Source organism: Drosophila elegans, unplaced genomic scaffold, assembly GCF_018152505.1.
Source record: "Drosophila elegans isolate 14027-0461.03 unplaced genomic scaffold, ASM1815250v1 contig_476, whole genome shotgun sequence".
Taxonomy (NCBI): domain Eukaryota; kingdom Metazoa; phylum Arthropoda; class Insecta; order Diptera; family Drosophilidae; genus Drosophila; species Drosophila elegans.
The window spans coordinates 21152857-21297035 of record NW_024545863.1 but is presented as its reverse complement, the minus strand read 5'-3'; the positions used below and the strand labels follow the sequence as shown (position 1 = coordinate 21297035).

At 38.5% G+C, this 144179-nt stretch overlaps 5 protein-coding genes across 8 annotated transcripts in view; 3 read left to right on the top strand and 2 right to left on the bottom strand.

The window, feature by feature from the left end:
- LOC108147235 overlaps nt 1-899 on the top strand; it is a 4578-nt gene extending 3679 nt beyond the window's left edge. The window contains exon 1 of the mRNA XM_017273628.2: nt 1-899. This exon is cut by the window's left edge and continues 3679 nt beyond it. The gene's annotated coding sequence lies outside the window, so the exon portion shown is untranslated.
- Nucleotides 900-23142: 22243 nt separating this feature from the next.
- Nucleotides 23143-32158, bottom strand: LOC108147211 (fructose-bisphosphate aldolase). Of its 4 annotated transcripts, none has more exons than XM_017273570.2 (4): nt 32026-32158; nt 27104-27920; nt 26413-26612; nt 25240-25626 (listed from the first exon to the last, which is right to left on the bottom strand). In XM_017273570.2, exons 2-4 carry the CDS (start codon nt 27897-27899, stop codon nt 25531-25533), a joined length of 1092 nt encoding a protein of 363 aa, XP_017129059.1. In that variant the 5' UTR covers nt 27900-27920; nt 32026-32158; the 3' UTR covers nt 25240-25530. The 4 variants fall into 4 exon arrangements, with proteins under 4 accessions (XP_017129058.1, XP_017129059.1, XP_041565104.1 ...); XM_041709170.1 differs by lacking the exon at nt 32026-32158 and adding an exon at nt 31830-31848; XM_017273571.2 differs by lacking the exon at nt 32026-32158 and adding an exon at nt 30217-30237.
- A 1376-nt stretch (nt 32159-33534) lies between these two features.
- LOC108147295 (dipeptidase 1) lies at nt 33535-49574 on the top strand. The gene is made up of 8 exons (XM_017273717.2): nt 33535-33840; nt 39939-40693; nt 40999-41068; nt 41140-41316; nt 41387-41471; nt 41560-41635; nt 41797-41935; nt 47302-49574. The coding sequence occupies exons 2-8, from the start codon at nt 40017-40019 to the stop codon at nt 47407-47409; spliced, it is 1332 nt and encodes a 443-aa protein (XP_017129206.1). The 5' UTR covers nt 33535-33840; nt 39939-40016; the 3' UTR covers nt 47410-49574.
- Nucleotides 49575-94351: 44777 nt separating this feature from the next.
- LOC108147209 (ABC transporter G family member 20) lies at nt 94352-143521 on the top strand. The gene is made up of 9 exons (XM_017273567.2): nt 94352-94965; nt 107938-108185; nt 128199-128358; nt 129039-129301; nt 129786-129879; nt 135861-136288; nt 136802-137021; nt 141959-142136; nt 142193-143521. The coding sequence occupies exons 2-9, from the start codon at nt 107950-107952 to the stop codon at nt 142945-142947; spliced, it is 2334 nt and encodes a 777-aa protein (XP_017129056.1). The 5' UTR covers nt 94352-94965; nt 107938-107949; the 3' UTR covers nt 142948-143521.
- LOC108147210 (protein phosphatase 1B) lies at nt 122863-124126 on the bottom strand. Its single transcript, XM_017273568.2, has one exon. It carries the CDS (start codon nt 124017-124019, stop codon nt 122916-122918), a length of 1104 nt encoding a protein of 367 aa, XP_017129057.1. The 5' UTR covers nt 124020-124126; the 3' UTR covers nt 122863-122915.
- Nucleotides 143522-144179: the final 658 nt, after the last annotated feature.

Here is a 144179-nt window from a genome sequence, read left to right as displayed (position 1 = left end):
TCAGTTATTTCGAGCCCCCGCACTAATTAATTAATTATTTATTGTTACGATTGTACATACTTATTAGACATCCACACCGCAAAGCTTTAACTCCAAAAACATTCTGGCTAAACAAGAAGAGACGCAAGCATTCAATTTATAAGTTAATTAAGTCAATGTGCTAAGCATATGTGTATTCTAGAGCCTAAGATTAAGTTGTAGAGCCGAGTAGTCTTAGACCGAGCAGGCACCTAGTGCCGAGCAGTGCTTTTCCAAAGCTGGCCAACTGGAGCGGCCTTTTGCAGGCGGCGTTTTCATATTGAAAATGCCTTTTGGCCGGTGCAAAGGTAGCTGCCAGTTGGCCGGATTGTCAGTCAGCAGCAGTTAGTTAGTGGGTTAGTTAGCCCTTGGTTAGCCAACGGCTATCGGGCCAGAGCCATTAAGTCAATTTGCTTTTGTAGAACTCCGCGGACATTGCGTGCAGCTAAATACCTCATTAGTTATAATTTAAAGTGCGAGATGGGCAGCGGTAGCGGGTCAAAGGTCAGAGCCAATCGACTCGCCCCATGCATAATGCATGGGAAAATGCTCGAGTGGCCCTGGCATTTGTCTCTTTTCAGTCCGCTCCAGGCCAGAAAGCTTTATACCTTAAGTTCTCCTCCTCCTTTGATTTTCCCTCGGCTGCACAAAAGACCCAGCAACAACGCACAAGCACACACACACACAATACTAAACAACCTCGAATTTATATTTCTAAAGTTTATATTTTATAAAGAGAGTGTGTGCATAGGAAATATCTATAAATATTCATGCAAATGTGTCGGACAAAGAAAATATTTCAAAACCAATTATTGTGATGTTGAGCAAGGGGGCAACCAAGAATGTAATTTCGAAATGCATTAAAAATAACTTAAAACATGTATTAATATTTATACTATATACAAGCTTATGTGTGTATACATACCTTTACTAAATAGTGATATTTTTTCAATTTTATTCAACTGTCATTCGCTTAACCATTCGATGTAAGAGCAAAGCAAATGTTAAACAAAACTAAAAAACAAAAACAAATTTCAATGTGACAAATTAGCTTTTAATCCGAAACAAAATTGAAAGCCCATGAAAAATGCAACAAACACAATAAAAATTAACAGCAACAATTGGTGGCTTATCCGGTATTTTCCAGTCAAGCTGCTAATATATTGAGAAAATAATAAATTGAAACACAAGCAAACCATACCAAACCACAAAAAGAGCAAGAAACTATTCAAATAAAAGATTATGTGTCTTAAAAGAAATAATTATCATGACTTTTTCACTGGGGGCAGTTCAAATGGGTGCTTGAAAGCGGTTACGAAGTCACCCACGCAGATCTCCAGATCTGCAACACCAGAGGTTGGCTCGAAGAGTTCTGCAACATTTCTCCCAAATAATTAATGGCCAAACCGGCGATTCAGTTGAATTTATCGATCCAACCTGCTCTCAACTTCGCCGACAAGAGCTCTAGAACACGAACAAACACTTAACCAGACGAAGGGGCGCGCAAGTTCAGCATTTCATTCAGCATTTCAGCGTTCGTTCCCCCTCCCACCACCCATGTCCGTATTAATTGATTCATAAACCGAAAAGAAACAGCACAATAAATATTTAATTCTTTTTTTCTCATTTCAGTCTGATTGTGGCAAAAGCGTGTTTCATTTCAAAACGAATACGAATTGTACACAGAAGGAAAAAGGCATTTAGTTAAATCTGGATCTAATGCCAACTGATATAAAAATATAATCATAATGTTTTATCAATAGATACAACCTTAAAGTGTTAAACGGGAAAATGACGTGACACGACATCCTTCCATCATTTGATTTTACCTACTGCCTAGCACTTATTATAAATAGAAACATCGTTTTTCTGTGTGTACCCAATTCGTATGTCATACAACCCATTAGATTGTCACATTTTAAGGAACGGGGAAAGCGGTGGAGGTGTCACGATGTCTTCTGTATATGGCAGTCGGTGATTGGTACGAGTACGGGTTTGCTACTTAGAACTCGACCACGGAGATCAAACACTTGGTCAAACCTATCGAATGGTTGGGCATTGGGGGATTAGGGGATTAGAGGACGGGTGCATGGGCGGTGCAATGACTAATCGTTTGGCAGCGGGCGAAATATCAAAGAGCCATGGCTTACCTCAACACCTGACTCACCCTGCCACCCTTCCACCCTGGGCAAGTCCAAGTCAAGAAATGTGATAAGTACGACTGATATTCCATACAGGCTAATTTACGCTAATTTTTGCAGCAATGCGGCGACAACGGAACGTCTGTGTTTGGTGTTTCAGCAGAAAAATGCGGCACATAAACAAAATCAAAACCGAAGCAGAGTAGCTGAAGCGGAGACCAAACTCTCGGACACCCCAGTCAGTATCTAGCGGATGCGTTGCTGTCCCTCAGCAAATCGGTCACCGAGAGCGTCGCACTTATTTATTTATTTTATGATACACTGCGCGTCTCGCTCTATGGTGCGTTTAATATGCCTCGATGAGGCCTCTGACATTTCTACACATCGTTCGGCGTAAAAAAGTCTTCTGTTGTTTGCCAATTGTGGTCTGAAAATAGAATTTCCAGTTTCAGTCCTAACAGCGGTGTGAACAAATTGACTAAAATATCACAGATTAAATTAGCATTATATTAGCTCTTTTTAATTAGGTACACGGTCTTTTTTGTGTGAAACATGAAACATGAAACCTGAAACGCTTATACTTGAAAAAGCAAACCATAAACTATTCGCTTAACTAAAATAATTGAGAAGCGCCGAGAAGGACCCTTGACTTGGATTGATTTAAGCGCTTAGAAGAGCCATTGAAACTCCCGAACGCAGCAACTCTTGTAATTAAAAGCAAAGCTCTTAAAATCAAATTGAATAAATTAAAAAACACTTTTAAATATATAAGCGCTAAAGTCAATCAGCCTCGTTAAATCAACTAATTTCAACCGATATGGCCAAGCCCGGCAAACATTACCCAAAATGTCAACTTGCTTCCATGGTGTGAAGCCATAAAAATATTAATTTGAATAGCTGCATAATTAAAGAAAACTAAAACAGAATTAAAAAACCATTTTTGTAAGCCCGCTGAGTAACAAGACAAAAATGAAAAAAATGCCAAATGTCATTAGAACAAATTTTGGCAGTTGGCACAGAGGCACAGATTTCGATATATTCTTGTTTCATTCTCAGCACGAGCGGACTAAGCACTCACAAAAACGAATAAATTGGATTTAGCTGCTACAAACTGTCGAAAGTCAGGTGAGGAGCAAAGAAGAACGTGTGGGTGGACAAGCTGGCTGTCATCTTAGGCAAATTTGTCGATTAGGTAAGAGGAAATAAACTTTTCGACTGCGACATATTGCTTTTTTTTCCCGATCCGGCGATAATGACACACCAGTGCGCCACATGATGTCAAAGAGCGGAAAACTAAAGTCTGAGCTGCGATAATCTTAACGCCGTGTCAATGAACCTCACGGAAGTTTGGCACAATCTGTCATAGGTGCTCGCCAAGAATTAACTATCGATACGCCCCGCCATAAATCCGTGCGATTTTGGATTTATCCAATTTGCATGTGAACTTGAATGAGAACCGAGTGCATTGACTCGGCTGCACACCCTTGAACGGGCAGAAAAATCAACACGGGTCATGTCTGAGATACGGTTATGGATTTATGTTATGTTCAATATTTTGGGGATCGTCGCTTTCCGCCAAGTGGGCTGTGTATTCATGACAGCTGCAGCCGGAGTGCTTTGTTTTTCGCGAAACTACTGCAGCTCGAATTCAATCTGCAGACTTAGTCAAAGTCAGGCCATGTTACTAGTATAATATGCAAATATATGACGGACCTTATCAGCTCGCTGCGTTATCGCTGATAGGGCACTAGAACATCTAACAGCATAATCAAAATGATTTAATATATTTGCTCGTACACACAGCGCACACAAGAGCTCTGTTTTTCTCGAATTTTCACAATAAGTTTTAAAGTGAAGCCCAATTTTGGCTCAGTCCTAGGCCAAGAATCTGCAGAACTGTGCCTTTCTCACGCAGCTTACGCTGGTTTTATCTCATTAATATACATGTATATAGTCTGGCCGGGATTTGTTTGGCGAAATGGGCCCATAAATATGCCGTCGGGCTGGCTGACACTGTTTTTGCCTCCGACTTATCGCTGACAGTTAACCCGCTCGCAGCTCGCAGCTCTCGACTCACGATTCTCGATTCTCGATTCGCGATTCACTGATTCGCGGTCCCTCTGTCCGGGTGACGTCACAATGGCAATAGAAACATATGTAGGCAACCCACATACAGACCACCTCCTCCCAGCTCCCCCGCAATATTTGAACTTACGGAGAGCCGAGGCCAAGGGATGTGTCGGCTGTTATTGTGGCCCGTCAACATTCAGCCAAGTTCTCAACACAGAATCGTGGAATATTCCATGACACGATTCAAATATTGTCGCACAGCAAGCAAAATCTTGGAGCTGAAGGCTCGAATCTGTCCTACCCGTAGTTGTTTGGAAGTTTTTTACCAGCTTATCAGGCGCTTCACTCAGCGAACCTTCTTTGCAAAACAGAAATGTCATTAAAATTAATTTCAACACTTTCCCAATAATTTTGTTACCTTCCTGGCATCCATATAAATTATTTTTAGTTCTGTTTTGGCACGTGCAACTAAGTACTGGGAAATAAATGACCAAGTGCATTTCGAGAGCTGACAAAAATGAATTTATTAGTAAGTGGCAAGGCGAAAAGGAAATGCGGAATATTTTATTGCGTTTCGCAGAAACTGTCAAGTGTAGATTCGTGTTCAAGCAGGACCATCCAGCTGACACTCTCTAAATATTAGACTTTGTTGTTGATATTATTTGCAATTCAAAGGGGGCGATTAGAAGTGATTCCAAGAAATATTGGCCCACAAATTTAATGACGAACTGCCAGATGAACTATGTGAAAAAGAGTTCGCCTTTGCTCTTGGGGAATCTGATTTAGTGATCATTCTTCATTATCATACAATATGTGGTATGAAAAATATGTGCTTTTATAAAACAACATTTCAAAATGTTGTCAATAAAATTTCAATTTCAAACTGTAACAGCTCAAAGCATATATTTAATGACAGTTTCTTTCTTTTAATACCCTTTCAGAAAGTAATATGGTATCAGTCATATTATTACTTTGGCTTATATTTTTAAAAGCCTGCAATTGTTTGTATTGTCCTACCCACAGGTGTTAAATGAAAAATGAAAAGTATATGTTAAAAATGAAATTGTTAACAGTTGACGGGATGCCCCTATAATAAATTCATCTCTAATAAGCCGCACATGCTCTGTAATTTTCCCCAAACACAACGTGCTATTTGTTCAATTAAATTAAATTAAATTAAATTTATGTCTGCATCGACATTAGATTCTGCGGGGGCTGGGCGGTGACATGTGTCTCGTTTTCATTATTGCTGCCAAATTACGAAGCCATCTATGAGTAAGCAGAGACAAAGAGTCGCACAAGAAGACGACGAGCTATTTTCTATGCGATGCACACACGTTCCCATGCCAGATTTAGCCAAACAGCTGTGGCACCCCCATTCGCCAGCGGCAGCACAAATAAACTCACTCATTTCCGCATGGCTATTTCTTTGGCAATACGTTCAGTTGTATTGCCGTTTAAATATTTATTAACAAGAGGGTCGCACAAAAAGGTTTATGGTTAAATAAACAGTTGCTAGCAAAGAGGAAAATCGCTTGGGCAATAATATTTGATTTGTGGCAGTTTAGCCGCCAGTAGCTTGAACAGTTTTTACTCGTCGACATTTTCGGTTTATTGCCAACAGTCGACTGCACTTTTCCGTGCACTTTGGCATAGGGCCAAAAACTGAAGCTTGGGATTGGTAAAAACTTTTCCCGAAACATGGCCGGAATACTTGTATCATAAATGTGGCTCTCAAACTGTTGTTTGATTTGCCTGTTTGCACAAAAGCGAGCCAAGTCGAACCAAACTTGAACACAGCTAAGCAAATATTAGTCGGGCTCAGAGCAACTCAGCCAGCCAACCGAACTTCAACAGCATCGGCAGCAGCCATAAAAAACATATTATCACTTGTATACCAAAACATTTTTATTTATACAAGTACAAGTTGCTGAAACTTTGTTTTTTTTCTTTCACCCCCTTTTTTGGGCGCCACTACGTCGGCATTGTAAGTTCAGAATTGTAGATGGAGCAGAGTTTTCAGAGGGGAAGTACCAGTAGTCAGAACACGGCCGAACAAGAAAAAGAGTGCAAATTTTCATTCAAGAAAGTTTGTGGCGAACTGATTTAAAATAAATGGAAATACGCATTGCCAGTACGTGTACGTGCCTAGCTGCCGTGGCACAGGTGTCGTATACGTAATGTTCACTCACTGATTTTATCTGGTCCCCACTGCAAAGGAAACCTAATGCGAGCGGATTGGTTTGCGCTTTATTTTTATTTACCTCCTTATATTACTTAGGAAGTGCTCAGCTTTAAGCAGTTGGATTGCTTGCAATCGTAAATGTAAATTTTCTTTAGAATAAAGGTAAGCATTTACCTTAGAATTCAAATAATGTTGTTGAAATACAACTGCTGGCATATGAAATTAATTACATTTATGTGCAAATTCTTTATCATTTAAGTATTTGTATGTTCAATTCAAATTATTTTATCTTATTTTATCAGCGTGAATTTACTGTTTAAGTATACATATGAATTTTATTTTATTTTTATACTTACAACAAAATTGGAATAAAGTTTAAATGGATCAATAAGGTCCCACACTCCCAGCCAAATATATTGTAGTTTTCCTCTGTGCCTGCAGCTAAAATATTGACTGACATTTTCCCATTCTCGTAATTCAGTTTTTGCCAGTGCTACCCTCTGTTCTATGAACATGTTCGTTTGCTGACTTCATTTCCCGACCCAAGTGCAGAAAATCGTGAATTTCGTATGCCAGCTTGGGGCAGAAGAGTTCCAGGGAGCGAGATCGGTAAAAGAGTGAGGCGAAAACAATGCAAGAGGCGCCGGATGAACTTGCATTTACATGCAACTTCAAGTCTATTGGGGCAACAACGGGTTGAATTGTTTATTAAAGTTGCACAACAGTGTCGACTGAAACGGACTCGATTTGCGGCACCCAGAACGATAGAGAGAGCTGAATCGGTAGTAAACAAAAACAATCTTGCACCACAAAGCTATTCAAACCATATGATATGAAGGAACATACTATTTAATAACAGTTAAAAAAGTACCTTCAAAAAATGTTAAACACAACCAAATTCATGGATAAAAATAACAAAACGATTTTCTTAAATATAAAAAATATGAAAAACATCATATCTATAATAATTATATTACAACTAGTAAATATTTTGTAATCTAATATATTTTTTGGCAAACAAATATTTATATAACTGGAAAATTGTGGTACTTTTTTGAACGAAATCCACATGCCATGTCGAGCCCACTATTAAACATTTCAGGCCTGGCAGCCTGGTCCTGGCTATTGAAAATTGCTGGGTTTTTGCCGTTCAGGCCAGAAACCGGAAAGTGGCAATGGAGGAGCAGGTTGTGGAGTGCAGTGGTGTGACAACACTTAGGGTTAACCGCCAGCCACCGGGCTACCCGCACCACCGGAATCACAAGAGCCACGAGAACCACCCACTTAGCCAAGACCAAAACACTCACGCCCAGTATGTTCTTTGCCATTGCTTTATGCTTCATGGCGTTTTTGCCTGCCAGCCTGCATGCCAGTCTTCCATCCCGCCGTCATGCCATCCTGCCAGCCAGTTTGTTTGCCATCCTTCCGAGAATGCCAGAATGATAGTTGCCAGGCATCGTGAGCGTCAACTTCGTCGGCGAAATGGGGAAAACTCAAGGAGTGACTAAACTACGCTGCTCCACTGTGATTAGGTGAAGAGTTGTTCGTCGAACGCTACTAAGAGTTTTCCCTGAAGCCCCAAACGGCTTTTTACGCTGTAGTCTAATTGAAATAGTTTATACTCAGGCTAAAGGAATTCCAGCCAAACCATAATCCACTTAGCAGGGGCTAGTGAAATCAAAATTGGTTTTTAAATTAAATTTACTTCCTAGATTTTCGGTATTTTATCAGTCATAAAATTTTGCCAGTGGCTACACTAACAACATAGATAATGTAGTTGATTATGTTATGATTCACTGAAATTACATTCTTTAAAATAATTTATTTCGTTCCTAGAACTAATCGTTAAGTGACTCATTAGTAGGCCTTACCATTTTAACCTTCAGAATGGTACACATTTTAGAGTGTCTTGCTCAATTAGAATGATTTAACTGTTGCTAATTGATATTGGTAAATATTTTTGTATTAAAATAGATCAATTAGTAGATTCAATATATTTTTAGACTCTTTATTCACTTTGCGGTTTATGCCCAAAGCTTCTCTAAGCTATATTTTAGCATGGTATTTATCTGCAAAATGCATGAAGACTCTTCACTTCCATCCGTTGCCATCAAAGTGAAACGAAAATTTCAAAGTGCTGACAATATTTCTTCTGCCATCCGCAGCTCCGTGGTGGCGTGGGGAAATAAAAACCGACAACGATTATGCAACAACGCTTTCCATCTTCTTGCGGGGCACCGAGCTTCCCATTTCCATTCCCGGGCACAGTGGGTGTGAATGGAGCGGTGGCAGTGGAATATTGTTTTAAAAATGGCACAACCGAGATGACAACTCGGTAAGCGTGCAACTGTGATTGAAATCGAAGTGACACGCCCAACCTCACAGAGAACACCAATCGATACGGAAGTGTAGCTGAGGTTCTGCATTCCACCTATTATTTTTGGCCATTCCCCACGTCGATCCGGGGCAACAGGGAGCGGCAAAAATAACGTGCCACAAACCGACTGCACAGTGCAATTCGTACATTTGATAAATTTAACAGAGGTACATGGAAAACAAAGCACTAGCGCTGCTTTTTTATTAAAAAAAATTAAAAAAATTTTGTAAGTAAATAGATCAATACAAATTTTAATAACTTTTCTTATTTAAAAGGGTTTCTTTTATTTAAAACACCTGGATTTATGTTGTTCCAAAATCACCAGACACATCCAGATATTTAATTTATATTTTGTTTTCCTTAATTTTTTTTAATATATTCCAAAGTAAAGAGAACAATAACTTTACAATTATTAATTTTTCCAAATCTATTTTAGTTACATAAATTTGTATTCTCCTATGTTATGAACTTATAATTTTATTTAAAAATAATTGAAAATATAGGTCAAGGCCACTCTATTTTAAATAACAATTAATTGACACAAGAAAGCTTCCATGTTTTGTACAAATTAATATAATTTATGAGTTGTTATCCCAGAACCCATGTATTCCGCAGAGTGTATAAAATGGGTGGGTGCTTGGCAACGGACCAGCCAAAGTCAAGGTCGGACCACGGGCAACTTTGGCAGCTGTTTGCGTGCGGTTGAATTTGAGTTGGAGGCCGTTGTTTTATTGCATTGTCATGTGGCAGCAATTGAATTTACTGTTGCAGCTGGGAAACATGCAACATTTTGTGGTCAAGCGCACGACACGTGCTCACCAAGGGATGTAATGTGTTGCAGTTGTTGCTCGACTGCTCATTTAACAGCAGTCCAACGGAGCGGGTGGGCGATCTGTTAAGGCCGCATTCTGACAAATTGCCGACCGAAATTTCCACTGGATTTGCCACTAATGGTAAATTTTCCATAAAGCTGTCAAACTTCTGACACTCTGCACTCACTTTGTGACTGACACTTTGCACTTGAATCGAAAAAATTCGGTCAGTTGCCAAAAATTTGTATACCTCTGTGGCCGCTAGTCATTGGAGTTTTTCCATGTATTTAAATAGCGCCTGTTTTATTGAAGCAAAGTTCACAGCGAAATAACCCGATGTTTGTTATGCTTATTTGGGTATTTCCAATTGACGCTGAGTTTTGTTTATGCTTATGCTGTTGGCTTGTGATTTTGTTAGTTTCCATCTTATTTTAGTATGCTAGAAATAATACTGCGCAGAAGAACTTTAACATACACTAAAATATATTTTCTTTTTTAAATCGTTTTACCTAACATTTTTTTTTATTTAATTGGAGGAATTGTATAAGATTTCAGCCACTGAAATAATACACGAATTTTATGTTTATTTATATTTTAAAATTATTATTTTACAGATACAAAAGGTTTACTTGTGGTTTTATTAATTTGGGTTTTATCTTTACTTTACCTAGCAACAGCATATTTTTTAAAGAGTATAACATCTACAAAAAAAAATATTGTTGAGCGCTGAATTGACGACATTTGGATGAACGCTCTGATGTGAATTGCTACTACAGTGGGCTAAGGGCATCGTTTTTGCAGCAACATTAAAATATCCATTTTTTAATCTTTTTAAATTTTTTATGAAGAATAATAAGAAAGCTTGTTATAGTAAATCATTTCGATTTTAGGCAAACGCCTTAACTTTACTTAAAAACTTGTTTCAAAATTATTTGCCCCACTGTAATATGCCCTCTAGGTCAAAGCTCCGCATGCAGTCAGAGCCGAAAAATTAGGTAAACATGAAAACAATAATCCCACAATAACAATAATTTCTTGTGTTGAATTTATAAATGTGTATAATAAGCCTTCTGTTGGCAGTAGCAACAAAAGCCAGCTCATAATATATTTGTGATTCCATTTATTTGTAGAGGCATATCTCATGATTAAATAAAATAGATTTCCATATTGCCATTGTGGGTTTTCCAGCCAAACTCGCTGCGATTGCATCGGCCTTTTGGGAACACCAAATGATTGTTGTGGGTGTGGATTTCGGTCTAAGCCAAATTGGCTCCACTTCGATCGATTAAAAGTAGCAAAGCGATAGCCTCTTTCGACAGAAAAGAAATCAAAAAGCAATGGGTTTTAAATCGTTCAACGAGTTGTCGATGGCAAGTAAGTTTTGTTTGTTTCGTTGCCTAACGAAAAGAGTTTAAACAATTGGTAATTTTCGCACAGCAAAAAAAAGAAACGAAAAGAAAAGAAACAAAAAAGAACAACAAACGAATTCCAAGCAAATAATCATGCCAAACGGGACCTGACTGAACGCAAGTGTAGACTTACACTTCCGGCGGCGATGCACCGCCCATTGAGGGTCACACAACGGCGAACTTTGCTCTTTGACAGGTCAACTGTCGCCAAATGAATTGGTTAATGTGGGAGCCCAGAATTTCGAACTCACGTTCACAGTCAAAAATAGATTTTAATTACGCACAGAACACAAATAAATTAAAAGTTTAAGCAAATACGGCTACGACTGTATTTTTTTGGCTAACCAACGTCCGCTGGTTGAACAGAGAAAACAATCCAATCATTAAATATTTTAAAAGTATAAATAATATTAATTAAATAAGTGTTACTTTAATGAGTAATATTACATGTGTATAACAATAAATGAAAAAATGAATCGGGTTTTTATATTAATATTTGTTTAAGCTATTTATAAGCAAAAATTTTATAATTTATTCAGTCTATAAATAGTTAATTGCACTTATTATTGCCGTACCAATCAACACGAATAATATTTCTTTTATCGTAAGCAAACTTTTAGTGATACCAATAAATATAATAATTTTTTTTGTGTAATTTCTCTGGGAGATGATCTAACTAGGTAGGGTTCACTGCACTTGGCAATGCAACTTGTCCCTGTCTTCGGACTGACCCTTGACTCGAGTGCTTTTGGACTTGACGTCTGGCAGATGTCTCTATTGTCGTCATCAGCCGGCTGAACTTTGGCCAATTGCTACTGCTGAGTGGAGATGACTGTTGGTTTTGTTTGCTCAGCTTTAAATGGGCTTGGCGACCAGGTGTCTCTTGACCACATTGGACTCTGGTCGAAACGATTGAGAGCGATAGTTAATTGTTTATAGCGTGCTTTTTTTTATTGTTAAGAATTTAATGTGGTTCCGACTAACTCTGGCTAACACAAAAAAAACAAAAACAAAAAACTCATTTGGCGATCTGAAACTGGGTAAAGGGCAAGCCGCAATTTTTGTACAACATTTGACATTTAAATATTAATGACTACGCTTTTCGTTAAAGCAATAAAATATGATTCTGTTCATCATTTAGCGTCGTTAATATGGAGATAAATGTGGCAGTAAGGCTGGTAGAAATCGTGAAAATAATCATAACTCAAGCGTATGAGTAATAGGCATTCCAGCCTCATTGGAAAACAATTTCACATTAATGCATTAAATGATTTGTGGGCTCGTTTGTGTATTAATGAATACCTTTCCTTTCGTGGCGCCAGTACGCTTTCCGCTCTTTTTAATGTATTCCGAAATTGCCTTAACAATTCTTGCCTTTCTTTGGACAGTTTACTTTTTTTCCAGCTGTGTTACAAGACTTTGCTTCCGCATTTTCGCATTGCAATGCAAAAGAGGTGCCACATCTCCATTGCAGCCGGCCGCAACTGAAAATAAAAAGTGGAGTTCAATGCGAACAATAGAGACCGGCACACGGATGCTGTGCAGAATGCTAAGCCGCCCTAAAAACCACTTCCGCTGTGGCTGCGGCACGTAATGCTCTGATCCCTTTCCCCTTTCCCGGTTTCTCGGGGTCTCGAGTGGAAAGCGGAAAGCGGGGAATCTGGGATGCCAATAAACGCGACCACTGATTGGCATTCGAAATGAGATGACGATGACGCGCGTGCCGCGAGCATTGAGCCCTTTTTGGCTAGGGCTCTATAAATGCCAATATTATTTGATTTTACAAATCCCACGGAGAGTGGAAGTGTACGTATACTATAACGCACTCTTGGCGAAATGAATGGCTATTGTTAGGAGTGTCTATGCGGATTTGGGATTTCATTTCAATTTTCACGTCGGTGGTCACGCATCATGAGAATTTACAGGTCAAAAAGCACAGATAACGCTTTTTAAAGGCATATTCTACTTAACGTAGTAGGCGAGCTAAAAATAAATAAAATTGGTTTTAAAATATGATTATATTTTTATATAGTTTTAATATCGATTTACTTATTTTTGTACCTATTTAAAGAGTTAATATTTTTTATTTTGTGTTCATTAATTTTAATTTTAAAGCTGTTATACACAGTTAAAAGTCAATGTTAAGCTATATAAGTGTATATAAAGAGCGACTCGACCGCCAGTTTATAAAGCGATTCAAATGTTGCCATTTTGGTGCGGTTCCTAATTATTTAAAATGCTAATTCATTTTCGGTTCGGAGCAACAGTAACAAATTGAATTTTTATGTATTCGCTTAAGAAACAACAATAAGCCGAAACATGTTTGCGGGTCTTTTAACACCTGATCCATGTGTCGGATATTTATCTTTGCCTTGTCTTTATCTTAAAGAAATTAGCCTATCGACAGGGCTGCAGAATGTTGAATTGTTTAGAAGCATTTAAATAAACATTATAGAATTCCTCTTAATTAACTAAAACGTACATGGGCTATTTTATTTCACCATGACTTTTCAGTAAGAAAATTTCCAGTCTAAACTAAAAATAAATGTGCCCTTCGGGATTTCCATAAAAGCCGGCCGATTAAGATGAAACGAAAGAACAAGCAATAAAGTGTATAAGAACTGGACACTTCTTTGAAATTGTGAACTGGCGAAATTTGTGCTTTGTGTGTCGAGGCATCTTTTGTCATGGAAAACATGTGTTTGCATTAAATAAGACCAAACGACATAATAAATATTTATGAAATCGATCGAGTGGAGCGAGGGGAACTCACAGAGAAAACTTGTATAATGAGATTTGCTAAATATAAAGCCTCGAATCAAATTAAAAGCCGCCAGGGCGTAAAGACGAAATCCAGATAGTTCGATTGCCAGACAACTCGGCGACGCAAGTAGCCGACTTTGATGTTTTGGTAACTGGTTATGCGCAGAACTCTTGGTTGGCCGAAGGCAAACTGGGACCACGGAAATTATTCATAAACGCCGTTAAAGTCCGTCTGACTGAAAAGCTGAAATCCGATTTTTACCGATTTTTAATCGATCCCCGTCTGATTCAATGGACTCTCCTCTTGCCCCGCTTAATTACCTATTTCGTCAACGACACGCCCAATAGCTATGCTTGTATTATATGGCAGTCCCACCAACGGCGAACAAAAAGCGACAAAGTGCAGGCAAAAAATTGTGCGACTGGCCCACAAAAGGCAAAATCCAAATACTCACATAAAATCAAATTAAGCTTTGTGAAACGAAAAACGGTCGGCAGAAATGTCCACTCAATTGAATATAGTACAAAATCTTTCCCTCTGTTTAAGTTTTTTAATAAAATGAGATCATGAATTTATGAAGTATTGTCTATTATTATACTTCAAAGTCTAGCATTACGTTATTCCCGAAAAAAGGATTGAGCTAAGACAAAAAAAAAACTGCTTTATTTTGTGCTTTGTGTTTCTTATACCTAATACTAATAGCAATTTAAGTTTTTTAAAAATATATCATTTTGTAACCTTTGTCGTCGTCTTGAGTCAGGCAGCAGGCACAAATTCAAGCGATTAAACAGCATAATTGAAAATGCGAAATTGTCACGTCAATGAACAATATTTTCAATTATAATTATTTAATAATAATTATATAATTATATAAGGCTGCCTTTCGGGTATAATTAAAAATTTTTAAAATGAGACTATTTGCTAGGCCGATCGTTTTTAGGATAAAATAGTTTGGATGATTTCGTGAAAAAATATATTTATTTTACTGAAATGTAGAAAGTTATAAATATTTAATCCAGTTAAAAAAAAAATTCCTTCTAAATTTGGCTTTGCCTTGAAATTTACTTGTTATCGAAAAGAAAATTTCTTATTGGATTTAAAAAACGATTTGTTATTTGTTAAAGCAGAACTTAGTAATTTTTTAAAGAGTAAGTAAGCCAGCACATGTTCCTATTTTACATCTACCTGTGGAAGAATTAATAGGGAATTAATTTAGGGATTAATTCTAGGAATTTAAAAGAAGAATGTTGCTTTTGGTCACCGAAATTAGACTGTACCCACGCATGTGTTTGGAAGATAAGCTAACAGAAAGTGTATATCAAGTCAGCTTGAAGAACATTTTTCTTTTTCGTGTAGGGCTGGTTATAAATTTTTTTAAAATTGTCATTCTCATCAGCCTATTAATTAGCCATTACTTTTAAACTTGGCCTTTTCCTTTTGTTGTTGGGGTCAAATTGTGTTTTCATTTATTTTAGCGTTCTTCCTGTTCCCCAAAAAGGAAAAACTTTTCGGATAATGAATTTATACTTTCTTGCGGTTGAAACAATTTCCGCATGGCTAAGAGCGAAAGGCACGGGGGAAAACCCCAGTATTAAATTTTAAAGCTAAAGAAAGTAAAGTCTCAATCGTAGAAAGTGTAAGAAGAGAACCGGACTGGATTAGTGTAATTATCTATTTATAAATAGAGTGCATTCCTGCTTTTGGCATAGATAATGGGGTAAAACAATACACGGGCAGTAGAAGCGTGCAACTTGACTCGTTTCTCAGACATCGGAGCCATTTCAAAGTCGCGACATTCTTGAATCTTTTCTAGCGACGGCTGGCAATTTAATGAAATTTATGCGACGCCGTCTCAGACGCGGTCTGTCGATTCGAGTTGATCGATTTGCGTCGTCCGCCGCTGATTGATTTTTCAGTCTTCGAATCGGTCGGAATTTAATTGCTCGGCCGCCTGAACTTGGGGCATCCACCATACACAAGCCCGTGGAAATTTTCGCACTTTATGCGAATATTTAAAAGGTGAATGCAAAGCAATATAAGCCAAGCCAGCGCACATCAATCAAAACGAAGAGTCAGACAGTCAGTCGGCCACTCGGCCACTATAGTCAAAGGTTCAAAGTATCGATTGAAGGCGAAATGCATCTGGGTTGGCCAGACAAACAATGAATGCAAAACTGTTTGGCGTTCACCGCCATTGACAATGGCATTGACGCAACAGAAACTCTGTCGCTTTATTTTCGTTTCGCTTTTTTTAGTGCATAACGGAAATGCCGTTGTTCTACTAATTCTGCACTGCCCAAGTGTCACAGTAAACACTCGAAAAAAGCTACAGGCAAGCATCAACTGTATTAAAAATGGTTGACAAAAAAATTTTTTTAAATCCTTTCTTTTTTTTTTTTAAATGATAGAAAATTTTTGATTTTAGAAAAAGAGCTTTGCGATATAATAAAGTTAATTGGATATATATATATATATAAATATAAATATATATATATATATATAAAAAATACTTAAGTGCGAAAAGTACAAAATGCAATATTAATTAACGCCGACTAATAGAAATGCATTGAATATTAGGAATATAAGTGTGTTTTCAGTGCTGAGCGCACTGCAAGTGATTACTGTGCCGCCAGCCTTTTCTGATTTCACGTGCTCGCAGAATGCTTTCGTTGATGCGCTTAAAGCAAACGCACAGCTATCGAGTGCGTCCAAAGTGTAAAGTGTATGGTGTAAATCTTATAAAGTGCAAATCAGAGAGTGTGAATGCCGGCTGATCTAGTCGGGAATTGAATCCAATTGAAATGTGAACATCTAACGCAATTGTCGACCATGTGGGTGTAACTCAAAAGTCCGCTTTTCCTTGGTCGTCTCAAAAAAGTTTGCCATTTGGAATTAACAATTTACCTAATCCAGCAGCCAGTGCGGAAACCTTTTCAAATTACTTTCTCAGTCGGTTAAATATCTACGAAAAAGTTTCTCGATGCCAAGCCGTTTCCCATCCTACCTTCTGGCACGAAATTCCACTCATCAAAAGGACTTGAGCCCCGCAAAGTGCCTTTAAAACTGCGCGTTTTAAATTGACGTCAGAGCTCTTAGCTTTATCCTCGCAGCCGGCTCACCCGCTTCTTTCTTCTGTTTTCCTCCCCACATTCAACAATTTCAATTAATTTCAAAAATCAACTGAGCGCAAGCCAAAATTCCCAGTCCAGCAGCTTTACGGTCGCTGGGAAATGCATTAACCGGAAAAAGCCTTGAAAACTCAACAGTTTTCCACAGTTTGCACTGGTTTGCACACAGTCTTGTTCCATTTTACAATCTGTAATGAAAAATCTAAATGGTGAAAACCTATTGTGTGTTGCGTCGCAAAGCCAGAAACTTTAATTGCACGAGTCCCACGGCTTTTCTCCTCCTCTTTCGCGCCACTTTAAGGGTTAATTATGCCACAATATTTTGTCAGCTTCACGTGGCAGGAGAATTCCTCGCGGACAAAAGGACATTAGCCGGCTTTGTAGCTCTGAATGTGAAATCAGAACTTCCTTTGGCCGCCGGCTTTGTCCTTGTTCCTGCCGCCTCTCAGTTGTCAAGCTCTCATCCTGACGAATACGCAATGTCGGCGACTTAAGGTCGGCAAATTGCGTATACGCCATGTGGGTCAATGAATTAGTGCCGCCTGTTGTCGTAAAATGTTTCTTTTTTCATGTTCTATTCGTTAATTTATTTGCTTTAATAAGCTGTTTTTGTAAGGCCTTACAGTTGTGAAACTGCCATGACGTAGTCACAGATTTGATAAGGTCTATTTATAGCACTGGGAAACTATGTTACATGAGAAAATATGTGCTGACTTAAATAGTTTGCATTGTAAATATCAGCAAAACGATTTATTGAAGTTTTCTTAGAAATTTGATACTTGCTTCAATTTACTTTTATTTGGATTGATGTATTGCTGGGAATTTCACTACGATAAGAATTTTTAATTAAGCTCTATTTGTAATGCAGTCAAGAAGTTCTACAAGAACTTGAGATCGCTATTAAAAATTGTTTTGTAAACTAATTTAAAATTACATACTCTTATTAATTTATGCTTTATAAGCAGATTTTCCCATTTTTGTTTTAATTTTGCTTGTCAAGTTCGAGTTAGTTTACATATCTTCGTGGCTGGGAATTTTCTTAGAATTAACAATGTCATTAATAGCAATGTAAACGTAAAAATAGAAATTCCAGGATTCCAACATCAATTCATTAATTTTCTATCTTTTCTATCTATTTGTCAACGACTTTCTCCTAGAAATGCATTTCTGATTTAATTTAGTTTACTCTGTGAAGTGTCTGGGGAATCCCCCACACAGCCAGCTGCTAAAAGGCTTTGCATGTTCCATTTTCCACCAGTGTGCAGAGAGAAGGGAGACAAAGAATAAAAAGTATAATAAGTTCCCTCTCATTACACATTCGCGGCAGCAAAACGTTTACTCTGCGGCCCGCCTATTTGAATTAAATGGTACTCATAGCACTTGCTCATTAGAAAATATTTGCACATATAATTACTTGCACTTCCCTGCCGTCTGAGTCGTCTGATAGTTTCCAGTGACTACAACATTATGTAAGCTCACAGCTGAACTCACGCGATGTCGGTCTGAAATCAACGCAACGCGTCGCAGATTGCATTTCAAAGGCATTTTAATTGCACGTGAGTGAAAGGCTGCTGGGAGAATATCTTAATGTCAAGGCGTTGGGAAAGTTCTGTGATGCCATGGGAGTGAAAGTAGGAGGCAATGAAACTCTGAACATCTCGTTCGTTCACCCGAATCTCCGCATCCCACTGAGTTGCTCAGTTTTAATTCGATTTCAACAGCAGCTGGCGGCTTCTTTGCGGCGCCATTTTCGTATCAGTGCACAGTAAAAATGCATCGCAGAAATTCTCTTGGAAAAATAATACAATACAAAATATAACAATTGCTACATAATTTAAACTATCTAGTCATATTTAAAAAATATTTATTTTAAATAGTTTATTGTTTAATGAAAATAATGTTAGGTAAATTAATGTATAAAACAAAATGTGCAGAGGCTTATAAAAAAAAAATTTTTCTGTGTACGTATCGTGCACGTGCATCGCGTAATATTCCCAGTACTGTGATCTCCATCTGCCGATTTATTTGTGCTCTCGATTATGGCAACGAATTCGTGCGAATAAGATAAATGGAATTGTCAAAATTGTTGTGATTGCTTCATTGTCATGTCATGTCAGCACCGTGTTTAACTCCATAAAGAGTGCACAGAACAATATTGCCATTAATTAAGAGTTCCGATTTCAGTTACATATTCATGCTGAAGCAGAGGAGAAAGTGAGTTGGTTTCGCCTAAAATCAATTTCCGGTCCGAAAGGAAAACCTACATTTTGCATACATTTTTAAATAACTAAACAATTATGTTATTTTGAACTCAGTGGCCCCTAAAATTGGTTAATTCTGCTTATTATCTATTTTTAAATTGCAATCAATTGTCATTATCTTTAATTAAGGGTAAACTTAATTACACTAAACATTCACTTTCGTGAAAATATTTCCTTCAGAGTTACTTCTAGTTTACAATATTTTTAAAAGACTCACAAATTTGATTTTATTTTGTCGTATTAAAGTATAAATTATTTTGTTGGATAATACCATGTAGAATTTAAATTTGATCAGTTGTAGAGTCACTACATAAACTGCACTCTGACATGCCATTCGAGTTTGTAATACTTTCGTACCGCCAGACAGCGAGTGGGCCCAAGTTGAAAAACGGAGAAAAGGGGAGGCTACAGCCAAGCAATTTGTGCCGTTTTTGCCGTCTCATTTGGCACACGGCCAGTGCATTCGGCCAAAATGCAATCGAGTGCACGCCCGTCTGCCGGCTTGCGATTCCCAGCGAACTTCGCCCGTCCCGTCCCTCTTCCCTTCCAACTATAAATTACATTCCATTAAAAAATCATGCCGCGGCGCACAAATCAACATCAACTCAATGAACATAAATTGCCAAGCCGAGCTGCTGGATGAAGGGGCTGAAAGGGCGGAAAGTGAGAAGTGGGCAGTGGACAACGGCAGGGCGGCGCTAACGGATCGATTGGCCTTCACATTGGCCGCCATGACGACGGCGACGACGACGACAACGCACATGGCCCAAAATGCACACGAACACGGCCAAAAAGTGAGGAATACAGAAATGACAGGACTTTGTACTGACCATTCAGCCATGTGGTCTACTATACAGTGGTTTAATGCGGCACTAGAAAGAGGTGGTGGAAATGGTAACCGAAACGAGATTTGGAAATATTTTTGCAACTACCCATTTAACTACATCAGCTATTATGTCTTTCTAAGCCTTGTATGCTTTTGGCATCATAACAATAAAAATTAGTTGATTTTTTTTAACTATTTTTGTAATTTTGCTGTAAATTTATACTGTTTTATTTTCAACCAAATCATCGTCTTTAAAAATTTGTTTAAGTACAACAAATTGTAACTTGCAGTAGTTGATTTATTTATTTCATTTGGAAAACAAAATTTAGTTTTTGGAAAAAATCATTAATTTAAGGAATAAAGGTCTAAACATGGCCATATAACATATGTATATTTAGGATAATATGGCCGCATGGAATTAAGTCCTTTTTGCAGGACTCGTTATTTTATTTTTCTTTTTTTGTAATTTAGTCTCTTCATTTATTTTAGTGAATAACTTAACATAAATCAGGTTGATAAAGCTCCTATCTTAATTGATCATGATCCACCGTGCGACCAGCGTAATGCATTTGGGAGTAGCCCGGCGTGGAACCCAGTGCCTTTGAGGTTTTCGTCTGATGGTGGATGGACTGCCCAGTGGATCCAGAGCTCGTTTTGAGCTATTTTTGCTGCGTTGGCGTTGGTGTCACGCATTCGGTCTCGTTATTGGGCCCCCGAGTGATGTTTGCAGCTAATTAGAAACGGCCGACGCACACTCACCAATGCTGAGGTGGAGAAATCTGCAATTACAGTTGTCCATCCACTGCCCCTCGAGGGAAGGAAAGGGTGGCTGCGGATGTCTCAGGACATGTGCGAAATGAGTGCCAATCGATTCGGCTTTCGGGCCAGGCATGTAATTGATGGAGCGTGGCTTAAATTATGCAAAACTCAATCAACTGCATTTCGCAGTCCTGGAATACTCTCACCTCTCCCGGACCTGGATGGTCCACATCCCACGGCGTGTCAATTTCCGGCCGAACACGTTTTGCGCGACGACTTGCCAGCATCGACATCCACATCCACTTTCTTCTCGGCGCCACATGACGTGCCGTTGATATTTATGTCGTCGCCATTGTCGTCTCAATTCTCCATTCCCCGTCCTGAGAACTCAGGACGCAGGACGCAGGACTCGGTCCTTCTTTGAGCGTAATCAGCAACGTGCCAGGGCAAGTGAAATCACAATTGCACCGCAGGAAGCCTGAGGATACAATGAATGTTTAATGCACAGAAAAGAATGGTGAAAACCAGTTTATAAAGAGAACTCTACAACATATAGCTATATATATGTTTTAATAGCCATAAAGTGAACTTAAACATATTATAAATGTCTTAAACCAATTTCCATATTTCAAAATTAAAATACTATGTTCCGAGGATTAATACATTTATTTAAGTCAATTAAAATGTTTATGTCATTACTATGTTTTATTATACTTTAGTCGAATTATTGTCAAATAAATATATGAAAACAATACTCCTTTTTAACAATTTAAAGAAATGCCTGGTATTCTGATACCAAAAAAGCTATGAATCCTTTGAAAATATATAAACATAAAAGAGAAAATTTAAATTGATTTCCCAAATCCCAGTTTCCCTTAGTGTATGATTGGGGTTAGGTGTCGGAAGGGTGAACCTAGTTTATAAACGTTGCTGTACGAGATCCTGCCGGCAACGTGATGATGTTTACATACTATGCAAATACAATTAATTCCACTTTTGTGGACAATCTTTGTGTCAGCACGGTGGTGGGGGCGACTGTAGCATAGGAAATGTTGACAATGCCACGGGCTTTGTGGATCAGGATGCCAAATGCCAGCACCTTTTGTTACTTCTCCCGACCGGTGGGGTAAACACCCCAACAAGGGGGCACATTTCCGTCACAGTTTCAGAGCATTTGCCCTCACAATGTTTCGAATATTGCGAAATTTCCTTATGGGCTTTATTCGAAGACAACCAATGACGCAATGGCGTAAACAATTTGTTCATCCCAATGCCATAAATCAGACGTTTCAATCTTTTCCCAAAAACAATTGTAAATAAATTGACCATAATTAAACAATCAATTTTACACTGAAAAATATAAAAGGGTTTAAAGTAAGTTATAAACAAAATGGTTTTTAAAATATGTTTCTGAACACGTTTAACATTTCGTAGGGTACAATTATGTTTGACAATATGTAAAAAAAATGGTAGTTGTATAAAAACTGTTTTTGTAAATTATTTAAAATAATTATTTTTGAACTATTTTCCATAACTTAAGAAAATAACTTAAAGAAAATAATAATTTGCGCTGTAAATAATTTTTTAGAATGTGAAATTAACGTTTTTAGTTTATGTTTTTTGCCTGCGTATTTATATTCCCGCCAACCATGCTGAAAACTCCGCTATTTCATCTCATCGACGAATCTTTCTGTCTGGGTCTTTGCGCATTTGATTTGGGTGCGATTATTCGAACTTTGCACTCCGCGAATAATGAAAACTCATTGGAAAGGGATCACAGTGCAGATTACGTCGCTTGTTGCACGCCGTGTTTACATTTGCATTTGCAATGAAGGAAATTGTAAATTGAAATTACGAGGCGAGCTTGAAGGTAGGATTTTGATTGTGGCGGGAACAGATTCGGCTTAAAATTTAAGAAGAAGGGTCCTTGACTTTCGGTAAGGTAACAATAGATTCTGATCAAATGATATACATGATTCCGAAGAAAATCTGTATGCCATTTTCAAATCGTAAAAAGATAACAATTATTAAATATTAAACTCAAGAGTAAAATAATGAATTTGTAAGATGTTAGTCACATCAAAAAATATCATAACCTTAAATATTTAAAAAAAGGAACAAAATATATATATGAATATGACTATAAATTTAGCATTTAAAGGAGCATGCTTTTGGGGTATTGAGTAAATAAAAATTATTTTTTTTATTTATTCACCTAATCAACTATTATATTATATGTAATATAACATATATTTAATAATTTAAATTCTAGCATTTTATTTTAGCCATCAAGGCTTTAACAAATACCTCAGTGCTTTTCCAACTGTAGCTTACGCCTGGGCGTATGCAAAGGTTTTTCAGAACAGGCCGATATAAATAAAACCCATTTGTCTTGTTTTGCTCTTGAGGTTTTTATTTGAAGGTGGTATTTCAACACCTTACTTTAAGCTGATGTTAGTTTTTGTTGTTGGTTTTTATTTCTTGTATATTGGTTGAACAGCTGGTTGTTGTTGCTGTTTCTGGTGGTGACTTTTCATATTAAGTTGACAATAAACTAGTTTAAACTTAATCCTTCCGGTTTGTATTATATATCCTTCGTTTGTGTCTGTTATGTTTATGTTTTCACATTGCACTTCAATCAAATATATGATTAACAACGATATGCAGAATTTGCAACTTGAATAACATATAATTAAAAACATGCTTTGTTAAATATGTGTGTTAATCATTGGTACAATATTTCAGTAAGTAAATATGTACTGTGATAGTCACGTTGCTGCCATTGTTACCTATCACAATCGGATAGCAGGTCAAAGATGGAATCGAGAAAATCGAGTAACAAGTACTGTGCCCCTGCACAGCTTGGCGCCAAAGGACACGAAAGTCCTACGCAAAATATATTTTTTTTAGTTTTTTTTTTAACAACTTATTGTTTTTCAACAGTGTATATATATGTATATATGGTTAATTGAATTGTTTTGGGGCTTTTTCGGGATTTATTGTATTGTGTTTGTTTATTTGCGTCATTTGTTTCACTTATACTTATTAATCATAAATATAAAGTTTAATTATAATAATAATGGTAAAACATCGATTTTCATAGAGGACCTTTTTATAAAACATTAAAAAAATTTCATAAAACGTTGTGCGATTTCAATGTTTAAAGACTTTGACATTTTGATGTTGCTAATAGCGGTTGATGTTGTATCCACTATAAAATGTGCTTTAACTTAACGATTTACGACATATTTAGCTTGTTCACATTGAAATCTTTCATAATAATAAGAGTAATAATAAAATATAAATTGTATAACTTCAACAATAATAGGTTCATGGGCTTAAAACTAAAGATAAAATTGCTTCTCCATCGAACATAATCCTTCCATTTTCTGTACTCATCATAAAGTTCTTTTCTAACATATTTTTTATCGTATAATTAATTTGCAGAAATGTGTCATACTACATATATATATAACATTTTTTGAAATTGTAATCCTTCTTTTTTTTTTTGTTTTTTTTAATGCTTGCTTTGCTTAGCTCTCGAAACTAAGATAAAAATAAACAAATCTGCCAAACGTTTCCAGCAATCTGCTTCGTGGTTAGTTTTATGTAGTTGCGTGTTGACAAAGTCCGTCGAAAGGCCTTAGTAGGCGTGGTTGGCAACGAACAGGGATCCGGATCCGGCTCCAGCGCTTCCGGCAACGTACTTGCCCTGAGCGGCATCACCGTTGGCCTGCAGATTGGGAATGGAAAAGCGGGAAATGTGGTTAATTTCATTCGGCAAAGAGTCCAGGAAAATTCCTACTCTTAATTACAAGCACTTGGTCTTAATTATTACTTAGTTATAACTTGGCGAGCCGCAGCAAAAAAGTTATTCGGCCAGCTGAAAAAGTTTTCACACTGATTTTTGCTGAACAAGAAAAAACTTTTCCCAGCCACCTGCGGCAATTTTATTTAAACTTTTTACCCATCCAAGCGCACCATTACATGTTACGTACAGCGCAAAAAAGTTTCGGAATTTTTAATTTAGCAGGTTCTTTGTAGATTCGATTACATATAAGTATAATTTTGAGCCGGAAATCGGGAGAAGGGCTGGTCAAAAGTTGACTACAATTCCAGTGGGCGTTATATGTTTTCTATATAATTTAAGCTAAGCTGTCGGCTACATAAATTATAAAATTCAACTTTTACTCATAAACATTCGCAAGTTTGCGAGGACCTTTCAGAAAGTTTTCCTATATTAAAGTTAGGCTAAACATTCAAAGTAATTAAATTGCTAATTTGATTATACAATTTGGAAAAATCAACTTAGTTGATAAAAATATAACTAAAATTAGAATATATAAGTACTCTTAATAACAAAGAACCATTTCAAAAATATTTAATACTCTGCTTATCTAAAGTATTAAGTTCAAATAATACTAATACTCAGTAATACTGAGCGTAATAAACTAAGGTTAAAATATAAAACTCAAAAAAGGATCACAAATAAGGTATAAAAACAGAACATATAATTTATTTCTGATTGCCAGTTTAACATATAAAATTGTAAGTTCCAAATATCTTAATTAAAATCTAGTCAGTTGATGTGGTAAACGGTATAGGAAAGGCTAAATGGAATAAATTTGCAGTTCCTTGGTTGGAGGAATGTAAATGCCGCCAGTCTCAGTCCAGCTTGGGCCTTGGTCAGTATGTTTTGCGTTAACGGCTGCATTTTGCTTCGGTTTGGGGAATAGCAGCGCTCGATTCTGACTCGTGATTAGTGCGTGGCTATTAGGTCTTAGTATTTGTGCTGGGCGACAAAGAGGCTGGCATTGGCCGCATACGACGGGATAGAGCCGGCCACATATTTACCCTGGCAGGCCTGGGCATTGGCCTGTGGATGCGGGAAGGAGAGCGGGATTGTGTTTGGGATTAATCAAATTTTGGGCTTTGAGGATTAGGTTTAGAGCAAGCGAAGCATGAGGATAATGAGAGCATATGTAAAAGGCTTAAGCGATAAGTCGGCTTGAGTTTACCCCATTTAAGCTCGGTCTACGCCATTTTTAAACACCGTTTATAGGTTCTTCTTGCTCAGTACTTGTGATCATCCACATGCAATGTATCTTTTCCAGCAGAACCTTTAACAGATCCAGCTTCATAATTACCACAAGCCGCCTCACCATTAGCCTAAGCATTTGAAATTAGTTAATTAATTGATAATGTACTATATGTACTGGATTATGATAAGTGAATGTACAAAAGATTAATAGTGATGAGTTAAATTGTGTGTTAAAAAGTGCTTTGGTAAACAGTTATTTAATGAAATTGCCGGTTTCAATGAAGTTTTTATTGATTAGTTTTGTTAAGTTATGATATAAATAAGAGCACGATAAATAATTGAAAATCGTAAAAAGATTAGCATTTAAATTCAATTGAAAAGAATGTCGAGTAGATTATGCTTTAATAATGATGGACGATTGGGAACCAATTTGAAAGGAAGGACATTTGGGGATTAAATATTGGTAATGGAATAGATGGTTGGGATTGCAGTTTGTTCAGTAAACCGATAAGCCCTGGCAATACATTCTTCCGAAGCAGAAACCCGACACTTTCAGTGCGCACACCACTTAAGACTAAACTATTTACAATCTAATATAGAAGAAACTATCCGAACACTCACCTTGGCGCGCTTGAGCAGCTCGTTCTGGCCGGCGGCGATGTTCTCCTTCTTGCCGCCCCAGGCGCGCAGGACGGAAGCCTGTAGGGCGCGGCCGTAGGAGAAGGTCAGGGCCCATGGGCGGCCCAGGGGAACGTTGTTGATGGCGCTCAGGTTGACGGTGGCCTCCTCCTCGGACTGACCTCCAGACAGGAAGGTCACGCCTGCACAAAGAAATCGATTAGATATGATTCGTATTGAAGGATATGTTGGAAAACCAATTCCAATTTAAGGGAGGTGTAAAATCAAGGTGTCAAAATAATCTTTTATGGTCTAGTTATATTTCTCTTATTCTTTATAAAATATTTAAAGCGATCAGTATGTGTCAAAAACGTCTTAAATAGATTTGATTTTAATATTTGCATATTAAAATAAGTTATGCCTTAAGGATCTTTTATCTTGTTGTTCAATTTTTAAATACGTATTCCTTACCAGGCTAATAGCAAATTTGCTGCCATAGTTTACTTAAACTCTTTAATACCATTTCGTAATGGTAAAGATTGAATGTTGTTGGTATTGTTAATTTTTTTTAAGCTATGTTGCATTACATTGTTACATTGTCTTGAAAAATGAATATTTGATTTGAGATCGCCAAGCCCACTGATCTCAAGAGATTATGACACCCATCTTTCATCAAACCATGATCAGGACTCACCGGTGACGGCGGCGGGCACGGTGCGGCGCAGAGCCTGCACGGTGGCCAGGCCGATCTCCTCGGGGGTGTTCTTCTTGGCCGACTGACCGGCGGTGACCATGTTGGGCTTCAGCAGAGTGCCCTCCAGGTAGACGTGGTGGTCGCTCAGGGCCTTGTAGACGGCGGCCAGGACGGTCTCGGTGACCTTCTGGGCGCGGTCCAGATCGTGGTCGCCATCGGGCAGCACCTCAGGCTCCACAATGGGGACGATGCGCTGCGACTGGCAGATGGAGGCGTAGCGGGCCAGGACATTGGCGTTCTCCAGGATGGACTGGTAGGATGGGGTGTTCTTGCCGATCTTCAGGACGCAACGCCACTTGGCGAAGTCGCAGCCGTCCTTCTTGTACTGGGCGCAACGGGCGGCCAGATCGTCCAGACCCTGGGTGGTGACCTCATCCTCGGAGCCGAACAGTGGCACGACACCCTTGTCGACCTTGATGCCCAGAATGATGCCCTTCTTCTTTAGGATGTCGGCGAAGGGGGTGCCATCGTCGGCCTTCTGGTAGAGGGTCTCGTGGAACAGGATCACGCCGGAGATGTTCTCGGCCAGCTTGGGGTCGGTGGTGAACAACAGCTGACGGTACGCACGGCGGTTATCCTCGGTGTTCTCCACGCCGATGTCCTGCAGACGCTTGCCCATGGTTGGGCCAGACTCGTCGGCGGCGAGGATTCCCTTGCCGGGCGCCACGATCCTCTGGGCAATGCCCCTCAGCTCATCCTGCAGCTCCTTGCTGGGGTAGTTGAAGTAGGTGGTCATTTTTGAGATTCGAGTGTAGTTCTGCATAACCGGAATCCATTTTCCAAACGGATTTAGACCAATCGCCAAGGGAAATTGATGCGGATGAGCAGGTGGTGTATATTTGGTGGAGAAATAAGAAGAGCGGAGATTGTTTGTTAATAATTTGCATAGCGGATTCGGAAACGAGTTCCAAAACAAAAAGCCGTGGTTTAAACGAAGAATTTTGAAGCCGTTAAGGGGAAAAGGGGAAAAAAAACCAAAAATTTGGTCAATCTCTAAAAATTTGATCTGGACAGTGTAACGAGCCTAGACTAATAACTCAAAGGAATAATTTGTACAGAAGTCTAGATAGAGTTTGCCCCTGGGACACCTATCAATCAAAGGGTGGATTAGTTATTGCCATTGACACACTTTTTTATATTTTTAAGCTTTTATTGGTTAAAGAAAAAATAAGATATACAAAACGGGAAAAAAACGATTTTTGGTGAAGTGTGCCAAGACTTTTGTTTCACGAAATAAGTTCCTTTTTTGTTTAAGTAGTTTTAAGTACGTTACAAAAAAATATCAAATCAAATGTGCCTTTGAATAAACAAATGTTTAATTTAAATATATCAAAAAAAACTGTATCATAAAAATGCTGAATACGCCTGGGAATAACATTTGAAGTTCACATTTGCAACTGTGCCATCACTTAAGTTCGGCACTGTATATCCTATTTTGTATCTATACAAATTGTAATTTAACAGGATCAAAAGTAAAAAAAGGAAATTAGTTATTTTTAATTAATTAAATATAAGTTTATAGACCGATTAAAGAGCTCGAGCTTACACAAAAATATTATATATTAATTATGTTTTTGTTTCAGCTGTATTCTTTACAAGTATTTTATTCATAACAGCGAAATATTATATCATCATATTTTCAGTGTCAGATCAATGTTAATGACGTTCTACCTAATTTATAAATTATTTTTCCATTGAAAATAATAAATTCTGGGCATGTCAGTGTTTTTCACAGCTGATTTCATAGCAAAGAGCGAGTAGTTGAACGAGATTAAAAGCGCATGCACGGAGAACGTGCTTTCCCTTAGATTTCTCTGTATCTAACATTCTCTCTCTACCACTTTTGCTCTCCGTCTTTCTCTCTCAACATCAAGCGTACACACACAAATTCGCCTGTTATCTATTAACTTTTTATAAAACTTTTCACAACTAGAAGTGAACATTGCTCATTTTGTTTGGTAAATCCCAAATATTGCAGAGAAAACTATGTACACTGCACTATTTGTAGTTAAGAATTGTAAATGACAACTTATTAAAAGGCCTTTTTATTTCTAACAACTATTTGCAAAAACCGAAATGCTGATTAAACCTTTTGAGCACACAGTAAAAAGCGAACAAACCTCGACGATGAATTTTTAGTAACTGAGCAAAGTCACGGAAAACTGAGGAAATAATTCCCTCTGATGTAATCAAAGTCATGGAGTCTTCCCTCGCTCTCTCTCTCTCTCTCTCTCTCATATCTCCCTCTCCCTTTCACACCCGCATAATAGATGACGTGGAAGACTTTCACTTTTATTGCCGATGCTACTGCGCTGCCTCTGCCGACGTCTCTACCGGCTGAGACATCACCGCACGGCGCATGAATTTCAGCTTGACATTGAACAAGGTCAGGCAACAATGTTGCTTTGGGTCTTGGCAACAAATGTTGCCAGCGAAATTTGTTGCTTACGAAATGCGAATAGAAATGGTTGAAACCCGAAAGTCGTGTGGCGCGTGTGAGGAGTAACAAGGAGGGCTCAATAATGTGTGAATGAGGCAGAGGCTATCCAGCAATATGTAGATACAGATGCGAAATATTTTGCGTTGACTAATAGCTCAGTTTGTACTTGTATGACATTGACAATGAGCCAAGGACTGCAAAGGCATAAATGTCAAACTATAGATTAGACCACCTCAACTTATCACAACGAATGTTTACTACAACAGCTATATTTCCCACGCTAAATTTATAACACTTTGAATATACACTTTTTATACACACAAAGGTTTTATAAATAAATTATTACTTTATATTATAAAGTATTAGATATTATATACAAATAATTTAAAAATGTTTTTTGATAATTTAGGAGTAACACTTTTTGCAACTAAAATGATATCATATTACAAAAAAAAAGTCGAAATAATATATTGAATATTTTCAATTATGTTAGCACAGATTTTATTATTGAAAATACAATTTTTTTCGAATTTTAAAGCTTTTTTAAACACGGCACTAAATCACTTGATTTTTTTTTATCTTATGAGTGAGGTAGCTTTAGCTACCGGCTTACTCAGCAGTAAATCATCCACCTACACTTGCCGGCAATCAATCGAAGACTAAAAAGTTTCGAAAACTAAGCCAAATATATACGATGAACAAAAAAGAAAGAGGAACAAAAAGCACAACAGGCAACGCATGACAACAAAAAACAATCAAAATAAATTTACGTTGCTATCAAGAGACCGAGTATAAAAATAAAACCGACACATGTCTGTCTCTATGTGTGTGCTAGTAAAAAACAAGCTGATAAAACGACCAACAAAAACATAGAGAGACAAAAACTGGCATGGAATATTGTAGAAGTTGCTCCGGAAAGATGAACAAACAAGTTCATTATGTGGCCGCAATTTTGTATCTGCTATCAGTGGAAATTTTAAATCGAAAACGAAAAAACGAGCCCCCACTTGTGGTTCCAAAGGTTTGCCATTATCATAACGAGATTTTAGGTCCGGCCTCCTCGTGCATAGACAGTGGGTCAAAAGAACATCTTTCAGTAGAGATAATACTACTACTGATGTAATAACTACGAACTGACGTAAAGCAATTAATAGTCAAAATAAGAAATAACAACACAGTGGAACTTCCGTAACTCGAACTCGAAGTCTTTATAAGTCGACCGAATTGTATAGGCAATGAGAGCATAAATAAATTTAGCTCAAAGTCTCCAACACTACGGAAGTTTGGAAGTTTGACTGTATATATAAACCAATTTTGGAGTTAGGGAACTTTGGAGAGCACACGTACTTCTCTGTTTATATCGACTTGCCCTTCTTAAGTGACCCCAATAACTCTGCATTAGTAGTTATTTACAAGTTGGGTATAAATACAAGTTCTTATCTATACCTTGGAAATAATTATCCGATTATAGCTTCAACTATGGATTAGGATTTTAGGGTACAATTTATTTAAATTTCTTTTAAAAAAAATAATCTTTTTGATTATGGTAAACAGGTGTCTGCTGTTGACCTTGGAAAAAAGTCCCTGCCCCTCCAAAACTAGTTTTCGTATACCAACAAAAACAACCCCTAAACTTGTCCCTCTCTTTTACTTGCTATGAGTAATCTCTAGGATTATTCCGAATTTTATCACGTCTCTCATTTATTCACCGAAAGGTAAATGTAAAGTGCAATGAATGAAGACGGATAAAGTAGAGCAGAATAAAGGAATAAGACGTCCACAAACGGAGGAATTTTTTGATGACGTTGGCTAATTGAAATCTAAACGAAAGTGTGTGTGAAAGATACAAATATGTATGTACATATGTATTTCCCGATGTGTAGTACATACATTTAACATTTGCGCCAACTATTTATAAAGAAAAACCGCAACGGCAACTACAAATTGCAGTTGAATCTTTGCCAATAAGAAAATGAACTCAATTGGAGAGCCACTTGGGGGATACAAAAAAAACCAGAGAGCCGGTTGCGCCGGTAGAGAAAAACTACTTTCGAGAGATAAAGTCACCCGATAAGGTTTCTTATCGCCTGCAGTTCCCCCCACTCTCTTTTTACCACAGTGCATAGGTCAACAACACTTGGGCCACTCAAGGTTTTAAAACTTGTCATAAAAATATTGAACACGAGGAAATGGTTAGAAATATTTAAAGCTACATAACGCACTCACTCACTAACACGCTTACAGATTCTGCAATATTCTGTAAATTTGGATTACGAAACAGCCGAGAAAAATGGGAACGAATACGCGACTTTTCGAATTGCACTGCTGGGTACGACGGGAATTTCGGGTCTTTTCTGGATATATAATTAAATATCTGAGTTTTGTAGGGGGTTCTATTTATCACTTTATCACGCCCACTCACCGAACTGGAAACTGAATCTGGGATGTGGTGATTAGCTGCTGGCTACTGGCTGGGTCTGCTGCTGCTGCTGCACTGGAGGAGAGCGGTAAACGCTTTTATTTTCTGACTTCTGGCTCTGCCGGCGCTGCTGCTGCCACGCCTCTGCTGCTGCCTCTGCCGCTGCTACCGATGACGACGACTGCGACGTCAACGTGAAATTCCAAAGCGAAATAAGCGAGACATGGCTAGCGAGACACCAAAAGGTTGTTTAGAGGTCGTCGCCGCCGGTGTTGGGCAACCGACTGAGCCAAGCGCTTAAAATTCCCAAAAACCCCAAGACTGTGAGGTCAAAAAAAAGCTCCCACGTGGAGCTTTTAGTGGGTGAAAGCACCTACAAGTGGGATGCTAAAGTTGGCTAAAACTTGGCAGATAGCTTTGCACTGCTTTAGCTTTTCACTGGGCGGCTTAAATTTAAAACGATTTCATTGAAGGTTTATGGGTACTCCAAGTTCAAGGAGTGTGATTCCTTTATTTGTTTATTTTCATATATCTATGTTAGTATTGTTTACAAAAGAAGACTTATAACTGCCAGGGCCATCGAATTTCTAAATATTGTGATTGTGCATTTAATATGAAGTGAAAGCCATATGATAAAAAAGATTTATGGCAAGCATACAATGAAGCATATTTGAATTTAGTCAAGAAACATTATTGTTGACCGGAATGATCAAGATTAGAACAAATTTTATTGTTTAGGCTTTCATAAAAAAAAATGTAGAAGTATTGTTTTAAAGACTCTGCAAGCTTGTTTGGAAAAATGAAAACATAAGCTTAACAAAGGTTTTATTATAAGATGTCAGTCATTAAAGTTTCTGTCTCACATTTTCTTAAAGTATAAAATATTTCAAAATAGGGAAGAATTAATTATTTGGTTTGTTTTTTTCCTAATTACTAGCGACCTGCTTTCTTTGGAGCGGTCATTGAATTTTCGTGACCATCAGCATCAGGCGCCCCAAAACCAGCGCAACAAAAACGAAGGGTGGCAGAAGCAGCAGCTAGGATAAGCGACTTTCACGCCATGCCTGACCTCCTGCAATGTTAAAGGACTCAACCCCCTGGCACTTGAAACAGCTGATTGGGAGAGCATACTGTGAGAAAATATCCCAATATTTCGACACACACAGTTCTTGAGTGAAAGAGAAAATTGTTGTAAGAACTTGCTTGTAGTTTAGTGAGCACTTGGGATAGTTTTCTGAACCAAAAATATGAGTGAAATACACAATTTCCCCACAAATGAATAACAAAGAATTTAAATATAAATTGAAGTTTATTTAAGTTACGGGGGAAAAGAAAAAGGGGAAATACATTAAATTAAAATGAAACAACTGCTCTTACCTAATGCGGCATCCTGAGTGCTCTCTGCGCCTCGTAGCTTCGTCCTTCGTCCTTTTTCGGATTTCGTGCCTGCCTCACTCGCTTCCCAGTTTCGTTTGGGGATTCTGGTTCAGCTTTCAGTTCGAATTCGTGCGTCGGCCGGTCGAGTTGTGTGCCAAACGCTCGGCACCTGTCGCCTCACACGTGTTGCGTTCCACTTGCGCTGCGCGTTTCCTTCGCACACCCGCGTACACCGCGGCGTATACGTTACGTTACGTATTGTGTTTCAGCCAAAGCGAAATAATATATGATTATAGTTATGTGAGACGAGAGTGGAGTGCTTCAGAGCCAGGATTTCAAGCACCGGAAGTGATTTTACTCATACTCAAATATTTAAATAGTTAAGCAGAGAAGAGAGAGAATTAGAGCCCACAAGAATGTTAAATAGTTCACCCAGTTTTGGTAAGAAACTCAAGGTATATGGGAATAATATAAGTAAGATATTGTTTTTAATACAACATTAACATTTGTTATCCATAAAAGTAAGTAAGTTATCCAAATGTGTAAGTCTAGTAAAGCCATGTTTGCTCCACAAAATGTTGGTTTATTCGCAATATAAGCAACTGGAAGAACTAAGAACAATAAGAGCAGCGGAATGACAATTTATTCTTGCCTTCGCTTTACAGAAATTTTCTGGACCAGCAATGTTTTCTTAAATAAAATGCTCCCAAAAACACATAAAAATGTGTGCAACAAAGAATGCAAAATAGTTGGCCCGAGTTTTGCTGAATATTCTGTGTACATACGAATATGGGTTTCATATGCAGATTTCTACCCGCCGCAGCCATAATATTGAGCAATTGATGAGAGCGCGTTTAGCTTGGCTTTGTGGCATTTGGCTCATTAATATGCGGCAGGCGACACAAAACACACCCTCTGGCCACCACCCGCCCACGAAATACACACACTCCTCCATACTCCTCCTCCCAAGATTTGTGTCTGTGTTTTGTCTCGTCCTCATCTGCATTTGCCCAAAATGAGAATGAGAATGAGTATCCTATAACCCACTGAGCAGCATCCTGGCTGCTGATGATAATGTTGATTCCTGCCTTCCGCAACAATTTGCTTTGAACTTTATCCGCTCCTTCCCATTGGCCACGCCCTCTCCCCCAAGCTATCCTTAAAACCAAAATTGACTCCGGCTCACATTTCTCTAGCTTTTGTTGTGGCATTTATAAATGCTTGTTACCTTTTTCTTCGTCTCATTTTTAGTCTCGACAAAGTGTTTACGGTCTCTGGCAGTTTGAATTGTGCGGCTTGAAGCAGGTATTCTCCAAAGTGACAGAAATGGAGAAAATAATTTGGCAAGGCTTAGTCAGTTTCGATTTGGAAAGCTATTCCGCTATTTAAGAACTTCCTACCCAGAAAAAAACAGCAAACGTTTTAGGAGCACATACAGGGTCCAAACATTTTAAAGGTTTACTGCTTCATACAACATTTTATTTTTATTTTTTGAATTTATCTGATTTATTTCCTACGATTTTATATAACTGAGCGGTACTTAAATGAGTGTTATATATATTATAAAATTTAATAATATTTTAAAATTATTAATTAAAAACAATATGTGAATTAAAGCTTGTGTAATTTCCACTTCACTCTACGAATATTTATTTCTTAAATTTATTTTTTTTCTGTTAAGTGATCTTTCTTTATTTTTCTGGTTACTGCTCTTTATTTGGGCATCTGTTGGAATTTTTTTGGCTGGCCACAACATATGTCGATTTATTTTGGGTCAAAACATTTTTTCGGGTCTTCATTTAATTATTACGCCTGCAATTGGCCTCAACTCGAGCATAAATTATGCATACAAAAAGAGAAGAAATAAAAAGAATGAAAGGATGGCCTGATAGCGAAAGCGAAGGTCGAGGCAAATCAAACAAATGGCAAGAAACATGAAAATGTTGTAAAATAATTTCAATTCATTCTAAGGCCATTTCGCATGCCTCTGGGCCGGTTGTCATTCCACTGGAATTTGTGCGGTCGTTGCTGTTGTTCCTTCGTTTGTTGTTGCCGCTTTTCCGGTCCCAGAAAAAATCCCATAGAATTTTTGTGTTCAGTTTCGCTTGTTTGCGGACTAGCCAGAAGGAGTGAAAACGGTAGGGAGGCAAAATACACCAATGCACACATAGAAAATCGTTATTAAAGTTTGATTTTCTTCCTTTTTGTATTTTTAATTTTGTTTTATTTTTCCATATGAGACCCATTCAGCCCCTAAGCTTTCATTCTATCAATTTATGGAAATATGTGTGCCAAGGGTGGTCTTTGAGAGTGTTAAACTGTTATGAAATAAAATAATATTTCAAACTTTGGCAAGCCGAAGTTAGTAAACCTTTTCAAATTCTGTAAAAATTCAAATATATACGGTTTTTATGCGTACATTTTTAAAACCAATAAAACTATGACGATTTTCTGATGCATTGATTTATCCTGTGGTAGCTATATGTTATTGTCATCCCATTTTCAGAAATGATGACCTTCATGCTGCTAAAAAATATATAAACTTTATTTGGTAGAAAGTCAAAAGTAAAGAGACTTTTGACTAAAATTATAAAACCCTTTGCAAAGATATAAAAAAAGCTGAACATTATAACTTAAATATTTGAATTCTATTTCAATCTCATTTTCTTAACTTTACATTTGTTTAAATGTAAATATATATATTATCTGAAATGAAACAATAATGTATTCCATTGAGAACTTCAAACCAGATTCCATGAAGCTTTTATTACTTTTTCCTTAAAAAGATAAAAATAAAATAATCTGATGTTGTGCATGTGGGTTATTGATGTTTTCCGTTCTCTGAATTTTGGAACGCTAAGATTTTGGCAAATCATTTGGCTTACCCCTCCCATCTTAATCATACCGCTTATTATCCTTGTAAAATTGAATAAGCATCAGGCTGAGGAAATTCCAGCAGGGCCTCGAGCAACTTGAGCATTATGGTGGGGAAACCTATTCCCAACGGTCGGAGGCATTCCATTCCAGCTTACAAGTCCCAGCCCTCGCAAGACGGAGAATTTCTGCACGGGGTGGTGGGTGCTATTCGCATTGACTGTTTGCTACAATTCGCTAGTGAATGGAATTTAGAGCTGAATGAAAGGGACTTGGGGGGGTTTGATTATAAATAACGTAAAGTAAGCGGACATGAATGCATTTTGATTGTCTGCTGTAGCTTACGGCACGTTTCCTTTATTTTTTGCAGCTACTTCTGCTGGAGTTGTGGGGCAAAATAGAAATGAAAGACGACAAACTCGCCGAGCAATATCTGTGGGCGAACGGGGGGCGTGGCAACTTCCTTAAATGGTACACTAATGTCGAAAAGAAAAGCTTTTTTATATTTATTTGCCTGCCACTTTGCATGGAAATTCCAACGGCAACGAGGACATCGCATTTCCCTACTGCAATTTTCCTACGCGCGCACTCCGGTTTCTTCATAACCACCCCCTCTGTTTTTCTTACTTTTCCGTACTTCTTTTTCGTCCCGCTTCCTTTTTGGTTCGCTATTTTCTTTTTGAGGGCATACAAAATGATGTTTCATGTTGCAATAAATGTACGATTCAGTATGTACCCTGCTCTCTTATACGCTATTACTCCCGAACCCCTGCCGTTCGTTACGGCATATCCCTACACCCGTGCATGCCACTCAACAAAAAAATGCATAAATGAAATAAAGGCAGGCGCACTCACATTGCTCATACGCAGCGATGCACGCAGTTATCCTTTCTCCAATTTTGTCCTCGGATTGCAATTGTGTGCCGCTCACTTTTAAACAGCAAGGAATACAATTTATTAACCGACCAGTCATATTTTATATTCATCAATAAGGGCGAACTGTATCCAAAATAACAGTGTAATTTGTTAACAATAGAGTGAGCATAATATTGATCATATAATATTGATACAAAACTTTATAAATACAAAAAGTTACTAAAATACGTAATTTACGATTGTTAGATATAGGATAAACACTAAGTTATTGATTGTTAGATTCACCAAGCCAACAAAAATTTGCAATCACATTCTTTAATGTTATTAATACCAAGGACTTTATTTAAAACATATTTGGTAATTTCGTTTTCAATTCCGATTGTAAAATATTTAATGCACTTTTAAGTGATCCGAGGATTACTTCAACTTTTGTTCATTTAATTTCACCTGCCTTTCAATTGACTTTTGCCTATGCTAAAAGCAAGAGCTCTTCAATTTAATTAAATATCCCATGTTGTGGCTCTTAATTTCGGTTTGCATGACGCTTGTTTTAAGGCATCAATGTTTTATGAAGCCCCAAACGTTTTCGATTTCACAGACCCGACTTTTGTTTGTCGTCCTTAGTCGTCCTTTGCTTCCTGTTAACCCAACTGGGTCTAATTTGACTTCCTCTTCTCTGTTGTTGTATTAATAATTCGTGCGTTGCGTTTCAGTCACGTTTTGCATGTCGGAAAATATTCGTAGCGCGTTGCCCTTGTCAATTTTGTCATTTCCTGCTCATCGGCGACTCTGTTGATTTTTGCATAATTTCTATTTGGCCAGATATCTTAAGGATTGTGCCAAACAGCACAATGCCATGCAGCAAAAAAAATATGCTGAAGCAGAAAATCGAACATCGAGGTAACCGAATCCATAATCAGTAGAAGGAATGGTAGGAAAAGTAGAAGCGGTAACATAGTCGGAAGCAGATAAGATATCGCCCTGTTTCTCCACAGTGGAATGTTTTCATTTTGTTCGCAAGCATCAGAGCATGAAAATCACCATGCGAAAGCCACTAGCCCCTCGCCCCGAAATCTTCTCTTATTTATTTGTGACCTGCAGAGTGCAACCAACAGTTGGCACATGAAAATGGAAAATAAGGGGACAAATAAAAATGGAAAAATAGAAATACAAGTAAATGCAAGTGTTAACACAATCGCAAGAAAAATAAAATGTTTCTTTTATACAACGAACTAGGGAGACTTAAGTAACTGACTTTATGGAACTCTATTTATGTTTGGGTTTATAAGCCGAATAATTAAATTAAATGCACAATAAATAAATGCAAAATAATCCGCAAATATTGGTTTTATTGCTGACAACAAAATTTTGTGTCCACATATTTTTTTTATAACTAAATGGATATTATTTTTTTTTTGGAAAAACATAAATTTGACTGCAAAGTCTTTTAATATAGTTACGAATTGAAATATATATTTTAGGAATAATTCTTATAACTAAAAAGTATTGTTAGTATGCCTCTCTAAAATTTGAATATTAAATTTTCAGCATGGATGCCTGGAATTTCCTAGTCCAAATTCATTTGCTGGCACACAAACAACTTGTGGAACTTTTGACCCAACCTGTGGGATGTTGCCGAGTTGGCCAAGCATTTCCATATGCTCAACTTACCATTTCATTTTGGCCAATACATTGCTCTACTTCGGGGCCGACTTATGCGTTGCAAACTATTACAGTAGTTTAGCTTAGTTTGCCTGCTTCGGGGTAAAACTTTAATTTCACTTTCTGAGACAAAGAATATATAAATATTTGCCCATTTGGACCGTTTTGCCAGAACAAACAGGGCTTCTATTTCTTGGAGAAATATCTAAAACTTCTTTTTCTCTTGATGGCTTTCTCGCTTAGTTTTTTGCCACCTCCCAAGCTCAAGCCAAACTTTATGTCGTATGCGAATAAAAAAAGAGCAGAAAAAACAGTCAAAATAAATTCGTACGAATAAAGTATTTCTCGTCCAGAACTTTTCTACCGTACAGAAGGGGAAACTATTTAAATGTTCTATGATTTCTTTTTTGGGGTTCGGTGATATGCCGGCCAAAAAGAAAAAAAAAGAAACGGAGAGCAAACTTTGCTATAAATAATTTTGCATTTTTATTGTGCATTTTATGCATTTTGTGCGCGATTTCGATTTGAAGTTGGGCTCTGAAATAAATATGAAAAGTTTTATTTATGTTTGTGGGGTGGCAAAGCCAAGCAAATCGAGGCGTGGCTTTGGGGCTCGGTTTGAGTTTGGGTTCAGGAGCCGGGGTTATGCGGTAGCACAGCCCTGGGCGTTATATTTATGACATTTGTTTGCCAACAACTTTCAATAGCTCAATCACGCCACCCGCACATGCAATAGGCTAAGCCATTCCCCCTGTCATAGGATCACCAAACTTGGGGAAAAAACTCCACCTAAAATCAAACAAACAATCTTGTAGACTTAAGATTAGTTGATATTTGATAATAATACTTTAATAGTGGCGTTGAGCTTTAAAGATGTTGTTAAATTGGATTAAACATTCATTATTTTTTAATTGTTTGGTGAGACTCAATATAAAACAGTTAATTTGATACAATTTTTGTATATTATTTATAAAAGAAAATAGAACGTCTTGACAGTTTTTTAAGTAAAAGTAATTATAATAATTTTTTCTATGACAATTTTTCGGGGTATATCAATATTTATTGTTTGCTAAAACGTAATCGTATACGCAAATATACAATAAATTCTGTGTTCAACTTTCTTGCAGCTAGAAGGCGGAACATCATCAATGTGAGTGCTGCGGATTGTGTGCTCTTCCACTAGAGCTCCGCGCCGCTCGGGGGCAATGAAATCGCGCAAGCTGCCAAAGGGCTTCGTGCTTTGTGGCCTCAACTGCCTGACGTTCGTCTACTTTCCGCTCGTCCTGTCCATCCTGCGATGCTCGGCCGGAGCGGCGGGGGCGGGGACGGGAGCGGGGGCGGGTTCGGCGACCGGCGGCGGTGGATCAAAGACCGCCGACGACTTCGACTACCGGATGCAGCGGGTAAGGAATGTGCTGAAGGAAGTGCCCCTCATCGACGGACACAACGATCTGCCGTGGAATATCCGCAAGTTCCTCAAGAACCAGCTGAAGGACTTTCACTTCGGCGGAGACCTGCGGGAGTTGGCTCCCTGGTCGTCGAGTGCCTGGAGTCACACGGACCTGCGCCGCCTGAAGGAGGGCATGGTCTCCGCCCAGTTCTGGTCCGCCTACGCCCCCTGCTCGTCACAGCATCTGGATGCAGTGCAGCTGACGCTGGAGCAGATCGATCTGATCCGTCGCCTAGTCCAGCTCTATCCGCACCACATGGCGCTGGTCACGACTGCGTCGGGAATCGAGCAGACGCACCGGACGGGAAAAATTGCCAGCCTTATTGGCGTGGAGGGCGGTCACGCAATTGGCACCAGTCTGAGTGTCCTGCGAATGTTCTACCAGCTGGGCGCCAGATACCTGACTCTCACACACACCTGCAATACACCATGGTAAGATTGTGATATACAAAATAAATACTGTCATTGCGCACATACTAGGATTTTGATAAACAAAATGTGCGAGATAAATTATATATTTCTAATATAGCTTCAAAAATTTGTTTAATTTAAAACTGCGCTAAAAAATTGAAAATTTTATTTCTTAAAAAAAATTTTAAAGCTAATCGTATTTGCGAATTTGTAAATATTTATATATTTACCTGAATTATTAATACCCATGGGAAATAAATTACTATGTTTTATTTTTTGTCTACAGAAGCCTGACAGATATTTGACAATAAATTACTATTTTTCAGGGCGGACTGCTGCAAAGTTGACGAGCCTGGAAAGTACCCGCACATAGGCGGCCTCTCGCAGTTCGGCAAGGTGAGAGAATCGCAACTTAAAGTTCTACTTTCCAATGCCCTAATCAATAACCGTATTTATCACCGTATCAGTTGGTGGTCAAGGAGATGAACAGACTGGGCATGATTGTTGATCTGTCGCACGTTTCGGTGCCCACGATGCTGGATGCACTGGCCGCCTCGAGGGCGCCGCTCATATTCTCGCACTCCTCGGCGCACGCCATCTGCAACAGTTCCCGCAACGTCCCCGATCATGTCCTGCAGCGCATTGTGAGTCCATTACGGGGACATTAATCTGGGGGAACATTAATCCATATACCCAATTCCACATCCAATGCAGGCAATAAACGGCGGTCTGGTTATGGTGGCCTTTTATCCGCATTTCGTCAGCTGCTCGGGACAGGCAACATTGCACGATGTTGTGGGTAGGTGGTTTTTGGCCCAGTGGCTTTTCTGGTGGGTGGAGTGGACACTATTAATCTTTAAACTTGTGCTTTTTGGTCCACCCCTCAGCGCATATCAACCACATAAGGGAGGTGGCCGGCATCGATCATGTTGGCATTGGAGCTGGCTACGACGGAGTCAACTTGTAAGTACGGCAACTTTTGGCCCACTCTGCAGCTTCAATTACGTTTCATTTCATTTGGCAAATTATGCTCTCTCTATCGTCATCTCATTCTTGGATTTCTTCGCTTTTTACGTTTTCTCCGTTTTCTTCGTTTTCTCCGCTTTCTCCGCTTTCCACTTAAGAGTGCCCAAAGGACTGGAGGATGTGTCCAAATATCCGCATCTTTTTGCTGCCCTGCTCGAGTCTGATAAATGGTCGGAGGAGGATATTGCCAAGTTGGCTGGCAGGAATCTAATACGTGTATTCAAGGAAGTCGAAGCGGTGAGTCCACGGCAAAAAACACACTGAAATTGCTCACTTTTCTCTGGCATTTTTCTATTGTTCAATATTCTCTGCACCTTACCGATGCTTAGATACTCTGAAAAAGAATTTGAATTTATTTATGAATGCTGTGGGATATTCAAAAGTTTTAGGAGCACCGCAATGTTTCGGTTTAGTTTAGGCTTTTCCCAATTACTTCTTGGCGTTTAATTATTCGCCGTATAAAATACATATTTCAGACCATCTATTTTTTGAACACTCAAAGTATTGGTCTTAAAACTTTAGAGATTTCCGAGAAAATGGAAAGAAACAAGTCGTTTGAGAATGTTTCCAGAGGATTAAATATTTTGAGCAAGCACTATTATTTTTTGATATTTTTTCTGAGTATTAGGCGCGTACCTGAGCGACTTGAAGTCGAAGCCAGTCCCCAGAACTAAACACACATTTTGCGGCAAACAAACAAAGAAGTTGGCAAAGGGACACTGGTGTGGTCGCCTCTCTCTCTCGGTTGTTATTGCAGTTGCGAAATTCCATTCGCAAGGATAAAAGGAATAATGTGGCTTTGCAACGGAATTTGCACATACTTGGAGCGGGAGCCTAGAGGAAGGATAATGGGGAAACAGGAGCAAGACTTTGGCTTGACGTCGAAAAGACGCAAGTTGAGAAATAATTTTAAAAGGATTTTCAAATGCTTATTCCGATATTTATACACGAGCCTGACCAGCGCAACCGGAGCAACAGCTCCAGTCTGCAGTTTGTTTGCAGGATGCGGTCAGCTTGTTTGCCGTCTGCTCTTCGTTTGGATACAGCTTATAGTCCTGTGAATGCGAATGCGATTGGGATTTGGTTTGGTTCGGCTGGGGGATTTCTTTCACTGCTCCACGTTGACTGTGCCTGGGCACTCCAAGCTCAAGCAGCATTCAATTTAGATCAATACGGGATGGGAGCCAGAGCCCCTCTCGAGGAAGTTACTCCTCGGCATTGAACGACACTCGAGCGAAGGCTAGTACCATTCAAAGACTTGAAAGTGGGTTTGTTTTTTAGTCGAACAGTCGGATGGTTTGGTGCTTAGACGTTTCGATGCATGAACTTTCGACGCATTCGACTAAACGATGCAGACAGCCCTCAAGCCTGCTTATCAAGTATCATGTGTTTACCCCTTTGAATTGGAAAATAAAAAATTGAACTTCAAACCAACTGATATTTAAAGTAGAACGGTAATTAAAGGTTTGGAAATTTGTGTATTGGAGATAAAACTTCATTAATATTCTAGAGACCCAGTTCTTAAAACTTTGGACATGCACAGTGCCAATCCTGAAATCTAACACATAATTTATAACCTTATTTTTTTTTTTTTTCAACAGTATATTATGTGCGTGTACATTCTCCCAACAGAATTGTGTTTTAAGCCTGAGACTTTGCAGATTAATGACCCAAATAGACTACGAAAAGAAAGGATTATTTGTTTTTCAATGATATCCATCGTGATTAGTGAGTGGTCCCTTTTATATGAAAATTATTCCTACTCTCTAAATCAAAATAGTTGAGCAATACCCTTTTCATCTTAGAAACTGGAAGTAAGCTTCTCCTTTGGCAGAACCAATTTAAAGATTTAATAACAAAAATAAATCATACGCCCCCTTGAACGCTGGCCATGCTCGTAGGTTTTATTGCTTCTGCTGATTATAAAGTCCTCCTTCGAGTTCCGCCCACTCTGCAGCCCCATTTTGACCGAGTTGAGAAAGAGATGCCGCAGAATTTTTTAATTTAGCTCTTGTTTCTCGCTGACTGAGAGACGACCCGGCAAACTTTAATCATATTCTCGCGCAGGCTCTACATTGTAATTAGTTTTAGTTCAGGGTAGTGTATATAATACGTTGAAATACTAAATGTCCGTTATTACAAGCAGCTCTTAGCCCCATAAGCGGAGCATTGGTTATGGTAACAACATAAAAATAAGGCCACAAAAGTATTGCCTTCTTTGCAGTGCGACTGATTAAAATCGCTGGGCTTTTATTGCGCTTTGCACTCAGAAGGCAACCATATATATATATATTTTTTTTACTGCTGTTTATTATATGGTCGTAATGCTCATTAAGAATTGTATTTTAATACGTTTCTGTTTGTTTCTGTATTTTTTTCCGTTCTTCCCCTTTTTGCAGCTGTTTGCGGTAAAAAGTAATTAAAAATGTTACCCAACGCCTTTTATCTGTGGCCAAAAAGCCCAGAGCTGTGGAAATTAAGCCAGGCCATATATACTTATCCCAATGACATTTGCTTTTGTTTTGCATCAGTCCAAGTCCCCAGTTCATTGAACCCAAGTCGAGGTCCCCCCATTTCAATTCCCAAACCGACGAAATAAAGTACGTTATAGCCTACTTATGGACGTCGCCAAAAGCTTGGCTCGTAATGCAATTAAATAATAACGAAAAGCGGGTCAAATGTTCAATTATTAGAAGCTTAATGCTGTTTTGGGTTGTGTGTACCCAGGGGACTCGGTCGGTCATGGCTGTGATAATTAAGCAAGTCATAGAAATTAGGCAAAGGCCATTTTAATGATTGCCATCTCGCACAAACGCTCACAAGGATATGTATACGAGAACGAGCCAGCACATATATAATACCCTTTTAGGCTGGACACGCACTTGTTCATATTTCAAAGCGGAGTGTTCCTTTAAACTCTTTCTCAGCGATTTCTTGCGGTTTACAAGTTGATAAAGACTTACAAGCTATGGTTTTTATTTTGTTAGAATATATATTATATTAACAATACATACTGTTAATTTAAATGTTTAAAATTGTGGTAAATATTGAGGAAAATATTTTTAAGCCGGTTCTGGGATTCATAAAAATAAATTTTAAGAAACCGCTCATCAATAAGAACAATATTTCCTCATTTTATTTGAATAATTCTTTAAATCCTCGTGATAAGCGGCTGAGCGATTCCCAAAGACCTGCAGACTTCTGCTACTTAATTTAAAGAACCATTCGTTAAAGATTGGTGTCACTTGTATATGTCAAAGTGGTTTATGAGCCTATAAATTTTAAAACGCTTCAAAACTAAGTGCATATCTGAAGGAGCAGACGAAAACTAGCTTCGCTCCGATCAGATTTAGCAGGATTAACCGGTTCTGGGAACACACTTCCAAGGACATTAGGGACAACAAGGCTGTCCGCAAATTTGTGGGCGTAGAAGGCGGCCAGAGGATCTACGCCATAGCCATAGCCATAGCCCATGAACATGATAATTTTCTCGACGCCAGTTTTTATCTACCCAAAGGCAGCAAGGCGGCAGTGGCGAGGGCAAAGAAAAGCCAAGGATTCCAGGACCCCTTCCCTGACCCACTCCTTGCTTGTGTTTGTGCAAATGTATCTTTTATTTTAGCCTTTTATATCTAATGCGAGAGCGAAGGACGGCATTTGGCACGACACATCGCCCAAGTGGCGGCAACGGAGGCTTTGTCTCTGAGATGGGCAAATGACCCCGGCAAATGGCAGCAATTTGTGCGAGACAAATTCATTTAAATATCTTTCGCAGACCTTGTGTGCACTGGAAAACAAAGTCATTTGAATTATGGTAAATTTGATCTTGCAATAAATATCTACGTAAAGTCTCAATTACGAGATAATTTTAATTATGTTTGTAAATAGAAAAAAAATGGCTGAAAATAACATTAGAAAATTTAAACAAAATAAATTATTGTTTATCTTTAAAAATTAATACCGTTTAAGCATATTTATAAAAATGAAGTATATTTTAATTAAAAAAAAAATAATTTAAAATGTTAAAATTAAAATAATTTAACCTTCTGACGTTAGTTATTAAAATTTTGTAGGAGCTATTTCATTTCATTACTTACTTGTTGTGGTGTGAAGAATGTTTCAATTTTTTTCAGTGTCATGGTCAATTTAAACATCAAGTTGGTATCTTTGTCAGATCTAATTGATTACTTTCTGATCCAAATAGTATTTGCATAGATCCAAATTATCGTTATATAAACCCATCTATATAATCTTTAATCTTTAGTGTTGTTTTTCTGAAAGTGTTTGTGCTGACCTTCTGGCAATTGATTCCGCTTTGGGTTCCATGGCTGGAAAATGCGTTGCGTTGCGATGGTGTGGGAATTTATTTTCCGCTTTGAGCTCTTCACTCAAACTGTAACTGTGAACTGGGCTTTTCATTTTCGCAGAACGGAGGCGCGGAAAAGGGCTGGGATATCCAACTCAAAGGCCGGAAGAGTCTAGCCAAAAGGCAAATGGCTCAAAGTTGTTGTGTTTCGACTGTTTGTGTGAGTGGGTCATGCACACAAAGTGCAATGACTGAGCCAAAGCTGACGGATTTTATTGTTGTTTGTGTGGAGAGGGCTCACATAAAAAAGTCGTAAATTCGATTGTTGTATGGCAAACAAAACACAGGAAATGGGACCAGCCGACCTAGGCCTCACAATAGCTCCCCACCATCAACCCCTCAAAAGGTGTTTGGCGTTGAAAACAAAACATTTTCTCTCATTTTATTTCGTTTTACCGCCCTCCTTCTCAGCTTTTTTGTGTTTGTGGCATTAAATGTGCTTCAACTTTTGCCAGCAATAAGAGCTGGCTGTTTGGCATTCAGATTTTGGGTTCTCTTTAAGGATTCAGTGCCCTTGTGTGTGTGTGACGAGTGCCTGTTTGTTTAAGTGTGCGGGAGCTAGACATGCGGAAGAGGTTTTTTTATGAACATTTGACGCTTTGTATTCTTGCTTCTCGTGTTAGGCGATAGGAAAGCTCCTCGAGCACTTAAAGAGCGTCATTTGCAGGAATTCTTTTAGATTTCAACATATTTCAAATATCACAAATTGTGGTTGCGACAAAGAAAATATTCTGGGTAATTTAAGAAAACCATTTGGGTTTAAAAGACTCCTTTCCTCATTTCTCAAACCACGATTTCTTTGATCTTTTTTAATGGTTAAGCCAAGTTATAAATAAAGCTTTCCGTAAGTTGCCTCTTGTTTATAATTAGTTATACAGTACTAACAAAGCCCCATACATATTTCTATAAGCCCATTTTGTAATTTTCCAAAAACTGTTTACCATAACTAATATTCAACTCCAATTCTGTTGCCTAAGTTTCGCGCTTAAGCTTGCAAACAATATTAATGCCATATGAAGAGTACACGAAAAGTTCCAAGAAATCATTTCTGCATTTGAAAATTCAAACAAAACTTTGGCAATTACGCTAAATAACTTTTGTAAGTTGTGCCAGCTTGGCAATTGCAATCAATTTTCATCAATCAAATGCAGCTGTCGACACTCCCACTCACACACGCATGCATAAATAATTACTAATGGTATTTTAATCAAATTAAATATACTTGATTTACTTGCAGGTACGCGATCAGATGGAGCTCTTGCGAGTGGTGCCCATCGATCAGTCAATTCCAGCCGAAGATATTATGGGCAGATCCTATTGTCGTTATCAAGGACCAAGAACGTGATAATTTCTCCATTTGTAAAGTTCACTCATATGCATAGCGTTTCATTCATCGCAGGCTCGTGGTGAAAGCGGCTAAAAATTATGTCAAGCGTACGTGTTGTAAAGTGAAACTTGTTTTAGGTTAATTGACAAAGTTTTCCTCCTCTCTGCTGAATGATGTTGTTGTTTTCCCATTGTTTTTGTAGCGTATTGCTTGTGTGTGTATGTGTGGCATGATGCTGCACAAATGTACACACACATTTGGGAAAAAACCCGACATTTTGCAATCGCTCAGAGTCAAGTAGCTGCCCAACTGCTGTTGTAACACTATTAAAAAATGGTCAAGATGTTATAAAGGATGTGTATTTTGTGCTTAACACTTTCTCTTATTTTTTTTCAGTTTTACTTTGTGTTTAAGTCATGAAAATTTTTAATCGGATACAATTTTTTGATAGTCTTGGCTTTACAGTAGAGAAAAATCTATTAGAAATTTTAATATTCATTTAAATAAGTAAAATGGCTTTAATACATCCAGCACATCCTTGATCGATTTTTTTCAGTGCATACAACTTTGTGCGCAGCTGTCACCGCCTATGTTTATAGAAAGTGGCAAGAGGAGACCGCCACCCATCCACAAACGCCCCCAATACCCCCAACCCTTCGCCCCTTCATTCCCAAACTAGCCAACATTGTGTAAATATCATTGCCATGTTTGCTTTTATCTTTAGCTCTAGCTCTAAGTAAAAAAAAAAGAGGATATCTCATAGCACACAAAAGATAGAAAAAAAAGCCTATAATAGCGAAAGTAAAGCACATTAAGCAAATTAATAAAGAAAAGTGAAATCAAGAAAAAAACCAAGGCTTATCACAAAAGTCAAGCTCAATGTTAGTACAGAAGGAAAATCTAATTTTTCATCATGTATTTTTTCTATGAAAAAGTTATTAAAGTTTACAAAGAATATAGCTAATAGTTAATGAAATAAATGTTGAATTCTTATATGCGACTGTTGCCGGGCTCATTTGGAACTGGTAACGAATGGAGTTCGTTAATCTGCCTCTATTAGCCCGGCACTAGCACCGAAACGATTTAATAATAAAACATTATGCGTTTAAAGAGTTTTTAATTTCGTTATTGACCTAGATGAAATTCGCATTTAATTAGTTAATTAACATTAAACACTTAATTAGCCAAGGCTTAACAAAAAACAAGGAGAACCGAAAAAAGGCATGTAATTCAATGCATGAATTGAATGTAACCACATTTTTTCCATAATTTGTAAAGCTTTAATACCAATCTTTTAATTAATATTAAAGTAAAGCAATGCTATTTCAAAAGCAGCAGAATGGTAAATATATTGTATAATTAATAGATCAATACAAAATTCAACCCGCCAAAATTGCAAATAAGTTCACAAGCAAACCAATTAAGCGAGAAATAATATTAAATAAAAATTGTATAGAATGCAAATGGGTAAAACTGTAAACGCGTTTGTTCAAGAACCATTTAACTCATATACCTACACTCTCACCTATATCACACACTCATGTATGGATATGTATATTTAAATATTTTGTTTTAATTTAGTCCTTAATTTTGCATAGGCAAATAAAAGTTTTGTTTTGGACGGGGCCAACAAAAAGTTGCATTCCCGCAACTTTTTGCAGCTCAACTAATACATTACATTTAAAAACTTGTGTTGAAAAAAAGAGGGAACGATAAAAAATAGATACAAATTCAAGGCATATTTATAGTTTAAGCCAGGTGGAACCGAAAAAAAAAATAAATGGCAAAAATAACACATGTGATCAAAACTAAAATTAAATTAAAGATCTATATTATTAAAAGTAATGTATTGATATAATTATTTAATGATGAACAACACAAAAAAAAAAAACAATGGAAAATAACAAATAAATCGAGTATAACTAGCCTATTATAAAGTGAGAAACTCAACTGTAACCAAGAAGTAAAATACTTCAAAATGCTGATTATGTGAACAGTGTTTTACCACTCTGTAAATATTTGTATGAATAATGATCAAATAGTTATAATAATTTATGTCAAGTTGTGAAACGGAAACAACCAAAAACAAGATAAGAGTATACAAATTAATTCATATGTGTAAATTGGAAGATGTCATTACTGGCCAGGAAAAAAACATACCGAAAGGATTATAAATAAATTCATAAAAATTATAAAACTAACTACATAGTTTTATTTAAATGGATATCAATATTTGGGCCCGAAATCTCTACTTTGGACTTCCAATAAATTTATATTTACCCATGTTGAAAGTTCACTTGAATTATTTAAAAAAAAAAACAAACTTCCACGTAAAGGAAATCAGTGGATGTAAGTGAAACTCTTCAACAACCATCAACACATCCAGCTCCACTTGGAAATTTTTTTTCTTATATTCTTATTGCAATGATAGCACTCGAAACACACATTCAGACAGCACTTGGATTTAACATCCTTGCCCCACCCATTTATCCGACGGGATTCTGTCAGGGTTGGCTTGTCAATTCGAACGTAAAATAAAAGGATTTGCAGTTCCAGTTTGTTTATATCAGCGAATTTTATACGCCCTAAGCTGGGGCAGATAAAACTCCCGTGCTTGCCAATGTAATTTATTTGCGCTTTGGTGGCCAAAACAGTTCAAACAGTGAGAAATCATGGAATTTATCTCACTTTTTTGGAGCGAAGGTCAAGCAGCTGGAATCCCGCTGGCCGCAAAACCACATAACTCGATGCTCGTAAAACTTGCAAATATTTCACATTTGTTTTATTTCTGGTGGGCGGGGGAGCGTTGTGCGCTGCGAGCGTTAAAAAACTATCCATCAAACGAAACGAAGTGTGTGTTTTACATAAAATTTCAATTAAATGAAATAAAGTTTCGGTTTTCGGAATTCGGGATTCGTCCTTGGCACTAGAGGACCCGATTGCCGGGGGCTGGCAACGCACGTCTCGTTTAAATCATCTCGCTGGCAGCTGGAATGAAACCCGCAGTGGCAACAACTTTTGTTAAACATTTGTTACCAGCAGCCATTCCACTGGCAGCCCCCAACAGCCATCACTTACCAGAGGAAACTAATAGAAGTAATAAAAACCGAGTGCAGAAAAATCGAACCGAAGTGAAGTGAAACGAAAGCCAAATACGTACTATAGTCATGGATAAAAATGGGTGTACAAAAATCTATAATTTAAACAGAAAACCAATTACTTATTATAGTCGTGGATAAAGTTGTGTTTAAAAAAAAATATATTATATTGTAACCTAAAAGTAGCCTGTGAAATCATACAATTTTAATATATTAAATGTTCTCTGAAATTATACTTTTAGCAATCAATCCTTTGTTAAGTTTTTACTTAACTATACATACATATATGCGAAATATAAAGTTTTTTATTATCCTTGTAGAAACATGTATATTGTTTTTACACACGCAAGAGCATTCTTGTTAAATTATTATGGTATTAATTTTGATTTGACATCCTGAAACTCTTCGCATTGTAGTTCCACTCCAAATCCTCTTAAAATAAATCTGAACTTGCCAACTCTGAACGGACCAAAAGTATGAGAGCAAAAAACGTCAGCAATAATAAATAAGTATAAAAAAAGGGTGCGAGTGGGCGGGAAAGAAAGAAAAACGCTAAAGTGAAATAAAACAGAAAGAGAGAACGTTAAAGTTAAGATCCCCGACTACTAGATACCCGTTATTCAGCTAACAATTTGCAAATTAAAAATTAATTCCCTTTACCTGTTACATACTTTTTAACGATTACAATATACCCTTTTAATTTTCGAGTAACGGGTATAAAAATCATACTAAACATTTTCGTTTAGTTTCCAATGACGATTTGCTGACCTACCACCCACTGAACCACTGAACCACCACCCTACCGCAAACAATGTTGCCGCCTTATTCCGACTTTTGGTGCCACCAGAAAGGATTGCTCTACGCCATAAATTATTGTATTTTATTGTCCAATTTCTTTTTATTATTTTTCTGTGTTTCTTTTGGCCTTTTTGGGTTTTTTCCGCGTTCTGTTGCTTATGCTTCATCTAGTGTTCCGTTCAAGTTTTTTCGGGCACTTTGAGCCACATGCTGAGTTTTCCTGGTCAACTGGACCAAGTGCTAACTTGGCCGACAATTTCATTGTCGTCCCTGGAAAAGTTTTTCAAGTATAAAATATAAGCACAAATACGCGCACACTAAAAAAAGATATATAATTATAAATAAAAGTACAAAGGCGGAGATATTTTTATTTGATTGAAGGTTTTTTAAAAACACAGTTTTCTTTAGATTCTTTTCAGAAATAATTATTTTAATGTAGTCAATTATTTATTTGTTTTATTAAGCAATGTCGTTTGTTATAGGTACTATAATCTGAGTCGAGAGGTAAATGTTTTAAATAAAAAAAAATATATTATATATATTTCTGTGTGTAAGCACACAAAACATTATATTTAGAATTTTTTTTATGAACCCAAGGATTGCTAAAAAAGTGGCCATGGAATGATTGTTTTGTTTTCCCCGGATGTCTGCTGAGCAATTAAGAAATTCCTGAAATATTAAGAGAGTCAGAGCACAATAATTCAACTTTTCTTGGCTTTGTTGTAGTTGAAGAGGAAAGTGCAGAGCATAGCAGAAGGTGAAAATGTCTTCTTTAACGCTGCAAAAAGTTTATGGGAAAATTAGTGGAGCGATGTAAAAGCTGAGACTGGAAATGAAAATCCCACAAATCGAATGGAATTTGCTAAAGAGAAAAAGTAAACTGTATGCGATTTCATTTTCGTCCAACAATGCGTATGCGTAACGCGGGAAACATTTTAATGAGCATTTCCATAACAAATGCGGCTTTCCATGTTCGTTCAACCAGAGAAATGCCACCCAGCGCCCCAGAAAAACCACAGCAAGCCCCTGACTGATGAAAAGCGGGCGAATTTCCAGTAAAATTGAAACTGAGTAACCGTTACATGCAATTATGTTTAACGATGATGTTTATTGTGTAATACACTCACCCACATGGCCTTTTGATTGTTATTATGATGATAAGTATCATGATTTTTTCATCCTAAAACCCATTTTAATTTATAAGAATTGATTTTGTGTTAAGTAAATTGAATAATTTATAATTCAGTTATTATTACTAAATCCACATTCATAACTGTCACGTCAGCAGCTGGGGTTCTCATGTGATGACCAATTTTCATATTTCAGACAATCGGGCGCTCGTTGGGTTAAGCTCCTGCTAAGCTGCGAACAGATGTCCGCATGACCTGCAGTCCTGTCCCCAAAAGCTGACCACTGGCTGAGGCTTTATTCCTATGCTCACAAAATTGTGGAAAATTTAAGTTCTTTGGGAACCGGTGGAGATTTCACACACTAAGCGATAAAGTGAACAGACTAACCGACTCTTTTTTGTACATACTAGTGCTCTTAATATTTATTTATATATATTTTAAAGGTAATATTATTTTAAAATTCTTTGCCACTGATTATAAATTATGACAGGATCAACATCTTTGTTTGTATGGTATTTTGTGCTCATTTTTTTACCGTCGCTGCTTGAAAGTGAGAAATCTACCCTAAACCAACATATGCTGTTGACAACCGCAAGGCAATTAATGCCTAGCATCACAAATCCCTTCCGCAGCATCGTAAAATATCAAAAAGTTTCTGAGGAGTGGAGACGAGCTCTACGCCGGAATGAATCCAATTATGTGCTTAATCACTAAGAAGTCCCAACCAAGAAGGGATCGCGTATGGAGGGACTTTGAGGGGAAAAAAGCGGTCGAACGGCGTTAACAACGCCGGGAATGGTTGTGTGTGAAGTGATGACGATGGCGACGTGTTGTCAAAGTGACAAGTGCCCACACACACTCCCAACTCACTTACTTACCCCCCCACTACCATACTCCTTCAATCTTACTTGCTCATCAACTTACACTCCTACAGTCGTACTTTCAATCCCATACACAGCCGAAAAATGAGGTGACTTCTCAAATTTTATCGTAAAAACAATTTGATTCAATGTATATGAACAATTTTTTTTTTTATTTGGAAACAATTTTTTTTGTATAATTAAACATATTTAAATAAATAAATGGAAATTCTTATTAATACAAAGTCTACTTATTTAAAGTAACACCATAAGACCAAAAGGACTGTACTGCCATCAATGTATATACAGTATATTTTAACAAATATTTTGTATTTTGTATTTTATTTACCATTTTTTTTGTAATTCGTACATTTTAAGAGTTGAAATCTCCATAGTTTCTGTTTTGATTTCTACCCAGAAAAAGATCGTTCAAAAGGTCGTAAGATCCTGATTTTCTCAGTGCAGCTACACTCGCACATGTGCCTCGTTGTTCCAGGCACTTGGCTCAACATGTGGCATGGCTTAAGGCGCACGGCCGGACGGCCTGAGCCTTTAAGCATTAAATACTTTAACACACAAGCGCCGTTAAAATTTATTCATGGTCGTTTTTAATGCCAGCGGGGTGGGGAGGGGCTGGCAGGACCAGGCCAGGACTTGACATGCAAATGTCTGAGTGTGTGTTTGCGCTGTGAAGGGTGATGGAGCCCCACCGATGATTCTCCCTTTTTTTGCTGCCTCTTGCTCTCTGCTGTTATTGTTAAGCATGCTTTTCAAAAGCTATTGAATATGTAACCACCCACGTTGGGTCCGGGGCTGAAGAGTCGTCTTTTTCTGGCCCTCATTCCCCAACATGCCCCCTACTGTATAATGGCTATTTTTTACACTCATTTGGCAATCAGCACTGCCAACGGCTATGTTGGCTAGAAGGTCGGCAAGCTTAAATAAAACTTTAATATACACATAAGCCAGGAAATCAAGCAGATTATAATATTAAGTGATAAACGTAAAATAAGAGTATATGTAAAGAAAAGCACTACGAGTAAAACAATTTTAATTTCATTCCTATACAAAAAATTGTATAATTGGGAAAAGAAAATATAATGTGCGTTAGATTTGGCTCTATTAATACAAATTAACATATTTAAAATACAAGATTTTTGTTTATTCAATCTATTTAAAATGCTTATAAAATTAAACTTATATGCCTGTAGAGTAACCAATAAAATGAGTTTAATGACTACAACCGGATATAAATTTAGAATTAAATATCCCTTCGACTTCATGTATCTTAGCCTTGCAATTACAATTACAATTATTTTCCAGGGAAACTACTCTTATTTATATAGAGTATCTCCTCATGGACTCTTGCATGCAAAATAAATAAATCTTGTTCTTTTTTGCTTTTTACTCGGCCCGCTGTGCCATTTCCCATGAATTTCATATCGTCCCGAAGGTACAAGGTTCTCCTAGGCGTGGCCGATGGGGCCGTTGTGATCCAATCACTGGTTAAATGGTGAGTAAACTCGATGAAAAGGGGCAACGCTGCTTTCATTAGTAGTGCCACCAGCGAATCAATCCCACCCTTGTATCAATCGACATTCTGCTGAAAGCGGCAATTTAACACTTTTGCCCGCTGCCAGGGGGCCGATAAGGCGGGCCTCCACTCAAATATTTGAACATTTAATTTTAATTTTCAACTTTTTCCGCTTGCACACCCGGCTCCATTTATTTCAGAAGTCCCAAACCCCCGAGGCTCGACACATGCGCAAAATATTTGTCACTCTGATGACTGCAGGCTTGACTTGGCAGTAATTTCCAGACGCTACTTGATTTGCTTAAAGGTTAAGCGACTGTGGCATCCTACCCGGGTTTCAAGAGCAAGAACCTTTGCCTGCCCTTCCACCGAAAAACACTTTCTGTTGACACAATTAAAAGCTCGGAAAATTATTATACAAATGTTAGTCGACTCAGAGGAAAATTAGAGGGCCAACAAAAAAATTAACTGCTGCCTTTTGACATTTTCGAAAGTACCAGGGAATGCGTTTCACTTTCCCCTCACTTCCAGGATGTGAAGCTGGAGAAGGCGAGAGACAACTCCTTCAGACATCAGTTGCCGCCATTTCCGCATCCGTTTTGCTTTGTTAGTCCGCTTCCTGTTTCTGTTTCTGTTACTGTAACTGCTACTCCAGCCCGAGACTGTGTTTGTATTTGGTGTCCTTGTGCGATTTCGGTTTCATTGCACCCATTGCCGTGGTTTCCCATTGTTCCCGGCTCCAACTGCACTTAAAATGTTTATAAAGTTTTCCCCTTTTTATGCCCTTTGATAGGGTAATAGAGCTCTTCCTAAAATAATGGATACTAGGAGTTTTAAGGCGGGAAAATGGTGCTGAACCATAAAGATATTAGTCATTGAATAATATAAGCTACAACTTACACCGTAAACTTTGGTTGTTATCTAAAGTAACTACTTAATTCTTTTTCTTATTCTTTTTTTAATTATGTTCCTGAAATTTAAATTAAAGAGTATTTTAATTAAACGCACCCCAATCAATTTCTCCTTCCCAATTACATTTTTAAATCGTCGATACTTTCTTTAGACCAAGGAAATTTGCATGATTACCACAATAAAGGGCATAAAACCTTCGCCGTTTTAACTTTATTTTCCCCACCCGTTTTTACTTTTCTCGTCTTAATTTGTTTCCTGAGCTATTTCTTACTCCTGCTGCTAAAATGGTTGCTTTTGTTGCCGCAGAGTCTTCAATTCTATTTTGGTAGCAGCAACTTGTTTGTTCTTGTTGCTGCGGCAGAATTGAGTATTGTCAGGAGGGTTTCCTTTACTAAATTTGCAATCTAAGAGCTTTGTCAAATAACTCTTTGATAAATTGAAACTTTGCCATCACGTCTTGGTGAAAATTTAAGTGCATAATGTGAACATTTTCAACCAATACTATTTGGTTTTCCGGTTCCTATTTGTTTTCTTTTCTGGGCTGCCTGACCTTGTAGCCAATTTCCAACTGACCCTTCAGCACAATTATATTGTGATCCTAGGATCAACTCGCTATTGGCATTAACATTTTAATGTGGCCTTTCCGGGGAAAAGCTCCCAGGCCATCGTTTGCTTTTGCGGCCAACAAAACTCCTTTTGTTCTTTTGCAAATTCATTTGCTTTATTTTCGAATTTGGCCCGCTCTTCTCTTTTTTTGGCATTGCAACTTTTTTGTGCTCTTATTTTTGTGTACTTTCCTTGTTATTTTTGCTATTTAAATATGCCGCAGTATTTAGCATGACAACGACTTTGACAACGGCAACAACCTCCGAGGGACTCGAGCCTTGTTTTCCCCTCCCCAGATTTCCCAGTCTTCCTGTCCAGGTTCAACAGACTTTTCAAACTGCCAATATTTCATTTGCTTTTTACGTTTGCCCGGCCACTTTTCTCCAGCCCTCTCCACATTCTCCCCTTCCACATTCTCTATCGGTTGTCTCTGGCCTCCTTCCCAAGGTCTCCCCGGAATGTGTGTTTGCTTCCCTGTTTGCCTGCGGCATTTGCTTGCTTTTATGGAATTAATTAAAACTTCGCTGTTCTCATTTGGCAAAACCCAAAAAAAAAAAAAAATATCAAAATAAAAGGGGGAGCCAAAGACCATTAAACATTGTCTGGTTTTCGGTCCCAAAACTTAGCTCAAACAATGGATAAAATTGAGTCCAATCAGTGGAAAATAATGCAATCAAGTTTGAATATTACAAGCCCTTTCTATGTGGTTAAAAAATGGTCTTTAAAAATTGTGTATATTTCTGAAGTGAACGTTTTAATAAGAACACAAAAATGTGCTGGTAGAATACCTTTAATATTTCCCAGTTTTGTCCAGAACACAAAATAGTCACAATTGCGCAGTTTAATGCTTGTTGGGTTTCGGTCAAAAGTGGCATCCGTTTAATGACAAATTCCAAACAAACCGCTAGTCCTTTTCCAACTAACAAAACGGCAAATCCAATCCAAACCCCCAAACAATGCAGACAAAGGACAATCCGCTCGCTCTGAGCTTTGGGCCATTCCACGTGTCTGCACCCCGTGTGTTGGCCATCAAGCCGTTCCGCTGCCAGTGAGTAGCCTGTTTTTATGCATTTTATTATCTGCCTTAGTCACGTTTCAATTTACGGCCCATTGGCGGTTACAATTTGCAATCACGTTTCGCTGGCAACTCACAAACGCCAGCCAACTTTCTCCGGCCTGACACCTTTATTAGGGTCTGGCACCAACCACTCCAACTCCTCCAACTCCTCCAACTGCTACAAGTCTGCTCCAACTCTGTTTATCATATGCCAGCCGAAGTAGGCCCCGTTGTGGCTTCTATTGTTGCACAGAGAAAAAATATCATCGCAAGCTAAAATCTATTCGAAATTATTCGACTAACGAACGCGCCATGACATAAATTTGTATTAATTTTGTACGAAAAAATGTTTCCAAGCTATATATTTATTTATTGGGACATTTAAGACAAACATTTTTTATAAAACAGGTAAATAATTTCTTAAATTTAGAATTAAATAGTATTTTTAATTGGATCCATTTTACCAAAGATTGTACAATATATATAGTATAATATTTGCTTTTACTTACACTATATCATTAAAGTATTCCTTTTTTCTATCAGTGGACTATGGCTACGGCTTGTTTTAGTTTTTGAATTTATTGCCATTTCTTATTTTTCCTGCCGTTTCCTGCCCACCGCAGTCCCGCCTCCATTTGCCTTTGTCTTGCCTTTATAACTTATTTTCCCGAGCAGGTGGAAATGTTCTTGGCCCTCGTCTTACCGTAACCACTGTCTGTTTACGTCTGAGCCGGTGGTGTCCTTCTGTCCACCTGACCCGCACGTCTGCCCCGGCTTCATTGTTATGTCCTTTATCTATGGCGGTTCATTGTACTTGTACGCTCGCTAGCTGCGAGGAACATCCAAACACACCCCGAACAGACTCAAATTCATTCTCTCGACTTGCACCTGTAGCTCCGATTGTCTTTGTCTGGGTCACGTGGCTCACACGGATGAAAAACACCGCCAACATTGAACAGCATGTATTATTTGTTACTTTTGAATTGACTACCGACCTTCATTTAAATCAGACAAGCCTTGTATTCTATATACAATGTTAAGGTGTGTATGAAGTTTAATTTTACTTATCCGTTTTTATAAAAAATAAAATCAAAGTTTCTAAATATCACTAGAAGATTTAAGTATTTCAGATTTTAGTTACATTTGCAAAATAAAGATACGAACAAAAACTTAAAAAAATATGCTTAAAATCATTAAATAATATTAAAACACATTTTTGTAAAGTATTTAAGACCGCTTTTCTCCTTGTGTAGAGCCACAACGAAGGAGGTGGTCTTCGTTGAATCCAGTTCAGACTGTAATCGTAAATTGTAACTTTTTATTACATAATTTCTGTCATTACCCTGCGAAAGGCGAATGGTGGGTTGAATTGGCTGGCCGCCTTTTAACCCACGTCCTGTGGCCATATTCGTAATGACTTCAATACATTTCGACTGTCGCCGCCTGACTGACGTTGGCTGCTCCCATTTGCCACCATCCGCTTTTCCGCTTTCCCGCTTTTCCACCTTGCCTTTCTTAGCTGCGTGCTGCGCATACATACGAGGAAGTGGCGGTTCAGTGTCTTTCCTTTATGAGCCTTTTACTGCCCAGTCTGGTAATGTTAATTTAAAATGTAATTAGTTTAAGTAATGAACACACTTTTAGGACGCCCCACTGCTTGCCGCTTTTTTTATCTACCAATTTTCCAACTCATTACGAAGAAAGGAAAGCACTTGGGATTTTTCAACCTCATTCTAAGGATGTCTTGGTTTGTTTAATTTTAAAATAATTTAAAGTCAGCTGTCTAGAGTTTATAATATTTTTGTAAATATATTTTAGCTTTATAAATTTGTTCCTGCAAAAATTAAAGTAGCTTATTAAAATTGTTAATACAAACAATAAATAGGCTTAAATACTTTCTTGCAAATATTTTTCGAAATTTTATTTTATAATATTCTGGAACACCTGCATACACCTTGTTTAAGTCCCTTCAGCATTTTAAATGAGTTTTCCAGCTGCTGTGCATAATTTGCCCATTTACGAGAAACTTTTATCCCACTTCTACCATTTTCCCCTTTGCTAATTTCTCAGGCTGCCATCATAAATCAAACAGCCTTTTGATCATCAGCGACAGGCCAAAGGGCGGGCGGAAAAGGAGGTGGGGCTGCAATCTGGGAGCAGGACTCTAATTAGCCGCCGCCTTGGCTATCCTTTGGCTTGTTAGCTTTGTCAGCTGGCTTTTTATATCTATTTTTGCTTCATTAAACCAATTTCCGTGTCGCTGTCAAAACAACAATTGATTTCCGCGCCAATCGCCAGCTCTCCAGCTGAGTCCTTTGAGCTCTCATCCATTCCAGCCCCGTTTTCCGTTTTCTTCGCCGAGTTTTCACACTGCCCAGTCATTTTCCTCATGCAGCTGGCCACTTGTGTTTACATTGGCAGCTGTTGACAGTAACGAGTTGTTCTACACACGTCCAGGCTCATGTCCACGTCCTAGTCCACATCCTCATCCACATCCACATCCTTTTTTATAACCACTTCCATGTCGCTCATCGCCGATTGTCCTTCGTCAGCATATCGCCTGTTTGTCTATCACAAGGTTAAAACCGGAGTATTCTCACTTGCAAAATAATAAAAGAAAAAATGTACAGAAGTCCATGGGCCAAGGGTTCATTCAGCTGCAAACAATATAGATCCATCTGTTTTGTTATCGCTGATGCTATAATATTAATAATAATAATAATATTCACTGCCAGTCCGTATCTACATAAGTTTCTCTTAAATTTGCTAAGTTTTGGGCATTGTGGATAATTTGTAAAAGGAAATGTAAAATTTGTTGTTTTGATGTTCACTAATTTGTGAAAATAATTCTAGAGTGTACTAAATTTACAGAAAAATACTAAAAAAAATACCATAGACTAGACTAGACAGTAAAATATATTTTGACAGTTTTTTTTTTAACATTTTAAGGAACATAGTTATTTATTTTAAAATTTTATGTATAATTGGAAATAAGTGGCCAACTTTTTAATAAACACAGAATTATTTCTTCGTATTTTAACATCTCCAGGATAAAGCTACCTAAGTTCCTTGATTTTCCCTTTAGATGATTTCGGACTTTGGAATTTGGTTGCGTTTAATGCAGCAGAAATTATTTGCATTTTGCTTTGGCTGCCATTTTTCTCGATTCTTGCATCTCCGGCACGTTTTGTTGGCCCGGGCAATATGATTGAGCGACTTTGGCTGGCACACGTGCCGCCAATATGTGTCTGTTTGACATGTGGAAAAAGGCGGGGCATTTGCAGGAACGGTCGCTCAGCAATGCAATTTAAATAAATATATTTCTTGTGCTTCTGCTGCTGCCCCTGCCAGCCAAATATGGGGAATACTATCAAAGTCGAAAAGTCGAAAAAACAAAGCAGCGGCGGTAAAATGAGCAGTGATGGTAGCATCGAGGAAAAGGGGAAAAGTCTAGTTGGTTCGATGGGTACACATAATTTACCAATGCGACCGGGAAAAGGAGCACTGGCTGCTTTCGTTTCGGTGTGCGAAATTATTGTGTGCTTTTGCCGTGCGATTTATTTTGCCGATTGCAATGCGATACCATTCCATGCCCTTCCATTTCGAGCCATCCAGGCCCGCCGTTGCACGCTGCGTATACGTAACGTTGCGATTCGCGCGCCCAGTCAAGCATGCATGGAAATACATCCACCTCTGCTGGCAGCAATATGTATTTACATTTACGTAGAACACACACGCGGACAGATCCATATGCAGAGCGGTACAAATGTTCAATATGGCTTTTTTGGCTGCACATATTAATACTCCGTACTCATTGGGTATATCGTTACTTTTGGGGTTTTCCTTTTGAAATGCTGTTATAAGGCCATATCTTACAATTTTAAAATAAGAAGTTCTTGGTTTAAAGTAAATAGAAAACAATTTTTTTGTCTTTTTTGAACTCAAAGTAAATGAGCTAAAATCGGTTGGCCTTATAAATAATTTGAAAATTAAAGCTACTACACCCTTAAAATCAAAAAAAAATTCACATGGGCGGGTATTTCGTAGTCGAGAATTATATATTTTATATTTTGTATTTTTCTTTGGTCTGATATGACTGGATGGTTTGACAGCCATTGATCTGGCTTATGCTAGTTGGCAGCAGCCAATGGAGGTGAACATAGATTCAAGATTTTGGCAATGTATCCACTGCAAGTGGCAGCGTAACATGGCATTGTCATGTTTCTCCTAGTGAATATTTACATTGTGCATTCGAACTTTAAATTCGCGCTGATCCTTTAACAGTTTTTGAAAGTAGCCAGCTACTAAATTAAATTACTTTTGTGATTCACTTAATTTAAAATATTTATCGCTGCGACACCCCGGACAACGGGATTGCCATAAAACCAATGCCGAGCAAATTATGCACATTAATGATATCAAAATGTGCAAACAAACATTTGAATTATGACCCCACACACATGACCCCGCCCAACTAATTGGGTGCTGCAATAGTGTGAACTTCATTTTATTAATTCATTTAAATTCATAGCTCAAACTCCCCCACTATTTTGATGGAGCATAAGCTCTATAATTAGCAGTCCGTCCCGGAGCAACAAACACTCCCGCAAATTGAGCACCGCTCCTGATTATTATTACATGAATCAGTTGGTGGATAAACATAGAGGTAATTTATTTTACTAATTCAGCAGGTTTGACCTCTTTCAGGTCATCCAAGGAGGAACCCAAGTCCGGGCCATAAACACTTCGTCTCAGTACAACTCACCTGCACACCGCTCTGCTGGGAGGTGGGACATTAATGGACATCGACATAATCAAATGCCGAATTTGCCTGGTACGCTCCTTGGGGCCGAGTGACCGAGGACTACTCATAAGCTGACGTTTCCAATTCCAGTTTTATATAAGAGATACCGCACTTTACTTTGCTTCGACATTCATGAATTCATTCATAAATTATTGGTCCCAGTGCAGTCATAAAGCGACCAAGGCAACCACCAAATATCAGGCGATTGCACATGGTCAGCATCGCAGTATGAGCATGAGGTTTTGGTAAATTGGAGAGTGGAGAGTGGAGGAGGCCCTAGGTGGGTGGCCCTGAGTGGGTGGCCCTGAGTGGGTGGTCCTGAGAGGGTGTCTCTGTCCTTACTATTGAGCTTACGCAAGAGCTGCTCCCTTTTCGCTGTGGGCTGAATGGAAGTTATTCGATATCTGTTGACAGCCTTTGCTTTGCGAGCTTAAACCCTCTGCTGCCCACTATTTTATGGATCTTGATTTTATATAATCCAATTGTGTTTTTTTTGTAAGCAATAATTTGGCATGGTAAGAGTTATAAATCCGAACAAAAGTCTTAAGATACGATTTGACTTGTTTTACTCCATCTAACAAAACTTTTTTAATTTAATTTGTCCAGCTTTTTTTGGCTGTATGGAAGTTCTACGATTTCTATTGACACCTTTATTTCTTGTGTTATATATAATATGCCGTATAATATTCAGACAATAAAATGCTTTTTTTTTGAGCGATTTAAACTGAGTTTCCCTTGTTATTGTAAGTTCAACATGGATGGTAAATCTCATCCAAGACAAATAAATTGGTCAACAAACAGGCAAATCAGAGCGTAGCCCGGCATGCAAATCTGATATTGTCAGCGGTACAAAAGCGGGCTAAAAATGAGTGGGCGGGATCAATAATGCGTATTGCCCTCGACTGGGGATGCATTGCATATTGACAACTGTTTTTCCACCGGTGGAAGCTGGCTGCAGGCAGGAGGAAAAAGTTGCTGACTAATAAGCATCTAAGCACGCCGAGTGACCAAAAACAAACAGGAATCCTGAAAGCAGAAAACTGAAAACTGGGAAACGAAACGACAGACGTGTTGTTAGTTCACCGATTCCCTTGAGTGTGTGTGTGTTTGTGTGTGTATGTATGTGAGCAAGTGTGTTTGCGGGTGATTTTCCATGCAATTTTGTTCAGAAAGAAAAAACAAAAGGTTTTCAGGGCGTTGGAAGCAGGGCAGTAAATGCATTTTGATTACAAGTACAGCGGTATGCAAAAGTTTTTTAATAATGAATTTAAAATGAATATAGATAATATACAAAACACATTTTAATAAATCTTCTTTTTGGCGACCACATCGCGAAGTAACTTATTATACAAGTAGTTATCATAGTCACGTGACTAATTTAATAAGAAAAGACCATGAAAATGTATAAAAGCCACAATTTTGATATTTTAAATTTAACATATTATTTTAAACAGTTACAAAAGAACCTTTAAAAGAATGTCTTAACTCTATGCACTGTGACCCCCACATGTTTGTGCCTCCTGTCTGTGGTGTTGTTTAAAGCCCGAGGCAAAGAGCAGGAAAAAAAAACATTGCATAAATTTCCAAGCTGCAACAAATATGCAAAGAGTTCAGTTTAGTTGAGTTCAGTTAAGCCCACCAGGGTCTTGTTGGTCTGTTTGTTGTTCAATTGCCGGGTGACAATGGCTGGTGGATAGCTAAGGGCCCAAGACTGGAGCCAACAGTTGACTATACAGTTGTCGCTGTCAGTACATCGCCACTACTGCCAATTACAGCGACACATTGACTGTTTGCCTGTCAACAGGCCTAGTCCGTAAACCGCACTTCTGGTGATATCTCTGCATTTGGCAGTTGCTCATTTATTGTCATTCCTAATTTATTTCATGTGACAGTCATTGTCCATTTAGGATTTATATGCAACAAATAATACTCGTTTTGTTTCGCCCCAACCCCGCCCATCTACGCCCCCTCTGTTGTTGTCGGTTGTGGTTTATCGACTAACTGCTGTAAAATTGATAAAGTTGAGTCCGAACATAATCGAAAGTAATAAATATTGTAGCTGCTGTGCTTGAGTGCAATCAGAGCAGCATGTTGTCACATGTTCCCGTAGCCTCTTCCCTTTTGCCTTAAACGAATTTATTTGATTTGATTTCATTTGGCCCAATTTGAGCACGCCTTTGTCTTTGATTCTACGTGCGAAACACTTCGTAAATCGAATGAGTTGCCTTTGCAGGGTGTGAGTTTGTTTGTTAGGTATTTTACTACCTTTTCTATATCGATATCATGCTGTCTGACTTTGCTTTCGGACTGGGAGTTTGATTACTTTTTATCTAGCCAAAGTCAATAAACCTATATTGGAAAGGCTCAATAGTATGCCGAAAATAACAGTAAAAAATTTTTAAATAGTAATTTAAAGCAAATAAGTATAAGTGCTGCAGTTTTATTCAAAAGCAACCTTGAGCTTTAATTTTAAATACATTTTTTTTTTACTTTCTGGGAACTTAAACAGAGCAGAAAGTTACAGAGAAACAATTCAAGTGGATATATATTTTGTTAAGAAAACGAAAGTCGTCAAGAAAATTTGATCAATTTTAGCGCTGGCATTTTTTGAGGCATTTGTTTAACCCAACTCAAACAAATGTGAAGCACACGAATAAGGAAGACACTCGCATAGCTTTCTTTTTCGGCAGAGGGGAAAGACAATTGGTAAATGTGTGCCAAGTGGCTCTCATGCCACATAACCATCTATAGTAACCATCCAGCCATCAGATGTGTAGTTGTGTCGCCTCCAAGTTAACTTTTCTGCCAATGTTGATTCTTCCAGTCTTCCCTTTTTGTATATGTGAACCGCACCGAGAAAAATGATGAAAATAAATACGTATATTTTTTCAAACTTTTCTTTCTTAAAACTGTAAGAAGAGGATCCTCTTCTGTAACAAAATTTTAGCCAATTTTTAACTTAGTATTTAATACTGTTTTATTATATATTATAGTTAGGACAAAATAACTTATAATAGAACATTTCCTAAAATAAAAAAATTCGCAAACAACTTTTGAATTTATAGCCACACATTTCGACTTTTTCCACATTTTTTCGCTGTGTTTGTCTTGTGGCTCATGTTTGCTTGATTTGCAGCACTAGTATCACGGAAAATATCAAATTTCAATAAATCAAATTCAATTTGGACAGATACACACACACACATACGTAGTGACACACAGGCAGCCAAACATTTGGTATCCTGTGCTAGTAATATGTCTTTGTTTCAGTCGTTGCTAAAATATTTGCTCAGTCTTGTTGTCATCTGCCATCCCGCTCCGATCAGTCGCCCCTCTCACTCTCACTCGTACTCACACTCGCCTTGGGCGCACTATTTGTCCTGCTTATTTGTCTGACTTGCCATGTGTGGGTGGCAGGGTGTGCGTGTGTTTTCGCATTGGTAATTGTATTTGTGTATTTGATTGTCATCAGTTTAATACACACACACACACCCATACAAACACATTTATTTGGGCAGTATCGGAACCCAGAGAAGAAGAAGAAAGGGTCCTTCGCTGCTCAAGGGCATAATTTATTTGCGGCTGATTTTTATTGTGTACTTTGTTCGATATTATATGGGGTATGTATGTGTATGTTACGTAATGCAAGTGCGCCAACAGCTTGCCAAATTATGAATGACCAAAATATAATGATTGAGCCCTTTCATATTATGTGAGTTGTTATTATTACACTGGTCCACAAAATAATATTCTGTAACCTCGTATAACAAGTACATAGTTTTGGGACGATCTTTAAATTAAGACTTTAAGGAATTATATGAGTATATGGATCTTAAAAAGTTTTCTTTCCTACCATAAAGACACATGAAGATTTATTCAAAAAATTGTTTTCGATTAAATTTCGTATAAATTAAAAATCCTATTGTTAGATGATGCAATGTTTAGGATTTTAATAAAAATAGTATGAAGGCACTTAACTAATAATGGCAAACTTTTCAAAATACACAAATAATTATATGTTTAAATCTGCTATTTCCCTTAGCCCTTCATAACTTACGATTTTTATATATGCCTTCTCATCAAGTAAGAGTGTGGGGGTGGACGTTGCCTGGGGCAAAACGGAAATAATGTGAAAAACATTCGGTTCCCTCGGTGTGATTGTGTGCGTTGACGTCAACGGCTGATAAATTCAATTTATTTTTGTCGGCATAGTTCTACTCACTTTCCCGCATATTTTCTTTCCATTTGTGGATGAGCAAAAAGAAATTAGCCAGAGGCTGATGATGTGGAGTAGGCGCACGGTAGCGCACATATAAACGGAGCCATTCGAGTTAAATGTAGCATACTTTTATGGGCTAGTGCAAAATGAAACCGAATGCAAAAATAAGTTTTTCCGGATGTCGCGAATATTTGGCAGTTTAATGGGAAGTCTTTTCAGAAACATTGTTTAGGTGCTCAAAAGTGTGAAATGAATTTTCACCTCCCAAAAAGCTCACAAGTAGATTTTCAAAAAAATGTACTTTTAAACATTATATTAGATCCAATAAGCCTTAAATTACTTTAATTTTTCAATATTTCAAATCCTGAAAATTAGTTTATGCTTACAGATAAGTATGTCTATTTACGTTCATAGTTTTTTTTTTTTAATTATGAACCTAAAATAAAATATGTTAGGAAAAGTTTAGCCTCAGCATAACATTGATATAAATAAATTTATTCTTATTTATTTTTATATGCCACCCGCAATCGCAAATATCACAAATGATTCATTATCCCCATTTCCGCACTTTTGATATCCAGTCTTTTTGTTATTATAATTTGCCTGGCCCAAGTCGAACGAAATTCATTTAATACTTTTGCGATTGTATCATATTTATTTCCTTTACATACTTATGTTTGGCCAGGGATACACAGATGGCAAATCAAATTCACTCAGGCATGGGCACTTCCGCTCTCTCTACTCAAACTAAATACATTTCCGATGCGCCATATTTATGAATGCCTGACGCAATGAAGTGTGGGCTGGGTTGGGTTTGATTTAGATGAGTTGGAGTGAATCAAATGGAGGGGCGAGGGGTTCGCTCTTTGGCCCTTTTCGTTATGCAATGAAATGGCATTCGTCGTCGTTGTCACTTGATGCATAATTTTTCAAGCTCTTTGACTGTCGCCGTGTAGTTGTTGCACATTTATAACAGCCAGCCAAGACACACTTTGAAAAAAAAAATACTTCAAGATGTGGAAAGTGCATTTAAGAACGATCCTTTCCTGCAAAACACAAGATTGTATAACGTTTCATCCTTAATTATAAAAATAAAAAAGACAATTGCCTACTTAAACTAGGCTATATATGTAATAATAATTAATATATATGTAATATTAAAGTTTTTCATATTACTGGAAAACTTGAAAATTTGTTTTTTTTTTTTTAAATTTGTAATCAAAGTTTTTATTTGAAAAGGTTTGTTTCTAGGAATTTCCCTGAGTGCAGGCTAAAATGATTGCATTTGCACAGGGTAAGGGGAATGCGGAGTGGGTGGAAAGTGGAGAGAGTAGTCAGCCAAGACAACAGCGATGCCGTGACTATTTTAGTTAAATTAATGACGCTCTATTTGCCAAGCAAGTGCCCCTGCTATGCAGCCAGTTTGAGGCTGTGATAAGTGCTGCCGGCACGAGAAACCAGGTGGAGCAGTTGTTCCTGGTGGGTGGAACTGAAAAGGGGGTCTGTCATCCGGACGACGGCATATGGTTCACATAAGTATACAGAGCTCTGCAGACCCACTTAGCCTGCTAATCACATGCAGCTCCGGCCATAGTCCATCAATCTAATTATAATCGATGGCAACTACAGTATTTGACTGGGAAGAGTTAGTATGGCAGTTCAAGCTTCCTTGCACATAAAATTCGAATTTGAATGATAGCGTGCCAGCAGCCAAAACTAATGAAGCCCCAAATGCTTTCATCAACGGACTATTATCGGTTTAATTATGACCCATAAAATGGGGGGAAATTTACCAGATGACGAAAAACCCGAAATATATTGGATTTCTGGCCAAATCCGCTGCGGTTAGCGAAACAGACGAGCCAAATAAATTCTATGGAAAACATGGAATAAAAACCGGAAAACGAAGATAATAAAAAATACTGCAGCTTTTATTATTTTAATTAAAGACCACTAATGATAAGAAAAATTGATCAGAAACCGGTCTAAAATGTCAGCTAGTGAACAAAATAAAATGATGGTATTAAAAGAGGAAAAAAAATCACATCAAAAACTCAAATATTTTTCTTACTCTTATCGAAGTGTAAGAAATATTTTCTGCTTGGGTCAGGTGATGAGTTAAAATGGGCCAACACTTTGACTTAAGTAGCCAATAAAAATTTAAAAGATATGCTTAAACTTTAGAAAAATTTGTAAAATAAATTTGCCTAAAATTTTCAAATGTTCCAAACAAAATTTTAGTTTGAAAACAGATTTGGGGGTATGTAAATTCAGGACGAGTGGAGCAAAACGAGTTGGAATCTGAATCTGAATCCGAATCCTTGTTCACTTATGTATGTATCTCCACTCTCCATCTTGATGCGTATGCAAATAAACATGGAGAGCTCCATGAGTCATTCCAAATGCACGGGGTCGGGTGATATGGGAGAATGATTCTATTACGGGTGCTGCTGCTGCTCAACTCGGCATAAAATTGCAAAACAAATTTTATTATTGAAATTGAAAATCAAAGAAACTTTCGACCCTATGGCAGAGGCGAAAAATATATAAAATGTAAAGGCGGTAACTAAAAGCCCTCTTTAAGAGGCAGAAACTTTTACTTCGATTTTGATAATTTATGAGCTCTTCTGGATTGATAAAATACAACTGCAAGCCAACTTACAAGCTATGCACGAGCAACTTCAGTACAAAAACTGGCTTTAGGTACACTAAGATAAATTCATAAGGGACATACGAGTTAAATACTGTTTTCCAAATTTAAAAGCACCTGCAACTCAACTTTAAATTACTAAATTATTGTTTGTAACTAAAATTTAAAAAATTAAAATAAATATGTATATAATTAATTCTAGGATATATGGAACAGTGTAGCTATTCTGGCAATGGCATACCAATTTTTAAGTAATGGGGCACAGGGAAGTCCACCACCAAGCGCCTTGTGAGGCTTACAGGGAATTTCAATTATTTTATTAGCCACAAGAGCGGGCCAGGGCTTGGGGTTTCTTTTGAGCCGAATTGGGATAACTTTCCGGGCCAGGTGAGAGCTGCCATGTGCGGCAGGCATTGTTGGCCGAAGGCGATTATTATGAAATATGTTGCATACTTGCAGGAGGTACGGGCCCAGGTTCAAAGCCAGTGGTTGAGTGGGTCCTTTGCATAAATCTTTCATGTACTGTATAAAAGCATATTCACTAATAACCCAATATCCCTTTTTTCCGGGGACTGGGCAGCCGAAAAAGGACCACTATGTCCGTGTGTGGGGGAAATGGCTTAGTCTATCGACGCTAGTTTCGTATTTAGTTGAGTGCTTTGTTCTAGCGGTACGAAATTGGGACATTCTGGCCTTGCCTGTGCATATTTTTAATTAAAGCACAAAAGGCCACAAAAACAAAAGGCAGTTAGGGCGACGACGGAGAAGAAATCCCTTTTCGGCATGAGCCGGGAAATAAATGAAATATTTATTAACAACCATCCGACATTCTTGGCATTTTTGCGAGCGTAAGTGAAAAGCCGAAAGAAAAATAAAAGCCAAACAAAACCATAAATGAATTCAATTACATTAAGTTTTTCGTTCGCTCTTTTGTGTGGCAGTGTTCGCCGTTCGCTGTTTGCTGTTCCCTGCCCTTTGCTCTTAGCTCTCGACTGACCCCTGACCTCGCCCCAGACTAAAGGGGTATCGAAATCGCCAGCGTGTATTATGCTTTATTCAATTCCCCACACTCTCCCCAAGCAAGCCATAAAAAACCAAAGGAAGGCGACCAGACCAAAGTAAAAAAAAAGTAACAAAAAGCATGGAGTATCCCAGCATCCGAAATAAAGCGCAAAATAAACAAGAGACGAAAATTCAACGTACGCGAACCGCAGCAATTTAAACAATGTCCAATGCAGTTCCAAGTGGTTTTTACGCCCAACGCTTCACTGGCTAACCAAAGGCAACTACGGAAATCCACCGCCCACTTTCGCCCACCTCCCCCGATTTCCCGTGTTGCATAGTAAAAGAAAATTGTTAAGCCCTAAAGGCCATCATCAAATAAAGATGAATATTGTGAAAGTTCTTTTTACTTTCAGCTCCAAACAAGTCGACGGCCGAAGGTTTATGGGTCAGACAGAGGATCGAACTTGCAACAATTGCGAATTGATTGCTGGCCATTTTAAGCAGCTGTGTAATTCATCACAGAGTTTAATGTAGCAAAATTGAATGTGTAGAATTTTTAACTAACTAAAATCAACTTTATTTAAAGTAATGACTTAAATATGACAAAATCTACATCGAATTAATCTAAAATAAATAAAGCTACAACCTAAGTCCGGATAATTTCCCAAGCAATTCTGACCATAATGTCTATTCTGCCTTAAATAAACTTACAATCCTAGGCAAAAGTTCCTAACAAGTTGCTCAATAACTTTGAATAGTTTTCCTTTGTAAAATCCGTTTATATAAGTCCCAGCACTTACCGCAACTTAAATAGTTTCAGTTCATTGATATCTTGCCCGCAATATTTACGGAAACTTACAACTCAGGGCTTAAGGCGACCTCCGAGTAATAAGTTTATTTACATGCGAACTGAACGGAGTTGCTCATTAAAATGTATTTATGCTGGTCGTGGAATAAACTGCCATACAGGGAAAAAAATTCGCATTAAGAACATTCAATTCATTCAATTCAAATCTAGAATAATAAATAATAAATAAATAAATTAAATCCCTAATTGGGATCTAAGTACGATAAAAAGCATATAACTAAATCATAAAATATCTTAAAGATATAATAAATATTAAATTAAATTAATCAAAAAGCAATTGATATGCTTTAAATTTTCTTCAGTGTACACCAGTACACACACCTTGAGCCACCGGGATTATCTGCCTTGAAACGGGTGACCGCTTAACCGTGACTTGCTGGTGATATCGATGGAGTGGCCTTAAATGCCAATATTTCGTATTAAAGGCAAGCGTGGGAAAAGGGTAGGTGCAGGATGTGGATGTCCTAGAGCGGCAACTTGTCCTGCGGCTCCAGCGGCTGCTGATGCTGCTGCTGTGGCTGCTGCTGCTGGTTCAGGGCGTTAACCGAAAATCGATGGCCGTGCAAATGGAAGGGATGATGTATGCGGTCGGCGTCTGCCAAGTGAAAAAAGTTGTGTACGAGTGGCTCGCATCTGTATCGCATTTGCGGCCAAGATACTGCGCCCTGTTAGCCGGAGATGTAATTGGAATTTGCGGCATGGCCTCGACGTTTCAGTTCGGTTCGGAATGGACCCTCTTCCGTTCTCCATTCTCCATTGTTTACTCACTCTCGCTCTCGTCGGCAATGATTAACTGCACCTGCAGAGACCGGTGGGCGGAAGGTGAACGGATTGGCGGCCACTGACTGCCCACTCCATATCGGCCCACTTTGGCCCACTTTCCGTAATGCGAGTCGTCGATCAGGTCGGGCTGCATCTGCTTTTGGCCAAAGTGGGTGTGCCTGTGTGTGGGGTCAATGGTAATGAACCCTCGTTAAACACTCGCTGCGAAAGCGGTCATAAGGTTCATGGGGTTCAGTTTCGCTGCAAGTGTTTGACCGATTTGAGCAGATTTCAGTGCATCTTTCCCTGCACTCAGGGGAAAATTAAATGAGAATCGTTTTTTGAACGTGCACCTTAAACATATATTCTTTAATTGAGAACGTTTATTTTTGTATTTCATTTTTTGTTTTAGAGCTAAGCGATATACATGGGACAAGTGAAACGACTTTAATTCGCAGTATATGAATACTAAAATTACAAAATTATTGTGTTGTATAAAAAATAAAATCATTTTCTTCTTTATACTCAATTAAATTCAAAAGTAATATATAAAAAACAAAAATGAAATCATATTTCGTTCAACAACGTCTATTGTTCGCAAAATGATGCATATATCACATCCCTTCATTCGTTTCACTGTCAATTGAAATCCTATAAGCCTGACATTTTATGTGGGCCATAAGGAACAGGACTGTAAACGATGTTTGGTGATGGCAGAGGACGTCATCGCTTTCATATTTCGCTATCGGTAGCCGTCAAATGCAACAATTTCCAATGCGATTTTATTAGCCATCTATGTATGCTGTCATAAAAGCGATTTACAGGCAAAGCTTAAGGAGTTTGTCCATAAAAATGCATGATAAAGCATTTTACTTGGCCAAAACTCTTCCACTCCTTTGATCTGTCGAGCATATGCTTGTTGTCTGTTGTTTTCAACCATCTTCAGGCTTCATTTAACTTGGCTGGCACTCAGCGTTTGGCAGGCCGCCCATTACTATTATACTCGTACCTGGCCATATTTTATACCGAGAGGGCGTGCCAGCCGCCCAACAGTATCATCGACATAAAATAAACATGCATAATGGAGCATCTTAAATGCAACTTATTTTGCATAGTTAAGCATTTGAGTGGCACCCCTCCGCCGCTTTTCCCAGCATCTTCCCACTTCACTAACTTTGATACTTCCACTCGACTCGACTTGCCTTGCCTTGAGTTTGAGGCAAACAGGAAACTAAATGAAAATATCTAACGCTGGCAGCTCCTGCCGCCGCCACAAACCGCACACAGTGGCTACGAAAAGTATGCCCCTCTGTGTCGGACCTGAATGGAGCTGCCATTGCCGCCTCCCATTTTTTTTAGCTTTTTCGCTGCTTGTACCGGCCACTTGCCATATTTACACCAATTCCCTTGTCTGTGCGCCAAGCTAGCCATTTTTGTGCTTCCATTCTCCGGCCTTTTTCCTCGCTCCCCAAAATGTTGTTTTTATTTTACAGTAAGCAGACCTTTCATGCTTAAGTAAAAAATTTAATGTTGACTCCATTCTGTTTTTCTGATGTTGCTTTGCCCAACATCACGATGATGAGCAGTCAAAGAAGCAGCCAGAAGTCCAGACAAGTTTGTCTGCCAAGAGTGCCTTGAAAGGTATACGCAGACTAAAGAGACAAATAAAAACAAAAGCGAAATATTTGGAAAGCCATACTCAAACAGCTTTAAAAAAATTAAAACGAAAGTTTCACTTGAAAAAATATTTTTTTGAAAAAATTCTATATCAGCATTATGTACTGAACTAATACCATGTTAAGTTATATGAATACTACAAACACCAAACATCATAAATCTTTATTTATATAGTTATAAACGTTTTATATTATATTGTTTTCTTTGAACCATCTTTCAAACAAAGCATTTCGTAATATTAAATGTACGTCTTTTGCTTCTTAAAGAGAATTAAATAGTCGCTTCTGAGTATTTCTCCTCATCCGTTGCACTTCCTGGCTTGGTCTTTAGGCACTTAGTCGGTTGTCTGCGCTTCGTCTTCAAAGGGCAATTTGTTCAATGATGGGGGTTAATCATTGGACAACGCTCTGCACAATCTCACTGGCAGGCGGAATAACTAACTGACAGATGGCAGACTGTTTGTCAGCTAGTCAGTTGGCTAGTCCGTCAGTGAATATTTTGCCTTGTAAAACGTGCATAAGCAATTTTGCAGTTTAGCAGTGAGATTGAGTCGGCCACGCGGCGTATGATTGATATTTCCGTAGACAGATTTGCTTTGTTCGTCGCCTGCGGTGAAATCGCACGGCTCACGCTAATGACAAACGCGGATAATTATAATGGCCTTATCCCACCTATTCCCAAACACACACACATACGATGCTCGTTAATTGGGTGCTGAAAAACGCTAATTATTTTGTTCAGTGAATGCGCCTTTGATAAACACCTCTTAGGTATTTTTTGTGCTCACTCATCCTAATTAGCTTGCCTGAATTTCAGTCATACGCTCTTTACAAATAATACAAAAGTCAAGGACCAAGGCGACGACTGATTATCACGAAAATATGTTTTTTTTGGGCGGAATGTCAAAGAAGACCTTGTTGAGGCATTTTATCTCGGACGCTTTTTTCATAATAGTCAAGATTCCGGGAAATCATTTTATTGCGTATAAGCTTTTCTAAGTATGAACTTAGTCAAGCTCAGCATTATATTAGCTTACTCTCTTTAAGCACTTTATTTTAGTGCTTGCGAAGAGTCCATGGTTAAGAATAAAGGAGATTTGGGTAGAAAATGCAATGCATTTGTTCTTTGTCTGATTTAACTCACCTTTGGGGTTTTCCGAGGGTTTGGTTGTTCAAACCTATCCGTTTAATTAACGGTTCCTATGATCCCACCAACCCACTCATCCGTTGGCAAAAAGCTTATTGGGCAAATATTTTCCATTCTGATACCCACTTCTTTGCCAACGATTTTAGTTAATATATATTGTACTATAGAAAAAAAAAAACATTAGTCAACTCAGAGATGTCTTCTTAAAAAGTCAAGAGTTAAATAATTTATACAACAAAATAATTTAAATATATATAAGAGATCATGACTCTCAAAAACTAGCTAATTTTTGCCGAAGAAGCATTAAATCTTGAAATTACATTTTCACAAATAAAATCCTATTACTAGGATATTCTTTAAGTCGAGAGAGTGTTAACCCTGCGCCTTGTTTATACACTTAGTTATTTTTCCCATTCCTAGGCAGAATTTGGCATTTGGTGCTCGCAATGCCGTTGTTGTTCTGCCATTTTTGCGGCTTTTGGCCAACACACATGCAATAACAGAGCAAACCCAAACAAAACAAAGAAGTGGCCCAAGGACTGATGGAGGATGCGACTGGTGCAGCCCATTGGATGCGACTGTGAGAATTTCTCTTGGCATTTTATTTAAGCGGATTATTTTGGCACATTTGCGCTTAGGTTTTTTTCTTCCTTTTTTCCCCATTATTTTGCTTTGCTGTGTGCTGTATGTGTTTTTGTTGGAGCTTTTTGGTTGGCATTGGAATGCCTAATGAAAGCATTGCTCATTGCTGCCGGGCATGTGTGTGTACGTAAATTCACCTAAATGATGAAGCTTATTTGGCATTGTGACAAAAGTTATTTAATTATGATTATGCCCGGGTCCTTGGTTCTTAGTCCGGCACCTAACTGCTCGTCCGTGTTTCCCCCGACTGCTCATTTGCACTAAAATTTACTTAGTTCAGCACTAAAGCTGCACAGGCTCAGTCGATGTAGACATAAAACTTAAACACGCACAACAATCTACATACAGTCATGGTCAACACAATAGTAGTATTTGGTTGCCAATATGTATACATGTTTATTTAAAATAACAAATATTAATTAATAGGTTAATATCAAATGTTTAAGCTTAATGCTTTTCATAATTGTTTATTCGATTTAATTTAAAACCAGCTACTACCCCTTAAATTTAATTTTTTTAATTTTTTTAACTTTAAAAAGAGGAAATAAGTTTAAAAACTAATTTTTTTTTAATTTTTTACAATTGTAGATTGCATTCCTATAAATATTAACCGCAACTGTGTAGAGCTACAACCAAAGAATGCTTTTGGTCAGAGGAGAGAACCTATTTTAGCCCGAAACTGGTTACATGTTAACTTTGGCGCTAATGTCAAACGCTGGGCACATGTCGCACGCACCCTCCTTCAAATATTCTTGCTCCGTAATGCCCTCAGTGTAAGTGCCATAATAATTTGCAAAATTAAACAACAACTGAGTCGGTAAATGAAGATACAAGTACCGAAGTTTTCATATCCTTGCTGTAATCCGGCAAATATTACCTCATTTAACACCCTAATGGACTTCATGTATTTGGATTTTTTTAATTCAAGTTAAAAGCATAGTCTTTAATAAAACTGCTTCCCTAATAAACGCTTTCATTACATAAAAACGGAGTATTTTAGATATGGATTCAAATAGTTTTAGAGTTCTTAAATTTACAATATGGTATTGGACCATTTGGAACGGAGAGAAATTATTTTCAAATTTGCATTAATTGCACAGCAACACCTACCTATAGTTTCAATTAACTGTTCATTTGGTCAGAGTTCTACATAGTTCTACACTTCTGAATTGCCAATTTAATTAGGTAACATTTTGTGGACGGGGAATTTGGTTCTTTCACTCCAATGCATTTGACACAATTTAGCCAGTATCAAATTCAAGACGTAAACCGACCAATTTTGAATACAAATACGATACCACGTGTCCATGGGTTTTATATATATGTTAAGTGATCGTTCATTTATATATTCATTTATAATTCCGACGGACAGTTGCAAAGCCTTCTGGCTAAGTTTATGAAATTTGAATGGCCTATGCCGACATATTGTGATGGTGGACCAAATGCTCCTGTTTGTATGCTTATCCAACTAATGAAAATTAATGCTCGTTTTCCTGCACTCCCTTTGCATGGTCGTCAGGTTGATAATTCCTGACAGACCGACAATTTGATTAATTTTTGGCTAAGCTCCCACATTTAATTAAACCAGCAATACTGCAAGTCGAAAGAATTCCCTTCGTTAATGCAGCAGGAGAGTGTATTAAGTGAGTGCTAAGCTGATTGAAGTATATAATTAATTGAAACCCCTTCCATGCGAAGGTGAATACAATTTTGTATGTCTATGGGTTACAGCTAATAGATTTATGGGATTATAAATTAATGTTATGTTTTTGTGCAAGGCGCAAAAGGGATATATTTTTTTTATCGTGCCAAACTCATTCTATGACAATTGAAAGCCTCCGCTGGGCTTAGTTCAATTATAACAGCTTTTGCCAACTGCCAAGAGAGAAGGCGAATTGCGAGAAGCGTAAACAAATTAAACTCTGACAAGTTGCTAGCAACGGGGAGTGGGGATGCAATTGCAGTTCCCTGAACAAATTGCACTTTGACTGCAAAAGGCAAGTTTTAGAGCTTCGCAGGAGGAGAAAGACGAAAGCGGTAAAAGTGCCCTGCAATGCATTTGACGGTCGTCCCGGGCGACCAACTGCCACCGCTCTCTGTCCTTCCCTATATTTCTATCTTTATTTCCGCACTGAAAAAACTATGGTACCTGTCAGAAGAAAAATAAATTAGTATTCTTCTTAAATAATTTCATAATTTAATTTCATTTTCAGTTCATCTTAAAAAAAACATATATATTCAGTCAAAGACTTGGATTATATTCTTTAATATGTAAGAAATATTAAGGTCTTGTTATCCTTAATTTTTTTAGGCTTGTTATCCTTAATTTTTTTAGGCTTATGAAACAATTAATTATGTTTGACTTAAGCTAAAGGAAAATGGTTGTTGGTCCTTTTATATTTTTAAAACCTATTTAACAACAATTAATGCAAAACCAATTTAATAATATATTTTACAGTTTTTTTCCTTGTGTATCCCTCTCTATTTCTCCGGTTTTCCGAGCAGTCAAAAGCCAAAAACCGAAAATGCTAAACCAACCTGAAGACGGGAGATGGATGAGTGGTAGCCATTTTATGGGTAGGGCAACAGCAACAGAAACACAAAACAGAAACAGCCATAACAAAAGTCAAGAAAATGAAAACAGAGCTGAAGATGAGATGCGGCGGAAGAGGAATAAATTGGGGAGAAGCCATTGGAAAGACAGTAGAAATGAATTTCAAGTAAAGCGAAATGAAATGAAACAAGGGAAATTACAAAGTTTTAATTCAAACATTCGCATTCGTTGAAAATACTTAAGCTGCAGCTTTTCCAGAGATGAATGAGGGGCGGAAAAGCCTGGGAGCGCATGGGCGTGGCACTGCTGCTGCAGTGAGACTGAGCGAAATGTTTTCCTTTCAGCTGCAACCGTCGCCTTGGCTCTCTCCTTCGACCTCACCTGCCACCCAGTCACACACACTAACCTGGTTTTTGCCGCCCATCTGTCCCCGTTTTCCCAAGCCCCCGCCCCTACCGCTTTTCCACCCACCATCTGCGGACTTACCCCACTCAGAGTTGGCGTTTTGATGCAGAGCTGCTTGTGGGCTGCATTTAATTGCAAATTAAAATTCTGCGCACAAGACTTTGTATGTAAAAGACTGACTGACGCAAAGGATCCGAATCCTTTGGGGTCTTCCTCGGCAGCAGCAAAATAAATAAATGTTGCCAACTGTTTTTGGGTTCAACAGAAGGCCCTTTGCCTCAGCGTTTACCCAGCACTTGCCGCTTTTGTTTTTCTTTTGCCGAACGCTCGACAAAAACTTAACACAACTGTACTCTTAACTCGTTTGCCCGAATTAAATGTTGAGCGTTAAAATTTGCCAAACAAAAAATACAAAAATACAAAAATAAACGTAAAATGAAAAAAGGGGGAGGGCCGAAGGAAACATGTCAGCTGTGCCAGCGACAGCCGCAGGACTCCGAAAAACAAGATGAGAGGGGGGCAGGACGCGGGACCCAGTTGCACATGGGCAAATTAAATGGTTTCCGACTTCCGGCTGACGACAACAGCAAAAATAACAATAACAGCCGGAGAAACGGCTGTTTTTTTTTTCTTGTTCATTTCGGCGAATATATGCAACTTTATGCTTTTATGGCCTGTATTTTTTTTTGTCTTGTTCGCTGAATATGGATTTATAGCTGACTCAGCGCGAGGAGCGACCCACAAGCGACACATAAACTGTCACCAAGTTATAAATTAGCCGCCACATAGACAAATGCCTAGAGGAATTTCGCGACGTCTAGATTAAGGAATGGGAAACGTTCAGAGTGGCGAAAATCCGAAAAAAATGACAATAAATATGTATAGATATAAATACTGGAAGCATGCAATATTAAAGTCAGAAATTAAAACATTGATTGTTCTCAGACACTGGAAATACCATATTATATAAAATGTATAATTATATCTTCACTTTAAAATACTAAATTATATCGGGACGTTTTAAAAAAAGTATAATATCGATATCTCAATAAAATAAATATCATGATACAAAATTTAGAAATTTAGAAAGTTTATTTTAAGTCTTTTACAAGGTTTTTCTCAAAACATCTCTCCGCAAATTGTAAACATTTTAAAGTAAATCTTTATAAAATCTGTTGTAAAAATTATTATCTTAAGTGCTATGACAAACATAATTTAATTAAGATTTTCATTGCTATCAAAGTCTGACCTTTTGTGTCTTTGTTTATTGCAAGTTAAAACGAGTTGACAAACAAACGTTTAGCTTTTTCAGTGTTTTGAGTTTGGTCCCAATGGATTACTCACAACTTTCCGAGAACGTTTTAAATGCTACAAACCTTTTTATTGTTAAACCTACATTCTTATCCCAATAGAAAACAAACTAACTTTATTACAAAAATATTCGCTTCATTCTGAGTGTTACAGATTCATTTGATAATGGGAAATCGATTTAAAAGGCCACCAAAAAATGGTTATGGTTTCCATCTTTAACGGACAAACTGAATTAAATATTTTTTCTGCATTGTATATTTTCCATTAAAATCCTGTGGCAAATTGTTGCCACATATCCACCCAACTATTCACAGCCTGCGTCCGAAAAAAAAACACACTAAAACTGCGGCGAGACCCAAAGTCCCGTTTGCATATTGCAAAAACACGAGCGAAAAAAAGAAACAAAGTGCTGGACGAAACAAGCTTAGAACTGCATTTATGCGCTGACAAACTGACCAAACTGCAACTCCATGATGGAAAAATTGCTGTCACAACACAAAAATGAACGCCCACCTGCGATTTTGTAGTGCGAGTGTGTGTGGCGGAATAAAACCGCTTAAGTTTTCACTCAGCGAACTGTAAAACTGCATTCGAATTGGCCAAAAGATGGAATTTCATCGCGTTATGGCATAAAAAAGTCCATGAACTTGGACGGGAAATGGGTGTGCGAAGTGCCTTAAATGTTTATAATAAAAGCGCGCGACTTGTCACACATTCAGGACCGAAGCTCGTTTAGATTTTTTGCCATAGATTATGTTTTGATGGAACGCCAGCTGCAAAGGCAGCATCTGCCGACGCCTGATGATGATTTTAGTGGCTGCCAGATGTTGTCGAGCCGCAAAGAAAAATAAAAAGCTCGAAATGGAAAGCTGCGAAAATAGGAAATACCTTCCGTTGGAAAAAAAAACCAGCCAACGACGTGAACTGCTGACAGGGAGAAAAGAGCGTGGAGCTGCGGCAATAAAAACCGCAAAATCCGAATAAAAATGCTGCCAGTGACGTTACGTCTCCGCTGCCCAACTCTCAATTTTGATGGCCACCGCACAGAACAACTAAAAATCCTCGAGCTGGCACTCTAGTTAGTTAGTCGGGCCACTGCCGGGCAAGAAATTCTAAATCAAAATTCTATCCAGGCAGCCAGAAGGGATCCAGGTGGGTTAGTGGGTTGACTCAGTGCTGTGAGCGGGGCTTTTTGTTTACCAAAAATCTAGCTTTTAGCTTTCGACTTAAATAATAATGTAAGCTCGAAAACTACGTCCAGAAGTGAATAAGTTTCTGGGAACTACATTTTGTAAGCTTCTTATTTTTAAATATTTATTTTTGTCTCGAGGGGGATTATATTTACTATGAGTGAAAGGTTTATTTGTTTTTTAACAAATGACTTATAATTAAAACTAACCAGATACATAAATAGAACTTACGTTGTACTATTTTTATCCTCAGCTTCATTTTTATAATCCACAGTTGGCTGCACTGGTTTGTTAGTGGGTTTCTGGTGCTTCTCAGTGGCCAGCCATTCAGTTTGTAAACCGCGCTGCGCGTATAAATAAATATTTACAACTCGTTTGCCGCAGCCAAAGGCAGGACCGCGGGAAGGATGCGTCCGGAGACGAAGGTCTCCGGAGCAGCAGCTTCAGGTGTTGAAGCGTTCAGGGACCCGCCCACCAGACCGCCAGCCCACCTATCGCATGGCCACCAGGTAAGCTGCGAGCTCGAACACCTTCTAAGGCCGCATTGCCGTTGCCGCGTTAACAATGCAAACTCATTGTCAGTTTTGTTTTCTTATTTTCGTGGCTGGAGAATGAAAACGGTTTCAATGAATTTTGGTGACTTGTTTAGCGACGAACAGAATTTTGAGAGGACGTTGGACGCTGGTAAGGTTAAAAGCTCACTTTTAAAGCAATCAGAAGTGTCAAGACACTTTTAAAGCAATCAGGGGAGTCTAGACTATTAAATCAAATGAAGTGCCGCAGTGGAAGGAAGTAGAAAACTGGGAAACTAAAACTTAAAAACTCATTTCGGTTTTGTATTATCTTCTTTAGTCATTTCATTCGGTATCCGATAAAACTTCATCCATACGTAAAATGTAATTCTGCCAGTGTCTACCAACACTCAGATAATCAACGAAATTATGCCATCAATTTCCGAAATATTCTGCTACAAATATGTTAGGTTTCTAAGACCGATGAGCTCTGCCGAAATGTCTGCTTTTAAATCATAGAGAGTGAGCTTGCCGTCAAAAAAGCAGAAGCGGAATGCATGTGCCAAACAAAAAACTTGGCTTCATGAATTAAAGATGACTACGCCACGCGTTCTGCCATGAAAGGGGGCGTGGCACCCGGCACCACTGACAAGGGCATTGACTATGCGAACAATGCGAGGTGCAAGTGGAGGAGTTGGATTCCCGCATGGAGTGGGAACTTCAAAGGGTCGAGGGACAAAGGAAGCTACAGCTACCTAGGGATACATGGCCAACCGAGCGTGACCAAGAACGCCCAAACCCTGTTTAATGTAAGGAAAAACGCAATCAAAATGTGACACTTTTTCAAACACTTGGGGCGCGGAAGACAATGAAAATTTCATTTCTTCATTTCAACGCATGCTTTGCTCCTCAGCTTTCGCCCTCGCCCTCGTTCTGTTGTTCGTCAGCCAAGAACAATTCTCAAATAAACTATTTATTGTCCTGGCTGCTGGCAAGGACAACGAGGAAGGTCCTGGCATCTGAGCAAACGCAATTAAATTTGTGTGTAGAGTATAAATAAATTTTAAGTGGCAGTTAAGGGACCTGCGCTGGCAGGGCTCAACCAAATTTCACACAGATTGCATAAATCCATGCGAAAGAGCAAATCGAACAAATCAATATTCCGCTGGGAGCTTTGGCTATAACCAGAATCCTATTTAAATGTTTGTGCAGTTTTTAATTTTTCGGCATTTCCTGGTCGCCAGTTAAGCCAGTCAGCCGAGGATTGTTATTCGCCATTTGACATTTTAAATTATTTAGCTAACTTTTATGCCAGGCAATAAATATTGAAAAATTCGTGTGTGTTTTGCGTGCTCTGTCGAGGTTCTTTTTGCTTGGATTTAAATAAATTTCTGCCGCAAACACCCACGCCAAGCAGTTTAAATTGTTTATGTGAAGCATTGGTGCACTTCTATTAGGTGAAATGCATAAATTTCATTTTCATTGCATACTTTGCAGCGCCAGGGCAGAACAAAAAGCGAGTAAGTAGAAATACAAGTTCGCATAAGTCTCAGCCCATATGTAAATGTGACAGCCCGCATGTGGCAGCCCCGCCCACTTGGCCCACTCACATCACAACCTTGTGCCCCATCGTGTGGGGATCTGTGAAATCAGTGCGTGATGAGGGGGTCTTGGGGACTGAGAAATGAGGACTGAGGACTCGAGACTTGGGGCTGAATTATAAGCCCAAAGTAGGCGCGCTGCTTTACGAGCCCATAAACAAGATGAGACGGGGTGAAAAGGATGGGCCGAAGGGTTACGGGGATTCTGGGAGGATGGGCTGCCCTTGGGAGTCTTGTCATAGATTGCTAAAGTTGTTCCAGAATCCGAATTCGCTTCTCAAACAGAAGGAAATACTCTTAGTTTTTAAGAACAATTCCGAAAAAACACAAAGTTTGCATTGTTCTTTAATCAAAGTAAAACAGCTTTAAATACTTCGTAGTAATAGCAATGTGAACTTTCTTTTGTTACACTATCTATTCCTAAAACCTTGAATAAGATTTTTATGTATATATATTTTATAATGTTACTGTTATGGTTCAAAACTCATTTGATCTTTTTTAAAACTCCAAAGAACTATGCACAACTAGTTTCCTGGAACACAGAAATATCGTGTTTCGCATTTACTCTTTGGCTAAATTTATTAAAGTCCCAGCAAATGAAATTCGGAGTCAATGCTGAGGGCTAAAACCAAACTGAAGCGACTGAATCGTATGCATAAGTCAGGTCAGGTCGGCACTAATCAAAAACATAAATTCACATAAAAATATCAAGGAGCAGCATCCACACGGACGTTGATGTAAGGACACCTGCATAATGTCCTTGCCGATGCTAAAGTTGAAGGTTTATGAGCTGCACACAAAAATGGAAATTGTCTGCCGTTGTTGGCACTGTTCCTGCTCCCAGTTGTATTTTCATTTACACAGAGAAAGAAAATAAAACGCACTCTAACCTTTAATACAAATTTTGATATTCAAAAATGTAGTTTTTTTTTTTATTTAGGAGGCTAATAAATCTTGAAAATAAGTAGACTTTCTTATATTTAAACGTCGATTAAAATTAATTATTTTATTATAACAATAAAATCATATAATTTTCTAGAAATAAAGATTGGTTGTTGAAATGCCAGTTAAAATGCAATGAAGCTTAGCCTTTTATCTTGAAAGTACCAGTTTTTACTTAAGGTGCTTAAACACTATTGAAATAGTTATTTTTAGACTTCTTTTCTCAGTGTCATAGGTGTTGGGCGCAGACAGCTCGGCACTTAAGCAGACTGCTCAGAAATGGGCCTCACTGCCGGAGACACCAGACGACAGTTGACTCTTCGTCTGGCTGGTGAATCCTTGTGAGTATGTGCACATGTAATAAGCATAATAACACTAAATGGCTACTTATGCATGCAAAGGCAAAACACTAGGCCCAGTGACAAAAATTGAGTGCATACGAGCACTACTACGACTGCTTCCACTGCAAGGGCCCAAGTGCAGTTGTTTGAGCCAATTTCCCCGTTTTCCCAAGAAGACAGTTTCTCGTCGGATGGCGGTTTCATCACAGCACCGCTTTATGGCTCATTTCCTAAATGGTCTGCAGCAGCAGTTAGCTGCGGTTTCGGTTGCTCTTCGGGGACATGAACAAGGCTCATAGCAAGTGCAAATAGAAGAGCGGTAGTCAGACATTAAAACCCAGGTTTTTTGTATTTCTTTAATGCACTTTGATTCAAATTTTTATATTTTATATTTTATAGTGATGTTAGTTTTGACTACGATTAGATCAATTTATAAGTATATTTTAATAATGACAAAAAGATAACAAACTTAATATTATATATTATTATTTGTATATGATTCGCTTTCCCAATTTAGTTAAATAAAGTTACAATTAGTATAACATTTTGTTCCACGCTCAAAAACAGCAAAGTTGACCCGCAATCATCCGAATTGCCCCCGTCCCATTGTCAGCTTATCTTGCAGCTGTAACTCTCTGACAGAGCAATTATAACCACATCTCGCCTTCTGTCCGGGCCCTTTGGACGTGGTAATCGCTGGAGGAGATCTGCAACAGTTTTTGGCAGGATTCAGATTCCGACTGCAATGGCCATGAAATGGAGCCGGGTTACGGGTCGTTTAGTTCGGTCAATGCGTGTGTAATTCCAACCCATTGGCTCTGTGGTCTGACATCTATGCGATTATACGGCGGGGATTCGCAATTCAGGGAGTAGAAACTCCGGGACTGGGCTGTATGTGTCATCTGAGGCCATTCCATTGTGCAATTGACAGTCGGTCAGATGAGGGGCAATTCAGCCCGGGCGGCACAGAGCACTGAAACGCGGCAAGTGCCGCTTTCCCATTTGCTCTGAATTGGTGTTCTTGTTTTCGATCGCGAACACACATGGCGCATTTCAATTCAATGCTGCTGACTGATGGCCCAAAGGAGGCGTGGCATTCTTTGTGGCCAAATGGTCCACGTGCCACATGACCCACTCTTGCAATTTCTCCAGCTTTGACTGAATGCTCCACATTGTTTGGTTGCCAAAGTGCCAACTGAAACAAGCTGGAGCTGTCACGTCGCAGCTCTTTTCAAATACTCTGACCCATGAGAGTACAGAAAACATAGTTTAATATATAAATGAAGATTTTCTAGATATATAAAAAATAATTGAACAAAAAGGTAACAAATAAAAAGTTATTTATAAATAAATATAAGTTATTTCAAATACATTATTTGCAATTCATACAACTATAAAATAATAATAATAAAACTCTAAAAATTAACATATTTCTTAAAATCAAAAAAAAAAACTTTTCAAAATTTGTTTTTTTACTAAAAGCCTGGGAAGTCAAAAGTTGGAATGTTATACATCGAATTGAATTCGCCCTTAAATTTCCAATCGAATGACTTTCTAATTTTTACAAATTTTGTAATTTACGGGCAGTTTGGCATGAAGCAATATGCGTTTATCAGAAACGATATAAAGAAGCTTAACTTTATTTAAAATCAAAGTCACTTGATAAACTTATCAAACCTTTATTAACACCCCAATATGTTGTGCAATGTCTTTGCAGGCATAGATTGTTCTCCCTAGTAGAAATGAATGCCTTTCCTGAGAGTATATGCTGGAATATTCTTCACTGTGCTGCGTAGCATTCCGCTTTCTTTGAGCACTTTTCAGTCATTCCCCTGTGCAGTTATCTCATTTGAGCCCTTTACTTTCTGAATGCATCCTTTTGCCAGGCAGCTGCCCTTTTAGCATATTGCCAAGCACTTGGCTGCCTGCCCAAGTTACAAGTATCACTTGACACTGGCTGACCTCCCGCGACGCCCCCTTCCGACCCCAAACAACACCTTATCTTGCACAAAAACACACACATGACATGTGCACGTCTTCTGGATTCGAGGAATGCTAAAATGAATTGCCGCTTTTGTTAAGATTTCTTGCATGCTCCTTGGAACTGCAGCTGCCGAGTGTTCGTCTTCGCCTTTGGCAGGAGTTCTTGTGTAACAAGTTTCACGTGCATGTCTCTCAACAATGTCGCCATTGCAGTTGCCACTTCCATCGCCATCGTCGTTTCCGTTTCCGCTTACGTCCTTGGCACCAGCGAACGCTCGGACGCGCTTCCATGGAGAATGCCATGCAAAAACATTAATGCTACCTTTCAACTGCTCCGCACTTGCTGCCTTTATCCTGCAGATAAATTGTTGCTCACACCCCGAGACATTTGGCAACAAATTTTTCCCATTTCTTCACAGCCAAGCATTTGTGCATCGCATTAACCCAGATAAGTGTGGTCGAGCGTTTTTATTTATTAATTCGGTTTGTTAAGGGTTATATATTATGTTGAACTATAAAAAGATTAGAACAAAATTTATAGCAATCTGGGGTTAAGGAATTAATAGATCGTAGAGACTCATTGTGCTAATATAAAAATAAAATGTTATTTTAGTCAATTGCAAAATAATTAAGGTTTATTAGCGGCAGTATAAAAAAGGAAAAATTTTTAGTTATAATTAAAGGATGATGAATGATAATGAATGATATATTTATTTTGCTTCACATTTGTTTCTTCCAAAATTTTTTTTACTTTATTTTTGTGATTCGAGCCTGATTTAAGTTTTCGCTCTAATGAAGTAGCTGAAAGTGCTGACTACGTTAAAGGCCAATCGAAGCCCTGTCAATACCACTTTCCGCTCTCCGCCCCAATTGCGGTTTGGTATTTCCCTTTTTCTCGGCGAGTGCATTTTAAAAATAAATTTTGCCCAACGGTGCAATTTTCGTGCTAACAAATTTATGTGCTCAACAATTGATTTTCCAGTGCAGCAACGGTAGGAACCGTTTTATACAGGTGAAATAAAAGGCGTCAAATTGGGGGGCGAGGCAGCCGCAAACGGTGCGGCACTTCATAAAATATGAAATTAGATTTGCAAGCAGCTCAAACCGGAGTTGCAGTTGGCAGTCGGCACTCCGTAGTGTGCAGTCCACGGTCCATCGCCCACCGCCCATTTTGCTCCCTAGTATGACCATGTATACATATATCCGGATGCTGGTGGCACAAAAAAACGGCTTAATGCTCGCGCGCGGCCAAAGAATGAAGGAAATTGCTGGAAAGGAAGGAGCAAAAGCGGATGGCCAAGTGGAAGTGGATGCGGAATGGTCATGGCAGAGTCAACCAAGCGACCGACATTGACTTGAATGACTTGACATTCGATCAAAAAGTTCGACGGGAACACCACGAACACAGGCGGAATCAGCAGCCGCGTCAAAGAAAAAAGACCACGAAAATTGCTTGGGCAAGAAAGAATACTGAGTCACCCTGAAGTCAATATATTTTTATTTGGTATTGGAGAAAGGGGACGTTTTCCAATAAATATAAATATAGGTTTGAAAGCAATGTAAAAAAGTTAATAGCGCTTAATTCTGAGCCATTTGGCTTTTGTTCATAAGTTAATTACTAAATTCTTTTCGTATAATATCAATTGATATTACAACTAATAGTTTTTATTTTTAATAATATTTTTATTATTTTTCGTTAATTGATTACCAAAAAAATGGAAAAGTTTTCTATTTTTCCTTAGAATTATACATGTCACTTCAATAGTTTGGCTTTATTTTTCAGTTGGATTTCAAATGTAAGCAGATGGCAGAGTCGACAATGCCTGACACTTTGTTCGTGATTTGTAGCGCATTGAATCCGGTTAAAGGGGCGAAAGGGGTTTCCAATTCAGAGGGATATATATATATGGGGGACGTTGGAAAATACAAAGCGCAACGCGCGGCTAATGCCGCTTAATAGTTTTTACATTTTTTGCCCTGGCCTTTGTTCGCTCGCTTGGCCAGAGACCCAGAGACATGCTGACTTAACTGGTTTGCCCCCAATCGTGTCGGGACCCCCTTAGCCCATGTCCTTCTGAATTTTTTTCCGAAACTCCTTCCACCGCTCAATGCTTTAAGACCCAGTGCCAGTGTTCAATAGCTGGAAAATGTAAATCCTATTGAGTTGGTCGCTGGGTTTTTATACTTTCATTTTTCACTTCTTTTTGCCATTTTAGCCAGACTAAAAGAAGGTTAAATGCGAAGGCTAATGCAACAAAAAGGCGTGGTCAAATGTCTTCATCGGATTGATATTCAATTTGGTTGCATTTAGGCGACATCCGGGCATAAGCCTCCAGTCGTCCTTTGTCGTACTCATATTTATATGAGTGAGTAACGTTAAAAGTTTATCGCCGGAATCAAGTGTCTGGCTTTTGTTATGCTCTTCTTTTCCCGTATCGACGATTTATGCGATGATTGATGATTGCCGACGTTTCTTGTATGCAATTTACACGCTGATCACCCGACATAACCATAAATGAATAATAGTCGCAACCGATGGGCGGATTAAGCAGTGCAGCACAGGTAGGAGAAAGTTATTTATTCCGCATTCGAACTGTCTGGATCATTGTCCAAACTAATAAACATAAATTTGCAGCTTTTCCCTTCAATCTGTTATTGCCGCAACAAAAGCCACAAATGTTGACATCTCAGTTAGCTGCAGAGAAATAAGTAAGTTATACTTTTTGAATGATTTTTTTGTATAAAGCGAATATCTTTAAATATTTAAAAAAAAGGAATAATACACTTCTTTTAACCATTTACAATTAATTAGAAAAAAAATCAGTTTATTGTAATTTGAATTACTTTTTTGGAGCTAGTAAAGTTCATTAACGCCTTGCCTGCCTTAATTATTTATTTTTCATAGCTTATATATTAAACCATCAAAAATACTTATTGCTGCTTAGAGTTTTTAATTTAAATACAATTTTACACATATTTTTGCAACTGTAAACAAGACACATACACAAGCTAAACGGAACAACTGAGGGGACAACTCGCCAGCTTGACAACAATCCATCAATATTTATGGCCTCAGGCAGGTTTCAAGGTGGCTGTCAAAATTTGCCTTAGACTATATATAGACGTGTATCCTATAGATACATTCTACCTCAAACCAGCAGCTGTGATTGTTGATGGCTGTTGTGGCACTCTAATGATAATGACAACGGCAATAATAGTCAGAACAACAAGGACGCTCAAGGACAAGAAAGTTCTATCAACCTTCAGCCTTGTGCTGGAACTTTTGTCATTTACACTTTGCAGATTTATGTTTATCCGCTCGACGGGCTTTGGCATCTACACTTCTTTCCACCTCCCTTAGTCCCTTGGAAAATCCTTTGATTGATGTCCAGACTAAGCTAATTACGTGACTCAAAAAGTGCTCGAGAGCTGAGACGAACTTGAGCTGAGGTATTCAAAAACTTTTGCCCTGGCAAGTGGCGCGATTAATTGATTATATTCAAGGGTGTCAAACAAAGCACTCAACTCGAGGGTATAATAACAATAATAGCAAAAATAATAGTCTTGAGGTGCTGTCATCATAATGTTTATAACATTTCTCTCTTCTCTCGTCTGGCAGGCGTTGGTAGAGATTACGCATTAAATAAATCATCAGCCTACGGGGGCGCGTTGATGGTCCTAACACTTCACTTTGGCCCGGAGACCGAAGAACAGAGCCCCGGAGTCGAGATTTATTGTAAATAAGCATGATTATCATAGCATCACGTATACGCCATGTTGAGCGCGGCGGCGGCAGACAAACAATTGAGTTGCTGATGGCAAGGACGGCATTTTAAGTATAATTAGCAGTGGGCAATCAGAGGTCTGAGTGGGGCATTATTTTCTTTTCTGTATGTACATAGTAGCTGCGCCCTTTGGATCAATATTATCTTCATGTTTTAAGTACTCTATTTTACATGTTACAGTGCTAAAGAACTTCATTGTCTTTAAAATGAGGTCTTAAATTCAGCTGTGGATGAATTTAAAGCTCTGTTGTCGTTCTTAAGCATATGACTATGAGTAGCGTATGGTTGGCTTTAAAGAACTTATTATTATGTATAGCTCATTATGTTTAAAAAACTGTACATAAAGTACACTGTTGCATTATAAAAAGTCCGTTAGGTTAAGAAAATAAAATATATACTTTTCTCAAGCACTCTTTAACAAGTGAGCCTTTATGTAAAATTTCAGTGGTAGTAAAAGGGCGTTCGGTATACAAACATATACTAGACTTACTCTTAAAATAATGCAGTCAAGGTATCTCTGTATTGCATCGTAATATGCGGCATTGCGTTAACCCAAAATCACATTCAGGCCCTGTCCCAACTCGACTTGGCTGGAATCTGAGCCTAAGACTGCTGTCTGGCTGTCTTCTCTCGCTTCGCGTAACCTCAATGTGTTGCCAGAGCCCATCAGATTCAGCATCATGTCCTTGGCATCCTGCGCCCTGTTTCTGCACGACCACCACCAACCACCCACTGCCTTTTCGCCACTCCCTAACCATCCGAAACGGCAGCTTTGGTCGCATTACTGTGTCGCTTAAAAGGTTAAAACGTTTTTGACATTGAGCGTCGACGTCTGCAGCCAGCAAATCGTCTAATGAAAGCGACTTTCGCAAATGAAATAATTCCACTGCCTTTTTTTCGTGGTTGTTGTGCCTTTCGTTTTCCGTTTGCGCATTGTGTGGTTGTACCATTTTAATTGAGCCAGTTTGTTTAATTAAACGTTGAAATTTGAAAATTATAAAGTCAAACATTTTAAACCGCTGCGTTGGCGTTTAAATGGAATGAGAAAACAAGGTGAGATTTTCTGTCTCGAGTACCACTCCATTTAATTTAACTTGAATTAAAAGTTTGGCATTCTTAAAAGCGTTTAATGCCTATTTTTGTTACGTGCTTTAAAAATATCGATAGCTCGACTAGTCGCCATAACGTTACAGCCCCATCTCTAAAATCGTTCGAAATCGTAGCAGTTGGAAAATTTAAAAACAAAACTTGACGTTCTAGTTATCTAAGCATGTCAATGATGCTGCCCTGCCTTAACAGACTATTAAATGTATATAATACTTTTTTGTTAAATTAATATTTAAATATATAAATAACGAATCGTGTAATACAAATATTTTATCATATTATGCTTCTTTTGAATACTATCAAATTTATAATTTAAATACTATTTTTTAAGTAATTTTTATTTCACTGCGAGGAATTCACAAATGTTTCGCAAGAGCTTGTCAAACGCAAATTACGCGAATAATTGGGCTCATTGCTTAGCAAATGACCTAGACAAGACCCAAATTGCTCGTTTGATGACCTCCAGATAAACTTTGTGGTTGGAAAAGAACTGCCAGCTGAAACAAACTCTTCTCAAACTTGACACATTCCGTGGTTGAGTTTACCCGTCCACTCTAGACAGAGTTACCTGTTGCCAGAAAAAGAGAAAGCTGAAAGGACTTTAAGTCATTAACGATTCGTCTTGCTTTGCTATGGTTTTTCCACTTTTCACTTTTCGCTTTTCCTTTCCTTTCCCATCTGGGCAAACGACATTCATAATTTTTATTTACTTTCCTTCTCTCATTTTCGTTCTGCCCTTGTTTTTTCCTTTGCATTTTTATGCTCTCTCCCTCGGCGACATGGCGCGTACCACATTTCGTATACTTAATGAGATTTTTCGCAGACATATTTGCAATTTGGTACGACCAGCGTGTAAAAGTTGAGACCGCAAAATATTCCGATCCACCGCCAGCGTCTTCGGTTCAATTTAAAAGTTTCCCTTCAGTTAAACCCAGCAGCAACAAAAACTAATTACAATCTCAAGTTGTTTTTTCAACACTCGGAACTTAAAGCTAAATGTTGGCAGGGCTACGAAAAGAATCATATTAAAATGTGCAGCAGTGCAGAGTCGCGGAGCCAGTTTAATTTTAGTTTTTCCAACTATTTCTCGCTCGCTGCTTACTCTTATTCTCATTCTCATTCGCATTCTTATTGCTGTTTTGCCCGTATTTTCCACTTGGCACTTTGTGCAGCATTTTCCACGCTGCAAATTGCACCTCTGTGATTATGGCCACTTGGCATCGTCTTCGCCGGAGCTTTGTTACTCCATTTGGCCATTTAGGAGGGGCCCGGGACGGGGACTCTAATGACATTCTTTCCCCTAGCGAAATGCACTTGACAACACCTAAGACAATGTTCATTAGGGGCTAGGGCCGCTCGTTGGGCGCGAACCCAAGTCAACTTCAGCCAATTCGCAATTGGCTGGAGAAATAGCAAAGACCATTATTCCAGATGGATCTCGGTGAGGATATGGTCGGAACATCCTTCAAAATTTGCAGCTAATCTCTGCCAGCAGGCAAGCGAACATCTCCCGCCGGGCCAGTCCAATTGGAAACTCCCTGTTGGTGGCCTCTGCACTGGGAATCTGTGCTTACACATCGAAAAAATTTAACATGTTCTTATTTAGTAATATCTTTTATATTTCCAAGACCTTGTGTCTTATCAAAATGATTTTTTTAAGTGCAATCTTCTGAATACACATTTTTATTCCGACTGGTAAGACGGATAACTGATTAAATGTTGAATTAGGATATTTCAGTGTGATCTGAGTAAAATTAATTAATATTTTAAAATAAGTAGTATTATGTTAATTATTATGACTAAATATAATTATAGTTAAACTTTAGACTTAAATATTAAATATTTTAAAATTAATAATTACAAAAACTGTACAATTAATTGTAATAACCATTTTAAATAACCTATACAATTTGTTTTGTTTGATATAATACCCAGTTGTTTTTTTTTTTGTGCAATTCCCGTTGAGATTTTGTTGCGTCATTATTCAAAATGTCAATGTCATTTCATTTCCTAGTGCTCCCTCGCAGGCTCCTTGCTTGTTCGGTGGCACTGCAGACTCGTTTTTTGGTGGCTGAAGTCTCAACTCACTGCACTGACAGCTGATGATATTTGGAGGATAATGTAGGGGGCAAAGATGTCCTCCCGAGATGCCCTGGCGTTTGTCATGCTTAACTGCTGCTGCTTTTGAGGCCTTCTGACAGCCTTCGACTTTAAAGTTTCACCAAAAGTTTCTAACAATGGCCAATGGGCCGAAAATTCCTGGGCCCGCCTTAAATCATAAGCCCAGTGTTTGCTTTTCAGGACATTTCAGCCACTTGTGTGCCTTTTTAAATTTACTTGCTATTTGCCAAGAGGTCCGCAATGGCCATCAATTTATTTAACAAATGACAAACGCTTTGCAAATCAAACAACAATAACTAATAGACAGTTTGTTTGCCTTTCGTTCGCCAGTTTGTTTTTTGTTGTTCCAGTTATTTAGTACAAATGGGCCCGAGAGTCGCTTATCTTTGAGCCCAGGCCCGAACAAAAGGGCAGCGTGTGGGATCGGGGCTCATAATCACACAGTCGCAGCACTGCACCGTCGAAAATATGCGATTTATACATATATATATATAATTCATGTGCATTATAGCTAATAACCGATTTGCGTGCCCAACGCACATCAGCAAAGTCAGAGGTCGCATTAGGCCGACGGCAGTACTGCCATTATCGCCCAGGCTTTGTGTGTTTGCTGGGGCACAATGCAATATATGATAAACATTTATTGTGTTTTTGGTTAGGGAAGTCCTTTTAGCAAACTGGTTGCATTAGTGAAAGTTTCCAAAGTATGTGTATAAAAATATACAAACTGAATTCATGGCTTTTCCTAGCCTTGATTACACAATTTACACATGTATTTCCGGTTTTTATAATAAATCGTATTGCCTAAAATTTCGTTGTATTTTTTAGCAAAGAATTTAACATCTCTAAATATGGTTCTTTATGTTCTTTATATTTGGAACACTTAATTCTCATAATACAGAAACAAATGCTTGATTAAATTCTGTAGTTTACATTATTTATTTAAGTTAAAATTTAATAAGAAGTTCCACATTTTTATTCCCACCAAACAAAATTTCAAACGGGAAAAAACGGCTTCATTTAACCATTTTAACTATTAGCCAGGGCAACAACAATTATATCTCTCTTTCTCGCGATCAAAGCTTTTTGCAGCCGATCGGCCAAAAGCCTAGCACAGACTCCAACCTGCCCCAAACCGTTCTCCGCGTGCGAGAAAAGTAGGAACAGTTTCGGGCGCAGAAGTCAGACCACTCCACTTACTATTTTGATCTTTTAGACGGGTCGTTTAGACGGCTTTAAAAACGCTGCTTATAAAATTGACGTCGCTGCCGACGCCGCAGTCGATATGGCCGATGCTATTTTCGAATTGGGCGATCTGTCAGCGCTACGAAGTTGGTTTTGCTGAGCTGATCAGTTGAATTCACGTCGTCGGCGAGTCGAGAAGCAAAACGCGGAAACTGTTGAGCAAATATAGCCGAGAACCTGAGCTGAGTGTTAAGATACTTCAAGTTTGGCTTTGCGCGGGGCTTTTTCATTCGGCCGACATAAATCAAAGCAATTTGCAGATCGTTTTGCGAGCGTTGTTGTGAATGAGCCAACTTAAGCGGCGATTATTGTGCGGTGCAGCTTTCAAATCCATCTCAGTGTGGTAATTTTTACTGTTGGCTAATTGTGCAAGTAAAACCAAAATTCAAAACAACAACCACGCTTCGTCTAGTCAGCAGTATCTTTGTGTGTTTCTGTGTGCCAGTGTACCTGTGTGCCTGTGTCCGCTCAATCTTTGCTCAATCGCAATCTTTGGGCATTGCCAAAACTGGTTAACTAAAAGCAAACGTGTTCTTTACGTTTCTGTTGACTTTGCCAGCCGCAAAGCTAATCAGCGAAGGCAAAACAAAATAAATAAAATTCACAACAAGGCAAATCGATAACAAATTGTTGCCACAGTTCCTGCAATCCGAGGTTTTCTGCTCGGAAAAAACATCTGCAGCCAGTTGAAGAACTTCAAGGAGCACAGGTAACCGCAGGCCAATGGCCTCACCACTTTAACAGCCAAGATGCCGCGGGGATTTCCTCACTCATCCAGCTCAAGGATGCCCAGATAAATGCAGGGCTTCGCATTCCCAGCGGCAAAACGAGAAAGAAGCAGCTTCGTCAACGACCTGCTCCAATTCGATTTATGCAGTCCAAGGTCAACCGCAACGGCTTTTAAATGCAAACTCAGCCGAAGTTGAATCTCCAAATGAATGCGAGTTGAGTTGCTGCTGCTGGTGCTGCTTTTGCTGTCGCTTCTGCTGTCTTTTGTCTCACGTTTTTTGAACTTTTCAGCTGGGTTCGACTTTTGTTATACTTCGTCAGAGAGTCAAAGCGAACGAAAGATGTGGCGATTGATATAAAGATATAGCACAGATTAATATCTCAACCAGTTCTCATTGACAGATAATAACAAATCCAATTTTAAATGTTATTATTTTTTTCTTATTTATTTTTAAAAGTTTATTTAGTTAAAAAGTATATACATAAAAGTATATAAGTAATGGAGCAATCTTAAGTTACACATTATATCTCGTATACTTACTTTTAAGAGCTGGCTCGAAAAAGTCTAGATGTGTATCTTCTGCTTAAAAGTTGTTCATATCAACTGTCCTTCGTCGGGAGGCCTATAACTCTGGCTCTTTCACAGTCGTTTGTAATTATTTAATTTGCTACCTCTAACCGGGTACTTAACCTTTCCAAAATGTGCCCACAAACCGCAACAATGAGAGTTACGACAACAACAATAGCAACAACCGAGGTGGCCGCGTTACTTGGCACAATTAAAACCGCAAAACTCAACTAGTTAGTTAGCTTTGACCTGCTCAACAAAACAAAAAATAAAAAGAAATAACTAAAAACCAAAAGCATACAAGTTTATATGCACCCATAATATTAAGCATTTAAAGGGAGGGCTCTAAAAAGAAGGCAATAAGTCCCGACTAATTTAAATAAATATGATGGTTAAACTAATGAATAATAATGCAATTAATGTTGGTCAAGGCGTATACTCTTGGGCCTGCTTATATTAATTATTTTACATGAGTTGCACAAAATTTGGAAATAAAGTGACTGCCAGATTATTGCTTATTTTTATTTTGGCGAGGAACATTATAAAGCAACCCCACAGAGAAGTATGTAAATCTTAAGGATCTTGCAAGTCAGAATGAGTGACAAAAACTCGATTTTTGTATTTTATTTAAAATCAACTTGGTCCACAACAACTCAATAAAAAATGACTACCCAATGACTTTGTTAGAGCATGAGTAATAAAATTCGCATTCGTCAGCTTCCAGTTCTATCAGCGGAAATTGAATAAAAGTGTTTTTCTGGCCATCGGGGTGTTTTTTGGGCAAATTGAAATAATTCAGCTTAAATTGCTAATTGTTTTGGCCAAAAATTCTAATTAGTGCATCCGTGTTCAATTTGAAGCACTCGTTAGCTGCCAATTGCCAACAGCAATATATTGCATTTACCATTTCGGCACTTGTTTGAGGTTGTTTTTAAAGTGCAATTAACGCCAAGCAGATGCACAATTATTTATATATACATTGTATATTTTTTGTTTTCCCTTTTTTGCCCTGCTTTGACAACACTTTGCAGAGGGGAAGCAGACTTTTATTGAGTTTGTCAAGGCGTATTGCCGTTTGGGCCGTTTGAGCCGTTTGTTACATTTGCATGCCATCCAACGGAAGCACATTGTAATGGCAATTGATTTACAAGCTATGCGAATCGATATAAGCCGAGTGGCAAAAAAATTATACCCATATATGTGTATCGGTATATAATTATTCAATTAAACGACCGCACAGCGAGCCAAAGGTAACCGCCAATAAAAATATTCCCCCAAATACAAATAAATGTATATTCCTTTCCATTTATATGGCAATTTTTGTACAATTTTCCGGCGTGAGACATGGAGCCACGAATGCAATCAATGTCGTACTTTATGGAACTGGCAAAAAATGATTAAAATGACAGTCAAAAGACCGTGGCAAATTTAATTTATTTGTTTGATTTTATTTGCAAAAAGTGTCAGATTCCTGAACATTATAATAAATGAGCAGTGCTAGAAAGAGTCAAAGAACGCGCGAAAAAAACGTAAATATATTTAAGAGGTAAAATATAAATTGTATTTCTGCGGAGAAGTTGTAATTAAACACAAAGGGTATTCATTTTAAAATAAGGTACATATTTTTCAAAAATAGAAAAGTGTTACATCCAATTATTACGTGTTTAATTGGTAATATTTTGTGTTTCTTCACTGTATTTTCCCATTAATAAATATCAATAAAATCAATTTGTAAATTTCCAAACCCACAAATCAGTCAAGTTTAATTATTGTAAATAGCATTTGAGCAAGGAAGTAAAATCAATTATGCGAATGGCCGTAACAAAGTTATGAAACATGTTGGGAAAATTACCGAATAACATAGAGTTCGATGCGAAATCAATGGATTCGCCGATAAACATAAGCAGTTAGCAGGGGCGAAAGTAGATTTTCCAACTCATCGCTTTTTTATGCCGTCAAAAATGTTCATGAGAATATGCAAAGTTTCTTTTCTTTTCTCTTCACTTCATATTTGCAACGTTTATCCGACTTCCTGACAGCCGACAAACACTAACAGTAATAAGCCACTTGTAAGGCAGCAGTAATGTAGATCTATGGGGCAAGATATAGGGACCTCCTTTTGACACATTTGCATAATCTCAGGCAAATCTTTGGTAACAAGTAATCGAAAATAAATTTGCATAACAAATGCCAGCTTAGTGGGCCAGTGTCAGTGGGAATAATAATCTGGGAGACTTCGTAGTACAACAATCAATACAATATATAAATTGTAGAAATATGCCTATAGCAGACGACTTTCTGCACTGAGGCGCACTGAAATTTAATCAGAATTTAAATTAAAATTCCCCAGATGCAAAACGAGACGAAAGGTCGCCACCGTTCGAATGTAGGTATTTTTTGCATACTTATTTGTATATCAGCAAATAGAACAAACAGCGGCCTCCAGGCTGTACAAAATAAAAGAAACAAAGACACCGCCCCGGTGCCGAGTAATTGCCAAATGTTTACGCACATATGTACAAGTAATATTTGCATATAAACAGGCATATGTAGCCGCTTTTCATTCCCGACATTGCAACGCTTTTTTGGGGCCTTTCATTTGCATTTAATTTCAGAGCTTGTTTTTTCAGATATTCCGTCGAAATCCTAGGGGCACACGGAATATGAAGTGCCAAACGATGGGCTGTGATTTCATTTGGCAAGCGAAATTCGGTTTTTTAAATGCAGACGAAAAATGTGATGACATGATTTTCAAGGGTTTACAGATCGCTGTCGTTGAGAGGACTCTTTATGGATGGAATTGCAACAATTTAATTAATTTCCTTTTGTCTCTGGCTTAATTGAAAACTGTACTGTCCGTTCGTCTGTCCATCATGATGCCGCCAGGCGACTCCTTAAGTCACTGCCGACAGATTATTCCGGGTTAATGACTCTTTCAAGTGACACTTGAACGCTTCTCCCTGCTAAAAGCCGCTTACAGACTGGCCTTTTTGGCCAGTGGTTTTGCGCCAACAAGTAAAACAAAATAAAGATAGAAGTGAACCAAGTAAAGCGGAATTCAGTTTGCGATTACTCACCCAGTAAAGTTGACTAAGCAACTAAGCTCTGCTGGGGAACTGAAAGCCGTGGCTTGAAATTGGATCACAGCCTTACTTTTCCATCTATTTTTCATTTTTGGCAGTGTTTGTTTTCGCCTGCAAGCGCTCAACTGTTAAACTGAATAAAATGCAATGCCAGCGCATTTTTAATTGTTATTGCCATTGTTGTTGGCTGGTTGGCCGTTGGTGCTGACTAAATTTAGTTGAAAATACAGTTGAAAACGAGTGTGAACCTTGAAAATGAGCGTGGAAATCTGTACATAATTGTTTGGAAAATGTTTGCACAATTCACACATCAAACCGTAAACCGTAAACCGAAACCAAAGTCAGAGCAGCTCGCATGAGGTCGTCTGTTAATTATTGCAAAGCAGACTTTATAAACAAATACAAATAAATTACTGAGGGCTGCAAAAATATTAAAATCCCGTTTGACCCTCTTTTTTTGTTAGTTAAATCATCGCCAACATTTGCAGGTGGCACATTCGATGCAAACACTGGAATAAAAGTGAGAAGTACAAAACGTTTGTCATCGGAATTTGTTTTATACATCAAGCCATTTTTATGTACATTTGTACTCAAAATAATAGTAGAACAACGAAAAGTATTGTATTTTGCTTTAAATAAAAAGATTTATATTTTTAAAATTTCAAAATTGTAACCTTTTAATAAAATATTATTTATAAATATTGAATAACTTGTTATAATTTGTGAAAGTTTTCAATGCTGTTTACTTACTTAACAACGTTAACTTCAACTTTAACAAGTATATTATATTATTAAGTATATTATATTATTATTTAAAAAAAATAAATAATACTATATCCGTTTAGAGATACCAATATTTTGAACCAAGCTGTGTGTATGAATATGGAGACGAAGCGATGTGTATAAAAATGCAATCAAATAAATTTGTATTTTTATTTTTATGGTATACCAAAATGGCTTTTGACTTGTGCATTTCATGTGCATTGGACTCGCCGTTTTGTGTCCTTTTATTTATTTCTTTATTTTACTGTTTTGGGAGACCTCGGAGTCCTTTTGTCGTTTATATATTTATTTTAGCCAATTAATTGTCGTTTCGATTGAACAACTTTCTTACCCCGAGTCCCTTGAGGGCAAGCCGTAAAAGGTCTTTAAAACGTTGAAGAGCCCATAATTTGCCCAGTGTCTGCATTTGCCATTCACGAATATGAATGAAAATTTCTGGCCCCGCCAGGAGAAAAGCAATAAAAGCCTTTAAATATTTACACACTCAGCCAGAAAAGAGCAAACAAGCGGGTGCGCAATCTTCTTCTCGTATGCAAATAAATGCTAAACAGTAAAGGGCCTTGAATCCTTTCCGTTTTTTTTTTGGGCGAGTGTGTTTGCCAGGATTTTGACTTCAACTTTTGCCAGCTTACCACACGGCGTATACTTGATCGATTTACCAAAAGTTCAGTGTGAGCCGCGTTTCCCGCTTTGTTTGTTTATGTGAACTGTGGGGCTGCGGGGCTGAGAAGTGATTGTCGGTGTCATCCAGATTTTCTCTAGCCCTCCTTACTGTGCCTTTGGCTGTGTGTTGCGTTTGTCGCACAAATAACAGCAACACTTTGTGTGCAGCTGCATCTGCAGATGCATCTGCCATGTTATTTGCCGTCTGATGATACCTTAACCTAGCCCGAGAGTCCCCATTCCCCGATATCCGCCCACACAGCCACCCAGACGCAATGCACTTTATGTCTTGATGCTGCTGACGGCGGCGCCATCGTCTCGTGGGTTTGCCTCAAAAACTGCTTCCATTCACTGAGAAAATAGGGGAATTGCAAGTTGAGCTTTAATTGGCTAGCGCTTTTAAAGCATTTGAAAATTATGCATTTAATATTAGGAGATACATGGATACATGCATCTACAAGATCTTAATGACAATATATTTATTAATGCCCTTGAGTTAAAAATAAATGAATCAACATTTACATAAATAGATCACACAAATATAGTATTGTATAAAACAAAATATGACTTGTTATTATTATAATTACTGGCACTCACGTCAGAGAAACTTGTTATATTTTAACAATAATTTATTAGTACGATTTTTATTCTGGAATTTTTTCTTTGTGCACCAAGGATGCCCTACATATTTCCCGCTCTTGCACTGATTGTCACCAGAACCAGGAGCACTGCACCATCATCATCATCTTCATCCTCATAGTCCTGGTCGACATTCCCTCCACGCTAATCCTTGTCATGCTCCGTCGACCTAGCGACTGCTTCGCTTGTTCCTCCCTGTTGTTATTGTCAAGTGCAAATGTGTCGGTGAAATATGCAAAGACATAAATATTTCAACGTGTTTGGAGGGCTGTGGGGGTGGGAAAAAGTGCTGGGAGTGTGTGAAAATCACCGACTGAGAATTGAAATCACGATGCAATCCTTTGTCCTGACATTGTACATTGTACATTGTCTTATGCAATGGCCGTAACTGACCTTAGCCAATTTCCCGGGCATTGTGCACATACGATTCAATTGGTTGCTGGAAAATTTATGAACCCAGACAAAACTTGTTTCGCCGTAAATAGAAATCACATTCGCATGCTCAGGCTTCTAGATTTCCATGGAAATATCATAGTGTTTATATTTAATTTAATGGGTGGGTCTAAATTGCATACATTTTGCAATCATTTGCATTTCATATTAGCCGGTACCGCATGCGATGGATGCTGACGTACTTGCATTGAAAAAAACTGATTTATTAAGGCGGGAAGAAGAAAAGCGTTATGTATTTCAAGAAACCCTTTCTCGAGAGAGATTTAAAAACTATTGTATTTCTTTTTGAAATTAAGGATGAGCCCAACTCATTTTTTTAAGGTGAAAAAAAGCTTAAGTATCCAAATGTTTACTAGTCAGTGGGTATAATAACAGCAGTTTTTTTATTTTCTATCCAAAGATTCATTAATTTTTGTATGTATTGTTTTTAGTGTAATAATAGCCATCGAATTGTCTATTAGGGCAAACAACTTGCCATATTCAGTGCCAAGTGCAGGCCTCAATTGCCGAGTCGTAAGTCAAAGATACGGAAACTTTATGGCACTTGCGAAACGGCAGAGTATGGCAATGGGTATCGGAAACGTTGTCCGACGTTTGGAAACCGAAGTGCAACCTTAGCCGACCCTCATTTCATGACAGATCTGTCATAGACGAGTTGATTAACAACACGGAATCCGGTTTTTTCGCACCAAACTGTGACTAATTTAACAGCGGGAAGCGACTGTTGATCCACTGGGTCTCCTTCGGTAGGCCCACCCCCTATTTCAGTATCCGATTATGACTTCATTGTTTGCCACTTTGGGGATGCAAATTCCTCGAGATGAAACCGAGGTTCTCTATAAGTCTGGGGTCACTCTTGAGTCAAGAGGCGGCTGTCTGAAGTCCAGTTGTTTCAGGGTTGTATTCGCTGATTGCCGGCCCAATGATTGCACACGGTTGGTAATTGCCGACAATTGCTGATTTTCCTAGGCTCAAAGTGCATCAATCTGGCATATAAGTGAAAGTTCACGTGAAAGGTTGCCGGCAATTAGGAATGATACCAATAATTTAATATTAGCTCAACGTGATTGGCTACAAAACTCCACAGAAACTATTAATTTGCCTTTCCACTTGCACTGTAATTAGAGAGCAATCAGTTCATTTTTCAAGAGAACTATTTGTAGAATTGCTAATGAAAGTATGTAGTAGTTGAGGTTGCTAGGCCGATTGCATTGAAATCGTATCAACGGCTTAGTTAGTAATTATTAAGTAATTAAATTCAGACAAAAGACGACTGCTACTTCATCCAAGTTCGCGTAATCGCCTTCAAAATGTTGCACTCCATTCTGTTTGGCCCATGTTTTAATTGCAATCAGCGAACCATTCTGCCATTCTGGAGTTCAGTTGCATTGATTCGCTTGCCTGATCAGTTATTTGTCAAAGCTGATTTCGTGGCCGCTACCTCGTTTTTCGCTTTTCGTATTTCGTGTTTCGTATTTCGCCGTTATTGCATAGCATTGAACGTTGCGATTTTGCCCAGGCAGCTGTAAACTAGAATTTTGAATTCACAAATTTCAATTAACAAGGCTAGCAAAATTCGCTGACTCATGGGCCAGAAGAAAATTTCCCAATACCCATCGCGCATGTTGGCTGCAAAAATACGCGACTGGCAAATCGTTCATGACTGGGCGGGTTACGGCTTTCCACCGACATTGTGACAGCATAATTGGGCCGGCAATGGATTGAGTGGGCAGAAACTCGCCTCAGTGTATGCACATGTCTTATGCAATTTCCGAAAACTCACAAATGTATGCTACTCGAAATAGGGCAGGTCTGAATCGCTGGATGGGTTGTTGCACACTTTTCCCCATCGATTTAATGAATGAATAAATCATTTTGACCTAAAAAGAGTTCACTTCACGATCATATCCAAGGAATGTGATTATATTTCTACCGCACACATTAATTAGCTTAAAGCCAAGATGGTTTGACTTTATATTATTCTCGTTTTGTTTATTTAAGCTTTTTAAATGACTATATACTGTAGCAAAATGTTTCAGTATGTTTCCCACATTTCCCCTGCTCGAGAATTACCATCTGCGATAGGAGCAAGCATAATGCTTTCAATATGTAGAAGAACAAAATCTTCTCACAGGAAAGCAGGCAGCTAATGACTCGTAATAATTGCGGTTCATGTTCGGTAAGAAAAATAGGCTTCATTAAATACTAAAGCGCTTAGCAAAGGGACCCGCAACCCTCGGCAGAATCCCCTGCGATGGATGGAAACAACATCGGCAAAACCAAACCAACGAGCATAACAAACGATCTATGAACATTTTTGACCATTTCAACAAGCTTGAACATTTTGCGGTTCCACCCAGGAAATTGTTTGTTGGATTTCTGAATTATATTTTGTTGTCTGGTAAAATGAGGATGCAAAAATTAAACCGGCTAACAAATATTTCAGCATGTGTGTGCGCCAGTTTGTCTCGTGTGAGTTTAGGCTTGTATGCTACTGATTAAGTTGTGCGGTAGCCTTTCAATTTTTAGGAACTTGAAAATGATGTGAAAATGAAATTTCAAATGTAAACAATTTATTATTAGGCGCTTGAGCTGGTTTGCCAGTGGAATTTTCTCCGGCTGCGGCCGAGTACTCGAGGCGTATACACAATGTGACCATGGGAAATTATGCTAAACGGTTTATGGCCTTCAACCAAGCCGCACTGAAGAAGCCTCCTTTGACTTGCGCAAAATTATTTGCACATTTGCAGCTCACCGAATTATTTGCTAACTATTTGGGAAATTGTTTAACTCCTCCACGAGTGTGCGGCCATTACTAACACATGAGCGCTTTTTACGTCGCTGACCGGCGAAATTTTTGTTGGGCAAATTTATTGAGCGTAAAATTTTGTGGAAATTCGTTTTTTTTACCCTTTCCCCACTTCTGCAAAACTAAAACATAAACATAAATATTTATTAGTCTGCAAAGAGTTGTCCCATCGCTTTGCATATACCATATATGTGTATGCAAATGACTACGCCAAGATCTGGGGCCTGTCATTGACCCATTTCCGGATGGCCCCAACCTCGTGGTAAAGCACACAGTAAATGTGCTGGAAGCTGAGGCCCAGCAATCAAATGATTCACTCAAGCTGATGGAAGTGCTCCAAAGTTTTTGCATAAAAATTTGATTTGCGTAGAGAATTTATTGGCACGGAAACTCCCAATTTTAAAATATAATAAGCTATTGGATTGATTAAATTATTTTTAAACATGTTCAATACATTTTTGTGTTTTAAAATTTTTAGTTTCATAATCTGTTTTAAAATACGTAATGGTATTGACTGCTATTAGCTTAAATACTCGATTTGTCTGCATTACTTTTATCTAGAACGTATATACGTATGTAGCCAACGGCTCAGTTAACTCTAAAACACTCCATAAATGCTACAAAGATCAGGCCGTAAATACAAATGACACATTGTGCGCACAAATAAAAACGCACTAAAGCAAATGCTCGGGGAAGATGTGACTCGCATTCCGTGGGGGTTAAACATTTCGCTTATTTACCTGCCTAAAAACAAATCCCCGTATACAGATACGTGTATCTATGGCTAGACAAGTGTCAGGCACCAGATAATCATTTCAGTTTACAACTTTTTCCCTGTTGTTGTTGTTTGTTTTGGCAAAAAGTTTTTGGCATCCCCTCGACTCATTGTCGCGCCTGCTTTATGGGCGTAGCTATTGCCATTGAAGCCGTCGTGGCCGTTGTTCCTTTTTATTGCGGCGTTTATATTTGTTGGCAGGAAATAGCTTTCGTGTGCTCACATTCGATAGATACAATCGCAGCACGCAACAATTTGCACTTCTTTATGTTGCTGAACTTCAAACTTTGTTTGGGCTCCCCACCCCACCGATCCGATCCGGTCCTTTATTTTTATAAACATATTTTACCTTTCATGCATGTGCGCACCTGTTCCCTTGCCTTCGTTTTATCCGATGCTATGTGCGATTTTATTTATTTCCGTTCGCCTGCCAACTCTTACAAAAGCCCATAAAGATTTCCAGAATGCGAAACAAATCTGAGCAGGCACACGTATCTGGGAGATACGCTTTGGGCAAGGCCAAGTTTAAAGATTCGCCGGGCCGCAAAACCTTTTCCCTTTCCATTCCGGTTCGCATTAGATTCTGCAGCTTTTATTACATTAAAGGATACTCGTCCTGGGCTTGGGACTTTGCCACTAACACTTTCTTTTCGTGCCTTGAAAAATGACTGCACCAAACTTTTATTGTTTGTTTGTAACTTTTAGGCAATCTCAGCTTGTGACCTGAGGGTAAAACTATAGCTCGAAGGATCACCTTCGCAATGCTATGAATTTGTAATAGCTATGAAGATCGATTTTCACTCAAAACGAAATGTCATCTTCGTTGTGCAATAATCGTTAAAGAATATTTATATGCGGAATGTAGTTCATTTAAAATAATTTTTTTAAGCTTAGCTTCCGTAAAAATACACATAATAAAAAAATAAAAAATATTAAACAGGCTATAATAATAGTTTTACTAATAATTAATTAATTATTATATAGCCCCTTAAAAACAATATTACATTACATCGTTACATATTTATCCGGTTTTAATCTGATTTAAACCAAAACCTTTGGGCATCTCAAATATTATTTGAGATGCTTCAGTGTCAAACAATGTATGTTAGATAAGTTGTTGTTATGTGTGTTCTTGGTTTTGCAGTTCTTAGATTAAATTTTGTTGGGCTGAAGCAAAAGTTTTAATTAGAGGTCAAGATTCCTTCGAAGTCCCTTTGGTCATTGGCCATGTGCTGTGCATATTAATTTGGATTAAAAACAAGTTAATTAACATTGAAGTTTGTGTGCGGTTGAACGAACCACAGGGCGGATGAGCAATAAACTCCATTGATGTGGATCCCGGAGCGAATCCACTTGCAGTTATAATCAGCTTAGCACTAAAGTTGCATCATCATCAGCCTCAAAGGGATGATTGCTCCTACTCCATCCGGCTACTTACATGTTTAAACAATATTTCTTAATTGAAGTGCCGGAGGGCAAACCCACTACCCAACAACATTAGCAGTGACAGCTTATATAGCTCATGAGTCGGTTACCACAAAACACCAGACCGTACCACCGTACCACCGTACCAGGGAATTGTCTGGCTCTTCCTCCCATTTTTTGGCTGCAAGCGGGAGAGCTGAGCAGAAATTAATTACATTGAAGTCATTTATCAAGAAAGTTTATTTCTTGCAGTCGGAGCTGGCCAAAAAAGCCAAAACTAAACCGAACCGAAACGAACTGAACTGAACTGAAATACAACAGAGTAGAACTGAAAGCCAGGCCAACTCAACCACATCCCGTCAGTTGTTGTTTCCGTTACTTGGTTGTTGTTATGCTTATTTTTATTTATTTGCCCTGGCACTGCCTATTGTTAGTGAGAAGTAAATCAATAAATGGCATCGGGCTTTCGGATTTTGTTTCTGTTTCGGTTTCTTTAACATTTTTTTCCTCTCCATTGTTTTTCTGTTGAGCTGTGCAAAATAATTGCAAAAGTTTTACCCAAGCTGGCAAATTGTTTGCTGCATTTTCGATTAGCAAAATGTCAATTTCGAATGAAAATGAAAATAAAAAGCAACTACCAAAGCACTTGGCCAAATTGTCGATAACTGGCAAATGCCACTACACAGGCGATTCGCTGGCTGGTTGCGATGGGATGGCAAATAGTGGATCCCGGCTATCGGGGCATCGAGGTCTCCGGCGACAAGCGGAGCCATTTTCAAAATTTGATTTCGTTCGAGCCAAAATGGGCAATGGGCAATGGCCAAGCGGTCCAGCGACCAGCTACCAGCAGCTTCATCCGCACCAAAAATAGTGCATGGGTCAGGGGTCGCATCTACATGACAGCAATATCCATCACGAGGCCAAAGCTCCATTCTGGCTTGACGATATACAAAAATTGGTTTAATCAACTGTGAAACAACTGCACCAACGACACTAGCTAAAATGGCCGGCAACAACAAGGGCAGCAATAGAGACAAATGTTGCAACATGGCTGGGATATAGTGAGAGGAATGGGAAACTGCGACGGCTCCATTTGCAAACAAGATTATGGTCGAAGAAGGACTCTATATACCCTATTCAAGATTCAACATATTTTTAAAGACTTAACAACTTGAAGTTATGTGGCCGATTTAATTACATAAGCCACCAACATTTGCTAAAAGTGTTTCTAAAGCACTGATGAGGGCTTAAAAATACACTTTTTGATGGAAAATATTATTTTTAATCGACAGCTTGATTGGTTTATAAAACAAACATTTTAAGGATTTGTTTTTAAACATTTTCAATTTTAAAAAAGCAAAGTGATTAAATAAAATGAACTTATTTGTATCTTACTCAGCTTTTATCGTATTTATTGTTCATTGGAATGTAAAAAGTATAAGTTTTTTTTGTAATATTTTCCTAAGTTTGGTTGAAATGTACGATAATAACCAAAAGGCCTAAAAACGAAAGATCCAACGACATATTCAGCGTGTGCTGATGTCGCTGCGTGGGCAATCTCAGGCTATCACTATCGATATTCACTTTCCTTGTCAATGCACAACAGCAACACTAACAGCAGCAACAGCAGCAACTTCGACGGGCGCAACAGCAACTTCAGTGACCAGGAAATGTGCCAATTTTAGCTTAACTTATTCCAACTCCTCTACGTTGCAAGAACCAGAGAATAATATCGATTTATGGGTTATTTGCAGGACTGCCGCGATATGGACACCGCTGCCGACGGAGTACCGCCAACGGCGCCAGCAGCGATGGCGACGACGGCCAACAGTGATCTGGACTTGGCGGCACGTCGGCGTCTCTTCATCTCACAGCCCTCGACTTTGGCGACGCGACGGCAGCAGGCGGTTTGTGTGCGGCGGGCCCACAAAATGTACGGCAGCAGCAAGAATCCCAACGTTGTCCTCGACGGCCTGAACATGACAGTGCCCAAAGGGTCCATGTGAGTATCTATCCGGTTAAGTTAAGATACACGGCTTCTGGTCCTCTGTCACACTTATGTAGTTCTTAGGGCTCAAAAGTTGATACACATGTCAAAAGCGCTTTTTTATTGAATATGTGTTTTAATAGAGCAATAATGTAGAACATAACCTACATTTTATACTTTTACTTGGCTTAAAACCATACTTTATCTCACCATAAAGTCAAGAAAGCATTTTATTTATGGCTGTCACAGAGTTATCTCCCAATCAAACTGTATCTAAAACTAAATCTGGGTATTAAAATATAGTAAGTCAGCGGCAAATATAATTTAATTCTGTATAAACTAAATACAAATTTTATTTTTGTAACTAAGCATCACTAACTTAACTTATTTATTAAACATAAAGCTATTTTTGTATGCTTTATAACTTAATTTAAATAATTTTAATTTAAAACTCCACAGTCCAGTCTTGATTTTTTAATAATTAATCTATAGTTTTATTTTATATACCAAATTGGTGAGCAAATAGCTGGTCTAGTGCCCCTTGGCAGCTTATCAAGTTCAAAATTTTCATTTCTAAACAAAATATTTTCATTTTCTAATTAAGCGCGGAGAACATGATTTGTGTAATGCCAGCATATGTAAATTTGCTGGTTCGCTTTCCCGAACTAAGCTCATTAGACCCCGCCCAATGATTAGAGCCCACGTGTGGTTACAGAAAAACAAAAATCAAATGCAGTTCCCCCCACACGCAAACACACAGAACAGAAATGACCAAAATCCAAAATCGAATATGCAAATGTGGGCATATGGGGTCTTGGAATTAGGATGGAGATTCCGGGGTGTAAGGGGAAGTAGCACTAACGAAATGCAAATGCAGTTTCCGAGAGATGGATTGAGCAGTTGCATTGCGGCTCTATTGTTTGAGTGCTGTGTGAATGGCCGCGAAATGTTAGTGACCGCAATTAGCACTCAACACCGAGCGGCAAATGAGGCAGCAAAGTGGTCAAGACGATGACGATGAGCCGCAGTCGACAGACTAAAAGTGGGTCAATGTCACCGCTTGAAAAACTGCCAAATTAACAGCAGCAACAAAAAAGACGGAGACGTGAAGCCCGCAGCACCCATTGATATTAAAAAACCAGTTTTTAAGCCAAGACTGAAACCGTCTAAGCGATCTTCAGAGTTGCCACATTTGGTGTATGTTGTACCTAAATATTTAATGCTATTTTTGTACCAATTAAATTTATTTTCTCTTGATGGTCTTGTTACTTTAACAATAACTTTCTATTTCACTTAAAGCAATTTATGCAAATGATTAAAAAAAAAGGTTTTTTCTTGTTAATTATAGTTAACTAAATTAATTTACTCCGGATTCTAAGAAACAAAGTACAGCTCATCTAACCATAATTCTTATGAAGTAACATGTAGCCTGGCCAGGTAAAAAACATTTTCATCACTACCAGCCACAAAGCTGACCGCCAAAGAGGGGAAGGGCTATGGCCTGGCCATGATATAACCATCGCCTTGATGTGGGTGTTTGTTTTGGCCATTTAGCGAGATATTTCACACTGCCTGAGCGACGGACTGACTGACTGACTGTCACACTTGAAAATCTGTGAAAAAACAACAAAAACCACAAACATAAGAGGCGCAGCTGAAAAAAAAAACATAAAACTGAAACAACAAAATGAAGAAAGAAAAACTGTCAGCAGCGTGTTAGTGTGAACGAGAAGATTTAGCACAAAATATGTCGCCCGGTCTCTCAGTCCGGAGTGTGAGGACTACGGCCTCAGGACTCCAAAATCCGGACTCGGGACTTCTTCCACTACCTCACCCAATTCCCTAAGCTTTTTGGCCCACACTGTCAGTCGCCGCACACAAAAACCATAAGCCCTTTACACTGAGGAAAATATATATATTTTTTTTTAATTATCACATAATTCGATGGAAATTATTATTATTTATTTTTCGATAAATTTTGATATTTAAATATATATTCACTATTTTTTATTTATTTATTAGCTTTGAGTTTAATTAAAGAAGGTTATTGAGCTAAGAAAATTAATGATTATATATTCGTTGGAAATGTGTGGTGGAATAATAAAAACAAAATTAACTTTAACTTAACTTAATTTAACAAAATAAGTTGTATCCAAACAAAATAGTGACTATACTATTGTTCAGTAAACCCATGTAAGCTTATTGTAGATTTTTAAATCAAAAATTGTTAAATATTTTTCTCTGTACACATAAAATTGGGGAAAAACTCGAGATTTGTGTTTTTGTTGTCGCCCAAAACTTTGAGCCGCTTTTGTAGGCGCAGGCAACCTTCCCATCCAATTTTTTTTTGTTGTCCGTGGGCTGACTGACATTTGTTTTGTTGAGTTTTTTTGTTGTATGTGTGAACGGAAAGGGGAGGACTGGGTGGAAGGTGGGTTATGAGCCTGTAGCCATCATTCGGATGTCTACTGCTCCGTGATAAATAATTGTGTTTTTTTTGCTTTATTTGCAACGAATTATAGTTATTTTTTCTACCCAAGCACCCAGAGCAGAAATCATATATACGTACGGATAGACAAACAAGACAAGTGTAGACAACAATGAACACTTGAAGTGGTGTTTGTGGTCTGGGCCAGAGTGTTTGCAAATAAATCACGCCATTGATGCATAAATAAAGCGCAGAAATTACGCGGTCTCTGCAGTGGCCGAATTTATGGCCATCGGAGTGTGTTTGATTTGGCGGATTGAAAAGTCGCGCATCGGTTGGATAAATTGAATTGCGAAAAATGGTTTTTGCAAATGGCAGGCAAATAAAAGCAAAATAGCCTAATAATTTAACCGTCCCGCTCTTGAAGCTACGAAACTTATTTAATTTCGTATATCGGTTGGTCTCGGAAGCTCTGTTTATTTATTTGTTTACTGTGAAGTCTCCGTTATTTCGGTACTTATTGCAAATCAAATTATAATTATTAATTTATATTTTCTTATATTTCGTTCCAATGATCTGGTTGTGTACAAATAATTTTTTCTTAACTGAAATGTATTATTTAATTTTTGACTGCTCCGAAACTAACTTAATTGGAAACAACTACTATAATCAGACATAATCAATCAGATAGGCCTTGTGGTTTTCCTGCCATTTTAATTGAACAGCTCAGTTCATTGGGCTGCTTAATTTGCTGATGATTTCATAATCCAGTTCCTCGACCATCCGTTTCGGCAGTCAATTACTTAAAGACAAAGTGGTTTTCTTAAAGGTTTCGCTGCCAACAAATTGATCAACTAATTGCCAACGTCTCGTGCGAGTAATTAAATGTTTTATTTCTCTGACCCCAAAAACGAAGTTTCCCGCAAGACAGCAAATAAAACCGCAACACTTGGACATGTTCTTCAATCTTCCATTTCTAACCCACCAACCCACTTGTTGCTCTTGACCACAGGTTGAAGGTTTTTTGGCCCTAACTGAGGACCATCTCGTCTCTTGTCTTTGTGGTTAATGCCATTTCTGCATGCTTTATTTTAAATGATATCTAAACTGAAGGAAACTGAAGTCCCACGTTGGAAGTTAATACACTTCATAAATGGAAATGGTTTTAAATTTATTTAAAATGATAATCAAAGCCATACCGTACACTTTTTTAAACACAGGAATGGACATTTGTAAGTAATATGTTGCAATTTTTTTTTTGCAGATAATCCTTTTGCATTGTTAACAACAAAAATATCTTTTATTATTTTTATAATTTCCGTTAGAAACGGAGTATATGTGTATTTATAGCGCAAAAAATTGTTAATTTATATAACTTATAATAGAGCATTTAATAATATTGAAAAAATAGTCTGATTATTTAAAGAACCCAAAAAAAGGATTTAATTATTATTTATACAGAAAATGCATTGTGACTCGTCCCTAAGTAGAGTTGCAGCATTTTTGGGCGGACAAACGCTATTGGGTTTTTCAGATGATGATGATGATGTGGCCGCCATCCTTTGCCAGGTAAAACGACCAGAACCATAACAATGACTGCCCAATGCCGCCATTATTTTGACATACGAGAACCTGAGCCTGGACTGGCGAAAAACAGAGACCAGACCGGTTTGGAACAATGGAGAACACGGCGATGTTTTGGGGCGGCGTTCCCTGCTCCCAGGACCAAAAGGCATTACAATGGTGAAGGCTCAGGGGAGGGGAAGGCTGTGGGGGGAGGAGGAAACAGGGGCAACACGAAGAAACATAATGGCTGCTTACAATTTGTGAACGAGCATAATGCGAACATTACATCCGCGCCATTGTTCTTGGCCAGCAGCAGCAGGAGGGGTTGGGTCAACAGGCGCGGATGGACGAGGATGGTGAACGAGTTTGCTGGGTAGGCTGGGTGGCTCAAATTAAATTAAAGCTGTTTAGTTGTAATTGGTTGTTGAGAGGGGTCCAGACAGTTGGCGGGCTGATTGTTGGCCCTCCTCTCGACTGGAAGTGACCCTTTTTCTGGGTCCTTGGCTGTGTTTCGCTCGGCTCTGGCTTTTTTGCACTTTATTGCACCTACCATGAAAATGGTGAATTAATGGACCATGAGTAACGCTAAATTGAGTTTAGGCACACATAATAAACTTGGCCAATGTCTGAGATTTTTAATCTCCGCCAGCCGCTTTTAATTGATTGTAGATTGTTATTGAATTATTCAATACAAGGCCAGGGCCAAGGCCGATGTTAAGTGTTGACCATTTTGGGGAGCATTTAAATTGGGCTTTATTAATTTTGTCATAAATAACGTCCAGCCATTAACTGACATCATTATATCAGATTTTTTCGATATCGATTCCATGTTTTAGATGGGCTATAAATGTACTGCGTAATAAATACTGCATTTTAAGTCAACAAATAGTGTGTTATTAATTACATACATACACAAAATTTGAAAACAAATATGTCTGAAATCATAACTACAAAAATTTGCTAACTTTGCCTAATTAATACTTGTTTATATTGACATCGTAATTGACTTAGGAAATCAGAAGTACAATCGAAAACCAAACTGTAAAAGATTTAAGGATGTGCCTTATTAAACAATGTGTAAGTCAATCTTCTCTCGTATCTCTAGCCAACAACAATTATAAATTAAGGGGGTAGCTTACACACAATTCTACTGTGACTATGGCCCATTTCACCTCAATATTGACCTCAAGTCATTATTACTTTGTGTTTATTTATTGCAGACTACAAACTTAACACTGCAATTGTCTTCATGTGAGTGTGCTGTATGTAATTTATCTCGACTCGAGTCGGTAGTTATTTGAGGTCAATAGCAAAATCATTATATACTAATTACACTTCGACTAATGCATAAACAATTCTACATTTAATGCATCGGCTCTATAGTATTGACCATCATGACATGTGGTCATTAGGCCGCACAAAACCTGCCAATCAATAGTTTGTTTAGCCTTATATTGTTGATGACGGCGGAACGCCTTGTGAGTTTGCATGGGAAATAATCGGGGCTATATCTGGGGTAGTGCGTCAATCGAATTATTATTTCAGTGACGGCTACTGCTGTGATTTGATTTCCCATTCTCCCGTTACACACCTGCAACACCACAACACCCTGAGTAGAAGACATTAGTAAATTATTGAACGCTTTCAACGGCAACTCATACGCTCTGTTGGCCGGTCAATCGACCACCCGTTTACCTTTGTCCAGCTACAATACTCCAAGTTGCTCTACGACTTGCGTGTGTGCCTACGATTTATCCAGTACAAATAAACCAGCACCCAAGATGCACAGGCAAAAATAATATAGAATATTAAATGCTCAAAACTTAAAGAGGATTTTTGATAAATAGTACATTTTATGTATTATAAACAATATTAATGTCTTATCTTTACAACAAACCCTGGCTATCATTTTTAGAGACAAAATATATATCATAGTATAATTTTAAAAATAAAACAATTGACATAATGAAAAGCGAAACTTAATTTATGAATTCGAAACTAAATTGAAACTTGAAGCATACATTTCAACTAGTGTGAGGATGTCTGCAGGTAAATTTCATTTTTAAAAATTTTCAATCAATAATTTAAAAATGACAAAATTTATCAGCTTTATGCTTATGTTAAAAAAAATGTAAAATTAAAATAATCACATTTATATGAAATAGAAAAAAATTTCTGTGTTTAATTTGAAGTTAAAATGGCCAAGGCAATGTCAAATCGCTTAGCCTTACCTTTGCCTTACCGGCAACCATATCAATATTGGTAATTTGTGCCTTGCCACAGGTTTCGTTGACATGTGCTCGTTGTGATATTGTCAGGTCAAATGAACCTAATGAATGGAAATTCCTGGCGTGTGGAGTGGCACTTGAGATAAGTTAACAATTTAAATTATTAAACCGTTTTCCCTGGCAATCGCTAATCTTGACTGACAGCTCCAAACCAATTAGGCCATAGCTTAGTTCATAAAAAATATTCAAAAGCCAAACAAAAAGGCCAAAGAATGTGGCAAGGATTAGTCCCACCAGCCCAGACCACAAGTTAGACTTATTTTCTATTAAAAAGCGGAAATTAAAATCTTTATTGCAGATGATTAACCAATAAGGAAGAACCAACAGAAAAGGGCCAATCTAAAGGAAATCAGATAAGAGAGTGAGTTTATGTAATGGTGGGGTACTGCACTTAAAAAAAACAGAATATATAAATGTAGTGTAACATGCTTAGCTTTGATCAACTGACAACGTATTAGTCGATTGCTTTTTGAAATGTTGAAATAGACATTTTGTACATTTAAGGGAAGATTTACTTTTAATTTTAAAAAACTATGATAGCCTCTTTTATTTATTTTACTTTTTATGCCACATAACCATTAGGATAACATTATTTATTTTAAGTGAAGGAATCTTAAGTCATTAAAAGCCAATAAATGCCTACCGATTTTTTTGGGTGTGAAGGCCAACTGCCGCGTCGACTCCGCTGAATTGTTTTGGCATATAATTACCGAAAGTGGCCGAGGGCTCAACCATCCCGGCCACATCCCCGTCGCGCCGGAAGTTCAACAGCCGTTGCAATGGCCAGCTTATTAGTCAAATTAGGCATCCAACGGTGGGCGAGGACTGATGGGAAGGACATGCGGCCGCGTCGAGAGTTGGTTTGCCCATTTAGAGGAGGCCAATTGAAGCGTCAAGTGAGTGACGGCAAGACGAAAAAGGCAGACAAGACCAACGAGTCCGTAATGAAAATCGATTAAAAATGGCAGAGGGCTGTCCACTGCTCTCTTGCCCCAAGACTCCGGCGTAATGGCAAATTAATTGTAAAGTATGCGTCCATTTCGCTTTGGTTTTTGCCTTCACCTAAGGACACGAGGAGCTCTCTTCCTGCTCTGTCCCACCGTTTCATCCGTTTGAAGGATTGAAAGCGGCATAAAACAATAATTAATTGATTGAAAGAGGACTGAAGTGCTGGTCATGCCAGAAGCCAAAACGCCGTCGAACACCAGAGCCATCATCGAATTCCCCCTTGGTTAAGTGGCATAGAAAATTAGTTCTGCCCGGAGGTAAAATGTTAATTTTAAGAATATATTTCCCTGCCATGGAGCTCTGCAGCTCCTTTGCGGTTTGAATGGTATTAAATAATATCTTAAATATTGTTGCTTAATAAACTAAACTATAAAGAATAACTTTGCCTTTACTAATTGTTTTATTTTTATAAGAATGATAGCATTAACGTAAGTTTTTTTTTTTAGTTGTTTATCATTTGTAAAAAAAAGGGAACTTTAAAAAAAAAAATTAATTGAAGCAAACAAAATGTATAATTAATTGTGCCATGCATTTAAATGCCTTATGAAGTCGTCTTAAGATTCAATACTGATGACTTTAAAGCGAAGTATTCTTAAGTTTAAATGCTGAAGACTTCAAAGCATTTTTATATTATATATTATATTTAAAAAGGGGGTAGAATAAACCGTCTCAAAATTCCTATTACCTCTTTATTGTTACCCAAGTCGAATTGAAATCCAACGCTAGAACATCTTCCCGGCGGCTTTCGCCCCAATTTGGTTGGTTGGAAATTCAATTTGAATTGAGGCCGTGACAAGTGCAGGATAACCGAGAACATTCAGCAGCGTTTTAAGGCAGCGCCCCTGCAGCCCGCCTCTGTTCGAATTGAAATTCAAGCAGCAATTATCCAGAAATGAAACGAATTTCGGGTGGCGGGGGCAGAGGACTCAGACGTTCAGGCGTATCCTGGGCAGGACGCGGCATTTGAGTGTTGGCCGCAATTAGGAGAATGCGACGAATTCAATTTGCTTAAGCCCAGTAGCCGCTGTTGCTGTTACTCTGGCAATGTTTAAATAATTGCATAATGCCCTTCAGTCTCAATCTGGAGATCTGATGCGGCCTCCCTGGCTTCTGTTTGCCCATCCATTTGCTGTCAGTGCTGTGATTTTGCGCTTAATTTGCTTAAGCTGCGCTTCATTCTTGGCTTTCCACACTCCCTCGACCTTTTTTTCCAGATTATTCATGTGCACCGAGAGGAATTTCGGTGGCTTAAGTCGTTTTATTTTGAAATAATAAATTGAACTATAAAAGGTGTATTCTTTAAACAGGAATTTGATTAACATGAAAATTTGTAATGTCTTTCTCTGAATTTATAACCCGAATATTGCACTCTTATAAAACTAGTCCATATGGTTTATAATTATTTGGAAAAACTGGAACTGCTAATACAAAAATCATAGCATATTTAACAGCACCATCTTAAGAAGTTTTAAGAATATAAATATTTTACCGAACAGTATCAGAATTTCTTAGCTTTTTTCCGTGTTGGCTGCGGTTGCAATTGGAATGGTCGGCCACTGTCAATGTTTACTCGTGTTAACGCTTTTCCTCTTTGCAGCCACGCACTTAAAATGCTGGTAATTTGCTGTGCACAGCAATATCAAAATGTCAGGCTTCCTTTCTTGTGAAACCGATGCATCCATCAGTCAGTCCTTCAGGCAGTCAGTCATTCAGTGAGTCGTTCGTTGCGGCATAGTGTGCGCTGTTGAAAATTAACAATTACGCACCGCAAAAGGAGGCAGTGGAGGCAGTGGAAGTCCCGCGTTGCGGGTTATAAAAATAAACTATACCGCAGGCATTACAGCGGAAACGGAAGTGCGCATTAAAATTGTGCTCGGCTGGCATGTGTGTGTGTGTGTGTGTGGACCCGCAATTAGCAACTTACACATGCACACGCAGTTATGTGTGTGAGTAATTAAAGCGGAGTGTGCGCATTTAATAAGTTAAGCGTTCCCTCACTAAAAATGACTCATATAAGAACATTGCACAAGTAACAAAGATTACGAAATATTGAAATATGAAAACCAATTATTTTCTTAATACTTATCTTATAAATATAATAAATTTTAAGTGTATCATAGCACATTCTTAGAGACCTCAATAGGGATATTTTTTATCATTGAAAATATTAAAAGAATCCTAGACAAAATCTATAAACAGTTCTACCTGTAAAAATAAATATATTTAATTTTTTTAACGTCAATTGAGAATTAAGTTAACCTGGGGAATTTAGAACACTTAATCTTGCTGTACAGAACAAAATAATAATATAATATTCATTTTTTTAACCAGTAATTTGAAACCATTTTCCTTGATGTAGAGCTCGGTCAAAACTCGGTCAAAGCTCCGCTGGTCAGGCACACACATAGTGGCTGTCTGTTTTGTATGCCCTTTTTCCCCTGTAAGTCGGCTTCGTGTATAAATCAGGTTGTGCCATACCTTGGGTCCTCTGATAAGTTGGGGCTTATGCCAAAAGGATTACCGTACCCGAAAATTTACAACGAACAGGGGTGTAATAAATATTTAAAGTATAACAGCGTGGCAAATAAAATAATGCAGGTGACACGTACTGTCGGGCAGGCTGGAACTTTAACTAGCTGGCTTCTTGCGCCACCATTAGAATGCTTTCCCCCACATAACGGTGCATAACTGGCGGCGTTTTTGCTTTTTCGGTTGACCTTCCTTCAACACGGCGTATGCGCAACTTCCGGCAGAAATATTGCATAAATGCGAAACTACAGAAGCCTGCACGGCCATAATAGCAGAATAAGCAATTAAATTACGTTGGCCAGCACCTTTATTTATATGCTGCACCGCCTCAGGCCAGACGCAAAAAAAAACGAACAATAACAACACATGGCATTGCTAAGTAGAAAATTTCCATTAAAATGGAATTATGTGCGTCAAAACTGAATTTGCATTATTTAGCGAATGCATTTTATTCCCTCATTGTTATGCACCCCTGACAAAATGGCTGCCATTGCAATCGCTAAATTGTTAATTACATGGAATCTACGTCGCCAAATTGCAGGCGAATTTTCCAATTGGTTTCGCATCCACACGCACAGCTCAATGCGATAAATTTAAATAAATACCTACATACAAACTCGAATCCGTTTAGCTTGTCAATAGACCAGCACCGAATCGAGGCTTACGACATCAAAAAACAGTAATTGGCATATGTATACAGATACAACCGATGTTTGAAGCTGCACTGCGTGTTCGCTGCAATTTGTCTCTCAGCTGATTTTGTTGATTCACGCTCCATTATCATGATTTTATTTAGCTTGTAAACAAATGGCTAAACAAAAGTCCTACACTCTGATTTCGTTTTGTAAACTAAAAAGGAAGGACAAAAAACACATACTGTATCTAAGTGGGTTGAATTGATTCAATTTTAAAAATAGCCGGCCAGAATTAACAATAAAGTTTACTTGAAATATGTTTAGAGGTGACTATTTAATGTGTGTTTAATTAGATAATAAATTAAATTTTATTGATCAGAAAAAACAAAATGTATAAAAAACACTGTCATAAATTTATTGTTTTAATTTATTTTTTTATTGTCAAACATATTCAGGGGAAATTATGAATGCCTATGATAAGCCGACTTTTTATAAATGTTATTTACAGACCATGCATTCTTTTAAATCGAATATAATATATATATATTTGCAAAGTCGAAACAATTTAAAGAACAAAATTAGGTAATTCCAGTTTATTTTGGGATAATAAAGTGGTTTATTAAGCTAAGTCGAATTGAAAGTTACTAATTCAGCAGTTTATATATTTTCGCTTGTTTGTTAACTTTCAAACGTGTTTAGTGCTTCCGGTTGACTAACGTATATTTGATATAATTTAAGTGGAGTTGCCTCTTAAGGCAAAAATAATGTCTGTCCTTAAATTTTTCATAAACTGCCAATTCAACGGAAAGTTAGTGGAAACACAAGCTCAAAGCTCACTGATACAGACAGGAAAAGTTTGTGGAAAAGTTAATTCGTCCAGAATTCTTCTAAAAAGCATCTTAATCAGCAGTAAATTCACAACTAATCAGTATCCCCATTGTTTAGACCTTCCTTCGTCTACATTTTCTCCTCTTGGGGCTCGCAATTGAAGTGCCGGATCACATATTTGTAAGCAGCGCATTAGCGAAGCTCGGACTTCGAACTCTGGAACTTATTGCAACATAATTACAACTTGCATGTGCTGTGGTGCATAATAAGTTCGTACACTGGGGCGTATGAGCGATGCAGACAGGTCAATGTGAGGTGCGGAAAAAAATTCTATGTGAAACAAGAAAGCAAGCAAACTTCGGCAAGCCGAAGTTCATATACCCTTGCAGCCATTTCAAAAACTAAATACTCTTGAAAACGTTAAAATTATGATTTCCTTGCGTGTATGTTTAAAAACATTGAAGCTATAATGATTTGCAGCTAAATTATTCGATAGTTCCTATGGCAGCTATACGATTGTTCCTATGGGAGCTATATGCTATAGTCGTCCGATTTTGATAAAATTTAAACCGTAATTCTGAAATTTTAACTATATCTCAAAGAACTAAAAAAAGAATTAAAAACACCAAAGTTATAATTTTTTTATGATTGTTCCTATGGGAGCTATATGCTATAGTCGTCCGATTTTGATGAAATTTGAACCGTAATTCTAATATATTTAACTATTACTATATCTCGAAGAACCAACAAAAGAATTAAAAAACACCAAAGTTAAAATTGTTTAAAATTTATTTTTCCGATTGTTCCTATGGAAGCTATATGCTATAGTCGTCCGATCCTGCTCGTTCCGACTTATATACTACCTGCAATAGAAAGACAACTTTTGGGAAAGTTTCATGCAGATAGCTTTAAAACTGAGAGACTAGTTTGCGTAGAAACGGACGGACAGACGGACAGTCGGACAGACGGACATGGCTAGATCGACTCTCCTAATTATGCTGATCAAGAATATATATACTTTATAGGGTCGGAGATGTCTCCTTCACTGCGTTGCAAACTTCTGACTGAAATTATAATACCCTCTGCAAGGGTATAAAAATAGGAAATGATTTGATACAAATAAAAAGATTTGTTCTCGAGGTAAAATTAATGTTACTTTTTTTTGAACAGAAATTATAGCAGCTGCACTATATTTATTTTATTTTTAGATAGTAGTTAAAATTAACAAAAAACTACTACTTAATAAAAAAGTGCAAATATGCTGAGTGCCTTAGTATTTATTGCAACACTTATTATTTTATATATTTTCCTTATAACATTTTCTTAGTGTTTTCCACTTCTTCAATCTGACCCCAATGCAAACCTTATACGTTTCTGGTCTCTGATGCAAACTAAATAAATTTTATTACTTCCTTAACTATATTATCTCTTGCAAAAATTGTGTTTGAATGCAAATTAAATTGCAAATATTTGTAATTTCTTTGCTCATCTCTACTCGAGATTTTGTCCGTTGTCTGTGGCAGCGCATTGAACTTACTTTTAATTATGCTGGCCACATGGACACGGACATTGTTTGCGCTTTGTTGGCTCTTGGCTTAATAAATTGCAATTGTTTGCAAGCCAAACTTTGCTCTCCCCTCGGTTGGCCCAGTTCAGTTGCAGCCCTGGCGTTGGCTGTGTGGATTTTGTAATTGGTTTGGTCTGCATTTGACAAAAGGAATGAAATAAAAGAGTCCGAGAAACAGAAAAAAAATGGCATCGAGCGCAAGAAAGTTTAGCATTATGGCCAGCGACGGGCGGCAAACAAAGTTTTCGCAAACATTCAGTCGCAGGGAGACTACTTTTATTCGTGTGCGGTTAACGAAGCAAATAGAAAAATGTTCCAAATGTTGTCGAGCGGCTTCGAAACCAAAGTCAAATATTTGCCAAAAGTTCCATAAACCAAAGGGCCAGACAGTCAGAAGTTAGAACAAAATCTCTCTGATTTCGGCATTTAATAAGCAATTCTTGTTCCCCCAAGAAAAGTTGATTAAAATGCCAAAAGCTAGTGCAGAAACCCGAAACGAAAGAGAAACGCTTTGAATATGCGAGAGCCTGCGAGGGCGGGGCCTGCTGGAAATTGTCTAAATTATAGTAAAATAACGATATGCTGGTCACTGATATGCAACAGACACGCTGCCAGACAGAGTAAGCAAACAAACTGGACATGAGTGCATCCAGCCAGGGTGAAAGTTCTTCTCAGAAGCAGATAGCAAGCCGAATGCCCAGGATGCTGGAGACCCGGAGGAGCCGGGGCCACATGTTATTGTTTGCATTTGTTTCCTCATGCCGTACTCGCACTCGCACTCTACACTTAAAAAATACGGCTGCTGATTTTTTGAAAATTAATTTATGAAAGTTGTCTTGACAACTAAAGATCTTGTAATGCAAATTTATTTTTTAAAGGGAAAAATATATGTCAGAGAACTAAACTAATTTTTCAATCGCCCAGAGCACATTCAGAGACTTATTTTGCATGTGTACTACCTTTAACCGGGTTCACTTGAATAGCGAAAATATTTGGTTAGAAGACGAAAAAGCAAAAAAAGGAAATAGGAAGGAACACAGAAGGCAAAACAATTGCTGAGTCGGCAACCGCAAGTAATAGGCCAAGTCTGGACGGGAGTCGAGGTAACAAATAATAACCAAGCACTTTCCTCTTCCGCTCGGCACTTCTTTTTGCCTTATTCCTGTCGGACTGGACATGGAATTGTTTAAATTATTTACACAAGCTGGAAAATTAAAATGGACAGCTGCTGTTTGGGGGGCGCAAAGCAGTACAGTGGAGGAGCAGTCATTGTTATGACTGTTGCAACTGCTTTGGTCAAGTGTTGTGTGTTGTGGCACGTACTGTACATGGGTGTGGATTTTGTGGAGTGGACTGAACTGCAGTGGACTGGACTGGACTGGACTGGACTGGACTGGACCAGTAACTGCCCGAGCTGTAGTTCATAACTTTTCATTTCGGCTCCTCTGTGGCACTCCTTCACTTTGTCTTTTGGGGCTTATCCTTTGTGGCAGGCAAATTTTAATTATTACCAGGCAGGCAAGCAGGATAAAGGTCCGATGCCGAATCTGATACTTTGCCTGAGTCTGAGTTTTATGAGTTTGATTGCTCTGCGGGCCACAGGCATTGCGTATGCATTGTGCGTGCGTCTGTATCTAATTGAAAAAATTAAGCATACGCCTTGTTGTGCCATTGTTTTTGACGAAGCAGAAGTTGGCAATCGGATGGCCATAACGCACAGCTGCTGCTACATAGTGCGCAGTCCAACAAAGAAGGACGAGCACCGTTGAAGAAGTTAATGAAATGAAGAGTAAACTGGAAAAAAACTGTACAACTATGCAAATGATTTATCTAAAAAATCACGTTTTGCAATTTAGCATTTTTCTTTATTTTCCTTTTAAAAAGAAAACACATATATTACATATTAAAGTAATCGAAGGTTTCAGATGGTGCATCCGGATATTTCTCATGAAAAACTTCCTCAATAATATTATATTTAGCATAAATACCACCGCCCGGGGGTAGATTCGGTATTTTAGCGGCCATTCTTTGCATAAGAAGAATAAGAACTTCAAAGTCGGTTACTTCGTGCTTTTCAATGACCTGCCTCGTTAGTCTAGCAATGGTCTTGTCGAGATTTATTTCGGCCTTAACGGCATCCTTGCTGATTGTCGGTGCACCCGGCAAAAGTAAAAGGAGCAGTGTCATGTTATCCCTGCTGCCCTTGTGCAGACAAATGTCCAGAACACTGTTGACAATCATCGGCAGGTCGTCGGTCACGAAAAGACGCGAGGCAATGAACTCACACACTTCCGAGCTGTCCATCACGTCCCAAATGCCATCGCAGGCCATTACTAAGAATTCATCACTCTCGCTACGCTGGCAAACTGTAATGTCTGGCTCTGGCGACACCAACTGATCGACGGACGACTTAGAATTATCGTTCTTAAACTCAAAGTCCCCCAAAGCACGTGAAACTGCCAAGGTGCCGTTCACCCGTTTTACCATTACGTGTCCACCGGCATTTTGAATGCGTTCCATCTCCTTCGGATAATACGGCTTATGATCACTGGTGCTGATCACAGCCTGTCCATTTCGCACCACTACAGCCCGCGAATCGCCGCAGTTGGCCAAATAGATCTTCTCTGGCGACACAAAAACACAGATGGCCGTCGATCCACCGGGCTTGTCCTGAAATAACTTCCTCATGTCCTCATCCAGCTGCAGAAAACCTTCTTTAATCCCAGCCTCAAATCTTAACATGGAAAAATCCTCGGTTTGCACTATAGAATCCATTAGGTGCTCGGCACAATGCAGTGCTATTCGATTGCCAGCATGACCATCGAAAACTCCAAAATACGACCATTCCGCAAAAGGTTCTTTTAGCCCACAAACAGCCGCGTGGGCGTCTTCCATTTCTAATCGCCAGCCTTGCATGGAAGTCACGCAATAGCGAAGTCCATTTCCATTATCCTCACTAACTTGTTTACTGGTCTCAGGTTTCTCCAAAAAGCCACCCATTTTATGATTCAACCGACGCCACTCTAAATTTGTAAGAGTGTATAATATGTTTTTCGGAAGCTACCTGATTCAGGGATTGAAGTTATTAGCATGCCCTACTTACAATTGAAGTAAATGAAAAATATTTAAAGAATATTTATAATGACTTTTTGGTTAAAACTATTGGGAAGAATTCTTGACTTATACAAAAAACCAACAAGATCTTCATTAAAGACATTAAAATGATGTTGCATTAATTGTATTTTCAGTTTTTTTTATAAAGCCATCTTAATTGGCATATTTACTTAAGCTTAATTATTTAGTTCAACAAACATAATCTTTATTATGAACATTATACAAAATTTCTCATCGGCTCAGGAACTTTTCAAGCTAAATTTTTTCCCAGTGTAAGCTCCTCTTGTTTCCTGAAGCATCGAACATTCATTCGTCCTGGCGAGTGGAGTTTATTGCTTCGGCACATTTCAAGAATCTTTGGCAAGCCTCAATTAATCGATGACAATTCAATTAGCATCGAGTCCATTAACCCACAAAAGATCCCCCATTCACTCATGGCTCAGGCTTGAGGATGACTACCACCTCGAGTACACGAAACTTTGGATTACAAGCATCCTTGGACGCTGAACTACCAAATAATGGAACAGCTCGGTGTGGGAATTGAATGGCCATAAGAAAAGTTTACCGTTTAATTGGACAGGCAAATAGGCAGCTAGGGATCGGGGATTGGTACTGACTCGTTGAAAGTCTAAACGTCAGTTAGTTCGCTCCCCCGACACCGACACTGCGAGCAGTCGTCGGTCGCATTCTGCCAAACAATGAGCTAAATTTTCCATGGAAAACTACTAAGTAAGCTTGTTAATTAAATACGCATTACCGCCCCTGTAATTGCCTGTGACTCGCTGCTTAGCAACAACTACACCTGCTAATGAAATCGGGAAGGCAGAAGGTGCGGAACGGGGTGAAACTCTGGAGAGATTGGTTGGGGGAGGACACAAACTAATTGTTGAAGTCAAGTGCAAAGTTTCAGGGCGCCCCATCTCAACTTCTCTTCCTAATTTTCCGGTGCACTCGTCAATGTGTCATGGCAAAAATGCGTACAAAGGTAATGCGATATGGTTGCTTGACGAAAAGCTCATGAGTTTCTAAAGCCTATTTTCAACTTAAATACCTTTACTTATGGAATTAGGTATTTCAAGTGTTCTTATGTATGTATCTTTTAGTTACATCTTTGTGGGATTTTGTTTAATTATTTAAAGAATGCTATATTGTTTAGTTCGGTTAAATACAATATATAAGAATACACTTAAGCAAATTGGAATACCCTTTCGTCTTTTTGTCTTCTTTGTAAACGGCTTAGGACCACTCTCGTCAAAGGCTCGAACTCAACTCATCGGCATCTTGTCGTCTGCAGGCATGTTTAGTTTAAATTCAGAAAATCAGTACATATAAATTTGACATAAAATGCATTTTCAGGAAATGGTACTTCAAGTGTTCAATGTATAGTTTGTCATATAAGCCAATATTTAATTGAAGGACATACTGACGTGTAGACAAATCCCGTTTAAAATCAAATATGAACTTAATGATCCTTGCAAATCACGCGAATTGGCAACGACAGACGGCTATTAATTAGCGCATAATTCATTCCCACCGAAATGCATGCCACGCGACCTATTTGCACACACAATTCCACGTGCAAATCATCAATCACGACCAACCAGGAATGAGTTGCGGAATGCATCAAGCTCAGACTAAATGCCGTTGCAGCAAAAAAGAAAAAAAGGTTAATGGGTTGAAATATCAACATCAACATCAACTCGGGTCGTCAACGTTAACGTTAACGTCGACGTCTGCATCGCTGCTTATTGTTTGCATTGTTTTCCTGCGGGCAAAAACCGAAACGAAGGTGGACAAAAACAGGGCTTACTAAGGGGCTAAAATATGCGCACGCCGCAGGTAAATGTTGGTAATTTGTGACTTGGAATGTTTTTCAGCGTCTGCTTTAGAGTCCCTGCAAAGTTTTACGGCAGCGACCTCTTCTAACACGACACTCGCCCATTTAACGCTTTATGGCATTGGATTTATGCTATGTGATATGCAAAGAGGCAGTTGCATGCAAATGCCAGCTAAAGCAGCGGAATTTGCCACAGGAAACTGAAATAAAACTGGGCGGGGATATTGAATTGCCTTGTGAATGCAACACAGTGAAAATATCGCTGAAACAAGGGTGAATTGAAATGACTTCAAATGAACACGTTATACGTGTACATATAAACTTATGTTTTCTTTATTTTTACAGCCTAGATATAACTCATTTTATTGTTTTTGCTATAATAAATTCGTTAAACAAGGAACTTCTTTCATATGAATAATTTTGACGAATTTATGTAGATTTTTTTTTTAAATCAAAAGGGATTTTAAGTTAAATCAAATTATTTTTGCTTTTCTTATCCCACTTACACAAGAATTTATGAAACGAGGCCCATTTTCGTTTTCATTTTCAAAGCTCATGTAACCGAAGTTTATATACTTTCAGTTAGTTTTATCTAAGCGCTTCAGTTTAGTGAAGAGTTTAATCATATCTGGCTTTATTGTCCCAGCCGAGGTTTGTTTTTTCAACTCGGGTGTCCTTAAGCTGGACCAGAGCAGAGCTGTGCGCTTTTATTTACCCCTTTGGCTTTTGCTTTGGCTTATACGAGTGTGCCGCTCTCTTTCCCCGCCTGTAATCGACCTGCATGTTATTCATGGCTAAGCACACACCTGCACACCTGCACACCCGCACACTCCAACCTAAAACGACATCAAACCGCGACCCCCGTACCGCTCGACCCCTGACCCCTGCGCCATCCAACTGCCAACTGCCAGACCAACAATTTTCTAAACTCGAGCGCTGCGCACGTAATAAAAAATACGCCAACCTAGGGGATGGTTGTTTAGGGTGGTGCTTCTGTGGGGGGTGGTAAGTGGGCAGTGGGCGGTGGGCGGAGGCTGACTGGCGCGCTAAGCTGTGCTAAACATTCCCTAAATATATTTTGCAACAGCTCCTCCACACACGAGATAAGCGGCGCACATACCGCAGCGACCTGAACCTGAACATGAAGATAGTGTAGGTGGTGGTATGGGGCTGAAAAATGGGGTGGAAAAGCGGATGGAAAACTGGATGTGGGGTTAGTTTGGCACTAAGAGGGCACACCGAGCAATGAAACTTTTTGCGCCTGAATATTTTTGCAAAACTATTCACAGTTGATTTTTCACCTGATGCTTTTCATCCTCGTTGTGTGCATCTGTGTGTGTGTGTGTGTGAGAGTGTGTACGTGTATTTGTATGGGTGAGTGCACCTGCCGTCAAGTCTTTGTGAGAGTGCTTAAAATATTTGTGCAGCATGCACACAGACGACTCCTTGCCCGAAAATATCCGACTATCTGGCCAGCAGTGTTCTGGCCTCCTTTTGGGCCCAACTTAAATGCAGCTGCCATGGCACCTGAATTTTTCCATAGACTAGCCCCTTTTGCAGTCCGAATTTTAACGGATTTACTTGTAATTACTCTTCGTTAAAAACCAAAAAAATTTAACCAGAAGAATCCCAAGAGATTGTACTTTGGAAGAGAAATGATCGGGAATTTAACAACCAAAAAAAACAAAAGATCGGTTTTCAAAAAATGTTTTGTTGTAGTGAGGCTACGGGGTTTTTAAATACTTTTGTCTTAAATTATTGACTCATAGCGAATAAAACAAATTCCTTTCCATCGACTTGTTTTTGAATTAGAAGTTGAACTCCATATTATTGAATACAGTATAATTAATAATTTAAATAATTAAAAAACAACTTTAACTTATTATAGTTTGTATAAGTAACTTAATATACATTTTTAAAACAGAATTTCAATATTTAATTCATTTAAAATGACCGCTTCATTTTTCTCTATATTTTAATCGTATTAAGAACCATATCTCTTAAATATATTAAATATCAAAGCATTAAAGTAAGGTTTAATTTTAGTTATTTTTTCAAGCATTTAAAACCAATCAACCAAAATGGGTGGCACACTCAGTTTTGAAATTCTTCGGGATTCTGTTGGTTTTTATTTAAGCTGAACCGCACCTGCATGTACGCCTTCGCGCTCGAATATATGTTCCATTATGAAAATGTCCTTAAGTCCAACTAACCGTGTGCAATTGCAGATACGGGCTCCTGGGCGCCTCTGGATGCGGGAAAACAACGCTGCTCAGCTGCATCGTCGGACGACGTCGCCTCAATTCTGGCGAGATTTGGGTGCTCGGCGGACGACCCGGATCCCGTGGATCCGGTGTGCCGGGACCCCGGATTGGCTATATGCCACAGGTGAGTTGGCCTCGGCCGAGCTGCGCTTGCCTTCCATTTTCATTCACCTGCCAGTCCCTGAATTTTTCATGCGCTTTTTATTACCCCATCCCCGAGAAGACTAAATTAAATAAACGCAATAAAATGGTGAAAGCACAAAAGAAAACACACCCAGCAAAGTTTTAAATGCCTCACACAGAGATGGAAAAAACTTAAACTTTTCACAATCCATAAGAACAACTCAACTCTTTGCTTTATTTCTTTTATTTTTCATAACAGGCGTGCCATTTTTCAATTGAATATGTTTTCATTATTAATAAGCAAAACAAATTTCTTACCTAAGAAACCACGAAGTCTAAACTTTTCGTTTTATTTTCATTTTTCTTCATAGTTTTTTTTGTAATTGCATTTATATAAATAACTAAACCAATTCTAAAATTACGTATTAAACTATGAAGAAAATATGAATTCATAGTAAGAGCAGTACGTTTTCCAACAGACACTTCCCAAAAAGGACTATTTTATGCAGATATAAACTTAAATTGCCATCATCCACTGAATTCAGCTTGGCACAGTCGGGTCATAAACCAACGTAGCCGGAAAGTGGCCAGGTTTTTAGTGGAAGTTTTGCCGGAACAGAGTATTATGCCGGTGAAAATGTATATATATAATTTACGTATTCCAATTTGGGTTTATTGCAGGAGATAGCCCTTTACGGCGAGTTCACGATGCGTGAGACCTTAATCTACTTCGGCATCATTTCGGCCATGCCCAAAAGCGACATCGAGGATCGCACCGAATTCCTGCTCAAATTGCTCAATTTGCCAAATGCCTCGAAATTTGTCAAGAATCTGAGTGGCGGCCAGCAACGAAGAGTAAGTTTGGCAGTGGCCCTGCTCCACGAACCGGAGCTTCTCATCCTGGATGAGCCGACGGTGGGCGTGGACCCGGTCTTGCGACAGAGGTGAGTCCTGACCCTAATGACAGCTACACTAAGCAAATACTTTTTGGCGCATTACAATTGCACTAAATTATTTAACAACAAAATTGCCTTTTGGTGTGCCGGACCACAAAAATCAGTAGAGTTTTGCAAGTACCTATGAAAGTTAAGAGTAAAGCAGGGATAAATGGATAGTTGATTTTCGGTATAAGCCCATTAGACTTAAAATACTGTTGCAATTTAAAAGAATCCTTTAAAAGTTATTAAAAAAACCTAATGATTTTTGCGTCATTCGACACTATCTTCAATCAATTGAAAAAACAGGATTTCCAGAAAAATGTATTTTGGTGTGTGTGTTTTATACCAAAATATAACCTTTTTATCACATACTTTCCGACAGCTTTTCAACTCATTTCAAAACGTTGTGATTTCTGCAGTATCCGCCTTTGACAAATTTTTCTCTGTGGATATATGACAACTGATTAACTCTTCATCTTGTTGATTACAGCATCTGGGATCATTTGGTGGACATTACGAAAAATGGTCACACAACTGTGATAATCACCACGCATTACATCGACGAGTGTGCCCAGGCGCATATGGTAAGTGGAAGCAGGAATATTTCCAGGGAAGTATAGGCGGGTTGGGCAAGGGATTTTCGGGGTGTGCGGCGACGAAGTGTCAATGTTTCTTGGCGCCCACGCATTGTTCGTCCCCGGTGATTTATGGCCAGCCGGCACATCCATGTGTAATATGTGGCGTATGAGCAATATTATGCTGCCACAGCCAAGGTGAAAGTTCAGCTATCAGCTCCGCCGAGCGCTGTCAACATGCGGCGCTAAGTGCTTCCGTCTGCCCCTGGCAAATTTGTATCCTGCGAGCTGCAGCCAATCCGTGTGCTGTCCGAAAACCAAAAAAAAAACAAAGGAATGGTCCAAAGAGAAAAGCAGAGGAGTAGAATATTACTGGCGGCTGTCTCCTCTGTTGACCCATGGCCATGGCCACGATTTACGAGGCTTTTCCGAGCGAGACACATTGCAAAATTTACTTCAGATTTATTTATGCCAGCAGCGAAACAGAAGAGATCTGTATAGGGAAATATAACTGCGCTAGTCATTTAATGCGTGCAGCAAACAATGAACTCTGGCGTTCTCAGGCGTGGAAAAAATAAACGAATAAATCGTGACAAAGCTCGCAAACAAACGCCCATCACAGTGGACAGTTGGATAGACAGATAGATACACGGCCAAAGCGACAGGCCGAGATACGGATTCTTGGCAACACGCACAGGATATGCACACATAAAACAAACAGAATCCTTACTCAGGGACACACACGCAAGCTCAAGTGGAGTGTGAGATGGTTGAATATATCAATGACAACACTCTGAAAAAGATTGATGTGGAGAGCGGCGGAGAAAGTGTGAATTGGGCCGGAGATCGACACTTGAGACACACTACAAGGAAGCCCGTTTAATGTGATTGATAGGGTGCCAGAAAATATTCATCGCAATGGTTGACTTAAGGAGTATTTATTATTAGAAAATATTTTACAACGTTTATAATTTTTCGGTGACGTTCCAGCTTTTGTTGGCGCAAAAGCCTTTCATAACATACATTTCACTGAGTTGTTGACAGAAAATATATATATAAACCAAAACCTTTTATTCCTACTCCTTTAAAATTGTTGGTTTAAAAAATAGTTTGACCCCATTTTATGAATCGAACATTAAAGATTATTTACATGAAATTAAGGCTAAAACGTTAACTAATAATAACTTCCTGAAATTGTTAACATTATTTCAAAGTAGTTTATTATTTTTTAATTTATTTGCATGATTTCTTTTAACTTATACAAGCATAGAAACCAATTGATTCTTAAGAAACTCTTTAAAGAAACCTTTATCCCACCATTTCGCATTATTGATTGGGCGCCAGCTGTTATTAATCAACATTATTTTTGGGTAATATTAAATATTTTACCGAATATATTTATCGCCGCTTTAAATGGGTCTTATTTATACATAATTCACATCACAGCGTTTTGGGCTTGAATCGAGTAATACTGAAACAATCAGCCAGGTCTCAGGGCTTCATCCCTCTAACCCCACTTGACCCCAAAGGACATTCAGGGTGTTAAACGGCTCACATGCTGTGCGGCTGCCAATTGACAACACGTTTTGGCCACCCTCAACCCTCAACCCTCAACCGCCAAACCCTTTCGAAAACCATGCATCCCCACATGGTCTGCTGGTTGGGAATCCGTTGTCACGCCGCCATGCCGCCAAAAGTCATTGCGGTAAAGAGTTATGGCCAATAAACAAAATCACTGGCTGGAATAGAAAACTCGCCTTGGTCTGCGGGCAATCGACATTCAGCATTTGGCACTTGGGAATCGCACTGGGATTGGAATTGGGTGTCAAGCAAAACAATCGACTGAGTCGCTGCCGCAGTCCATAAAACAAGGCACAAGAATCGGAACCGAAGCATCCTGGCCGAGTTAATCCAAGAGTCAGGCGCTGAAATGTGAATTTAATGCGAATTGTTAGACCAAATTTATGGTTTATGGGTTCTATAAAAAGCCAACTAGCGGAAGAAGTTTCCATCCGCGATGGTTCATCGTTATATGCAAAGCCCATGGGATCACGAATGAGAAGTTGTTGTGTCTGTGTAACTTCTAGTGACAGTGTTTAATTGCTCATATTGAACACGTGTTTCCTCGCAGCTGAGCTGAGTTGGAGAAGGATGAGGGGCTTAGCTAAGAGGTGCACGCCTCAGCTGGCTGATAGTTCACTGGGAGAAAACCCTGAAGAATATCACTCTCCAATTTTATACAATTAAAAAAGCTTTGTAATATATTTTACGGCAAAAGTATTACGTTTTTAAAGTAATAACTATCCGTTTCTATAAAAACGTTATCAACAAACTAAAGTGTTTTCAAATTAAGTAATAGGAGCCTTAAGATTTGTTTGAAACTGTTTTGAAAATAATCTTCCCTTTTTTTATGAAATATTTACTATTTTCATGGTACAATTTTTATCGGTGTACGAGTTATATGGCCGGCAGCAAATTACTTTTTCAGCTTTGTCACTTATTCGTGCCACGCTTTGGTTTCGACCAGCTCAAGTCGAATCCGAAACAGAAAAGGACCAAACTTCAGTTTGGCCTGGCCTGAGGTAGTTATCTGCACATATTTTCGCCAATTCTGCACGTCACGAGGAGTTAACCGTAGAGTTTTTCTAGTAGACTTCCCTGTGTATTCTGTCTTTTCCTCTTGTCTTTGTTTTGGGCTCTTTTTTCTGTTGACTCAACAGAATTGCGTGTCCAAAATGGGATTCCCTTCGGCCAAAGGCGGCTAAAGTAGAGCTTAACGCTGCCCAGAAAGACACATAAATTTGCCGAAGCCTGATTCTGTGAGGCACTCCAATTGGCACCTACATGGCACTTGATCTATTCGCCGCCCCTCCCATTAAAAAGCCAGGGCATTAAAGTGATTGTTGCCTGTTGGCAGTTTATAAGCTGAAAATTCATGCGGCAATAAAAATTATATGCAGCATGGCTGCAAAAACAGCTATTAGTTTTTCTGATTCTACTGCAGCTGGATGAGGATGCACTCAAACAAAAGCAGGGGCATTAAACGTGATCGTAAAATGCATTAACGACTTTCCAGAGTGTTGTTAAAACTTTGCCATACTCAAATTCGGTTATTGTTATTTGTATGGTGCAGCGATTAAAAGATTTATATTAATTGAAATATATTTATGGACATTAAAAATTTGCACGTGTTTGATTGAGAATATTGTGTGAATATGTCTACAGTATAGTCTTTCCAAAAAACCAGAAACGTTTAAGCGATTATTAAAGTTTAGTGTGCCAAAATTCTCGATTTAATAGACGCTTATTTATATCAAGAATTTGCCGTAGTGTCATGTTGAGATGCTTTTATTTTGATGGCAAAGTAGATAAATGGACCGCAGGAGGATTAGTTATTGTGGCAAATTCACCATTGTTCGGCTTTTAAAATCATTTTGTGAACAGATAGGAAAATGAACAGCAACAATAGCTTCGTACGATTTGCTTGTCTTTATTATAATCTGATTAACAAGAACAACATTTTAATGCAAGAAAAATAAAATGTTTTTTTTCGTTTTCAATAAACTAGCTGTCTAACCAAAATCTGTGTTTCTTTTTTCTTGAAACTACAAATATTACACCTGCGATGACAGTGGCACCCACATCAAAGTTGGCTCCGCATTATGACAAGCATTACCACCTGCACTGGTTTCGGTATTATGCTTAGAACCACACCATCGCCACCATCCACCGAACCTTTTTTCGCACCCAACTACCACCCACGAGGTCAACCAACTCGGCCCACACAACAGAATCTCAAATGGCCTCCAGTTCCTCGCTCCTAGCAAAGTGCAGCGCTTCACTTTTTTTGACAGACATGTCTCCCTAAATTTAATGTCAGCGCTGCCTTTTCCTTTGGCTCAGGCGAAATTGTTGGCTCGACCGAAAAATAAAAGCTTAAAAAAAAGGGAGTAGCTAAAACAAAATAAAAAGAATAGAAAACCAGGACAAAAAGTGAGGGAGGGTGAAAAAAATAGAAGCGCGTATACGCCACATGGCCACACAGTGAAGACAGTGGGGGCGGTTCTGTATCTCCTACTGTCCCCAGTTGAACGTGCAGTGCTTTCTGCTCTAATAAATGAAATCAGGGAGCGTAACATTATGTGATGGATATATTGTTACGAGTACTCTACCTCAGCATTTACTGCGAGCCCTAAAAATCCCTCCTGCTCACGCCTTTAATAGTTTATATTGTTGCATTTCCTCTTGTATTCCAGTCGTTTTTGTGTATTTTTTTATCCTTATTGTTTGTCGCGTAATTTTCCGCTTGTTGCCTTCGAGCAGTCAACGTGGAAAAAAGAACACAACCGAAATGCAAATGGACAGTTGAATAATTGCTAAAGCTGATGAGTGACAGGAGATACACAATAACCAAGAAAAAATAACATTACCAACTGAATTTCCGTTGCCTGATAAAGTGTTGATATGTTTCGACCACTTTGATTGCCACTTTAATGCCACGTTGCAAGTGGCATGTTATTAAGCATTAAGCTGCACAGTTGTGTCAAAAACCTAAATGTATTAATAATACGCATAATATAAAAAACAGTCAATAAATATGAGTGAATAAGTTAAAAGTGCTCTAGAGATTAACACATTACTTCGTACGCGGAAAGAACATCCACAAATGTTTTTTATATTTTATAAGCCTTACTTTAGTTTTGTTTTTTTACATATTGACAAATTATTTATATTTTAAAACTTTAACCAATTTTGTATGCGAAATTCATTCGACCTGAGCACTAACGAAATATCTTCGAGCATTCTTAGGTTTCAGAATTCAGATCTTATGTAAATTTTGGATGAAAGTCCACGATTTATTTGGCTGGCTTTCACTGGATATATTCTAGAATATATTCTGACCTCGCCCACTCCCAGTAAATTCCACCTACGAACCCAGTCATAAATATCGTGTGCATTTTTCAATTTCCTCTGCGTGCCGAGGGAGCGAGGCAAACGGAAAATTATTTATGGCATGCAAAATTGCTGGCCATAATAATGCATATCACATAGTTGGCCAATAAAATTACAATTGGCTGCCTCGCCAGGAAGCCAGTAATTTAGTTTGCCACTGCAATTCAATTAAGACGTTAATTGGCTTTGAGAAGTCGAAAAGACAGTTGCCATTGAATTGGCCAAGCACAACAAGCTCTGGGGGAAATGGGCGGTTTCCTTGTTGCCCGAAAATCAGGAGCCGAACGAAGCCAAATCAAGTGGCAAAAGTTTACTAACTATCTAGCTGTGTGTGTGGTTTATTTAGCATAGAATTTTCCTGTGCAGTCGGAAAAATACGGGGGTTGTGGATAAGGGGGCAGCAGGAACCCACTCATGTGCATGCCTAATGAAGCCATCTATTTCGTGTGGAATTGATGAACAAGCAGACTCTCCTTCAACGACAAAATCCTGGAGAAGGCGGCCAAACTTTTCTGTCTGCAGAAGGGCTAAAGGCATGACGGCTGGTCATGTACGGACACAGAAATCAATTAAGTTAATTTCCGCACGTTGCGTGAACAAGGGATTACGTCGGGCATTGGAAGTCGATAAAACTTCGTCGACATCGAGATCCACAACAACAGGAACAGGAACAGGATGTGCACGGAGGGCGCAAACTTTCACAAAGATTCTGGGACGCGGAGAAGAGCAAGGACAAGGACGACTGGCAAGTCGCATCAAAGTCGAAAAGTTTAATTGGCTTGACGACACTTTGCCAGAGCACGCTCCAAATCAATTGACTGACAAAACACGAATGTCACACAAATCTATTTCTACTTAATTTCGAGGACTCACACAAATCTTAAATCAGAGTATATCAAGGCTTACATAAACATTACTTGTAACAACATTCTAAGCGAGTTTTAAAAGAATATTAATATGATTGGGGTCGTTAGGCATCGTTTAATTTCTTGTAAAAAAATCATTAAAACATTTGTGATTAATTTCAATATTTTTAGATTGGCCTACTGCGTGGTGGAAAAATGCTGGCGGAAGAATCTCCGGGCTATCTGCGACAGCAGTATAATGCTGATTCACTGGAGGACGTTTTCTTGAAACTGTCCGTTTTGCAGAACATGGGAAAGCGGCGACGATCGTCGATCGCTCAGGAAATCGTGGAACAGGTGACGGTGCCGGCCATCTCCAATCCCGCTCTCGACATGTCGGATGAGCAGCACGCCGCCGAAATTTCCGGCGAGTTTGGCGATAACATTTCCATGTCCTCTGCTGCCCGGGATCCGATCACTACCACCGCCCCCGCAGCCCCGCCGCTGCCACCGCCACAGGAGACGCCCACATCCTTTTGGTACAACCTTCATGTGATGCAGTCGCATCACCTGCACGCCCTCATCTGGAAAAACTTCTTGTGGATGATGCGTAACGTGGGGTAAGTCGATACGTTCTAAAGTGGAGCTCAGAAAAGAAGTCGAACTCTTTGAAGAAGGGTTAAGCATTGCTTAACTATTTTTTCAGTTAAGGGACACCAAATCCCAAGTCCAGTATTTCGCAACATGACTTAATAAAGAGTTCTTAAGATTCCGAATTTGATCTTCCATCAATTAGGGAATATACATTTTTAATTGATCATCGATAAATTTTTTCTTTAATTACAATGGTAAACACTTTTTAAAACTTTTAAAAACATAAAAGATTGTTCAATAGATTATTTGAATATTAAAACAAAAATGGTTGGGGAATGACGTACCGCTTTCAGATTGTAAAAATAAAAATTTCATGTTAATATTTTAAATATTTAAATTTTTTGAAAACAATAGTCAATTTTAGATATTTAGTGTGTTTTGCAATTTATCAGCGCATTCTATTACTCTGGCTTACGAATAATAAGCCAATAAAACTAGTGCTCCTGAATGCTAACAAACTTTCGATGACTTTTCCGCAGGGTGATGCTGTTCATCGTGGGCCTGCCCGTTGTGCAGATACTGCTCTTCTGCTACGCCATCGGCCATGACCCGACTGGCCTAAAATTGGCCGTGGCAAATCACGAGATGTCGGGGGAAATGATTATGGAACAGTTCTGTCCAGTGCACACCGGATGCAATCAGACGATGCTGAGCTGCCGTTATCTCGATATGCTGGTCAAGAACAAGAGCATGGTTGTGGTGAGTGCAATGCAAATTACCTACTCGAGTTCACCGCTCCCGATTCCCGCCCCCTTTCACCATCCCTCGAGAGTAAAAGGACATGGGCAGAGGCATTGGCGAATGCAGATGCAGTTGCAGATGCAGATGCAACTCCCAGCCCGGGGGTGCAATATCAGCTGTCATTGGCTTTTTGCTTAAATTGTGCAGTGCGAACTTTACAATAACCACTCATGTGGCTTATATTCAGGCCCCTCGATCCCACTACGTAGTACGTACGCCCTGTGCTAGCCGCCCCTGTAATTTATTTCAATTTGTGTGGACAGGCGAGTGGCTCCCCCTGTTGGGTCCAAGCGGAGGCTGCCGCCGGGTCTTCAATCTACTGCACACATCACTTCGCCCTGCCGCACTCCTAAATCACCACCCCCCATATACTTGACATTGTCTTAGCCACATCTCCTGAAAAGTGCTGCTAACTTGGCTATTTTGTAGTCTATAACAAATATTTAGGGAAAGAAAGCTAAAAAAACAAAGGTAATAAGTATGTGGGATATATTATTTAGTATGGAATTAACACTTATACTTTAATACTGTCTGCAGTTTACTTTCAAGTATGTATACTTTTATATTGAAGAATTCAAAATCAACTCATGAGTCCTACTTATAAAAATATAAAAGTTATAAGTTAAGGTCAAGTTGATATTTGTAGACTAAGAAGTCATTAATTAATTTTTGGTAAATTTATAAAATCATGTTGTGACTTATTTGTGAAAGGTTCTACTCAATCAATCACATGGATTTTTTTTATATCTTCCAATTTTATGAAAAAATAAATAACTGACTAAATTAAATTACATTTATAAGGACAACTTTTTATCAAATACACCAGATTGTTACCTAATCTATACAAATATTTTTTGTAATTAATGTGATTACTATTTCTAGACTAAATTTGGCAGCTCTGTTTCTAGTCGTGCTCCTTGTTCGATGCAAAATGAAGAGGAAGCTGCCATGGCCCCTGCCTCCGATTTTGCCATTGCCCTTGGTGTTGGCGAACACAAATTACAGCTGCTTATCTTTGGCACAGCAACAACAGGCCGAGTCGACTGTCGGCCAGTTGGCCAGTCGGTCGAGATCATCAATAAATTTACTGCCCTGCCATGGGCGGCGATGGCCAGAAATAGTGGGCCAGAACAGAACGGAACGCCAGGAGAGAAGAGCCGAGGCCAGGGCAAGCCGCTTGTGGCAATTTATTGCAAATTACGCTTCAAAAACAAAGTCGCTTTTGTTGCCTAATTTGAGTTTCGTTTCGTTTCGGTTCGAGGGCTTGAGTCCAGGCTTACGATTTCATGCATTTTACATTAGACACTGTAATAAGCGTAATAACAGTAAAGTAGCTGCAGGAGTGGTGGTATTTTTACGATTAGTTTGCACAGCATTCATGCAAAATTGAAACTTATTAACTGGTTGGTTGTAAAATCCCGCCTCTAAAAAAAACTACTCTGCCATTTCGGGGAATTCAATTGGGCAATCAATTGCGTTCCGCTGAAAGACAATAAACCAAAATCAGCATTGAGATCTCAATGTCCCATCAAATTATCCCGGCAGCAGACCGTGACCTCCCAAACTTTTACGAAATTTTCAAATAACAATATAATAAAGACCGCAATAATAAGGCCAGCAACCGTCCGCATACCTCAACAGGCAATTTGCGAAGAAAACTTTTTACCTTTGGAAATTGAAAAGCATCCCCCAACCGCCGGCTATCAGACTAAATTTGTATAACTTCTGACAAAAATAAGGGAAAAATGAAACAAAAAATAATACGCGGCCGTGTATCTTTGGGCCGCATCAAAGACCCAGAACGAAAGGAAAGAGAGGATGCCAAGTTAATTTTGGTCAATGAACAGCATATCAACGTACCATCAGCACTTGGCCAAACCCCTGGCCCATCTCACCATCCCCAAATTCTTGTGAGGATAGAGCTTGAGGCACACCTCGCGGGTGGGTCACAGAAATTTGAATTTCTCCGCGTATCGACAGAAGGCATTTTTTGTTTTTCAATACCACTTTACAGTACCACATAGACAACTTGAGTTTGGGTATGATGTTTTTATCGAAAAGACTTGTTAATTGATATTTAAAAAAGAAAAAAACAAAAGGTTCATTAATAAGCTTATGTAAATAATCAAAACTAAATAAGTTTTGGGAATTTCCGTTTCACGTAACTTATTTGGAAAAGAATGTAACAAAATTGTAATTTTTAAGCAAACTACTATATCAACAAATTGACATCGTTTTTATTAAAAAAACAAAACAAATATTCATAGCCAGTTTTACGAAACCTCAAAAGTTTAATACAACTACTCTTTTAACAAGGATTTCCAGCTTGGAAAGATTTCTAAAATTCACTTTGTTGCCACATATTAATACATTATTTTTAAAGGCTTACAAAAATGGTGTACATTTTTATGATGTTAAATGTTTCAATATTTTTTCAACAAGTATCAAGCGGTCACCCCTACAAAAAATTTTTTTTGCGTCTGTTTGTGGTTGCATTTAGATAAAACGCAGACCAAAAAAAAAGTTAAAAGAAAAAGCGTTTATATTTCGATGTCCCCTGGATTTTTTCTGGCTCTTTGCCTTGTGGTTTTTCTTCGTGTTCGTTCAGATCAAACGCATTTTGGTTACCCTTGTCTTAACGACCCAGAAATTGTCTTCTGTTTTGTGGGCCGCACATTTTAGCCCGGCACCACCCCAATTTTCTAGGAGCAACACACTGAATGGGGCAGTAATAATTTTACAAACTTGCCCCACAGCTAAAAGCCCAAAAAAGGGACCTTAATTTATGGGAAATTGAAAAACATATTGTGGTCAGCCGATGTCGTTGACTGTTGTCGTTGCTTCTAATTAAAAGTTCATTAGTCAAGACAATGTGGCTCATTAGTGTAAGGCGGCTCCCACTAATTTCATGCGTTTTCGTGCAGCAGAAAATCTTCTTAACTTTACATATTAATTTGAATACATTTTTTATTTTCAATGACTAAACATTTTAAAAAATTGCTTTTTAAAAGACCTCTACGTTATTTTCAATGGCTTAGATCCCCTTTTACTACGCTTCTGATGGTACTTGATTAGCGACAAGATTTTACAGGGAGAAAGTGCTTGAAGTGCTTCCTTGGCTTTTTTTCCAACAGCCAAGGATGGTTTTATGAGGCAAGTTAAGGCAAAGTCGAAACAAAAACTGCCAAGGTAGCTGGGGAAAGTTTTTCCACCAGCTCCTTTCGAGCTCATTTGCGTCGAGCTTCTGACCAAGTTGACTTCATTTGCGCATAGTTTGTGGCTCAAGTTTGTCATAAACAATGTTGAAGTTGGGGTTAAATAGTAGCATAAAAGTTGCCCAGGACTTGCAATTTGATTGTCTGTTAGCCATGGCTCTTCACATTATAATTTATTCCAAGTCCCAAGTGTAAAACTCGCCCAAATCTCTGCTTCAGGTGTTCTGCCAAGGGCTCAGCCCAGATCCAATCTGGGCAACATAGTTTCGGGCAACACATCCCTTTCTGGGCCATCAAATCGGATGAGGCCAATTAAACCACAAACTCGTATGCTGGCCCCAAATCGGGGAATGTGAGTGTGGCATTAAGGGTGGCAATTGCGTAAATTTCACGCCTGCTTAGAGGCATGCCATTTGCGTTTAAATAACTACAGATCGAAGCCGCAAAATTGCCCGAACTAAGCCCAAATACAAATGCCAATACACGCAGATTGGGTTTTGTGGTCAGGTCTTTCCCTCGGCTGAGATTCTTGTGGTTGTTGGGCGACATAAGTGACTGGCAAAAGTTTAGGCAAAGTTTTGCACGCCCCTCCAGTTCGAAGGCAACTTAATAAATGGGTGAGCACTTGCCGGAACTAGCTCAAGATCCCTGGATCTGCTCCGCTTTCTGGTGGCTGCTGCCAGTTCATTATTTATTTCGCATCGAAATGAAATTGTTACAGATAACACAAACAACTTATTGTTGACAACAAAAACAGGGGTCCGCAAAAAAGTAGGCAACGAAACGAAACACAACGCAACGCAACGCCTCTCCTTTGTTGCTGATTTGTTTGCCTCGCTGAATTTATCGCCTGGCGCAAAGTACGCACATTAATTACGGGGAGTTACTTTTATTGTTGCTACAACAGAGCAGAACAGAACAGAACAGAACGCCCCACATGCAGCAAACAATGCGACAGGAAATGAAGCGGGACGCACAAAGAGACAGCTCACAAAGCTGCCAAGAAAGGAAGTGCCGTGGGCAGGCAGCCCGAGTCCTGACTACCGAGTCCTGGAATCGCGACATGGGTTTCTCAATAATTCAGCGACTCCGATTTTAATTGCACAACGTCGGCGAACACAATACCCAGTCATTCGGCATCTGTCTGGCAGGTGCAATGACTTTTTAAGCTAATTGAGTGAGCATTTGATTGACTGCCGTCATTTAGCTACTCTGCCCACCCACAAACACACAAAGCATATATTTGTTTTTAGATGAACAATGGCCATGTTTATTAAGGGAAAGAGAGTGTCTGACTGTGATTTCCTTGAATTAACAAATAATTGTTAGATCTTAAGTGAGAAGTCCAAAATCATTTTTAAACGCAGAGCAAAATCAATAGATCTGTATGTTTAAAACACGGACAAATAAAAATTAAAATGTATATACAAACCAGGCTCTAGCCCAAATGCCTTGGTAACCAATACAAATTTATCAAAAAATAAGAAAACATTTTTGTAAATACCCAGCCAAAGAACATGAATCCAATTATTTAAATGTGTTAGTTGTTCGAAAATATTATATATATCATTCCTTTACATTGAGCTGTTACAGAGATTTTTATTTTTCCCAACGAATACATTTTACTAGAAATTTGAAACTGCTCGGCTCTGTAATCTTACAATTTTTTTGTTATTGCAGAAATATGTGACTGACGACGAAATGGCCTACGAAGAGGTGAGGAAAGGTAAGGCCTGGGCTGCTCTAGTAATTCAACCCAACTACACGGCTTCGCTAATGGAACGCGTTGAAGATGGACGTTATGCAGAGGATGGCACCATCGAATCCTCCGATCTGGCAGTGCGAATGGATTGGTCCAGTAAGTGCATATATAATTTACATTCTGAAAATGAATAAAAACCATTATATTTCTAGATCAACAAATCTCACAGCTGCTTTACCGTGACCTCCAGTACACCTTCTTCAACTTTGTGGGCGACATGCTGGGCGACTGTGATCTGAACCCAAAACTAGGACGTGTCCCTGTGGACTTCAACCAGCCCATCTACGGCTACCGGAATCCCAACTTCACGGACTTTGCTGCCCCGGGCGTTATCCTGACCATTATCTTCTTCCTGGCCGTGGCCGTCACCTCCGGAGCGATGCTGATCGATCGGAATGAGGGCATGCTGGAGCGGTGTTTGGTGGCGGGGATCACGGGTCCGGAGATCCTGCTCTCCCAGGTGGTCACCCAGTTCACTGTGATGCTAAGCCAGACAATTTTTGTCCTGATCGTCAGTTTCTACTTCTTCGAACTGACCTTGGTGGGCGACATTTGGCTGGTGGTGGCCCTCTGCATCCTGAACGGACTTTGCGGCATGAGCTTCGGATTCGTTATATCCTGCGCTGTGGACACGGAGCGAACGGCCACGTATGTGGCGATGGGCTCCTTCCTGCCCATCGTCATGTTGTGCGGCATCATCTGGCCGATCGAGGGCATGTTCCCGCTGCTGCAGTTCTTCACAGCCTTCCTGCCGCTCACCAAGCCAACGGAATCGATGCGTTCCATTCTGCAACGCGGCTGGGGCATCGACAATCCCGTTGTATACAATGGCTTTATTTCTATTTCCTCCTGGGTGCTGGTGTTCCTCATACTCACTATCCTCCTGCTCAAGTTCAAGAAGGGTTAGTCCCCTTTTGGGTTGATCCGACACAGAAAAAATGTAATGATACTTTGGAAGCCTAAATATCTCGGAAAAAATAAAAATCAATAGAGGTGTTCGCTAGTCTTGAAGAACTTGGATATTTTATAGCTTATTTCTTAACAGCACTAGCGAATATCTGTTTTGTTTAATTAAAAGACTTCTAACAGTTCAGTTTAAATAGTACAAGTAACTATACAATTTTACAAACATTAAAATAAATTAAACAGCAAGGTTTCCAAAAACAAAATTTGATCTGTAAATATTGCCTCCAAAATCATAGTTTTTCCTGTGAGCGTTTCTTATGATTTTACTAGGTTTTAAGGGTAGACTTACGCTATCTTAGCCAGTAATTAGTACTTAGTCCTAGCCCTCCTTCACTGGCAATAGGTTCCGGAATACCACTAGCACCTAGAAAGGAAATTGTTGTGCCTTGTAGAATAAGCTTTTCCATGTCATATTACTTTCATACTCACACCCACAGACCAACATCAATGCATTATATTTATGATGTAAGCTTGTGAACAAAATTCGAAAAGTTTGAATAAATTGATAGAATAACTTTGCCGAGATTTACTTCAGAAATTATTGCAGCAAGCTTTGCCTTCGGTAATTGTGATTTATTCACATAGCACAGAGCACAGTGATTGCTCTGATTGCACTCGGTGAGACGGTGAACAAACTGGGCGAAATTCCGGACGAAAGGCAGGCAAAGTTGCTGCATTGTCGAAGTTGGTGCCAAGTGGTCCTGTGGTCCTTTCAATCAGTCATTGGTTTTGCCAATATTTATTTACCAAGTATCTGCAATCAAAGACCTCAAAAAGAAAGGACCTGAGTCCAGACCTTTACCCTGAACTTTATTCGAGGAAGGCCCGTCGAGAGATGGAATGTCGGGGGTGATGTCACGATGACTCGTTTTCGACACATTTCACATTTTGTGGCAAAATCAATCAAACCGGAAATGCATGTCGACCATGACTGAGTGTATGGATTGGTGGATGGTTCGCACACGTGCGACGACGGGTGGGCGGTATCCAGCATCCGCTTAACACGAAAACTCAACTTAACAAGCGAACAAAGTGCCCAGGAAGCAAATGGAAAGAGCTGCCTTCCATGCGCACTCAAAATAAATTCGTAGAATTTATACCCTTTCCTTTCTGAGTTTTAGTCTTCTGAGATATTATTCAAAGGTAAGTTCTTTACGTAATTTAACAATACAA

What these genes read in the sequence shown, in the direction of transcription:
- LOC108147211 (XM_017273570.2), bottom strand. Translation starts at nt 27,899, where the DNA reads ATGACCACCTACTTCAACTACCCCAGCAAGGAGCTGCAGGATGAGCTG. An exon ending in CGTGCCCGCCGCCGTCACCG is followed by an intron (nt 26,613 to 27,103) that starts GTGAGTCCTGAT and finishes TTCTTTGTGCAG; the next exon opens with GCGTGACCTTCCTGTCTGGA. An exon ending in AGCTGCTCAAGCGCGCCAAG is followed by an intron (nt 25,627 to 26,412) that starts GTGAGTGTTCGG and finishes CCGCATCCACAG; the next exon opens with GCCAATGCCCAGGCCTGCCA.
- LOC108147295 (XM_017273717.2), top strand. Translation starts at nt 40,017, where the DNA reads ATGAAATCGCGCAAGCTGCCAAAGGGCTTCGTGCTTTGTGGCCTCAAC. An exon ending in GCCTCTCGCAGTTCGGCAAG is followed by an intron (nt 41,069 to 41,139) that starts GTGAGAGAATCG and finishes TCACCGTATCAG; the next exon opens with TTGGTGGTCAAGGAGATGAA. An exon ending in GGCTACGACGGAGTCAACTT is followed by an intron (nt 41,636 to 41,796) that starts GTAAGTACGGCA and finishes TTTCCACTTAAG; the next exon opens with AGTGCCCAAAGGACTGGAGG.
- LOC108147209 (XM_017273567.2), top strand. Translation starts at nt 107,950, where the DNA reads ATGGACACCGCTGCCGACGGAGTACCGCCAACGGCGCCAGCAGCGATG. An exon ending in GGATTGGCTATATGCCACAG is followed by an intron (nt 128,359 to 129,038) that starts GTGAGTTGGCCT and finishes GGTTTATTGCAG; the next exon opens with GAGATAGCCCTTTACGGCGA. An exon ending in TGGATGATGCGTAACGTGGG is followed by an intron (nt 136,289 to 136,801) that starts GTAAGTCGATAC and finishes ACTTTTCCGCAG; the next exon opens with GGTGATGCTGTTCATCGTGG.
- LOC108147210 (XM_017273568.2), bottom strand. Translation starts at nt 124,019, where the DNA reads ATGGGTGGCTTTTTGGAGAAACCTGAGACCAGTAAACAAGTTAGTGAG.